Source organism: Lissotriton vulgaris, chromosome 11, assembly GCF_964263255.1.
Source record: "Lissotriton vulgaris chromosome 11, aLisVul1.2, whole genome shotgun sequence".
NCBI classification, from domain to species: Eukaryota; Metazoa; Chordata; class Amphibia; order Caudata; family Salamandridae; genus Lissotriton; species Lissotriton vulgaris.
In genome coordinates this window covers 489,443,438-489,587,616 of record NC_141699.1, presented here as the reverse complement: position 1 = coordinate 489,587,616, position 144,179 = coordinate 489,443,438, and positions in this window count along the sequence as shown.

Sequence of the window (144,179 nt, the reverse complement as noted above, 5' to 3'; positions counted from 1 at the left end):
ATCACCGGGTGGAGAAGCCTTGGAAGAGACAGTAAGCAGAGGAGAAACAGTTGTGTCCACAAGTTTAGAAGACCTCACAGGTGGCTCGGTTTGCTCGTAATTTGAGTTCACAGAAGGGCCAGGGCAGGTACGACCTGATAGTTCGGTAGAAGTAGGTGCAAGGGGGGTCATGCAGGGTAAGTGTGTCCAATCTTCCTTGCTGGGATTTTCTGCTGTGTCGGATATAGATGGCTCCCCATCAAGCAATGGGCTATTTGGTCATCCTACTCGGCTTGCTACAAGCTCAAGAGCAGGACAAGCATTGAGATGTTGCCCCTGCGATGTCAAGATTTCCCTTCGGGGTTGTTTGGCTGATTGCACAGGGAGTCAATCCACCTCCTCTAAGCTCCCAAATCTATTGTAGGTAGAGAGACCATTCCAGTTTAGGAGGGTCTCCTTGTGGCCCCGGGACTTATTCAGCCATGGATGGTGTTGAACTAATGTCCAGTTATCCCCCTGGTTTTGGCTTGGTCGAGGAGGATAAAAAAAGGACAGTGGTTTAGGTATAACTGAGGAGTCATCATTACTGGGCCAAGAGCAAATGTGGTGCGCCGTGTGTGGATCTTCGAAAGTCACCACTATGCAATCCCCGGGACTGGATTTCAGCGTAGGACCTACCCAAGGAGTTCTGCGAACCATCAGTACGCGACTTCTTCTACCATTGGGGATTGGTCTGTTTACATTTAACCAATGCATTATTTTATTTTTCAACGACCAGTGATTTTCAAATTGGCCATTACCTATCGTGGGTACACCCGTCAGCACGACCACATAGTCATTGGCCTCTGGGGGGAGGTCGATGTAGCCACCTCTAAAGTTGTCCTTAACTGAGGGGACCTGGGTTTCACTGGGAATGGGTCTATTAGGCATATCAGGTTTAGAGTGTGCCGGGTGTCGCGTGGAGCCCCGTGGGGGAGCCTTTGGTTTAACACGAGCTTGCTCCACCGTGACAGTCCTTGGTTTGGGGACGGGCTTTATTGTGGGTGATGCTGGACAGGGAGTTTGGTTAGTTTGGGGTACGGTAGGTTGTGGCATTGGGTCAGCTACAATAATACCCTGGTTTTCAAGACTTTTCAACCCAAGAGTGGCTAGAGCAATAATGCTCTTCTCCATTTCTAGCAAGTTATTTTCTATCCTTGATAGTCTTATGTCTAAGGGTGACAAAAGTTTTTTAAGTGTCTCCCAAACCACCTCTATAAATTCTTTGTTGTTCTTAGCTAGCCCGTCCACTTCCAAGGTCCTCACCTACTGGGGTATTAATGGGGGAATAGATGGACCCTTTCCCTGTCCCTCACTAGATGGCTGTGTGTTAAGAGTAAGCTCTGCGCCAGCATTAGATGCTGTGACATTAGTCATTGGCAGATCTTTGGGAACAGCAATTTTCGCTTTTTTGTGAAAATAGGCAGAGCGAGAATTGCGTTTCCTCTTTGGTTGCTTGCCACTAGAATTAATATTAGACAAATTTATCGGAGGGGGTACAATGGGGACAGGGTTGTACACACTAAGTGGTGTCGGTGGGATTCCCTCATCTTTGCTTCCTAGAGCCAGTTGGAAAGTAGCAGGGGTCGGGGAATGATGAACATCGACCTGAGTGACTATACAATGAGGGCGGGTTGGGCGCTCAGGGGTGACAGAAGTGGCTATGTGGCCTAAAGAGGATTTTTTGGAAAATGCAATAACTTGGGACACTCTTCTGGCAGCTTCTAATTCTAGCGAGACCCGGGTTTGGAGTTTGGATATCTCTTCATCTATCGCTATGTTGGTGCGGGTAATAAAGTCATCCATGGGACCACTAATTTGTGACCCACCTTTAGAAGTCTTACTACGGGTTACCCTTGTATTCATAGCGCTAGGTGCACAGTGACGAAGGTAAATCTTTTCCTCCCAGTTGTTCAAATGGTTTCCGGAAATATCGAGCGAAAAAGGGTGGGCCAGTCCAGTCCTCTCTGTCCTCGAACGGCCTCCCCCGGGCGCTCCCGCGCGCTCCCGCGCGCTCCCGCGCAGCGTCGCTCTCTGATATTTATGGGCCAGAGTCCAATAGGCCGTATTGTAGGCAGGTGGGGGCGGGGCGATCAGGGAGAGCGGGGCCAGGTGACTCAGCCTCCGGGACCGGGACTCCTGGGAAGGTGAGTCCCGGTTCGCGCTCGCAGCCCTGCAGCCTCACACGCCCCCACAGGAACAGCCGAGCAGGTAAGCCAGGAGCAGGCAGTCAGGCTGATAGAAATCCGATGCGGGACCCGCGGAGCGGGTTTCGCGAGGCGTAGGTGCAAGGAGCCCTTGGTCAATTACAGCGCCAATCTGGTTAGGCAAAGCAGCGTCCCACAGAGGAAGGATCCAGGCGCCTTTTCAGTTGTAGGCAGGTGGGGGCGGGGCGATCAGGGAGAGCGGGGCCAGGTGACTCAGCCTCCGGGACCGGGACTCCTGGGAAGGTGAGTCCCGGTTCGCGCTCGCAGCCCTGCAGCCTCACACGCCCCCACAGGAACAGCCGAGCAGGTAAGCCAGGAGCAGGCAGTCAGGCTGATAGAAATCCGATGCGGGACCCGAGGAGCGGGTTCCGCGAGGCGTAGGTGCAAGGAGCCCTTGGTCAATTACAGCGCCAATCTGGTTAGGCAAAGCAGCGTCAGCGGAGAGTTATTTTCAGGACAATGATTTGGTGCATGCAGTTGACAGCAGTGGTCGAGCATATGAGGTAAAAGATGGTCGTCCGGTTGAAAAAGAAATACTTGTGTCTGCAGATGCAGAAGAGGTGTTAAGTGATGAGGTTTTAGGGAGACGTCCTAAGGGACCAGTGTACACCTGGAAGTGTAGTTCTATTTGCAGTGTGCGACAGGATTCCATCAATTTGCTTTGTGATTTTATACGGACATTTAATAAGAAAAGTTTAAAACAAAAAATAAAGTTGTTGCAAGAATTAGATCCTTGCAGAGTGAGAGAAGTGACAGGTTTGCATGGTCATTCACTGGCTTGTCTTTCTAGGAGAGTATGCCACAGTGTTTTTCATCATTTCAGGATGCTAGCAGTGCATCATAATAAAGTGAGGAAATTAGTTAGAATGTTGTATTATGCTAAGAGTCCAGCAATTATGCTTAAAAAATTAATCAGAGCTCTTTTGCATGGTTCTGAAGTAGATGTGAAGAATATTTGCCAAGAAATTGAGTTCTGTTACTTTGCTGGTAAAGAGAACAATGTTGATATTGAACCACTAGAAGAAGGTAATGTGGAAGACAGTGTACAGATTTTCAGTACACATAAGTTTCACAAGGAAATTTCCACGTTTATGGTGAAAACATGTGAGAGGCCTAATTTCACTTGTGTATGTTGTCGACGGACTTATTATAAGGATCAGACTAAGTTAGTGGATTTATATGCAAAAAGTGATATGGAAAACAATAGTGAATGGAAGGATTTTGTCACATACTTGATGGTAGAAAATTGTTTTGATTTGGGAACAGACCAACGTATTTGTACTTATTGCTATAACAAATTAAATCAAAACCAGATGCCTGCTAGAGCGGTTTATAATAATCTGGAATTAGATGACATTCCTTCTGAATTGAAGGATTTAAATACTTATGAATCTATTTTGATTCAAAGCGTCCATCCCTTTCAGGCTATTGTACGAATGGAGCCAAAGACAGGGAAGTTGCCTCCATCAGATTTACAGAGAGGATTAAAGGGAAGGGTTGTTTATTTGCCTTTGGATTTGAAGAAAAACATTAATACAATTGGAGTACAGAAAGTGGAAGAGGAACCTCTGGTTATCATAGTTAATGGTGTTCCGACAAAGAGTAAGAAAATCTGGCAAGATTTAGTGGATGTTAGGAAAGTCAAAAAGGCAACATTGTATTTGATAAAAAATAATGAGTACTACAAGAATGTATGTGTTGCAGAAGAGGACAGCGATTTGTGTCCTGGACAAATTGAGAAAGTAGAAGCCTCTAAAAAGGAAGAAATATATGAACATTATAGTGTTCATCCTTTGCATTCCAAGGAAGTCTTGGGGAATGCTATTGATTTGTTTCAAATGAAACAAGCCAAAGGGAGTCCCATTAGTGTTTGGGAGGAAAGTTTGGAAGCTCGGTGTTTCCCACAGTTATTTCCCACAGGTCGAGGAGGACGATATGATGAGCAACCTGTTCAAATTCCTGCTTCAGAATACCGAACTTTACGATTGTATGCAGAAGATCCTAGGTTTCGTCAATGCATTCCCTATTTATTTCATCTACTGTTTGAAAGTGATCTCTCTGGATTGTCTTATGCAGTGAACCACATCTTGAAAAGTGGTGTACAACTGCGAAATATCTCGGCAAGGGACTTTATGGATAAAGTCAATGTGCAAGACAGTATTTTGGATTCCCACCTGATTAATCTGATGGCATGTCAGCGTGGTACTAATGAGTATTGGTACCGTCGTCATGGTGACTTAAAATGTATGCTGAGGAACTTAGGAACTCCCACATGGTTCCTCACTCTCAGCTGTGCTGAGTATGGCTGGGAAGACTTACTTGAATTTCTACGAGAGGCAAATGGAAACATTGAAAATATTGAATTCAAAACACCCGGAGAACTGTGCTTTTTGGATCCTGTGAATGTATGCAGGTACTTCAATCATAGATTTGAAGCTATGATGTCTTTCATCATGAACAAGAAAAATCCACCTCTTGGAGAGGTGTTGGATTTCTTCTGGAGAAAGGAGTATCAAGCAAAAGGAGCTCCTCATATACATGTGCTGCTATGGATCAAAGATGCACCCAAATTTGGAACAGATCCAGATGACTTAGTGATGAGTTTCATAGAACAGTATGCTACATGTGCTGTTCCAAAGACAAATGAAGACAAATGTCTAAGAGAACAAGTTTTACGGTTTCAACGCCATCGTTGTGGAAAGTACTGTCGTCGTAAATTCAGAAACAAGGACAAGTACTACACCAAATGTCGGTTTGCATTTCCACGGTCGGTGATATCAAAAGGAAGAGTGAACAATTTGATGTCTTCGCTGCGACATAATGTGACGAGGAAATCACCCAAAAACACATACAATTTGAAAAGAAACGAAGAGTCCAAGTACATTAACGACTACAACCCAGTGATTTTGTCCATGTGGAATGCTAACATGGATATACAGTTTGTGGCTGACAACTGTATGGTTGTGGCTCGGTATGTGACGTCTTACATCACCAAAAAAGAAAAGACAGAACTGAAGGATATGTGGGAGGATATTTCCCATGAAAAGAGCCTCAGTAAGAAGTTGTACAGTTTCAGTCTGAAGATGTTGTTGCATCGAGAAATCGGAGCTTACGAATGTTCTGACCGGTTATCTTCAGCAAGTCTCTATGCCAAATCAAGGAGTATCATTTGGGCGAGTCTTGGTCTTGCTGCAACGCGTAATCGAGTTCTGAAACCTGTACGGGAAATTGAGTATTTGGCGGAGAAGGAGCCAAACAGTACAGATATTTTGAAGACCAACATGTTGGATACATATTATCCAAATAGAAGCAGTCACCTGGAGAATGTTTGTCTGTATGATGTTCTTCAAAATTACATTTTCAAGAGGAACATCAAAGAAGATATTGATAAAGGAGTGTATGCTGTAATTGGAAGTGAGGGATGTCTGGTCAAGCGAAAAAAATGTCAATTGATAAATCATCGAAAATTGGATTGCGAATCTCCAGAAAGAAAAGAATTTTTCTATTTAGCTCTTTTGCAACTTTTCAAGCCTTGGCGTGCAGAAGAGGAACTGCTTGGGGATTTCCTCTGTTACGAAGACTCTTTCAATGCAGCCAAGGAGTCCATAGAATGTCCAGTTTTTCCAAAATATCTAGAAATGTTGAATGCAGAAATCGAGCAGGAAGCAACAATTGCAGCTGAGATTGCTAGAGACAGTTCTCAGGACAGTCAGAGTTCTGTTTCATTGAGTCAGGATCCACTAGGAGAACCAGTTATCGAAAATGAAGCTGCCACTGCCATGATTGAAGTGGAAAGAGCCATGGCACATGCTCAGGAGGATGCGGTTAACTTAGAAGATTTGGAAAGACAACTCAACGTTGAGCAGAGGAAAATATATGACGAAGTTACCAACCAAATTGAGCATGGATTAAGTCATGAGAAGAAAGAGTGCTCATGTACGTCGTTGAAGCCTGTCCGACTATACGTGAGTGGAGAAGCAGGAACTGGAAAAAGTTTCCTCATTAAAGCAATTTCATGTTATCTGCAGAAAAGGACTGAGTCATCGCTGTCTTGTGTTGTGACCGCTCCAACTGGACTGGCAGCTCATAACATTAAAGGGATTACTTTGCATCGGTTACTGATGCTGCCAGTGGAGCATGATAACAAATTACAATACCACAAGTTATATGGGAATGCTTGTTGTGAAGTATCTAGAGTGTTTAAGAAGATGAAACTTCTTATCATTGACGAAGTAAGCATGGTTTCCAATGTCATGCTTGCCTTTGTGCATTTGAGAATGCAGGAAGTTCTTAAAACAGAGTATGATGTGTTATTCGGTGGCAAACAGATCATTGTTTTTTGGTGATCTTCTGCAGCTGACACCAGTGAAAGGACAACCAGTTTTTAAACTGCTTACACATGAAGATACCAAGAAGTGCCTAGGGAGCATTGGCAACGTTAACATATGGTTAAACTTCAATTATGCTGAGCTGCGTGAAAATATGCGTCAGGAGAAGGACGAAGATTACAAGAATATTCTACAAGATGTTAGAATCGGGAAAGTGACTGAGCGTTTGAAAGAAGCTTTACATGCACGATTACTGTCAAATTTATATCCAGAAGAAGACGTTTTGCCAGAGGATATTTTTCAGAAAATTACTGAGAAGAAATCTGGAATATGTTTGATGCCAACTCTTGCAGAATGTTCCATCTTCAACAACAAAATGTTGAATTTAGAAAAACAAGAGATTGTGAAACTGGAAGCTATTGACAGAATAGAGCATATGGGAGCAACAATTATTTTGTCTGAGAATTTGAAATCTAAATTGGATTCAATAGAGAAGACTATATCTAAAACTGCGGGTTTTGAAAAGACTCTGAATGCATGCTTAAATTGCCGTATCATTTTGAGAAGGAATTTACATGTTGAAAGTGGTCTGGTAAATGGATCAATGGGTAATGTTGTTGATTTTGAGAAATACAGAAGTAGAGATGGAATTGAATTTTTAAAAATTAAATTTGATGGCATTGAGGAAGTACAGCTAATTGGTCGTTGCACAGCTAGGATTTTGCTTGTAAAAGACTTATATGTTCGCCGTAAGCAGTTTCCTGTTTGCTTGGCATATGCGGTGACAATTCATAAATCGCAAGGTTTAAGTGTAGACACTGCTTTAGTGAATATTGGCAGTTCTGTGTTCAAAGAGGGTATGGCTTATGTAGCATTGTCACGAGTCAGAACTTTATCGGGATTGTACTTGATTGACTGTGATGTCACAAACATTTGTGCGGATCTAGATTGTGTTAAGGAATACAATAGGTTAAGAAGAGAGTATGCGCCACATTTGCCTCAATATCCTTTGTTTGAGAAACGTGTGGTAGGCCGGAAACGAAGAAATATCAGTAATAGTAGGGAGGTTGAAGCAAAAAGACCAAAAGTCGATGAACCAAAAATTGTAAGCAGGAATAAAATGAATTCTGTTGAAAATGTTGTTGGTTTTGAATTTGAAAATAGTTCTGGTGTCAACTGCTATGCTAATGTAGTTGTTGATGTTCTCTTTTCACTAAAGACTTTAAAAGAACAGATTGTGATCAATTCGGAACAAAGTTTATGCTGTTTGTTGAATTCTGTGTTAGAGAAATGTAGTGCTGATAGAACAAGAGTAGAAAGTGTGTCTGAAATTCGTTTTCTGTTAGACGAATGTTCAGGTCAAACACAATTCTCTGAAAATATTCAGCAGGATTGTCAGGAGTTTTTAATGTATATGCTTGATGTATTGCAAGATGAGGGTGTAGATGTAGATTATCTGTTTGGCCTTTCTTATCTATGGCAGCATGACTGCGAGAACTGTAGGCTATCAAGTACTACTAGTGTAGACTCAGAAAGATTTATATATTTAACTTTGCCTGACAGTAAATCAGTATCCTTCCATAAGCTAGTAAAGGCAGCCGATCAAAACATGGAGTGTAGCCAATGTAAGTCTGCAATGCTGTCCACGTTAATTTTACAACGTTATGGCCAGTATGTCATTTTAATGTTCCAACGATGTAGGCCTGATGGAACTAAATTGACAACTTTAATTAATAATTTTGTGGCTTCGCAGTTGTCAATATCAGGAAGGACCTTTGTAACTACTGCAATTATATATCATGACGGTCCTTCAACTACTTCAGGACATTACACAGCTTATTTAAAATCTGGAAACGGCTAGTCATTCTGCAATGATTCTGTTTTAATTTTCAAAAAAAGATTGCCTTTCCACCTTCAAAATTCTTACCTGGTGTTCTTACAACCAAAATTTTAGGAAAGGAATCTTGGGAGTTGTTTAGAGGAATTTCCAGAGGTTCTAATGGCTCCTACTCTATATGGCCTTGTGGATAATTGTAGTACAGAGCGAAAACTGTTTGTGTTTATAAGCTAAGTCAAGCAGCAGATCAAAATAAGGAGTAGAGGAAATGTAAGTCTGCAATGCTGTCCATATTTTTTATGGAAACTTATGGGTGAAATGTCATTTTACAATTTCAACTACATAACGTGGATGAAAAAAAGTTGTAAAGTCTAATTAAAAATGTTTTGGCTACACAGTCATCGATTTCAGGAAGAACATTTGCAACTGCAGCTATTATATATTATGATGGTCTTTTGACAACATCTGGATATTACACAGCTTATTTGAAATATAACAAAAGGCTAGTCTTTCAGCAAACATTACCAATTGATAATGAAGCAATGTTGCCTTTTGACTTGTTTACTGAAGTGAGAATTTAGGGTAGGTAATTGGACTATAATGATTCTAGGTGTTGCTGTAATTTAGTGTGCTGTTTTAAATTGCTTTGTATATCTCATTTTCCTTAAAACGATGGAGTTTATCTTTCAGAAAGTGGCGGGCAGAAAATAGTAACAGCACAACAGAGTATAAGCTGTTCATAGGACATCCTTTGACGTCATAGAATGTAAGTTACTTTTGAGGAGTTCTGATTTCTGATTAGTTATATTTTTTGGGTTTTTTAAACACAATCATTTTGATTGTGTTTTTTTTCCCCGCTTTTATATGATGAATACCTTCAACTCACTGTTTTCAGTGAAATTTGATATTTTCTGATAACAGCAAAAATAAACCATTAAATATGTATAATTAATTTTGTACTTTGAATTGTGATTTATAATATGTATTCATTTTGTCTCATGCTCACTCTTTTTTTACTACCTTGTATTAATTTAAATTTTGTTGTTCTTTCTTACACAGATTAAAAGTATAAAAATGATAATTGACTACGTTAGTAACAATTATAAGGTAAGTGTTTAGTACTCTTTACGTTACATGTCTATCACATTTAACTTTTATTAGTTCCACTGCTTCATTTCTTTAACCCTTAGTTTCCTGCCTTTGCTACTTCCTTCATTTCTTTTTCTATTACTTATTTATACTACTCTATTCACTCCTTTTATCAGTCTCTCTTTCAACAGTAACTGTGTGTTACTCCCTCTATTTGTCTTTCTTTTCACATTACTCTCTGTTTATTTACTCGTCTTTTTAAAAAAAAAAAAAAAAAATTTTAGTTCGCTTCCGGTTTGCGTACCGGCGCGCGAACCGGGAAGCGAATCAAAAGAAATAGAGGATGCTAGAGTGCTAAACATTCTAGCAATTTTTCTAAAAAGGGAAGGTAGTTCTGAAAAGAACTTTTTTTTATTATTTTTGTTGTTTTATATTTTTTTTGTGTTTTTTTGGAGGGAGGGGAAACAAAAATGATTCAAAACAAAGGGCTCAACAAAGGGCTCAACAGGAGCAACAAAGAAAAAAGAAAATTTAGTTTCTGGGACGTTTTGGACATTGATGATGTTCATATGCTCTATTTATATAATACTCCTCGCTCCACATGAAATTAATTTGCCACAACCTAAACATGTCATTTTCATCTGTCCAAAGTTTTTCTGAAGATTTAGGACCGTTTCCCTTGCCTCTGATTCTGTCATTGCTAGTTCATTAGTGGATGTACTGGCAGGTCGAGGGTTATCCACCAAATCTCGCATTTGCGCAGCACTATAATTAATCGGGTGCCACCTCTCCATATGATGATGCATGGTATAATTACCATAACTATATTTTTTTTCGGTCCCTCTGGAGAGTACATCGTGGCAGATGAGGCAGGTAACATACCTGGCATTTACTTTTTTTTCATGTGGAGGAAATGAAAAAAATTGCCAAATAACATTTTGTTTAATATGGGACATTTTTGGCTTTTCTTTCAAAAACACCCTTGTCCCTTGCTCCTGTTCCTCGTCTTCCTCTTCTTCCTCCTCTTGTTGGAAGATGACCTGTGGAGTTAGTCCTCTCTTCCTTGGATGTGGTGGTGGTGGTGGTGGGGATCCACCAGCTGCAGCTACTACAGATGCCATGACTAAACAAGCAGAAACAGGTCTTTCTCTCATAAAAATGAAAGTCGGAGTGAGGAAAAAAGGTGGGACTTTCATCATTTGGGAAAGAAAAATGTTCTAAACCAATGAAAAGTGTTTATTTTACGTCATATGATCAAGCGTTCCATCATTAGGAAACTAAAAGTAAAATGAACCAATGAAAAGTTTTATGAACTAGTCACATGACCTGTTATGCTTACGTTACGCGCTCCGCGCCGCGCCTCGGATCGTTTCCGGGGCTCTGCGTTTCGCGCCTTGGTTCGCGTTCCAGAACGCTTCCAGGTGCGCTAACGCGGCGCGTCATATGGCGCATTACGTAGTAATGCGATACGTTGCGATTACGCGACGCGTCACGATGTGGCTTTCTAACGCGGTACTTGCACTAACGGAACGTTTACCGGTTCGCGTACCGGCAGCGAAACAATAAAAAATAATTTTAATTATAATATAAATTAAATTAAAAAAATATAATACAGAAATATATAAAATATATTTTCGAATTAGAATAAGAATACATTTTACTGCTTTTGATATTTGCTATTAAAAAAACCATTGAAATTCACTGAAAAAACCATAGGTTATAGACCATATATAGTTAGGGATTAGCATTTACAAAACCTTGAAAATTCACTGAAAACACCATAGGTTATAGACCATATATAGTTAGGGATTAGCATTTACAAAACCTTATTTTACTCGCACAAAACCATTGAAATTTGCATATATAGTTAGTTGCACTAACTATATATCGCGCACCCGCAATCCACTGCTGATCATGTCACATATTACATCATTCATGACATGGTCAGTGACATCACTGATGACATCACTGATGACATCTCAAATGACATCACTGATGACATCACTGATGACAACATCCAGTGACTGTATGTTTCTATAAAGTTAAAATATGTCTTACATATTGAAGAATGAGTGGATGTATAAGTGTCTGGATGAAGGATTTAGTAGGTGCACGACTGACTGTATGAGTGAGTGATGAAATGTGTCTCACTGAGTGCAAGGGTTAGTGACTAAACTGTCTTAATTTGTGCATCATTATGTTTGTTGTTCTGTAAACTGCTGCATGTGTTGATCAGTAGCTATATGAGTAACTATATGGGTTATTGATTGGTTGCCCAAGTATTTGTATGGGAGACTGAGTGTGTGTGTGGGTGGCTGGGAGGTGTATGACTCTGTGCATAGATGTGTGAGCAGTTGATTCACTAGATGTATGGGTTCAAAAGTGCATGTGGAAACAGCTGTATGGGTGGTTGACTGTGTGCATGACTGTATTGGTGAGTGAATGGATATCTCAGTCGAACATGTAAAAGTAAGTACATATGTAAAACACAGTACATGTGAGAGTTGACATATATAAATAACTGTGCATAAGAGCCAATGAATGTGTGAGTGGCTGTATGGATCATTGTGAACTTGTATCAGGGATTGTATAAGAGAGTAAATATGTGTTAGTATATGTTTGAATAAGTAAGGTGTGTATAACAGTATATCCACTGCTGATCATGTCACATATTACATCATTCATGACATGGTCAGTGACATCACTGATGACATCACTGATGACATCTCAAATGACATCACTGATGACATCACTGATGACACCTCAAATGATATCACTGATGACATCACTGATGACATCTCAAATGACATCACTGATGACATCTCATTTGACATTACTGATCACATCACTGATGACATCATTCATGTGATAATACGATGAACCTCTTCACACTCTAATATAACCTTAGATACACTCTGTGTAAACAGACACTCACAGACTGTCACTCATATTGGAGTTACTCACACACCTAGTCAGTCATGAAAAGAATCAATCACACCTCCATTTCCTCAACTATACTGTTATATATACATGTATATATATATATATATATATATATATATATATATATATATATATATATATATATATATTCACTGAAAAAACCATAGGTTATAGACCATATATAGTTAGGAATTAGCATTTACAAAACCTTGAAAATTCACTGAACAAACCATAGGTTATAGACCATATATAGTTAGGAATTAGCATTTACAAAACCTTATTTTACTCACACAAAACCATTGAAATTCGCATATATAGTTAGTTGCACTAACTATATATCGCGCACCCGCAATCCACTGCTGATCATCTCACATATTACATCATTCATGACATGGTCAGTGACATCACTGATGACATCACTGATGACACTAACTATATATGCGAATTTCAATGTTTTTTTGTGAGTAAAATAAGGTTTTGTAAATGCTAATTCCTAACTATATATGGTCTATAACCTATGGTTTTTTCAGTGAATTTTCAAGGTTTTGTAAATGCTAATTCCTAACTATATATGGTCTATAACCTGTGTTTTTTTCAGTGAATTTCAATGGTTTTTTAATAGCAAATATCAAAAGCTGTAAAATGTATTCTCCTTTTAAAGGAAAAATATATTTTACATGTATTTAATATAATTTTTTTATGTATATAAATTTTTTGAGGGAACAAATTTATCAACTATCATGCTGAAGAAGAGTGTGGGGAAAAAAAACAAAGAGGAGGATTAAGAGGAAAGAACAATCAGTTCAAAAATACAATTGCTTTAAAGCATGAAGTGCTTTTCCACACATTTACATTTAAATAAACCATATTAGAACATACAAAATATCTACAGAGGAGACGGTGTACATTGAATTTTAGACTCTTCATTGGTACCTACATGTTGGTACTTACATCCCCCACACAACACAACAGCTCTATTCAGAGCTACCCTACCTCAAAGCACTCTAAAATATTATTTTACTATTTCCCTTGGTTTTCCCCTTGTTACGCTTTCGGAACGCTACCCGGTGCGCGGACCGGGCGCTAACCGTGCGAAAATTTGAAAAAAAAGGTTTTTTTTTTTTACATATATGGGCCTCCTCAGCCACCCTCAGAAAACCTAGGGTGTCAGGATATGTCTCCCGTGCCCCCTTATACCCATTCCCAACATTCTTTATCCTTCTCTTGTGACTAAATTCGTCCGAAACACAAGATGGCGGACTCCCGTTACGCTACCGGTGAGCTACCCGGTTCGCGTACCAAGTAGCGCTTCCACCACGAAAAATCGAAAAAAAAAATATTTTATTTGTTTGCCCCGTGGGGCCCTTTAATAGCCCCCACATCAATCCTAGGGGGTCAGGAGGGGTCTACCGTGCCCCCTTTCATTCATTTCCCCCTTCGTTTATTTCCACCTCTTGGCTCTTGATCCTACCGAGAGACAAGATGGCGGCCGCTCCGGACTGTTTAGAATGTTGACAGTCACCGGAGAGCCAATCCGCTTCTCCTCGCGAAGTTCAGTTACGCGTCTGGTACGCGAACCGGGGCGCTAACCGGGACGCTGTCACAGATATATATATTTTTTTGAACGTTAATTTCTCAAAATCTATGGCAAAATGAAACCCCTCATTTTGTTCCTTTTCAAATTAAATGTATTAAGTGTTACCACTTTATTCCAATCAAGATGACTTCAGGTGTGCCATACTTTTGTCATAAGTAAGACTGTTAGCGTTCTAGTTGTTCTTTAGAACACTCTGGGACATTCTGTCATTGGGCTATAGTTGGGCTACATCTGGCTGATATTTGGGCTACATTTGGGCTCTTTTGTCTCTGGTGGCCATCTTGGGAGACTGCATATCAGAAATTTTTTTAATGAAATATAAGAGGATTTGAGAAGTCACTCAAAATGTGCCCTAATTTTTCTTTCTTCAGCACTAATCATAATTTCTATGGCAAAATGAACCCCCTCATTTTGTTCCTTTGCAAATTAAATGTTTTAAGTGTTAACACTTTATTCCAATAAAGATGACTTCAGGTGTGCCATACTTTTGTCATAAGTTAGACTGTTAGTGCTCTAGTTGTTCTTTGGAACACTCTGGGACATTCTGTTACTGGGCTATAGTTGGGCTACATCTGGCTGATATTTGGGCTACATTTGTTTTTTGTCTCTGGTGGCCATCTTTGGGCTACATTGGGCTACATTTGGGCTCTAACATATGTATAGCCCAATGTGGCACAATATATATTTTTTTTAAGTTTGAAAAGCTTTATTGAGTTGAAGAAAACAATGTAAAACATCAGTACAACAGTACAAATAAAGAGCAATAGGAATTAAAATAATTGTGGAGAATAATGTGCCAATAAACAAGAAAGGCCCCAAAAGGGGAAAACGCTATACAAAGAAAGAATGCTTTTATAACTTTTCATTTTGTGGGGAAGGAAGAGAGAAAGAAAGAGGGAAGAAAGGGGAAAATGGGGGAATGGAAGGGGAACAGCAATAGAAAAATATATGGTAAGAGAAATAAAGAGGTATGAAATACAGAGAAGTTCACAGTGACAATAATAACAATAATACTAAATATAACAATAACATGTGATCAAGAGGCACTTTTAGATAAAAAGTCTGTTAAAGGGGACCAAATAAATCACGTTTTATCAACAATGGAATAGAAGAAGCACATGCACGATCTAGTCTATGATGATGGCAGAGCAAATTCCACCAAGCATTATAAACCACGTTTGTAGTGTCTTTCCAATTAGTTGTTATAATTTGAAAAGCGATAGCTATGCAAAGATCAATAAATTTAAATTTACGAGTATGGAGTCGGACATCCCAAACTGGGGCCAAACCACCCAGGAATACAGAAGAAATAACAAAGGGAACATTAGTAGATAAAATCTTATTAAGTGTAGACCAAATGTGGGACAACATAAGATGGACCTTTAGGACAACGAAAAAACATGTGAACAAAATCACCAGGAGTGCATGAACAGGACCAATTGTTAGACACTTTGAAGTGTTGGTCCTGTTCATGCACTCCTGGCGACTTTGTTCACAGGTTTTTTCTTTGTCCTAAGGTCCAACTTATGTGGTCCCACATTTGGTCAACACTTAATAAGATTTTATCTACTAATGCTCCCTTTGTTATTTCTTCTGTATTCCTGGGTGGTTTGGCCCCAGTTTGGGATGTCCCACTCCCAATTCGTAAATTTATTGATCTTTGCATAGCTATCGCTTTTCAAATTATAACAACTAATTGGAAAGACACTATAATGCTTGGTGGAATTTGCTCTGCCATCATCATAGACTAGATCGTGCATGTGCTTCTTCTATTCCATTTTTGATAAAACGTGATTTACTTTGGTCCCCTTTAACAGACTTTTTATCTAAAAGTGCCTCTTGATCTCATGTTATTGTTATATTTAGTATTACTGTTATTATTATTACTGTGAACTTCTCTGTATTTCATACCTCTTTATTTCTCTAACCATATATTTTACAATATATATTTTTCAAAGTTAATTTTCGTAATTTCCATAGGACGATTAGACACGAACCGCTGAACGGAATTACACCAAATTTTGCAAAATCGTAGAGTCTTATTCACAGATCGCCCTTTTGTTTAAATGGTGTAAATCCCTCCATGCAAATATCTATAAGCGCGCACCGTACCGTACCGTAGGCCTACCGTGCGCGAGCTGCATGCTGATTGGCTGCCAATGTCTGTCAACACTCCAAAACAGAAATTGTTGGCAGCCATCTTGCGCCTCGGTAGACTGAGGCACAGGAAAGCAGAAAAACAAACGTGTAAAACTCAAAAAGGGGGCAGGGTAGAAGCATCCTGGCCCCCTAGGCTCAGGGGTCCCACAAGGACACCCAGGCCCCCCAAATCGCGGGGTACGCGCACCGTACCCGTACCTGAGCTTAGGTACGCGTACAGTGCGCGTACCCCACGATTTAAAAAAAATATATGTTTTTAGGGCCTTGGGGGTCCTTGTGGGACCGCCTGAGCAGGCCTTGGTGGTCAGGGTGCTTTTACCCTGCCCCCTTTGCGTGTTTTCCACCTTTGTTTCACTGCTTTCTTGTGCCTTGGTTCTACCGAGCACAAGATGGCTGCCAACACTTCCTGCTTTGGAGTGTTGACAGACAGTGGCAGCCAATCAGCATGCCTTCCCGAGAAAGCAGCATGCTCATTGGCTGTCAACACTTCTAACCAGGAAGTGTTGGCATCCATCTTGTGCTAGGTAGACCGAGGCACAAGAAAGCAGAAAAGCAAACGTGTAGAAAAAAAAGGGGGCAGGGTAGACACACCATGACACCCTTAGTGCTGCCCAGGTGGTCCCACAAGGACAAAAAAGGCTCCATTTTTTTTTTTTTTAACTCGGTCTGTTTTTTTAAAAATAACCCCCCGGGTCGATCAAATCACGAGGGCATAGTAATTAAGAAGTGTTGGGGGTCCCCAATCCCCCCCACACTGCCTTGGGGACCGCTGCCCCTGGGCAAAGCAATGCATCCCACTAGCGCATACTGGAGGTTCCAGGTGGGCCAGTTGGTCCCCAGGTACCCCCAGTATGCAAGGGGAATTAGTTCCCCCTCTGCAAACACGCCCAGGGGCTGCATTATAGAGAGGTGTAAAAAGGAGTGTGGCCTCAGAACACCTCTCTGCAATGCAGCCCCCAGGCCCATACTGGAGGTTCCAGGTGGGCTAGTTGGCCCCCAGGGACCCCTAGTATGCAAGGGGAATTAGATCTCCTTTGCAAACGTGCCCAGGGGCTGCATTGCAGATAGGTGTAAAAAAGGGTGTGGCCTCATTACACCTTTCTGCAATGCAGCACCCTGGCGCATACTGGAGGTTCCAGGTGGGCTAGTTGGCCCCAGGGACCCCCAGTATGCAAGGGGAATTAGTTCCCCCGCTGCAAACACAACAGGGGTCTGCGTTGCAGAGAGGTGTACAAACATTTGTTTTTTAATTTATATTAAAAATATGTAATGTAATTAAAAAATAATATATCTAAAAATAAATAATTTATAATAATGTAGTAAATCAGTATAAAAAATATAACAATTATTACATTTGAAAATTATCATTTAAAAACCCTTGGAAATTCACTGAAAAAACCATAGGTTTCAGGCACGTTATAGTTAGGAATTACCATTTAAAAAACCTTTGAAATTCACTTAAAAAACCATAGGTTTCAGCCACGTTATAGTTAGGAATTAGCATTTAAAAAACCTTGCAAATTCACTGAAAAAAACATAGGTTTCACACATGTTATAGTTAGGAATTAGCATTTTAAAAACCTTTGAAATTCCATTAAAAAAACATAGGTTTCATACCAGTTATAGTTAGCTCTTCATTTTACATTTTAATGTCACTGACCATGTCATGAGTGATGTAATATGTGACGTCATCAGCAGTGCATTGCGGGCGTGCGAGTTATAGTTAGCTGAACTAACTATAACAGGGGAATTTCATAGGTTTTGTATGAGTAAAATGACCAGCTAACTATAACTGGTGTGAAACCTATGGTTTTTTCAGTGTATATATATATATATACATATATATTCAAAGCTCCAAAGTTGCCCGCAGGCAAGGTCGCACTCTCCAGCAGCTTGTCACGTTCACATTCCTAGCAGCAACTTTTCAGGGTAAAAGCAGCACTCCGTCCTTCTGTGATTACAGTCCTTGTGTCGCATAATGAAGCCTGGTACGTTTCTGGGCTAATGCCCTCATCAGAGGCTCGGCAGGAGATTTGTGGAGTAGACACGCCCACTCCTTTTGCATTTAACCACCCTCAGATGGGCTTCTCTCAGGTGAATAATGGCAATGGCTTATGGGCTATGCAGTGTATACCCACCACGATAATTAAACTGTATTAGGTGCCCTGGATGAGCCTCGAGGGGTGGGTGACCCATCAGTCCCCTGCTGCTGGTCAGAATGGGTCTCGGGAGTCTCCGAGATCCGTGGCCCCCTTCAAAGGGCGTGGTGCGCACCTTCAGGGCCGGGCCATTGTGTAAATGTTCAAAGCTCCAAAGTTGCCCGCAGGCAAGGTCGCACACTCCAGCAGCTTGGCACAAGCATATTCCTCGCAGCAACTTTTCAGGGTAAAAGCAGCACTCCATCCTTCTGTGATTACAGCCCTCGTGTCGCATAATGGAGCCTGACGCATTTCTGGGCTAATGCCCTTATCAGAGGCTCAACAGGAGATTCGTGGAGTGGACATGCCCACACCTTTGGTATTTAACCACCCGTAGATGGGCTTCTCTCAGATGAATAACGGCAATGGCTTATGGGCTATGCAGTGCGTGTCCGCCACGATAATTAAACTGTATTAGTTGGCCTGGATGGGCCCAGAGGGGTGGGTGAGCCATCAATCCCCTGCTGCTGGTCTGAATGGGTCTTGGGAGTCTTCGAGGCCCGTGGCCCCCTTCAAAGGGGGGTGGTGCGCACCTTCATGGCCGGGCCGCCGCGTAAATGGTCAAAGCTCCAAAGTTGCCCACAGGCAAGGTCGCACACTCCAGCAGCTTGTCACAAGCCTATTCCTTGCAGCAACTTTTCAGGATAAAAGCGTTACGTTCACATCCAAGAAAAAGAAAGCCTTGTTAGTGTACAACTTAGGTCATGAGGGCAGGTCATTTCTAAAAACGCTGCACATTGAAACTGTACACGTTCTTCCTAGTGGTGAGGAAGATGCTGAGCCTATTATTTATGAATATGCATTGTTAATCCAAACTTTGAGTAAAAGATTTTCTCCTAAAAAGAATGTGGTTTTGGTAAGACACAGGTTTTTGCAATATGCACAACTTACTGGAGAATCCATTGATGATTTTGTCTCAGCTTTATGTACTTCTTCCTTGAACTGTAATTATCAGGACTTGAAAGAAGAAATAATCTGGGATCAACTAATTGAGAAAACGTGTAATAGGAGAATCCAAGAACGGTTACTGGCTAGTGAGGATCCTGGTTTTGAGCTTGCATTGAAAATTGCAAGGAGTATAGAACAATTCGATATTTGCATGAAAGAGTTGGCTGTCAGTCTTTCTAAATCTGAATCAAAGGAAGTTAATGTCATACAGAAAAGTGGGGGTAATAAACTTAAACTCAGAATTTCTATGTTCGTAAAAAAAACTGTGGGGTCGTCAATGAATACCAAAAAGGATCTTGTTTGCTGCAGATGTGGTAGTAGGTCAAATTTAGGAAATTTCAAACATTGTCCAGCTTTAAGTCAAACTTGCTTTAAATGTGGGTGCAGAGGTAATTTTTCACGCATTTGTAGAGCAAGTAGTCAAAGGAGCCAAGCTGTTAGTGCTTTGTGTGAAGATGACGTTGACGTTGATGCTGACTCCGGAAGCATGAGTGGTGAAGAGTATCTTTTAATGATTAGTGAAGAGGAGTCTGTTCAATATGAAGAGAAGTGTGCACTTATCAAACAAATTGGTAAAAGAAAACCTCAGTTGTGTGATCTTTCAATTAATGGCCATAGTGTAAAGATTATGGTGGATTCTGGTTCTCCTGTTACTCTTCTTTGTGAAAATGAGTTCGCCAAATTTCATGATGTCGTACTAGAGTCATCTGATATCAAGCTGTTTCCTTATGGGGGCAAAAAGTGGAGGTCGTTGGCAAGTTCAAGGCTGATCTAAAGGTTTGTGACAATTCTGTCAATACCAGTGTGTTTTTAGTAAAATATTAATCAAATGTATTGGGTTGGGACGACCAAGGTGATCTCCACATAGTTTTAGAACCCAATTATCCTGATTTAGTGTTAACTAGAGATTGTTTGATGAATTAAAGTTTAAATGCTATTGGAGAGGTGCAAGATGTTAGTGCCTCAAAATGGAGGTCTTTTGTGACCGTTTGGGCAAGCTACGCAATTTCAAACATCGCATCATCCTGAAGAGTAATGCCATTACTGTGGTTCACAAAGTCAGGACTGCACCTTTGTGACTTAGGCAAGAGTTGAAAAAAGAGCTTGACAAATTGTGTGCCATGTCAATCATTGAACCCATTGAAGGCTCAGAATGGTTGTCCCCGATCGTTTTGACCCACAAGGCTGACAAATCTTTGCGTTTATGTGTGGATCTTTGCAATCTAAATCAAAATATTTGGGAGGATTGTCATAGTTTACCGAACAATAATGAAATGTTGGCCATTTTAGTTCATGTTGAGGTGTTTACATGTCTTGACATGTCAGCAGCATACCACCAAGTGGAGTTGGACCATGATTCCAGACGCTTGACCTCATTTAGCACACCAGAAGGTGCCTTCCGCTATATCCGCATGCCTTTCGGTTTGGCATCGGCATCTTCTGTGTTTCAAAGGGTGATCAACATTTTGTTCAAAAGTATGAAAGGAGTTGCCTGTTTTCAGGACGATATTTTGATATATGGCAAAGATAATGAAGAGCATGATATGAGAGTAAACAATTTTTTAGAAGTTTTGAGGAAAAACGGCATGACTTTGAGGAGAGACAAATGTAAATTTGCCCATTCTGATGTTGACTATTTGGGGCACCACGTGTCTGCTGATGGAGTTTACCCTAAATTGAAAATTTTGAAAGCTATTGAGGATGCACCATTATCCTGTGATAAGGATCAACTCGGATTTTTTTAGGTTTAGTTGAGTTTTATGCCAAATTTGTTCCGCCATTCGTCAGTAAGACTGCAGTGTTACGCAATCTTCTTAAAAAGAATGCTAGATAAGAATGGACAAATGAACAAATTAATGTGAATGGGTTTTCAAAGAAAGTAAGAAATGTATAGTTTCTGCATATCCCTTAAAGTCTTTTAACGTGCAAGATCTAAACATTTAAATTGACTAGCAGTGTGGATTTGGGAGCTGTACTATTTCAGAAGCGCTCAAATGGTAGTGCGGAGATTGTGGCTTTTGTGACCCGAACTTTATGTGGGGCTGAAGACACTTACTCTACTATTGAGTGGGAGGCCCTTAGCCATGTGTTGGGGAGCTGAATATTTCAAAACTTACTTGTGGGGGACAGAGTTGGTTCTTCGCACAGACCATAAACCTTTGGTGGATTTGTTGTGCACTCATGGTGGTGTAAGAGCTACTCCCGCATTGCCAAATGGTAGTATCGTAGGCAAGAATTTCAGTACAAGTTAGAGCATGTGTCAGGAAAAAGACATTTTGCTGCTGACTGTTTGTCTAGGTTACCTGTCCCGGACTATTATAACATGGACACCTGCGATGATGAGGATTTTATTATGGTTTTTGTAATGAGTTCCTTGGATAAGGTTGTGGATGGTGCTTTGTGTGAGAAAGAGTGGTTGGATGCTGTAGAGAAAGATGATGTTTTAACAAGTGTACATGATTCAGGGATGGCCCAGTGTTAGGAATTTACATGAACGTTTTGCTGCCTTTGAGAGAGAGAGTGATGAATTATCTTTTGTCAATGGTGTTTTGCATAGAGGTAGTTTACTTGTTGTTCCAGAGGGTCTTAAGAGTAAAATTCTTCATCTTGCACCTATTGGCCATGGTGATATCAGGGCGCTTAAACATAGAATCAGAGAAGACTTCTTGTGGCCGGGGGTCGACAAAATAGCAGAACTTTTTGTCAAAGACTGTGATGCTTGTGTCATTAGTGACAAATCCCAGGTTACCGTTCCGTATCCTGTTGTATCTGTGGAACCACTTCCATGCCTTGGAGCAAATAGTCTTCGGATATTTCTGGACGGTTTGCTGTGTTAGGCAGCACACCCATATTTGCTTTGGTGCTTATTGATTATTTGTCCAGGTGGCCTGAAGTAAAGACAGTTGAATATGTATCTACTTCTGTTGTGTTGGACTTTCTCAGCAAGGTTTTTGCCAGAGAAGGGCATCCTGAGGAGTGGTCACCGATAATGGTCCCCAATTTGTATCTGTGGAAATGACTGAATTTTTGCAAAAGAATGGTATTTGCCACATCAGGACGTCTCTTTATCATCCCAGGAGTAATGATTTGGTTGATTTAATAGAGTGGTAAAAGATCAGTTGCAGTTAGCTTTAGTGAATAATGTTGTGGGCGTATAGAACTACTCCACATAGTGTAACTGGAGTGTCCCGTTTCACCCTGATGAGAGGAAGAGTAGCTGGAACTCATTTGAACAGAGGTTAGATTAATCGAAAAATGATGAACAGTAATGTTCTTGGAAGAGTGTTGGATGTGGGGAAGGCTGTATCTGGTAAAGCAAGTGTGAAAACCCCTTGGAGTACCTTGTCTGTCAGTACTGGTGATTGGGTTCACACTAAAAAACCTGGTTTCGTGAGGAAGGGATGTTTCAAATGTTCCTCTCCCAAATGGGTGGTTGGTGTTCATGATCATGTGATTGTGGTTGATGGTGGTAAAGTGTGGAATAAGAGTATGGTTTCTGTTATCCCTGAGAACAAAACCTCTGTTATTGGTGACAGATTGGGGGTTTGCAAGGATGCTATGTTCAAGGATGGCAGGTCTCAGTCTTTTGGTTATCGTATCAATAATGCCATTGTTTCAAGAGGAAATAGCGGTGGTAGTACTGCCAGGAACAGGAAATCTTCTGCACGTTCTGATGATTATGTCATACATTATTTCTCTGCCATTTTTCCTGTACTTTTATCTTATTGCTCTGGTTATGGTTTATTTCATGTCATTGTAATGCGCATGTACCCGGCATTTTCCTTACTGTGTTTTGTTTTCTTTTTCACTAATTGTTGTATTTTGTTTTTATTTATGGTTGTTCTTTCTCCTTATCTATTGTGTAAGAATAGATATGTGCCGGATTTTGGGATGGAATTGTGAATGTTGGGGATGTGGCATTCTGCGGGTGGCAGTTGCTGCCTGGTGGTTATGGCTGACAGTCAATAAAGGCACTTACCCGTGGACCACTGGCTCTGTTTGTCTTTTCAGCCCTGAAAAACTAATAAATAAATAAAACACAAACACAGGACAAAAAATGATAAAAGACAAGGTAATTCGCTTCGGGACCGAGAAATTGTGTTGAGTATGTTGTTGTGGTTATAAGGACAAGATAGTCAATCAAAACGTTATGGATATACTGTTCACTGTATTACGTGGGATAGGCTAAAATGCACTTGTTATATATGGCAGAAGAGACATGCTATATTTGTGAAGGAGTATCCCATCTCCCAGACTCTAAATAAGGCCCTTTCAGGCACATGCATCAAGCGATTAAGAAATCGCAAAACGTGCGAATAGCTAAAAAAGAGCAATTGCGATCGCAAATAACAGTGTTCCAATGCATCAACCTTATTTTTGCGAGAATCTGTAATTTTTTGCAAAAATAAGGAATCGCAAAATAATTCTGAGAAAACACTTGTGATTCCTTATTTGCGATTCTCAAATACAGAATCACAAATAAGGAATCGCAATTGAAATACATTAAAAAATCGCAAATAGCGATTTTCATAGAAATCGCAAAACTGCCATAGCAAATTAAGAAGGGATACAACCAGGTGGTAATCATGAGTGCAAATCTGAAACAGCTGAAAAGAAATAGAAACAGATTTAAACACACCCACAATGAGGTCCCAGAAGTCAAAATGGCAGGGCTGTACCTGATGGCGAGGAGGATGAGGCTGCAAGCTGCTCGAAAGAGAGGGAGGCGAATCAATGAGCGCATCTTCAGAGTCTGCATGACTTTGCTAGGACAGCAGGAGGACGAGATATATGATAAGTATAGGCTGAATGCACAAATGATACATGATCTAATCAATGCATTGGACCCCATCCTGCAACAACAGACTCATAGGACCAATGCAATCCCAACGCATGTACAGATTTTATGTTGCCTACATCTACTGGCGTCAGGCACTTTTCAGGGAGTAATTGCAATAGCAGGAGGTGTGTCCCAAAGTGCATTGTCACGAATATTTAAAGCGTTCCTTGATGCCATGATAGTCCAGATACACTCACATATAGGTTTCCCTACCACAGCCCATGACATTACTAAGACCAAGCAGGAGTTTTACCAAATTGCAGGCTTCCCCCAAGTACTGGGTTGTATTGATTGCACCCATGTGGCAATTTATCCCCCTGCAGCACAGGAATATTTGTATAGGAATAGGAAATGTTATCATTCCCTCAATATTCAGGTTGTGTGTAATGCCAAAAACATCATAACAGACATTGTTTCGCAAATCCCTGGCAGTGCACATGATTCATATATCTTCAGGCAAAGTGGCATTCAGACCCGTCTAGCAAGGGGAGATTTTGGAGAGGGACATTTGCTAGGTAAATATGTGCAATACAGCAATCCATTCATTGTACAAATGTCAATGTCAAACAACAACTGACAGCCTTTGATCCCTCACATGTAGGTGACAGCGCATACGCCTTGCGGAATTACCCGAGGACACCTTATCTCAATTCTACAACTGCCGCCCAAAGGAGATACAATGCAGCACATATCTCAACAAGGAACGTCATAGAGCGAACATTTGTGCTGCTGAAGAGCCGATTTAGATGCCTTCATAAGACCGGAGGAGCAATGAAATACAACCCTGAACAATGCTGCAAGATAGTGGCAGCATGTGTCATGCTGCACAACATTGAGACAAAGGGAGGTTTGAAAATGGAGCTGTCTGACAGTGACTCGGAGGATGGGAACCAGCAAGTGCAACACCATCCTACCTTACAAGGATCAGGCGCAGCAGAAGGGCGCAGGCGCAGATTGGAGATTACACAAAATTACTTCTAAGGTGAGTAATGATGACACAAACACAGTACATGAAATGAAAAGTAAGCTTTATGTAAACAAATTGTGACCAGGGAACTGAAGCACACTTCCAAAGTGACTAGTGGCACAAGAGTCTTACAAAAAAAAATTGAAAATTGAAAATAACAATTACTTGAAAGTCAGTAATGAAGTCACATTGTAACAATGGTTAATTCACAATCTCATATAAATATTGTACATGGGAGCCTAGCGTTGTCTCCTGCAAACACCCAGATGCCTGTCAGTGGCAGCATCTTCTTGCCTTACGTTGGGAGTGGATGGAGTGGCGCTGCGTGTATTGCGTCTCACTGCACTTGTGACTGGCATTGTTGTACTACTCATGCTTGAGGCACACTCACTACTATCTTCATGTGCAGACATGTTGCCTCCACTAGGAGATGCATTCATCATCTCAACCGCATTTGTTACTTGATCTAGTGCTTTGGCAACATCTCCGCTCCAATGACACATTTGGGTCTGCATGGTCACAGATCTACGCACCAGCAGTGCTGTTGCTGTGGGTAGCCTATTGTTAGACTTTACTTACAGTTTGAGCGGCTGCATGAGTTGCCAATGCTGTCTATTGTGCGATGCATGCCCCTCCTGCATGACCCTTGTAAGTTCCTGCACACTACTGGCCAGTACTGCTATTTTGCCTGCCATCTTTGCTATTTCATCCTTGACTAATCGAGTGTTCTTGCCCTGCAGGCGATGTGAACGGAGCATCTGTCCCTCCAGGCCACTCCAGACCTGATTTCCCTGCTCCACCCGCTGTGGTCTGCGTGCTCTGTGTCTTCTCCGTTGCACTCTGTGATTGCCTCTCCGGATCTCTGTTGGTGTAGTTGTGGCGCTAATACTTTGATGAGGGCTGACCTCAGGTGCTGCATCGGCATCATCATCTGACGCCATGGGAACCAGTTTTGGGACAGGAGACCTACAGGAATGTGGTACACGTGACTGTGTAGTTGGCAGAGCTGGTGTTTCCTCAGCTGCTGTGCTGCATTTCCAGGACCTCACTATCCCCGGCCTCACCACGTTCAGCATCTGTGAGGTTAAACAGTGCAAAACAGCATTAATGTATGCTTGTGAGGTTATGTCACAGTTGACAAATATTAAATTTTCATTTCATTGGAACATCTGCTAGACTATTTTAAATCGTTTTTTACATATGTGTGTGTTTGTCGTTGTAACTGCTTGCCCTGACTACATCTCCCATGATGCACTTCCCTTAGTATTAAAATTGTAGTAAATGCTTTACAGTGTGCGCTTACGCTTGCTGAGCTCACATTCTGACTTCAGTAATTGGGACAATGGCAGCATGCATTCCTCTTACCTTCAGACGTGTGTGCAGCTCCTTAGGTGTCCAGCTGCGTCACACCAACAACACCTTCAGGCTGGATGGATGACTCCACCAAGTCCTCCATGGGAGTGTTTCCAGTATCTGGTGGTGTACCCCCTCCTGTTTTAAGTGCCTCCTTCAACCAGTCTGTAATGCGCACCTTGGCCCGACTGCGCAGAATGTACCATCTCTTTTTTAGTTCTTTATTGCTGCGGTGAGTCACCCCAATTGCATTGACTCTGTTCTGGATCCGGATCCATATCTTCCTTTTCTCCTGCTCAGGTACCTTCAGAGAAGCTTTTCCAAACAGCTTATCGTGGCTGTGCACTACTCCCTCAATCAGTGTTTCAATTTCTTTTTCTGAGAATTTCACTTTTCTTTTCCTGCCACTTTGGCTGTCCTCTGCTGTTTGTGCAGGTTCCATTTTCTGTTGTTTGCAGGTGTTCTCAATCTCTCTCTCAAACTCCTCGTCTGCTCCAAGAGCCAGCTCCCTCCTCTCCCTGAGCCTCAGCACTGAAAATGAGGCTTGGAGTGCACACTTCCTGCTTCTGATGTCATCAACATGCATCAATGTGCGACCCCGGAAATTGCGAAATCGCAAACTGCGAAATCGCAATTTGCGAGTTCGCAAACAAAGGAAATCGCAATATTTTCTGCGAATTTTACCGATTCCTTATTTATTCGCAGAATTTATGATGCATCGCGTTTTGCGATTCCTTATTTGCGATTCCTTATAAATCGCAGATAAGGAATCGCAAACTCATTTCTTGATGCATGTGCCTGTTGGTGCTCTGTACCTCCCTCGGTTTCACAGTACAGAAACACCCTCTGTGGCTTTCAGCCACAGGCACCTGAAGGCCAACAGTCAGTAACCCTCCGGCGGACGGTTGTTTTTTTAACAAAAAGTAAACAAAATGTTTTAGTAAAATTAAAACAAAACTTGACTATTGCTTCTAGACCCCACCTACTTTAACCTCTTCTAAAGATTAATTATTGAATGTTTGAACCCTGGCTCTCAGAAATCTTGAACTAAAACATTTTCTCTATTTGTGCCCGAAACATGCATATAGTTTTCTTTCAAGTGTATTATGTGTGAAGTTATTTGGTATAATCTCTCCTCATTTATTCAGATCTTTATATTTTTTCAGTTAGATTTTGCGTGTTTTCCATAAAAATAATACTCCAGGATGTAGCCACCTGATTCGATTACGGGAGACAATGTGCCCATTATTTCAAGCAATAGGATACATTGTCCTCGGGAGCCGGCCATTCCGGACAAATGTGAGTCACAGTAAGTCAAGCAGAAACCCAGCTTCAAAGGAAAATGTAGAGGGTTTTTGAAGGACGTGTGCGTGTTATTATAGAGTTAAATTATTTGCTTAAGGGATGTTGTGCAGCGCCGTAAATGTTACCTTGCGGCTACTTCGCAGCGCTGAGTCACTGGCTGTGAGATCAAGGTCTCGGTTATCTGTCTACTATCTGGAGAGTTAATGCAAAGGCGGAGCTGAGCACTAACAGAATAATATGTTTACTGCCCATTGCTTTGTCTGAGCACGAGGCGTGCCAGTCGGATGTATTTTCCACCTCTACATTCCGGCTTCACTTCGGAAGCAATAAAGGAAATGGCTGCAAGCTCTTTACCCTTTGGGCCACTATTTTACCTGGCTTTGAGCCCAGACCATTCAGGCCATTACAATATTAAATGTCTGCACTAAAATATTGATACTCTTTCTGAATAGGGCTTCGAGGGTTAATTAAACGATATAAAATAATATATATATTTTTAATCAAATTACCTTTTCATTTACAATACTGTCGTCTTGTTTAAAGTTACCAAGGCCAGCTGCCGAGATATCGATATTGACTTGCAGTAAATAGTGCGCTGAGTGCAAGAGATTTACTTTTTTTCTGCTGTATTATTAACTGTGCCTGAAACTTGCTTCCTCTGTATGTGAGAGGTGCATTGACAGTGGCTTAAAGGATCAATTGTATTAGATCAGAAGCTTGAATATCTGCTGGGTGTTTGGTCAGGAGTGTGTTATGATGGGAAGAGTGTGTGAAGAGAATAGGTGAAGAATATTTCATGGTGAAATGTTCAAACTAAGGACTGAATTCGCGTGTTTTTTTTTATAGAAATATCAATCTCAGGTAATCCTGATTGCTGGATTAATGACAGATTCCTAAACTTCAATCATCGATTCCTGTCCTTATTATGTGGACAAATGAGCTTCATGAAGATTGACCCATGACCTCCCACCACGCTCAATGATAGAAGTACACTCCACTATTTTATTGTGAGCTTTCTGCTGCCCTGTGTCTAGGGAAGAAAAGCACCCTTTCCGTTTCAGCTTCCACAAGAGTGAGGGTGGCATTATACTACAAAACCCATTCACCAGAGGGGAGGAGAAATTACCCCTCCCTCCTTATCAAAGAACGAGGTAGAAAAATACCTCACTCACCCTCTTGCAGGTGGGCAATTATGACTTTCCCACCTTCACCTTTCCCAAGAGAGATTGGGATGAAAATCCTGTGAACCCCTTGTATAATGGAGTATCGCCCCTTCTCCTCACTTTGCCTGAATGCAAAGGGAGAAAATATAGCAAGAGCTTCGTATCTTGCTAAATGAGAAAATCCCACCTCACCTTGTCCAGTGGTGAAAGAGAATGTCTCACTGCCCCTTCACCTTTTCCAAGAACGAGGACGCATAAAAAATAGAGCAGAGAAGCCGGTGAACTAGATAGGAACAGGTTGCAGAAGTGGGTGACAGGTGACCCACATTTGCATGGCCTGCTTAATGGTTCTTGTCAGCGTGGACTGGACCATGTACCACTGACCCTGTTCCTGATCAGGAGCAGGCTAAAGGTGCTGATGGTATTTGACACGCTTTCCCACGGTCCAATTTATGAGCTGGCCCACAGAGTGAGTCACGTTTAACATACTCTTGTTGCACCCTATTCCCAATTTGGAAACACAGACAGGAGCACATGGTATGTGAACCTTTTCTGCATGGCCCCATAATGTTGCAGACCACGGAGGAGTATGCCTTTGGTCACCCACCCCTGCGCCCTGTTGCCCTGTTGGATGGATATCACATACTCCTCCCTGGCTCGCATCCTCAGGGGAACCCGCAAAAGTAGTTCACCTGTCACCCACTCCTAATCCTTGTTCCCATGTAGAGGTGGTTCTCCAATCTGTTGCTGCACCTTGTTTCCAGCAAAGCTTAAAAGTGAGTGCAAACTTTCCTACTCCATTTTCCTTTTTTGTTTATTAAAATCCCCTTACCCTTGGGCAAGGTGATTTGGAGATAAACAGCATCCGACATTAGGAGAATTGTATGTCATACTACCACCATCCTTGGGTAAGGGGGTGTAGGAATTGTAAATAACCTCCTTCCCTTTGGTCAAGGCAGGGGATGCAATGCCTCTAGTGACCTCTCCCACCCTGGGGGTTTGTAGTAAACACCCTACCATCCCTGCATGTATTTATAAATGTCAGCAAAAATGTGTAAACTGTGGGTAAGATATATGAACAAAACACTGGTAAAACCAATAAGTCTGTCTTACATTTAAAGTTACAAGCCAGACCAATTGGCTTTGCAGTGTTGCTGGTTGGTGAGGCACACAAAGGTCTGTAGGTCAAGTGGAAGAGGCACAAATAATTATTGCACAGCACCAATTTATAAAGGGAAGGTTGGGGGAACAGAAATGTGTAGCAGGGCACATTCAGGGGATGCAGGGGCTGATGGGCACACATAGGGTAGATGGTGGTTGGGGCACAAGATGAGATGTGGAGAAGACAGGAGACATGCAGAAGAGTATGAGACAGCTGGCACACCTAAATTCATACATCAAATAATACACACCAAACATCATAAGCCAACACACACCAGAACACCAACATCACATATCCACTCTAACATCATATGACAAAACAAGAAAAATGATATGTCCTACAACCGACAACATTATCATTAAATTTCTTGACTGGAGCGGGAGCTGAGCCGTGTATTGGGAGTTCGGCCATCCTCTGACAGGTAAGCAAGGAGGGCACTTGCAGTGGTGGGCACTGCAAGTTCGCATGATGATTTGGCCATCTATCTTAGGATGTTAACATCTCGTCCTCCACACTAAGGGTGAAAATCCTTTAGGTGCTTGTACAGAAAGGATTTTCGCATCTGAAAATGACTTCAGGACACGAGGGAAGAGCTTATTTTTTTACTGTGTGCTGATCAATGTACACAGAGCACTAATTTACCCACTGACAGTGAAAGCAATTAGAGTCATTAGGCACCACACCTTTTCACTTTGATTGCCACAACGGTCAAAGTTGGATGGAACTATTTGAAAGGGGAATATGTTTAATTTCATATGGTACCTTTTCGTAAAGGATCTCTGCTTGGGGATAGATGCAGGGAAGCAATCACCATGCAGGGGTCCATTCACCAGACACTAAGGTTTCTTTTTTTAGGTGGCTGCAGCCAGGTGTCTCCCCAAAATAATACAAAAAACGGGCTGGGGTTTATTGCAATAGGTATGTTGCAGCTTGCCCTAGTATCAGACCATGCCCCATGCCTCACCCATAACAGCAATATTTCTACTTCGTCACCAGATGGCAAATTAAGGAGTTTAACCCAATCTGCCTTCCTGAATGAAGAAAGGCCACAAGACACAAGGGATTTTAGATATTGAAAATGAAAAAGGTGTGACATGGCTGCTCAGTCATTGGTCAATGCCCCCAAGTGATAACAGCCTCTACAGTATTTCAATTGAGGGGTTTACCCCCAAATCTACTGTCCCTGGGGAGGTAGCAAGCCCACTAGAGACCAGGGATTATAGGCATAGGCGTTTGCCTCTACCTCCAAAGGGGACCCACATTCTTTCTGCCACATCAGTGGTATGGTTGGGGGTTTATACCCAACCTACCACTCTGGGTGGCAGAAAGCCATCTAGAACACAAGGATAGTTTTTAAATAAAAAAAATCAGGTGAATCGCCTACCTAGGCAAAAGGCTCTCTCCTCACTCTCTAAATGGCCCCACAGTCTTTTTACTTCCAAGGGGGCAGAAAGCCCACAAGACCAAGGGATAATGTTTAAAGAAAAATAATGGGGTGGAGGCCAGGCAGAATCATGTCACACCCTCAACCCTAAAGCCCCAATAGTATTTCTGCACCCCCAGTCAGAAAGGAGAGTGGTGGATTTAACGCTAGTAGGCCACTCAGAGGGTGGAAGAAAGTCTACGATTTGGCAGGGATAAAGATACAAAAAGAGTGGAGCACGATGCCAGCTTGTCCCAGCATCAGGGTGAAGCCCCACTCCTACAGACCCAACAATATTTCTGCCACGTGGAACCTGAAGCATCTCTATCCATATGATAAATAAGAGGAAAATTGGATTTTTTGGGTGTGATTTTGGCCTCTGGACAGGCAGATAAGGGGTAAATTCCAATTTCATTATATTTATGGGACAGAAAACTCAGGCACTTCCAGCCAATGGCCAAAGTTCCACCCCCCTGCATAGCCACACTTCTCATGATTGAAACGCTGCCCCATGTGTGGGTGGGCCTAACACATATTATAGACTCTGACCAAACTGTAACCATTTGATACCATGTTAACTTCACAAGGTTCAAGTTTTGACTGGTGGTTGTTGCAGGCGATAGACCCACCCCCATAAGTTGGGAGAAGTTTGGGAAACATGGATGGGAGGAATGTTGTGGCTCCTTGGACTCCCCCTGGTGTCTAACATTCATATATGTCTGGATTTAGAAGGTTTCCCTGGGTTTTGACTGAGCCCAGGTCCAAATATCACAGCTACCCACATTGCCAGGATGGGTCAATTTCAAAGAGAAAATCTTGATGTCTCCAAGTTGCATTTCGGGGCCTTTCAATTTTCAATGAGCCCAAACACACACGTTGGGTAACGTTTTGTGGAGAGAAGTGTGGCAACTCTGGTTTGTAGGAATTTGTGGAGTCTGGCAGAAACTTCCTTCACAGAAATGTAAGGACATTTTTGATTTTAGTTCACGTTTGATGTATTAGGGCATTCTGGATAAGAAAACTTCATGGGATCCATGCAGAACGTCACACAATGGATTTGAAGGTTTCACTGAGGGATGACCAAATCTAGACCCAAAAACTAAAGTCACCCATATCACCAAAATTGGCCAATTTGCAAGGAGAAATGTTTATATCTTCATATTGCAATTTGGGCCCTTTCCTGATGCAACCAATAAGCCAATTGACACATGTGGGGTAATGTTTTTATTGGGAGAAGTGTGTTAACACAGAATAGCACCACATTTCTTATTATCAATTGAATTTCTCTGATTTTTTTGCATCCAAATTACGCCAGTATGCATAAAATGCCCTCTATTTCACATGATACTATGGATAACACTAAACTCAGAGTTTGACAAACGACCACTATTCTTGAACTCTGGGGAGCATATTTACAAGCCCCTAGCACCATCGGAGCATTACTTTTTTTGACTCTCTGGTGGTGCTCTATGCAAGCCCATATTTACAAGGCTGCACTAAGCCAATTTGTGTGGCTTAACAAAAGCCTTGTAAATATTGACCTCTGCAAGTCAGTTTTCTGCGGTAAATGGGTGTACAATGGGTGTTGCTGTGGGTGTTCCCATGGCTTTTTGACACTGCTCCAGATTTGTAAAAGTAGACACTATTCAGAAATCAAAAAGGGGTCATTGTGTAGGCTGCTCATGGTTTTATAAAAGCATTGGCAAAGCCAATAGGTCTCACCTATTTGAGATCTATTGATTTTGTCAATGATGTGCAGTAGCACAACTACTATTTAACATGGATGAAAGTTAAAAAAAAAGCATTATCATGTGGCAGTCACGCTGCTGTGGAATATGACAAAAAACATTGACAAAGCCAATAGCTCTTGTAGGAGAGACATATCAGCTTTGCCAATGCTTCTTAGAAAATTGTACGATCTTGGTGAGATTTTATAAGTTTATAGTTGTAAATATGTAGGTAGGTAGTAACCACACAAAATAGGAAATATTGACTACTGCTTTGAAAAATGCAAAATTTGAGGTAAAACATGATTTTGTTGTAACTATGGGGCATATGTAGGTAAATCCAGTTTTGCGATTCTGGAAAAGCGATTTTCTGTGAATCTCACTTTTGGAATCACAAAACGGGATGTAGATAAAAAATCGCTAATAAATAGCGATTACCAAAAAATCGCAGAATTATTGTGCGATTACTCAAATAGCGATTTCTTATTAGCAAATTCGCTAATAAAGAATCGCAAAAACAGGAAAAGGCAATTCAGGTGCAGAATGATGACATCACAACCAGGAAGTGTGACTGCCCATGCTGCACCCGATTGCCTGCGCCTGTTCCTGAGTCAGTTGCTGCCTGAGAGAGAGTGAGGAGGGAGTGTGGATTTGTCTCTGCAACTAACAGTAGCTGAAAGGGAATCCCAGGGTGGGGACAAGCAGGCTGAGGAACACAGCAGGAAGAGAAAGCAAAAATTCTCAGAGAGGGAGCTTGAGGTATTGACTGAGGAGGTATTGAGGCAACATGACCTCCTGTTTGGGAAAGCCTCACTCCATGTCCCTGAGGACAGGAAGAGAAAAATATAGACCGATATCCAAGAGAAGGTAAATGCCATAGGCGTAACCCACCCTACCACCGAGGACTTAAGGAAGAGGTGGTACGACATGAGGCAGAGATTAAAGGAGAGGGTGGCCACCAGATTGGCAGAGGCAAAGAAGACTGGAGGTGGGACCTCCACTGCACCAGATGCGATGCCCCTGGAGGAGTTGGTGGAGGGCACACACATTCCTGACGCAGTGACGGGCTTGGCTGACCTTGACAGCTCTGAGAACAGAGACACCATAGAAGGTAAGATGCATGCCAATATCCCCACAACATACCCATCCCACTCCTACCCCAAAATACCCATGCCTGAATAGGAATCCGGTCTATGTTTTGAGGGTCACCCTGTATTGCATCATGGGAAATGTAGTCCCATGCACTGAAATTTGGTCCTGTGACACATACAAAGGGTACATAGGGAATAATCATAACAACAATGTGCAAAATAGACAAGTAGTCATGTCATTTGTAGTGTCAAGAGCTTTATTGATATAAAAAAAACACTCAACTCATGTGTGCTATTTTACTGCAGCTGTACCCACAACACAGAACACAGTGGCTGCAGTGGGGGAGACAGCAAAAGATGAGGAGCAGACAGGGCAGGAGAGGCAGGGTGCCACATGTGACACACCAGTAGTGCAAAAAAAAACGGCGCAGAATTGTACCTGCACTAATACCAATGGTATCTGAGTCTACGGATAATGAAGAGGGCACACAGGCTGCAGAAATACAAAACCCAAGGCAGGCCATAACACAATCCTGCGCACCAAATACACCTGGCAGTGGTGCAAGACAGAGGGCACGGGCCAACATCAGCAATGCCTCCTCGGGTACAGACTTCGCAGGGCTGGAGGGTAACATGTTGCGTGTGCAGCGCCTGCAAAGTAAAGGGATAATGTCAATCCAGGGCCAGCTAGCACAACTCAACCGCCACATGTCGTAGCTGAGACTTTGGGTAACAGCAATTGCACAAGCTTCGGAGGCAAATCTGAGGGAAAACAGAAGGGAAAGGCAGGCCCGGCGCAGGGAACAACATTGGCTACACACCCGCCTGGACCAGTTCACAAAGGTTGTCAGCCGGCAATCCACAGAAATATCCATGCTAGCACTGCGAATAATAAGCATGCAACATGAGATGGTACACTGCTGCCAGGACGTTGCTCGGGGCCTGATGCAGGTGACACATGCACTAGACCAACTGCGGGCAGTTGTCACTGGGGGAAGGGGATCACCAGGGAGCCTGGACACAGATTGCGCAATCCAGCAGGAGCACACCGACTCCACCAATACCTGCTACAAGGCATAGGAGTGGGCATCAGGGCAGAGCTGTGGATGACAACAGCGAGGCAAGTGCACAGGCTGAAGGAGGGGCATCAGGGTGTGCACGCCGGAGGTGAAGGGGCGGCATTCATCAATGGCATGTTGTGAGGCAACACATGCCATGAGGACTACCAAACTCACTATCATGATGGCACTGTGAGGACAAGAACATGTGCTACCAACAAAGTTACAGTCACACTGGGTGACTTTGCACATCCTGCAGTTAAGGGAATAAACCTATTTTCTTTTCATCAACATTGGTCATTGTGTTATTTATTCTCACCTAGAAGTAGTTCTGTGTGATGTCATCACGTCTTAGGCGCCTGGCAGCTGCCCGGGCTCCACCTGCACATCTGCGTTAGGGAGCTGGATCCTCCTCATCTGATGTGTCTGATTCTGTCAGATCCATTGGGGTGCCCTTCTTGGTAACGATGTTGTGTAGCATTGTGCAGGCCACCACAATCTTGCAACATGTCTCACTCTTATGGAGGCACCGGAAATGGCTTTTGAGGATTCCAAAGGTCCTCTCAGTGGTGGCTCTTGTGGCTCTGTGGGCAGTGTTGTACCTCCGCTCAGCAGCTGTGGATGGATTGAGATAGGGTGTCAGGATGTAGTCCCGCACGGCATAGACACTGTCTCCTGCAGGGATAAAGTATGTTGTTGTTTAGTAAGATACTGCAAGTTCAGACATTTCATACTACTGTTTGTGTGTGCCACACAATTACCTAGCAGGTATCCCTCTCCAAACTCGCCATTTGTGAGTCTGCGATGTAAACCACAGTGTCAAAAAATGAAGGAATGATGAGTGCTTCCAGTGAATTTTGCTACTATATCTGTGATCACATGTTTGGTATTGCAGACTACCTGGATGTTTAAAGAATGGTATGACTTTCTGTTTCTAAAAACATACTCATTGTGTGATGGGGGGGACAGTGCCACATGTGTTCCACCTACGCAGCCAATCACATGGGGAATTGAGCAATTTGGTAAAAATCTTGCTTTAATTGGTCCAGTTCCTGCTGTGTGTCTGGTAGTTTGATGTGGTGGTGCATCCTCAGCATCATGGCATTGAGGAAAGTGTGGAAAAAGCGCCAAAGTGCACTCTGGTACACCCCTCCTACTGCAGCTATTACCCCCTGAAAACTCCCTGACGCTAGGAGGTGCAGTGAGCACAACACCTGTATGTGTGTGGGAATGGTGTGGGCCCTGTATGTGGCGTGCTCCAGCATGGGTGTCAGTTCCTCTATCAGCTCCAGGATACTTTCTGGATGCAGCCTGTAGTGTACATTGATGTCCTCCTCAGTGCGTTGGAAGAGTGTGATGCGTGTCCTGTAAATCCTCTCCTGGCGTCCCCTTCTCTCTTATGCCTCTTGGATACGCAGCCTCCTGGCTATTACATAATGCCCAGCCATTGTGAGAAGCCACTGTTGCATTATGGGCCCGTTTAAATAGGTTGCACCTGATTACCACCTGGTCTGAGTTGGTGATAATAGAGAAGTGCAAAATAGCGAATTTCGTGAAATCGCTATTTGCAATTTTTACCTACATAGCATTTTGCGAATTCGTACTTTTGCGTAACAGTGTTAGCGATATTTGCAATTCATTCGCAAAAACCATTAATCGCTAATTTGGTAATCGCAATTTTTGCGATTAGCAATTTTGCATTGCACATTACTTACCTACATCGCATCACACACTTTTGCGATCGCAAACACCCAGAATTCTGTGAATGTCGGGGTTTGCGATCACAATACACCTACCTACATATGGCCCTTTGCTCCTTAAATCTGGAATGAGGGTGAAATTAGCACAACAGACCTTCTGCTGATGCCATTTTTAGGAAAAAACACATTTTCCACATTTGTTCAACAATTATATTTTAGATTTTGACTTCAGGGGAATCCACAAACCCTGTGTATCTTTAGAATCCCAACATGTAGGGAAAGGGACACAAATTTGGCCTGGATAGCTTTTGCAAAAAAAGTTTGGAGGCCTAAGTGCAAATTACCTCAAGCATCACAAAAAAAGAGGCTCTGTACTGGTGGGTGAGCCTCATCAGTAAAGGAGTTAATATTCCCCATCATGAATCAACAACAAAAAAATATATGTCCTCAAATTACACACACACACATCATGATACATCTACACAAACACCGTAACACGGTTTCACACCCATGATCATACACAAAAATCATCCACCATCAGACTCTAACATACTCACCATCAGACTCACACGAATCAACCATTATTTGTTCACAGAAAACTCAAAAAAGCATATTCAATACATTCACCACCATTTGCCCATAGAACCAAAATTATACACCAGCATGCAGACCATCATACACCAACACACCCTCTATCACATACCACCACACATAACCATCACACTTCCACACTCCCACACAACCAATATGCGACAGTAAACCCACTATCCCATACCATCATACCCACCATCACATGTCCACACAGCAACCACAACAAAGCAACAGTCCCACCATCATATGTCCACACAACCCCAGGTTATATGACTAAACGTTTACTATCATAAGTCCACAAACTAACATCATTCACCAACATACTCATCATCTTATATCAATATAACCCCTATCATGCATTCTTACATCATGCATCATATGTCAACTCCAAAAACAAGCAATATGCAAAAACCAATTATATTCAATGAAAGACAAAAGATGAAGGGTAATTAAGGTAATATGTTAACAGTAATGGCATTATAAAAATGTAAAAAGCCATCAAATTCACAGGTTAAGGTGCTACCTTCACTGCCTGCCCCAACGCAGCTGTACTAAGTCAACCTCTCTCCAGTCACTCTTGCATGATCAGTGAGTCTGGCCACCAGGTCCTCTAGTTCTTTAGCCTCTACCCAGAGTCAGATAACCCCCCTTTCAATGAGTTGTTGACTCTTTCTTAAACGTGTAAATAAATGACCATAGTTTTCTGCATCAAGATATGTGACCTGAGAATGGTGACTCATGAACTAAAAGAGGTGTATAATAGAAATTAAGTGTCTTTGCAATTAGATTTGATTTTGTATTTATATTTCAGTCAAACTAAATTGCCACAATATTTGTCAACTTTCCAAACTTTATATTTCAAGATTGCTTCGACCAATTTTCATCAAATCACAAAAGCCAACGCCCTCTCTCTGGATGCCATTGCTCAATTAAACACAAGGTCAACCAGTGATTTTTGAGTTATTATTTCAAAAACGTATCTATCAGAGCTTGGAGATGACGTAGACATTTTGAAATCGATTCCAAGACCTTTGCGTCAATACCAGGTAAAATTCACAAAAACTTTCAAAGTCGTCAAACTGTTCTTTGGGTTAAATTAGTGGTCAAAAAGGGCTTCAACCTAACTACATTGTTGCTAGTGGTCACTCTGTAAAAGCATTTTTCATAACCAGCTACTGTTGGTGCTGGACTATGGGAAATGCACTTTGGGTTGAGCTTGAAAGGTTTTGTGCAGATTGGCCGAAGGGAATGGAAAGTCAGAGGGGGGCTCGCAAATGTGCATTTCTCATTTAAATTGCGATTGGATTCATTCCTCTCTGCTGCTGCAAAAATGGCTGCCAGAATAACATAACACTTGCCATGAATATGTCGTGATTATACCAAGAGGTGCTTTTGATTGGTGTAATATATATCCTATGAATAGTCTACATTTTTAAAGTGTAAATATATCTTGCTTCAGGAGTCACAGACAATATGCACATTATTTCATTCAAAGCAGATTTTGGGTGAGATTAAATTAATGTCTCTCTACACTATATACTACTCCAACCCGAACCCTAAGCCTCGCCCTATCAATGCTTAAACTCCAGTACTTCCACCTTATCCTTATACTTACCCGTCTCCAATTTGGTATTGATGCACAATGTGATTTTGAGTAGTTGTAAGAAAGCATTATAGATTGCTTATGTGTTTGGCACAGTTTTAAATTTGATAGAAACTGTCCAAACACAATAGGCAAGTAGTTAAACCTTGAAAAGCTGCATACAAAGTGGTCTGTTTAGATGACCTCAATTGGTTTAAAAAAAAGGGTACACAGACAAAATATCGATTTTTAAATATCGATATACAAAAATATCGAAGTTTAAATATCGATGGGACAAAATATCGAAGGTAAGTAATATCGACAGTCTTAATATCCATATTGGTATGATATCAGTAATATCGAAGTTGTAAATATCGATGTCAATAATATCGAAATTAATAACTTCGATGTTACTAATATCAATTTTTATATAAATGTAGTGTATATTATATTGTATTTATTATGTTTTATTATTTATTTTTAATGTCATTTAATTAAATATTGTCTATTACTACTGTAGCGGGTTGTGGGTTTATAGGGGAATAGGGTGGGAAGTAATTTAATTATGTTAAATTAATTTTTAATTAGTAGGAATTATTAATTAATTAATTGAGAAATAATTTTTAATTATTTTTAATTAATTGATTAATTGATAAATATGTTCTGTAGCGGGTTATGGGTTTATAGGGGAATAGGGTGGGAAGTAATTTAATAATAATTAATTAATTGATATATGTTTGTACATATTTTAATTAATAATTAATTGGTAATTAATTTCTATTAATTAGTTAAATAATTAATATAGTTTTGTACACATTTATAATTATTAATTAGTTGGTAAATATTTATTATTAATTATTTAATTACATTAATTATAGTAATGTTTTATATATAATTTATTGTTATTATTAATTAATCAATTGGGAAAAATAATATTAATTATTAAATGAAATTAATTACAGCAAATGTGTTAATATATTTACTTTATTGTTATTGTTAATTAATAAGTAATTGGTAATTAAATAAAATAATTAATTTTGGGTAAAGGAGTATTTTTAGGGTTCAGGGTCAGTTTTCAGTTTTTGGGTAAAGGGGTATTTTTAGGGTTCTGGGTCAGTTTTCAGTTTTTGGGTAAAGTGGTATTTTTAGGGTTCAGGGTCAGTTTTCAGTTCATGGGTAAAGGGGTATTTTTAGGGTTCAGGGTCAGTTTTCAGTTTTTGGGTAAAGGGGTATTTTTAGGGTTCAGGGTCAGTTTTCAGTTTTTGGGTAAAGGGGTATTTTTAGGGATCTGGGTCAGTTTTCAGTTTTTGGGTAAAGGGGTATTTTTAGGGTTCTGGGTCAGTTTTCAGTTCATGGGTAAAGGGGTATTTTTAGGGTTCAGGGTCAGTTTTCAGTTTTTGGGTAAAGGGGTACTTTTAGGGTTCTGGGTCAGTTTTCAGTTTTTGGGTAAAGGGGTATTTTTAGGGTTCAGGGTCAGTTTTCAGTTTTTGGGTAAAGGGGTATTTTTAGGGATAAGGGTCAGTTTTCAGTTTTTGGGTAAAGGGGTATTTTTAGGTTTCAGGGTCAGTTTTGGGTTTTTGGGGTACAGGGATATTTTTAGGGTTCAGGGTCAGTTTTGGGTTTTTGGGGTACAGGCGTACAGGGTAAAAACAAAAAAATATTACATTAAATCAAATAAATTACATGATAAAAATTAAAATTACATAAAATTATTAAGTGTTTTATTTATTTTAAATGTATATGTATTAGTTTTAATTTTGTTTTAATATTTTTATTTAATATTTGTAAAATTATATGTATTTTAAAATAATGTTTACATTATTATTAATACATTTAAAAAAACGATATTTTTGATTCCGATATTTTTGTACTACGATATTATTTTTTCGATATTTTTGTACTTACCTTAATGAAGATAGGATTCCGATATTTTTGCTGTCGATATTTTTGCTCCGATATTTTTGCATTTCGATATTCTGTCTGTCGATATTATGTCAGACATTCAAAAAAAAGATACACTTTCCATTGATTTACACAAAGAAAATTATGCTAGGACTATGTAATTTATTTTTCGGTCTAAGAAATGTTATTGGTTTTTGATGACGAGAAAATACAATCCTCAGATAATCAGTAGAATAATCATTAAAACCAGGAAGCCTATCAACATAAAATAGCATATAGTCAAACATTCAGCTCACTTAGTTGCGATGGAGAAAACCAAAGAAAATTTTAGTAAGAGGTGATACAAAATAGTGCTAAAGTTGTGATTGGTGAAGCACTTTTGAGAGAGATCGAAAAAATACAAAGAGCTATAGCAATGAGTTGAGATTGACAGCAGCAGAAGTAGAGACCATGAGCAAAGAGTAAAGAGTAAAAGAAGAACAAAACTGTACTTCGAGGAGATGAATGACTGAAGTACAGGACATGGGGCGGCCTTAAGCATGTGCAAGCTGTGCACCTGCACAGGGCCACCAAACCCCAGGGGCCGCCACACCAATATATATCCTTAATATAATAATCCTCTGAGGATGGATACATATTTGTGTGGCGGCCCCTGGCAGGGATTTGGCGGCCTCCGGCTCTGTTCCACTTCCAAACACCCTGACCCTCCCCCCTCTTCACTGGCCTCCGAGCCTGCGTTCCTCCGGGGGCCCCCTACCTACGTGCCCTGCCCAGGGCCGCCATGAGCCTAGAGCCGCCCCTGACATGACCACCAGAGGGAACTAGATGCAGTGCTTGACTAAAGATACCCTGTATTCCGTGGATATTTGGGACAGAGTTTCGGTAGCAGGCATGGTCCAAGATCATACTCTGGGGCCAGTACCGGTAGGGGATAGGCTGAGGCCATGGTATGGATGTGCAAGTTGTGAACAGTCTGCCACTGGCCGCACCCTGTACCTACCAGGCATGAGCAGCTGTCACTACATCGTAATAGCCCCAGTTGGAGCTTTAAGTTGCTACAAGCTTTATTTTTGTGAATGCCCTATTTTTGATGATATCTTGATATTTATATGTTGGATTCTTGTCGTTTTGGTCTTGTTTTGTGTAGATAAAGATTTCCCATTTAACTAAACTGGTGTGGTGTCCATTTGCAGTGTTTTCACTGTGTTACTGTATGTGTGCACAAATGCTTTACACACTGTCTATGATATAAGCCTGTCTGCTTGTGCCAATCTACAAGGGGGTGAGCAGGGGCTGTTCTATTTTTCCAAGTTCATCCTGTAAGCCAAGTTTATCCTGGTGAAATGTGAACATGGAAAGTATTAGATGTGCAGATTTTACCTTTGAATTTATAATTCTGATTCGAGTATAAACTTCAATATTCTTCCAAACCCAGATTGTAATAGGAGTCTTAATCAGCACCTATACCTTTACTCCCTGCCTCTCCAGTACCCAGTCTGTGAGTCCACAGCATTGGCGGCTCATTATTTAAGATCCAAATATTAATAAGGCAAAAACTCCAAAACCTCAAACTTATTTCTATTTTTGGCTAAAGAAGTAGGTCGATGTAAGAACGTTGGCATGCCTAAATTCGTGATAGTGAATGTGCTGCTCGAGTCTAGTAGGCTAAACGATTGCCACAAGTTCTTGCCAAATAAACACAAATTCATATAACCTTATATAACCCGCGGGAGGAGGGGGGGGAGTTAAAAGGGTGGGAGAGAGAGAGAATGGTGTTAGTCATCAAGTAAATGTGCAGTTGACCTCCTGCTTATTCAACTTTGACTTTCACCTGAAATGGAATATGCTGGATTGATATTTTAAAGCCCACAGCAGGAAATTAGCAATGTTTTGGGGGAAAAAAATCTAAATTGAGGATTTGACCCTTATAAACAAGTGTTCTTTGAGAGTCATGGCATGCCTCTATACATAGAGACAAGGTATGAGTACGTGCCAGCTGAGATCTTTTTTAATGACCAATGAGAGAGATGTTAAGTGCTACTATTATGAAAATATGCTGTTAATTTCACAGTACTTTGCATGAAACAATGTTGTGTCTGTATTTAATTTAACAAACCATGTCTTGTTATATTTCTCCTTTATAAGTGGTGTGTTTTTATCCTCTGAAGTCTGGTATTTTCTGGCAGATAAAGCGATCCAGTTCTCAAACGTCATTAAAATAGGATCATTTGTATGAGAGTGGTGAACTTGAAAAGGCCAATAGCTTCTCAGAGTCAGCACTGCTTGCTTTCACTTGAACCACAATCTGCTTTTTCTTTGAAAGAAAATATTTTTTGAAAAAGCATTGTTCATAACCTGGAAGTGCTGTTTATTTTAAAGTGGATTTTATGACTTGGATAACTTTAATTTTTTGATTCTTTGCTAGCTATAGTATATTAACGTCTTCAGTTTACTTTATGCAATGAACCAATCTACTCTTGCCACATTTTCAGGATAAATGTTCAGGGGGCGTAGCAATCAATAGTGCAGCAGGTGCCATGACACTGGGGCACAGGGTTGTGGGAGACCTACTGCACCACAATTAGTGGTTGTTTTTTTACTTCAAACCAGTGGAAGAGGGCCCACGTTCCTTGTTCGAATAGGCGCCTCGCGTATGCCACTGACTTTGTCAAATTCTCATGTGGACAGGAAGCTGCTTTGTCACCGGAAACGATCTATGATCACTTACAGGATTGTTCCCAAGACCAAGAGCTTATTAATGAAGAGGTTGCGCCGCCAATGCGTCAACATTTTTGACTCATTGACGCGCAAGTCCTACTCCATATTTATGAGGTGACACATCTTCGAAGATGCATCACTTTCCATACCCTTGCGTGAAGAAGACACTGCGTCAGAATGGACCGCTCCACAAAAGTATTTAATTATGCAAGGTAGGCATTCCATCATATATACATGTGCAAAAGTGTTGCATTGATATTTATGACTTTTTACAAAAGTGACGCATCCGTAGCTTAAGTGGCACAGTGTTGAGCTGTGCTGTGCCTGCAAAACACAAATGTAGGAAATGATGCATCCATGCATATATATAGGAGAAGTTTGAATAGATAGTGCTGCAACGGGAACGGGTAGTAATTTTGCGACTAGGAGCAAGACGGAGATGACCACCACCATCCACCCCACCACAACCACCCTCTCCACACTCTCCCTCACACCCCCAAAGGCAATGAAGGAGAAAGGAGTGCATATTTTGCCAAAGGAGCACTGTTAGACACCCCAGGGAGGAGGAGGTCATCACTCTTCATCACCTCAAGAAGCAGACTATTGTACACCTACTACAACTGATTGCTCCAAGTCTAGAGGTCACAACCAACAGGCCTAGTAACATACCTCCTTAGGCAAAGCTCATGGCCATGTTACATTTATGAGGCCCTACCGGCACTGCTGCACTGCCAGAACGTCATTTTTTTGACATTCCGGTTATGCAAATTGCCACTGCCATATTTATCAGGCAAGGTAAAGCCATGTTACATGGCTTTTCATGGCCTTATAAATATGTGCCCCATTCAGCATCATCGTATCAAGCATTCCCAGCAACATCCATGGCTTTCTGACGCTGCCCCAGATTTACGAGAAATCGTAAGCCTGAGCTGACCAACTGACCGGGAGCTCCGGCCGGGAGCTCCCGGTCAGTGAAGGCCATCCTGGCTGAAAAAAAAACCTTTTCCCTGCCTTTTCCCCCATTCCTCACAGTGGACATGGAGATGACCTGGCCGATGCCCAGTGGAGCCGGTGGAGGAGTCTGGCCCGGGTTTCTCCACTGGCCGTCTCCTACCCAGCCGGACATCGGGCAGGGCTTACCTCTTCCCGCCAATACTGCTTCTCCTTCTGCCTTTGCTGCCTCCCTCGGAATTGCTCGGATGTTCGCCCAGCCTCGGCTCTGTTCTGGATCCTCCTGGGGGCTCTGGATGCCGTTGGACTGCTTGAGGACGGGACTCCAATCGCTCCGGGACTTCGAGACTGATTTAGCCGATGCCCAGTGGAGCCGCCTGGTTCAGTTGTTGAGGAGACCGGCCCGGGTTCTCCTGCAGCCGTCTCCTACCAAGCTGGACATCGGAGCATGTCATCCCTAGTCCAGCCACCGCTGCTGCTGTTCTCTCCCCCTGCCTCGGATCAAGTTGACGCTGATGCCGCAACTCTACACCCATCTGCTGCCTGCCAGACCTCGCTGCTGCCTCCCCATGCTAGGAACCGCCAGGATGTGCCTGTGAGAACCACAAGACATCCTCCAGGTGTGAAGGTGCCTTAGCTACGACTGGAGGATTGCCATTGCTGATGCCCCAGTGGTCCTGAATCCTGCACGCCCATCTCCACTCTGCCTTGAGGAAATATAAATTTTTGGTCAAGTTATGTTCCCTATCGTGTACCCCACCGTCTCCATGTACGAGTTAAAGTGCATGTAACTTCCCTCCTGTGCCAGCTATGAAGACGCAAATACATTTGCGTCCAACGTTAACATGTCCTTTTTCAGACCCACCCTGAATGGGTTGGATAGTCCGTTCCTAAGTATGCTATGCCAATGTCTTTTTGTAGTGTACTCTACATGTTTTTCAGCTCTGGCAAAGTAGGCCCAGAATTCCTGCCATCGAGCCTTTTCCTTCCTTCTGACTCTGAAAGCCTCAGCCCAGGCTGCCCCCGTACCCGTGACCTCTGCCTTACTTCCAGCGCGGCCCACCACGCTCAGCTCAGCCTGCTGCCTGCCAAAACTGACTACAACCTTCGAGTTATCTGTTCCGCTCCTCGAAGATACATTCCTGCCTACTAGTTTCAGTAAACATTCCCCAGCTGCAGAGCCAAAGGGCCGGCCTGTCTCCGTGCAAGTAATTCATAGCCCCTGTTACCATGCTCCCATGGAAGGCCCATGCCCCACGCTTCTCATGCAGACACTCAGGCGCTTATACACGCACTCACAGTCAGTATAGAATAGCTTCTGCCCCAGAGACCTTTCCGCCCAGATAGCTCAGTTCCTAAACATCAGATATCAGATATGATAGAAGCACAAGTTGATCTGACATGCCAGACTTCTGTCTCTTTCCGTCAGTGTAAATGTCAAGCCCCCTGCACCCTCCAGTTTCACGCCAAATCACACGTCATGCAGCTGCGCGCGCATCCAAGCTTCTGATTTCTGCTGACATTGCAACATTTCTGTTTTAGTGCCACCCACATGTGACACCTACCTATGACGTTTCTAGAGCACACCTCCAGTTACGCCTAGTCCACGCCTTCTGATTACGTACTAGTAACACGTGGATGCTGTTATCTTGTCTACTCTCAGCTGTTACGCCTACTATATTGCTTCCTATGATGTAAATTAAGTATATAAGCTATGTATTGTCAATAAAACATTGCTCTATCCCTTCCTGAACCCCGTGTGGTTGCAGGAACATGATATCCTATTCCGGAATAATTCCTTTTTAAGGAATAAAACCCCTAAGAACTCTAACACCACGGACTCTGTTTTCTTTCTTTCCGATTGAGTTATTATTGATTAAGTACTTACCTGCATAGAAATTAAGATAGTAAATTAAATATTTACGACATTTTGGCGCCCGAATAGGGACCCCTCCCCCACCTCACGCGCCGGTTGGTGCGTTGCAAGCTCTGTCCCCTGCCATCAGTTAGAAGGAAACTACGCGTACCGGCAGGATTTCCTGTATCTCCCTCTGGCCCACGGAGGTGACGAAGATTGCGATCAGTACCCAGACGAGGCGGTGAGGAGTGCGGAGGATCCCGACCAGAGCCTAGCCGAAAGAAGCAAGGTCCGAGGTGTCAAGAGGCCCACCAGTTTTCCGAAGTATTCACGTGTCGAGTCGAGTCGAGTCCGGTCCAGTCCAGTCCAGTCGAGTTTTCCGAGGCCTTCTGTTTTCCGTGCTTCCCGGTGAGTACCATTGCTGGGACGTATCTAGACGGGTTTGGGTACACAAGTCCGGTCTGCACTGTTTTAGACAGTGTATCTGTACTGTTTAGCAGTACATCCGATGATTCAAGTTCTTGCACTGTTTTCAGCAGTGTATCTGTGCTGTTTAGCAGTACATCTGATATAGGGGGTAGTCGTATATGTCGCAAATGTCTTTTTTTTTTGTGATTAATGTCGTGGTATGAGTGTGACTGTTTTTATGTGCATTATTGTGTTCTTGTATAACTAGCTGTATCTAGTATTAAGTAGCAAGGATTGAGCGTTCAGTACCGAGTAAACAAGATGCCGTTTTTCAACAAGTTAAAGCAGATAGGAACTAGGAAAGGGATACTAGAGGAAGAAATTCCTATCCCCCCTAAGGATACTCCTGGAAACTTTATGTACCACAAGCATGGCATAGATGCCATAGTGTATCTAGATTTATGGGCCGACTATACTAAACATCTAGACGAGAGACACAGATGGCCAGTTACTGGAACATGGGATGCCGAGTGCATCATGAAGGTAGAGGAAGCATTATGGAAAAAGAAAGCCAGACAATCTCAGAAAGACGCCATAGAGTTTTGGCGTAAGGAATCACGTAAGCGTGCTGAAAAAGAACTACGTAGAGAGGACAGACTTAAAGAATCAGAGAAAGCCCGAGAAAACGAATTAATTACTGAGGGGATCCGAGTAAAGTCAGAACAGATAGACCGTGCATGAAATAACCTCGTAAACGGTATGTATCTCGCGGCCGAGGGTTCGTCTGAGGCCATTTCAGAAATACCTAAAAATCTACCGTCACCATTGGTTCCAACTAAAGTAACTCACAAGACTACTAAAGACATATTCCTGAATTCCTATCTAGAGGATGTAGCACCCGCTTACACCAATCTGCCTGTCCGCGCCCTGCCTAACGACAGGGATGGGGGTGGTAACCCGCCCCAAGATCATATTCTGCCTGTTCCACCCCCTCCACCGCCTCCCATACCTAAAGTTAATCTACCGAAGCCACGTTTACCTGACCCTACTAAAGGACAAATTCAAGTACAGATACAGACTCCACAGAGAGATAATGTCCAAGCTTCCGCCTCAGGAGGTGCGATGGGGGGTCCCCAGACCCCGCCATTAACACGCAGGTTACAGCTCGGGGACTTGCAGAGTCCCTACACGTACAAATCACCCCGTCTCGATATATTCAAAGGACAACTTACAGTTTGCAGATATGATCCAGTACCCGGCAAAGACAATAGAATGATAATGGCATCACTACGATTACGATCTGCTACTGATTTCCTGCTGATGTTTCCAGGAATGAACGAGCACCTAGATAGAATATATCAGTTTATCCAGACTGGGAAAGACCCCAACAGTATTAAGGATGCCATGGAGCATCAGAAAGTTGACGTTCAAGGACAGATACTACGCTTTTTCATAAATTGCCTAATAAGAGAACGAGACAGGCCTGAGACAGATCAGGGTGAATTAGATGCACTCAACAGGTGGGGTCAAAATATATCTGAAGGAAAACACGACAAGGGGACTTGCATAGCCAGTATGTACAAGAAAATAAGAAAAGCAGTGATAGACGTACACAAAGAAGAGAAAGAAAAGGCTTCCTCCGAGGGGGAAGAAGAACCTGAAGAACCAGAAAAGACTACAGACACTATAGCATATGTAGGTAAGGGAACTTACCTTAGGAAAGGTATCCGTCCAGAAAGCAAGAGAGTTCTTTTCTCTGCCTTGACAAACCCGAATTCTGCTGAACATCAGTTCCAGGAGACTGATAAAAGGCTTCGAGATCGAGTAGGGTACCATGTACTCAATTCTATGGATGAACAAGAACTAGCCCGGTCAGCCATATTATGGACTGAAAATCCGGATATATACAATGATGACACCGTAGCACAGACATTCTTGAACCTTTCCCCAGACGAGCAGAAATTAGCAGGTGTATACATGATTCAGCACCTTCTCACGAAATACAGAAATCAACATTCTGATCCAGGTCCCTTACACGAAACATTAGAAGAACTACTCATGGACAGATGGAGAGGTTTAAGTACCAAATTAATTCAAATAATTCTAGAACAACGCCATAGATATGATACTTTCATAAGCTCCGAATATGTTCCCGCCCGCCCCCAGAAAGGAAAATGTATCATATGGAACGTCGGCATGGCATTGAAAGTCAGAACCCCTTACGAGAAGTGCACCCAGTTATGGGTGACGATCATAACTTGAAACGAGTGTATGTACACACACCTCTGACTAAGTTAGAACTGTTAGAAATGAAGAAACTAGTCCTGTGCCATGATAAAGACCCTGCAGGTTTTCATAGAGAGCTTAAAGACATGTTACTGATGGGGGATTATACGTACGAAGATATCACGAAAATGTTAAAGGTATTGCTGCCCACGGGCATCTACGAGAAACTAAAAGAAAAAGAATGGGAGGTGGGAGAGAAAAAGATTGTATGGACAGAAATAGAAGACGAAGAGAACAAACGGGTCCCAGGGGTAGGCCTTGGGGAGAAAACTAAAGCACTACCAGGTCTGATAGTACAGGTTCTGCCAAGATTATTGACAACTAGAAAGGAAGACTGGGATGCAATATCAGCCTGTAAACAGAAACCCAACGAAGATACTAGTGACTTCTATTCAAGATTCGAGAAATGTTTCATTATTAATAGTGGTCTTAAACCAAGTAGCGAGTCGTACCCGCATCTTTTTGTATCAAAGTTGGTCGAAAATTCCCTGTTAGCAGTCAAAAACCGTGTATACAAGGTCGGGAGTACATGGCAAGCCAATACGCCATCCCAGATGTTACAAATGTTACAATATCATCAGAACAGAATTAGAGAAGAGCAGGATCAGGAACAAAAACGCATGAAAGACACGAAAATGAAAATGCTAGTAGCCCAGTCGGTCCCAACCGACGGCCACAGAAAGGGTACGACCCAGACCGGTCACACCGCAGCTCCCGTTAAAGGGACATGCAACTATTGCAAGCAGCCAGGTCACTACGTACATGAATGCCCAGTTCTGAAACATAACATAGCGACAGGTAAAACTAAAGAAAGACCGCATCCGCCTAGACAAGACCATAACCAGCATCAGTCTTCACAGAATATGCAGCCCATGCAGAATACACAGCCTACGCATGCTTCATCACCTACAGCACAGACAGTAGCGGTATCACAGCCACAGCCCATTGCCGCAACACAGCAAGTTTCACAACAGATGTACCAGTATGCCCAGTCCGCTTACCCCGATTATCCACGATATACATGAAACAGCCTAGAGAGGGAGGGTGGCTTGCCTCTTATTGAGATTCCTGTAGATCAAGAGGGTCCTTATGTACACAGTCAAGTATTGGGAAAAGACAGAAAGTTTTTAATTGATACAGGGGCAAGTCGCACCACAATCAGTCATGAGGAAGTTCCAGGGGCACCCCTCTCAGGCTCACAGAATGTTTCACTTGGTTTTTCAGGAAAGCCCATTGTAAATGAGGTATCAGAACCAGTTCCCCTGGCTGTGGGTCCATTATCACGTGTTACAGACTTGTTACTTACGAAATCATGTCCAGAAAATCTGTTAGGAATTAAAACATTGAAGGCTCTAGGAGCCGTGATCTGCTGTTCCCCGGAGGGAGTCAGACTCTTTCTGCGGGATTTCAAGGGTCATTATATGTTACGTGAGTTTGATGTCAGATTGAAAAATGTACCGGAACACCTGTGGGCAAAAGGCCCAACTGATGTAGGTTGTATGCACATTACCCCGTACCGTGTTACACTCAAACAAGGTGTAGTTTTACCCAGAATCAGACAATACAAGTTACCGCCCGATGCTGTAGTGGCTTTACTGGAAATCATTGAAGAGCTCATTACCCAGGGAGTGGTCGTAGAGACCGACTCCAATATCTGTAATTCACCCATCATTCCGATTCTTAAACGTACTGATCCCAATGCACCGCCAGTATATCGGCTGGTGATTGATCTAAGAGAACTGAATAAATGCATTATTCCACAGTACCCTGTGGTTCCCGACATCTCATCCTTATTGACTGCTATTGATTCAGAAGCGACGTTCTTTACTGTAATTGACCTCAAGAACGCCTTCTTCAGCGTACCTATTGATCCAGAGAGCCAATATCTCTTCGGATTCAGTTTAAATGGACGCAGTTTCAAATTTTCACGCGCACCTCAAGGATTCACAGAAAGTCCCAGCATCTATAGCCAAGCACTGAAAAGACAACTTGATTGTATCACAATGCCAGTTAACACCGCTTTACTGCAATACGTCGATGATCTGCTGATCACCGCACGAAGTGAGCCCGAATGTGAACAAGCATCACTGACAGTTTTACATTTTCTGGCCGACAAGGGACACAAGGTGTCCCCTTCGAAGCTACAATTCTGTGTTCAGCAAGTTGTGTACCTGGGTCACTTGCTGTCCAAAGTGGGGAGACAGCTCACTCCCGATCGCATTCAGTTAATTGCAAATATGCCACAACCCCAGACACAAAAGGAAGTGCGGGCCTTCATAGGCCTCACCTCGTACTGTAGACAATGGATTCCTCAGTATGCATTTCTAGCCAAACCACTCATTCAGTTAACAACGCAGGAGGCAGCGACTTCGACTGTCCTTCCCTGGACTCAGGAACATACACAAGCCTTTGAGGAATTAAAGAAAGCATTATGCCAAGCACCAGTTCTAGCGACACCATGTTACAGCAAACCTTTTACACTTTTTGTTACAGAACATGAAGGTACAGCACTGTCTGTCCTCACTCAAGACCAAGCAGGTTCATATAAGCCTTGTGCTTATTTTTCGAGTACATTGGATTCAGTAGCTCAGGCACTCCCTGCGTGCTTAAAGTCAGTAGCAGCAACAGCACTAGCAATCAGACATAGTGATTCAATTGTTTTAGGACATCCATTAACAGTTCAAGTTCCACATTCTGTAGAGGTTCTTTTAAACAGAACCCAGACTCAACACTTGACCATAGCACGATTGACAGGTTATGAATTGACACTATTCCAGCCACACATAGAAATCAGACGCTGTAGCATCTTGAACCCCGCAACATTGTTACCTGCACTTATGACCGATCCAACACCGCATGATTGCATAGAGATCATTAATACAGTAACAAAACCTCGACGAGACCTAACAGATGTTCCACTGACAAATCCAGACCTGACACTTTATGTGGACGGTTCATGCATGAGAACAAGTACAGGAGAATTAGTGGCCGCATATGCAGTGACCACTGAAACTGAAGTTAAAGAAACACACCGTATTGACACATTATCTGCTCAAGCAGCGGAGCTCATCGCTCTGACCCGAGCTTGTATTCTAGCCAAGAACAGAAATGTTAACATATACACTGATTCCCGCTATGCGTTCGGAGTCGTACACGACTTCGGCATGTTATGGCAAGAAAGAGGTTTTTTGACCTCTCATGGTGCCAAGATCCAACACGGTCCCCTCATTCAAGCATTATTAGAGGCAATACATTTGCCCTCAGGCATATCAGTCATGAAGTGTAAAGCACATACTAAGGTTACAGACTCTGTTTCCCAGGGTAACGACCTGGCAGACCAGACGGCAAAACATACAGCATTGACTCACACCCAGACTACTGATGTGACAAAGACAATAGTACCAACTCAGTGTATGTCAGTCAGGGATCCCACCCTAGACGTAATCGATATCCAGACACATGCCACTTCAGATGAAATAAAGAAATGGACCGAACTAGGAGGGATCCAGACAGATCAAGGATGGGTCACAAAGGGAAAACCTACATGGTTCCTCCCCGACTCCATGGTTCAAATCATGATAAATACAGCACATAGTCCTGCACATCTAGGAGAAAAAGCTATGTTAGACAGTTTACAGAATCTCTGGTACAACAAACACTTACGAGCAGCAGCAAAACAGAAAGTGCGTACTTGCATGATCTGTTGTCAGTTCAATCCAGGAAAAAGCGTCCCCGTAGAGCAAGGTGGATTTCATCCTCCCGATCACCCTTTTGCTAGGATATCAGTGGAAATTCCACTGTGTCCGACATCCCGAAGCCGCAGGCCTTGTAGAGAGGCATAACCAGACACTCAAGATACGCCTTGCCAAAATATGCCAGGAGAAAGGGGTCGACTGGATAGTCGCCCTGCCAGTTGCACTGTTCTATATGAGAATGGTTGCACATTCGAGATCAGGGCTATCCCCGTACGAAGTGGTCTTTGGCAGACCACCGAATATGTGGGGGACGCCCATTCCTAAGAAAATTACCGATGTTGATTGTAATATGTTGACAGATTACCTTGCCTCCTTGATGTCTGCACTCCAATCATGTCGTTCACAGGTTGCCGCAGCATTTCCTGACAACACTGATGTAAAGCCACATGATGTCCGTCCTGGCGACATAGTCCTAGTGAGGAATTTTGACAGGAAAAGCCCGCTGGAGCCCCGCTGGAAAGCGCCGAAGACCGTTCTTCTTACTACAAGGACCGCTGTGAAGTTGGAGGGCAGAAAGGGGTGGGTCCACACGAGTCATATTAAGTTATGCAATGAACTGAAACCAGACCTTGACTCGCCCACCCCCACCAAAGACTGTATTAAACCTAGTGACTTTAAATTATCTGAACGAGAGAAAACTCCCCAAGAGGAGTACCGACTCAAGCTTCGATCTAGCAAGTCAGACAGTTTAATTGTTTAAGTCCTCCCCTAGGTGAATCGGTTAAATAGTTTCTGACATGTATCCCCGAGATCGAGATAGAGAGAGAGAGAGACAATTCAAGAAATGTACATACTGCAAATCACTGCGTAGTCACTGTATAGTGACATTATTAATTATGTTTTTTCTAAGTATTCTGATCATTGTTGCAAGTGTACTTCTTCCAATCTATTGCCCTATTTTCAAGCGTGAACAATCTGCTTACAATGTTTCTGCTGAACATTCTTTTAGCGAGTTACCTCCACATGAACTTTCTTACAGACTTGCGCTGCGCAACAACACATTCATTAGTATGTTACATCACTCCCATCAGACTAATAACGCTACAAATTGCTGGATATGTGGCCGACTCCCTCCCTACCAGAATTACAAGGGAGCTCTGCCCCTCTTTCCGTACCCGTTCACTCATAACGGCTCCTGTGGTGCATGGTTCAAAATAATTAATTCCTTAGATCCTGATATTGCTGTTCTCAACGGGAGCTGGGTTTGGGGAAACCTGAACTTAGTCCTGCTCAACGTCTGTTACCCTGATAAGGAGGGACTCCCCATTAGAATAGGAACTGATCTAGAAAATGAAGTATATGGATTAAGTAATTACACAATTAACCTTATGATTCTTACTGTTGAATCCGAAGCTGCACCAGCTCTGCCCGCTATGTCAGTATTACCAGTCACTGGTGAATTATGTGTCAGAAAGAAAGGTTCAGTACACTTAGGTCATAGTAAATGTACTACTGTGGTCGAATTCAGTGATCATGGTAAATCATCCTTTAAGGCTACCCGTCATTCTTATTTTGTTTGTGGTCATACCGCATACATACGTCTGCCTCCAGATTGGGATGGTACCTGTTATATTGCATTCCTTCTGCCACCTGTTTTTTTAGCTCCTCCTGATTATCACAGAAACACAAATCTAGTAAAGAATAGACTCCGAAGAGATCTCCCGCTTGTCGACTATACAGAAACGGCATGGGAACAATACACCGATTTTAATAAAGGATTCTTTTTCTTTTTAGGCCCCGTCCAAAACAGTAAATTAATACGTAGATTAACTAGAACCCTTGAAGCTGTAGTACATGAAACTGCCTCCGCCTTAGGTAACCTAACAGAGGAGCAATCTGCCATGCGGGTTGTTGTCCTTCAGAATCGTCTTGTTATTGACGTCATCTTGGCAGATAGAGGTGGAGCCTGTAAGGTCATCGGGTCAAGTTGCTGTGTTTTCATTCCAGAAAACGCGCCATCTGTATACAAAGCTATTACACGTCTTCACAAAATTGCAAGTTTAATACATCAGACTCCAGGCACCTGGACTTGGTCCGGTTGGTTCTGGACAACGTTGTCCGCTTGGGGATGGAAGATCCTATCCTTCCTAGGCTTTGGCCTTGTCATAGTATTCAGTTGCTGCCTGTGCCTACAGTGTGGGCCGGCGATATGTGGGCTGTGTGCCACATCGTGCATTGAACATTCCAGTTTTCTCTCAAACAGACAACGGAAGAGAGACGAACAAATTATGTTACAAGAACAAACTGATCAATTTATGATGATCGATATATCATGAAGGGTCCGTAGGGAACAAGGAGGGAATGAGGAAATATAAATTTTTGGTCAAGTTATGTTCCCTATCGTGTACCCCACCGTCTCCATGTACGAGTTAAAGTGCATGTAACTTCCCCCCTGTGCCAGCTATGAAGACGCAAATACATTTGCGTCCAACGTTAACATGTCCTTTTTCAGACCCACCCTGAATGGGTTGGATAGTCCGTTCCTAAGTATGCTATGCCAATGTCTTTTTGTAGTGTACTCTACATGTTTTTCAGCTCTGGCAAAGTAGGCCCAGAATTCCTGCCATCGAGCCTTTTCCTTCCTTCTGACTCTGAAAGCCTCAGCCCAGGCTGCCCCCGTACCCGTGAACTCTGCCTTACTTCCAGCGCGGCCCACCACGCTCAGCTCAGCCTGCTGCCTGCCAAAACTGACTACAACCTTCGAGTTATCTGTTCCGCTCCTCGAAGATACATTCCTGCCTACTAGTTTCAGTAAACATTCCCCAGCTGCAGAGCCAAAGGGCCGGCCTGTCTCCGTGCAAGTAATTCATAGCCCCTGTTACCATGCTCCCATGGAAGGCCCATGCCCCACGCTTCTCATGCAGACACTCAGGCGCTTATACACGCACTCACAGTCAGTATAGAATAGCTTCTGCCCCAGAGACCTTTCCGCCCAGATAGCTCAGTTCCTAAACATCAGATATCAGATATGATAGAAGCACAAGTTGATCTGACATGCCAGACTTCTGTCTCTTTCCGTCAGTGTAAATGTCAAGCCCCCTGCACCCTCCAGTTTCACGCCAAATCACACGTCATGCAGCTGCGCGCGCATCCAAGCTTCTGATTTCTGCTGACATTGCAACATTTCTGTTTTAGTGCCACCCACATGTGACACCTACCTATGACGTTTCTAGAGCACACCTCCAGTTACGCCTAGTCCACGCCTTCTGATTACGTACTAGTAACACGTGGATGCTGTTATCTTGTCTACTCTCAGCTGTTACGCCTACTATATTGCTTCCTATGATGTAAATTAAGTATATAAGCTATGTATTGTCAATAAAACATTGCTCTATCCCTTCCTGAACCCCGTGTGGTTGCAGGAACATGATATCCTATTCCGGAATAATTCCTTTTTAAGGAATAAAACCCCTAAGAACTCTAACACCACGGACTCTGTTTTCTTTCTTTCCGATTGAGTTATTATTGATTAAGTACTTACCTGCATAGAAATTAAGATAGTAAATTAAATATTTACGACAGCCTGCCTTTGTGACTGGTGAATCATTTTCCTGATTTGTGGGTGCGGGTGACATGACCTACGCACTCGTCTTTTGTTACTGCCCCAGTGGTCCCGAGCCTGCACACCTCTAGCACCATTCACACACTCCTGTTTTTGAGACTGTGTCCCCCCCCCCTTTTTCTTGTGACTTTGATTTTTCTTGCTGGTGTATCATGCTCCCGGCTTCACTTACATGGACTGATTCGGCCTTTGAACTTTGCTTTGCCTGCCATTTTGTTTCTGGACACCGTCGTTTCCCATGATCCTGACCCACCATCTTGTTTTCGACCTCTGCTCCTTCCCTTCGTGTATGCATGCAGGATTGTAGACTCTTCTCCCTTACCTCGTTTCTCCCCCTGACGATCCTCTATTGTTCTTTTCCTCCTACCTTTGAGTGTCTGAATAGTGTTCTCTTTTACCCGACTGCCTTTACTCACTCCCTCCCCCCTTAGATCCCCTTCTTCCCCACCTATTCTGTTACTTCTATTCTTGACCCTTTTCCCCTCTGCCTCTAATGAGATGTCCTTTTCGGTATATTTTCTGTAAAAAAAAAAAAGTGTGTATTTATCTTTTGTGTTACTCGCAGTTGCTCCTCTTTCATTTACATCTTTGATGCCTTTTCTGATCGCTATCCTTCTCTCCTCCTTGTCCTTACCCTCTGTCCAAACCCCTTCCTTTCTGCGCTCCTCCACTTTCTTCTCCTGCCGTCGGGCTGTTCTATGCCTTCGCTGAAACCTTTTCCTTTACTGCTACTCCTCTTGATGCCTCATCATTAGTCTTCTTATTCCCACCCTCAAGTATTCCCTGATCCTTAACACATGTTTTCTGTTTCTTTTTATATGCAATATTGTGTAATTATTTACTAACTTGGTTATACTGATACTCTATAAAGCGCTCTGATACCTCCGGGTCTAGACAGCGCTATATAAAACTCTTAAAATAAATAAACATACGCCTCCCCAGGGGAGGCGTAAGTGAGACACAATAAGGAGAAATCTCTTTATTTCTCCTCGTTGTTCCTCTTTCTACTTGAGGAAAAAGCCTCCTGTGATTGTTTTTGTGCAGGAAGGTTTCCGTTCCTGCACAAAAATAATCATCCCCGCAACACAGCGACCCTTGCACCATGGTGCAAAGTTGGCTGCGTTGGTAGATGGCAGCCCATTGTGCACCGGCGCAGGGGAAAATGACAGGAAAGCACCATATCTAATAGAGACAGCGTATCTCTGTCCTTTTCTTTTGCTGTAGAGCTTTGCAGCAGCAAAGCCTGGTACGCTGCCCTATGGCAAAAAAACCATAAATGAGGCCCTTTGTCTGTTGCAGTGTGTTATTGGATTTGTAGTTCAAATGGGTTCTACAGTGTATACAACTACATGTGGGAATTCACAGGGGCAGCAGTGGCCTGGTACTGCACTTCTGACATATGTATTGTGATGTACATGATGGATCTAGAATGAACTGGGCAATATCTGACTGTCCTGGGTATAAAGCAATTACGCGACATTTTACTGTTATTGACATACATGACTTCCCTTTACAAAATGCATGTCGCTAATAGGGACTGGTACCTTAGTAAATGCACTGCACAACATTAACTTGTTACCAACATTGCCCTTTGTTGTGACTTACCCTGTCTGTCATGCTCAGCACTGCCCTGTCCTTGAAGTCCTGCCACCAACTCCTCTGGGATGACAGCCGCCACACGCTCCTACAGGGCATCCAGCTCCTCCTGGTGTGCTGGGCTCCCTCCTCCGGTCTTCAGTTCTGCCTTCAGGTTTTGCGCCATTTTCTCTTTTGTCCTGTGCTGATGTCATGCTAGCGTTTCTTTAAATGTGACACTGTCCTCTTCAATTGAGCCACACAGTTGACCTTAGCCAATATGGACTGCCAAAATGCTTCTTTTCTGGTTAACAGCAACTTTGAGGTGACAAATAGCTGATGTTGCTGGTCTGTGACCTCACAGATTGGTATTTCATTCTCCTCCGCACTGAAATTTACTTTCCTCTTCCTCTGGGTTTCGGGGTGGACATCCTGGCTAGCATGTGGGAGGTTCTCTTGACTGTTTGTGTCTCCTTCATGCGCCATGGAACCTTTAATTGCCTCCATAATTGATTTTTGAGGTAGATGTGTGTTTTTTTGCCTATTTCTAGATTGTGACGCAATGAAAAAGTGGTGCAGGGCAAGTTTGTCTTGAGTTGGAATACGCAATTCTGACTTACAACACTTTTTCAGCAGTTGCCTCAGTTTTTGTTACATCAAGACAGCCGCGTCAACGTCATTATATGTTTACTTTCCTGATCACTTGCGACATGGTGCGCCAAACCATGAATCCGACGCATCCATGCCGCAAAAAAGTAATGCAGCGTATCATAAGAAATTGTGACGCATCTCTGTGCCAATCCAGAGATGCTCCACTTTTCATAAATGAGGCCCCGAGTTTTTGTGCTGTTAGGATTTAAAGTATCCCATATGATAGCGCCCAACATTGAGATGCTGTTACCCTCTATGATTTATAACCTCTGTTCTACTGTTGCCCTTGAGCCTCCATAATCTCTACCAGAACTGTCATACAAAATTCCTCAAATGTGTTATTCAGTAAACCAACTGGAATCTCTAATAGGAAGACATGCTATCACTGTGTCAACAGGTTTTCTCTTGAAGCCACTTCTAGCTATGAACTTTGGCCGTTGACTACATAGTCTGCTCTCCCGACTGATAGAGGTCTTTGATCTACAGTCCCACCCAAAGAGTTATGTGGATGGTCAACAATGATCTTGTCCTGAGGCACAAGGAATCCATGTAAATGAAAGTGTCTGCTACTACATACCAGCCATCTAAAGAAAATGAAAAGGGATCATATCAGCCCTGCTTTCTAACTGTTGGACTATTTAACTGCAGAATTGGGAAATTGAATCTTTCCTACCTTCAAGTCCCAAAGTAGATGATGACTAGAAGTGATAACTGATTGGACACAAAGACCTAGCATCTCTATCATACCTCTTTAGTACCATCTGAAAGGAACTTCAAAGACAAGAATCACTCAGTGAACTTACAGGAGGGTGTTACACTGGGCAAAATTTTAATTATGCTCGAAAAAAAAGTTTGCAAAAATACACAAGGTACTTGAGAGTTATCTGGCCAAAATGGGATCACCAAGAGACATTTTATCCTGGAACCAATAATCTCTCAGTATCTTGCATAACGCTGCCTTTATGTGAAAACTCCATGGAAGATGCCGGGATACTTTGTGCTGCAACAGGACTAATATTTACCCTAAACTTTTACTCTATCCATCTCCACAAAGAAGTCTGTGATTCTTTTAGGTTGTAAATTCAGTAAAAAACTTTTGAAGACAGTAGCTTAAAGTTATATTACTTTGGATAAATGGGAAGTTAGGGTTTAAAACATTGTCAGGCCTGGTTTCCTGTCAGTGAATGTACTATTCAACAATAAGAAATAAAATGTGTCCTCGGGCTCTTCCCAAAGGAACCAAACTTCATATGGCCTTTTTTTATTAGGTCGAGCCTACAGCATGCATGCTCTGTCTGAAAGACTTGTGGTAATCACTTACCAGGATGCTGTTCCTGCCTGCTGCTTGCCATAGGTTCACTCCAGTGCTCCTCTTAATTTCTGTATACTGGCTCGTTCTGGCAGCCGAATGCTCACTTCTGAGGGGTTTAACATGTAGCACCTGTCCTGAGCTGGTTGTAAATATGTGTAGTGGCTTGTCTATGTGGAGGCAGTGGAGGGAATGGAAAGGGGCGGTAGGGAAGTCAGGGTGGAGCTGGGAACAAGGCTCGGCTGCTCCTGCAGCCAAAGCCGCATACACTTTTCACAGCGGGAATTACCGGCTGGTAAATTACGTTCAGGAACTTGTGATCAGGGGTGCTCAGGCAGAACAGATCTCCATACTGTGATTCCAACTCTGCATGACTCACAATCATGGCCTTGTAGGTTTAAGCTGAGTACCTAGGTAAAAGGATTTGGTAATCCTGCACTTGGAATTACTGTTGAATGAGCTTTGGTTTTTCAAGGTGTGGTATAAATGCATACCTGCCAACTCACATGGTGCCGAGTGTCACACGATTTCGGCTTCCTTACACTGTCATCCAGTGAGGAGCTGAAATGACATGGTGGCAAAACTACTTTAAACAGTGGCTTTTCATCTCGTTTTCGGAGGTTGTAAGCAGCTCATGACCATTAAAAGGTGTGAAAACACCCCAGGAAAACAGTAACAGTCTTAATGACCCTTTGTTTTTAGGTCGAGCCTGGGCAGCGAATGCACCGCTCTGCAAGGTAAGCTGTATTCCAGTATGCACCATCAGGATTCAAGCAAGCCGGGCCGAAGACGGCTGAAATGCCAGAAACCGGTCCCCGGAAGCTTGTTTCCTTTCCAGTGAAAGAATTGGCTTGGTAGTTTGGTCTGCCCTGTTCCCATGATGCACTGGGCCAGGGACAGACTAATTTGCATGTAGCCAGGTTCTGAGCTGGGATGGTGCAGTGAGCTAAAAAACGGTGATGGATCAAGCCCTGATCTTTGGACTGGGTAGGAGTGTTCTGCTTAATTCAGATACTCTGTCCATCACCACCCCCTTTTCTGAATCGTATTCCAGTATGGAGTTGCAGCTCCGCCCACTCTCCACCCATATTTTTCATTTGCTTGTGTCATTGTCCTTTGTAAATGCTGGCTTCTGGTTTGTTAATAGGCTTGTTAGTCCCTCCTTAGTACTGCTCTGTCTTCATTTGTAACCTCCCATGAGGAATGTCCCTTTTACTTCTGTTGTTACACGGTATGTCTGTAAGCACCATTTTATTTAATGAGTTTCTCCTACTGCAGGCACGACATGCTTTCCTGCAACATTCAGCATGCCATGCGCACTTTCACTTTCCAAGAAGCTGGGACAATGGCGACCGCTTCTTCGAATAGGTCTTGCATTTCCCAGAGTTTCAGCTATTGGCATTCTATATGACAATGCTTTTTATTTATGTGTTATCAAAACAAATAAATAAAAGGCACTGTCATTTACAATGCCAATAGCTTAAACTCTCGCAAATGCGAGGGCTATTGCTTTACAAATGCTTGTCTTTTTACGAATATGAGAAATAGAGAGAGGCTGAAGTCTTATTAACCTCAGTGACTTCCATGCGGTTGACTTGTAAAGAAAGATCTATTTTTGCGAAGGGAGGTGTTTTCTTTTTTAAATTAAAATATAGTGAATTTCTCTCCTGCTTTCATTCATTAGTTTACAGTATTTAAGGAAAGATGTGTTTGCTACTCGGGCGTAAGCAGGTGATTTCCTATGCAATTATAATTGTGATTTGTGTAATGTAGTCCCAGGAAAAAAGCCAAGGAGGGCTGTCAGAGATGGGGGATTACTACAACGACCTGTTCTTGTTATCAGTTCATTAAAATATATATAGAGTGAAGTATTTCTTTCACATCTCATGCTATGGGCTATTTGGGATATTATGCTGCTTCCTATGGAATGCTTTCCAGCAATACGGAAGCAACTATTTTACATCTAATAAGTACTCTGAATCATGAGAAATTAAATTATTTTTCTCTGCATATCTCAATAGACGAGAGCTACCTGAATGAACTAGTAGCAAGCTCCCCCTCATGTTTATTTTACAACTATTTCTCAGCTGATTCTATGCCACTGAATGTTCCTCTCTGTCAACAGAGGTGTATCTACCATAGAGGTAAGAAAGGAAGTGTATTTCCTGAATTTGCATTGCTCCTTCTGAGGCCCCAGCCCATACAGTGATGTTGCTCAGATATGAATTTACCTTACGAAATCAAAAGACAAGTTGGTTTAATTAAACTCAGTCCCCGCGAGAGTCTTGACAGAATGCATTTGAGAAAAGTCTCTTGGTGTACGAAGTTTAGGCTGACATTATATACATCTTGTGAGGTACAAAAAAGTAATTTCTACATACCTGAAAAAGCATCTTAGTCATAAATTAACAGGTTTGGCAGTCTGATAAGGACATAGATGTCTCTCGACCTCCGAGAGAGCTAGTGGGGGCCAGTGTGTATGTGTCCGGCATGAGGAGCACGTTGTCACTATGTTGGGTGTGCATGTTGTGTCCTGATTGGCTGAGTGTTCCTATCTACATGTGGAATCTAGCGTTGTGGTATTTTTGGGGAACTGGAACCTTTGGGCAAACGAGTTTTATTGGGGCCAATTTCCTCAGACCTGTCTGTGGTGTAATGTGGGATCAATCAGTGTTTTCCCTGGGTTCACGTTTGTCTTTGGGTTAGGAGAGACCCCACCTGTGACCTACCATTTGATAGGCATGGTTGTGCGTCACAGGACCTGCCTGACCACATATCTCTGACTCGGGGTTGATGGGGAGGTCACCTTGGGTGAATCTAACAGCAATAATACGAGTTTATTGGAACTCCTGACAATAATATGGCAGTCACTGGTATCATTGTTATCCACATTATCAACATTGTGCGTACAGATGTCATAGCATACATTGATATTGTCTTTACTGATATTGACATAGTTATGCATGCCTAGATCATAGCATACATATACATTCTTTTTACTGGTAACAACATTGTCAATTGTGTATTGATTATGGCATACATTGACATTGTTACTGCTGGTATCGACACTGTTGTGCAGGCATAGATTATGACATAAATTGACATTGACATTGCATTTATGGGTATTGACATTTTTATGTGGGCACAGGTTATGGCATACACTGACATTGGATTTATTGGTATTGCTCTTGTCGGGCCTGCACATATCATGGTATTGATTGGCATCGTATTTCCCCATTCCAAAAGTGATACTCTTAAATTCCTGAACCTAGGACACTGGAAGGGGCCTTCCTCATTCCACAGAGCCACTTTTGCTCAATTATTTGTTTTAAAATCATGTTTGCTGTCTTGGGTTTAGGTGCTACAAAACACATGTGTGGCCTTGCATGTGGAATTAATCCTTCTGAAAACCTTTTCCTCACAAACTCTGCATCTTCCACCTTTTCACAATCCACCAATACTCTCCTTGGTAGGCGTGTGTGAGTCTTGGTCCTGTTTTATTACTTCACTTTTTCTATCTCTGCAGCTTAACTCTTTCTCTCTTTTAGCCTCACTGTTACTGCCTAGAGTGAACTTCATTGCGATCCACTTTGCCCAAAACTGCCCAGCTGATCTATCCCAACACTGCTCTCTGGAGTGTTTCACTCCACACCTGCCTAATTGGGGAGAAATCTGCAAGCTGTTCCCATGAAAGCATGACCCTGATTCTACTGTCAGAAGTACTACTTTCTTCTAAACCATACCTCCCTCAGAATTTGCTTCTTCTTTGCAAAGTGGGTTGAATGAAATGGGCCAAATGCTGCTTCCCCTTGCATCCATCCAAAAGTCGGCATGTTTCCTTGCCCAGCCAAACTCAGTATGCACCTCCTTGTATCTTCTAAACCACCCATAGATAAGTCCATGCAAACTATTCCCATCACTGTCATAAAACTTGTGAACATCGTTCCCAACTTTTTGGGGTCCTAAAGCCAGATATGGCTTCCTCTCCCATAAAATGTACATCATAATATCAAATTCCATCTTCAATTCACAAATAAACTATGTAATTGCTGCCCTGGTGACACATTACCAGATTCATTCTTACATCTCCATACTACACCAGCAGCTTCACTGCCGCTTCCCACCTCAAGAGTGCAAGAAGAGGGAAGAGGTAAAGTTTAAGAATCTTTCCCTGCAAATTCTTTAACTCATGATCTGCTGTTTCCACCTTCAAATCCATGCATAACCATGGTGGCTTTCCAAACATTCAAAATAATTTGGTGCCTAGGTTGGTTGGGGGGTGCGGATCAGGTACTGCAAGTGGGAAACTAGAGGTGCGGCATAGACTGGTATACACAGGTTGATAAAGTGGTGCATGAAGGCTGAGTTTCCCCCCAAAAAATGGGTTAAAAATTGGGGCCACAGAAATGAATACAGAAGTAGCACTTGTGAAGGCCCAGTCCGAAGTAACCTGGGGGATTGAAAATCAAAAATATTTTCACTGGGCCATGCAATGGGTAATGTTAGTGGAGGTCGAGTGGTGGGAGCTGGGCAAGTCTGAAGGGTCTATGATAATGAAGATAATGCATTTAATTGTGCTCAATTATGTTCTATATGCATTTTAATTTCTAATAAAATAATATGTTAAAAGAAAACACACACAGCTGCTCCTCCTCCTCGACGCGCTGAGAGAGACGCTGTCTTTTCTCCGGCAGAAAAATCCAGCTCCGGCGTTTCTAGTTTACCCTTGCGGGTGAATGGGATATCGACCCCCTGAAGGAGATACCAGACCTCCATCATTCTATTCCAGAGGTATGGTGTTGACTAAACCCTTAGAGAGAATTCTTGAAGCAAACCTTGGCAAAACCAACTTAACTTAAAGCTACTTACTTACTCCCCTCCCAAGTATTAGGCTTAGGTCAGGTACACTGGGGTAGGCGTAGTTAGAAGCACCAGTTGAGTATTTTAGCCTAATGTATATATGAATGTATATATGTTTTATTCATTTTAAACCATTGTATGGCTAAGAAACTATATCAATGCTTTTACAGTATTATTTCGTAATACTCATCTTACTGTACATACTTTTTATAATAACAAGTCTTGCAATTGTGGCAATTCATTTCTCTTGTACGAGAAGAAAGACTGTTCAATAAATGTTACCCTTTATTGAAAATGCCCGTCTCTCTATTCTCTACAGATTGTGAAAGTAAACTGCACAACCACTGACTGAGTAAAATAACTGTCTATTGTTTCACACGACCCTAGAGATTGACTCTTATCTGAGGAGCAAAGTTGTCATGTTGCACGGTTGTTGGAAAACTGAATCCCTTCTTGTCTGTACCAGGGAAGCTGATCACTTCCTATTCAGAGAAGAAAGTTTCCAGTGACCTCTGAGCTAGTTGGTAACAAACCCAATTAAGTTTAGCATAGTCAGTGGAGGCCTGGAAGATCCGCACTTCTACGTCGATACTACTGTTTATGTTATTCGAATGCGCAGGGCCTATTGGGAAAATAGGAACTACACTACATGGCGCCCAAACGTTTGGTAAGGCGATAAACTAACGCAAGACGTTAGAGTAACTCAGTCGTGCATTTTTCACACAGACCCCTTTCTCCCGTAAATACTCCAATAGACGTCTGGAGTGGGTGAAAGGTTAAAATCCGCTCGAACTCAGTAGGAAGAGATTCCTATGTAAAGCTCTGGTTTATTCAACGTTGAAGGATACAGTGTTCCAAAATATTGTGCACCTAATCTTTGTCTCCTTGGAGACCTACTCTGCAAAAAACTTGTCTGACAATAAAATGGCAGACTTAGAAAACGGAGCTGATGCCGCAGCAGATGCGACTCAGCAGGGTCCCGACGGGACTACTGACCCGGATGCAATTATCATCCTGGTTCATTTAAGAAAATCTATAACTTTAAAACTTATAGAAAACGGACTGACACCACAAGGTGGTACAGTGGTCTTCGTGATAGAGGCACACGAATATCGGCAGACAGAGGTATTCTATTCATGGATAAACTTTCCAGCGGCAAACGCTAGAACAAAAGAGTTTCACTATTACAAAATAGAGAAACCTCCGGATGAGTACGCTCCTTTCGAGGAGACTGAAATCCCACTAAAATTCCAAGAGCACCTGCTCTGGTTTAATGGCGCCCTAAAACATAATGATCATATTACCAGGCTCGGTCCACTAGGTAGACCAGGAGCAACGTGGCCGGTTCTAGCCAGCTACACACCACATCCGGACATTGGAAAAATGTCTAGAGAAGAGCTGTTAGTACAGCTAAAAACATTAATTAAAATACATAGGCAATTAGTCCAATATGTAATGCGGACTGCAACAGTCCAACCAGCTGTTAATGTACCACAGCTGACCCCTCATCAGGGGAATACTAATAAAATCACACCACAGAACATACAATCATGTCTTGGTAAAACACCCATAAAACGGGAACAAATTCCTTTCTGGTTAGCACAGAAAATCACTCAAATAGAGGCAGTATTTCCGGATACTACCCCTATCGAGAAACACAGAATCTTGACCATCTGCCTTCCAATGGGAATCGCACCACATGTGGAGGACTGTGACACTTGGGGTACAGTCTTTGCTTCCATTTACACAAAAACACATGGTGTTCCGTCAATGGCGGTAATACCAGATGTACTACGATAGATTCAAAATGAATACGGTCCTGAACCTGCTTTAACTCTTGGTATGAAATTACTGAAAGACTTCAAGCAGGTCTCGGCTATATTATTAGCCAACATAAAAGGAGAAGCAGCATCTGTGGCGATCCGCCAGAAGTTGAGGGAAACAGATATAACAGATCAGCCAATTGAGCTTGCCAGAATCATAGAAAAATGCTATGAAGAATTAGGTAGAGACAGTTTGGGTGGGAAACCAGTAAAACCCCAACTGCTCGAAAATCCTGAAAAATTATTTATTAAAAATAATTCAAACACTCCTAAAAAGGGCTGGGATGGAAATAAACAATCCACTCCCAAGGAAAAAGTTTTCCAGTCCAGAGGAAGGTCTCCTCGACGGAGGGAAAGAACTCCGACTCGAGAACACCAGTCTCCCCAGAGGGAGCCCTCTAAGAAAAGATATAACCTTAGAAATAGGGATAATTTAAAAAACCTGATAGATATCAAAGTATTGATACACGTCCCTCTCGATCTTTTTCGCAGAAATCGGAAAGAAGAGGACGGTCAGACCCAGGAGAGCACGCCAAGTCCGAAGACAAGGAACCTGCTCAGAATAAAAAAATCTCAATTTCCAAAAAAGAACGTAGCCAGTATTAGAGTAATCAACCATGCCAAGAATACTGAGGACACAGTTGAAAAACGGGGAGTGGGCACAGACAATGTTAGACAGTGCAGCAGAAATCAGTATAGCCCGCAAGATCTTGATAAGTCATCTGGAGACAGTGGACACGAATGAATACATTCAGGTTGAAACTGCCGACACCAGACTTAGTGAGCCCCATTAGATATACGAAATAACATTGCGTATAGAGGGTGATAAGACTAGGAAAATGAGGGGTCTATTTTGGGATAAACTCTCAAAAGGATATGATATTCTGTTAGCTGAAAAATATTGGCCCCCAGAGTTTGTCAGGGAGTGCCCTTGTGGCGAAGAAATGATTATGCCTGCCTTCTCGAATCACATTCCGATTCACAAAAAATATACTTATGCAAGGAAATGGGCAGTAGCCCAGGCACCGGCATTATATAAAAATCATGTAGGATGGGATGAGGACTCACCTCCTCACAAAATCCAGTTAAAAAGTGAACCAACTGCCCAACGGCAGTATCCCATTGAGCAAGAAGCTAAAAAACAAGTCAGGGAGATCTTAGATCAACTTGAATACCAGGGGGTGATTGAAACATGCACCTCTCAAATGAACAATCCTTTGTTTCCTGTCTCCAAGCCAGACAATTCATATCGTCTAGTTTTGGACTACAGACACCTTAATGCATGTTGCAAAACTTTTGCAGTACAAACCTCGCATAGTGCTACACTAATGAACAACATAGTTAGGAAAAAATATAAAACGACATTAGACATATCGAATGGCTTCTTTTGTCAAAACATTGCACCAGAAAGCAGGTATTTGACCACTTTCTCCGTAATGGGGTCTCAGAAAAATTTCTGTAGGCTCCCACAGGGTTTCAAGAACAGCCCAGGACTATTCTCAGCTAGGGTAACAGATTTCTACAAATATATGATGATGAGGCATTATCTTACGTAGATGATAGCTATCTCACAGACGACGACTTGGATACTCACTTGAAAAGGGTGAACACCATTATACTTGGGTTCGCAGCAGAGGGTTACAAATTCAACTTTAAAAAGTCTCGAATTGCCCATCTGAGCCTAGCGGACAACTTCTTAGAGAAGTGCGCTGTACTCCAAGCTCCAAAAACGCCGAAGAATTTACAAGAATTTACAATCCATACTAGGTTTTCTGAATTTCGGAAGAACTTACATTTTAAATTACGCAGAGAGGGTTAAACCTCTCTACGAACTAATTAAACCTGATTTTAAACAAATCAATTGGACTCAAAAACACACAGAAATTTTGAGATCACTGCAAACAGACATGTTAGCAAAAACGAAATTAGATACATGTGACAACACACGCGATCTTGTAATCCGAGTCATCCCAGGAAGATGCGGATTCGCGTACCTGACCTATAATGAGGGAGAAAAGATACCAAATTCAATTAAATCTCACTTGTACACACAAGCAGAAAAAACATTCAGTCACACAGAAAGAACTGTGAAAGCAGTGCAAATTGCATTAGCAAATGAACTAGAACTAGCACATGGTACACGGATTAATATCCTCACAGCAGAATCCGCCTTCGAGGCGCTATTCAGCCCAGTAAACCTGCCAACAGTGTCACTGGATCCGAAATGGATACAGTATGTAGATTCTCTAGGAGCGGAAGATGTGAAATACTATTTTGCCCCGCAATTCGAAGAACTGAATGATTTAGAATATGAAGAAGAATATCCTCTGCCAATCGAACTTCTGCCTCTCCCACAGTACGCCTGTATTATCTATACAGATATATTTGTACAGCATTTCAACGTAGAGAGCAAGTCCTACGATGCAGCCTGTGCGATTGTTAAAGGTCGTTGGCTGTGCGGTAAATTCTGACCGAAAGTAACAAAAACTGAATCAGTAAAGTACTGTTCGGCTCAGAGAGCTAAAATCAGATGTTTAAAGATGGCGCTTGAAAATGCAGAACGTGAATTCCCGACACTAATCGTGTGCGATTCTCATTTATGCGTCAACTCTTACAATAATAAGTTGCAGAGCTGGATTGAAAACGATTACAAAGATGACACAGGTGCCACAATAAAGCATAAATTGCTCTGGAACCAGGTAGCTCTTTTACAGAAAGAACTACAAAATACTCACGTGATACAGGCACAGAGTCTTCAACGTGATGGCGTTCACGTTGCAGGGAATTCATTGGCTAAAACAACCATAGCGGAAGCAACTAAACCGGCTTCTGTAGCCACAAAAAAGCGTGCAGAAAAATACATAGACGGGGAAACCATGCTGGCAGTAAAAACGACCGTAAAAGGTGACTGTGCAGCACTACCCGTGAACTATCCATTCAATTATGCATACGTAATCGATGCAAACTCCGTTCCTTTTGCTCGAATCCCTGGAGTGGGGGATAGGGTAATTCCAAACAGGGACCGGAGGGGCTTCCTCACACAGGAAGCACATATGGGGTTGGGTCTGAGACACCAAACAATCAGGGACTCTCTGAGAGAATTAGAATCAGAGTACTGGTGGCTGGAAATGAGTGAAGGTATTGATGAGTTTGCAAAAAACTGTGAAGACTGCAACAGAGATCGCAGTGAAGAACCGGCCAGTGTAGTGTCAGAAGCCCTAATAGAAAGCATTAGGCAATCTATTCGCGCTATCAAAAAAGAGAAACGCGTCCCATTGTACATCATTAAGGCTAAACACACTTAAAAAATGTGGCCCCAGCCCTCGGCTGACGCCAGAACGGTTATAAAAGATCTGCGAGTCTTTATCGGCACATACGCAATTGCCATGTTCCATTCTGACCAGGGTCCTGCTTTTAGCTCTTGAGCTTATAAGGAGGCCATGACGAGCATGGGAGTTGGGTTGCGGTATTCTTGTCCGTCACACCCCGAAGGGAATAGTGTGGTAGAAAGAAAAAACCGAGACATAAAGCGATCTATAACAGCAAAGGTATTAGGTTCAGGCGCTGGGTGGGTCAAACATTTAATAAGTGTCCAAACCAATCTTAATAACTTGCCAAGAAATTCTCTAAAAGGTTTTAGCCCATGCGAACTATTGTTCGGAATTAGAATGAGAGTTCAGGACTTAGATAGTCAAGTATCAGTGGTACAAGATAAGAAAACAGACTTTGACATCAAAGATCGTTTGGCTGTTTTACAGGACTTGAATGAAACAAGAAAATCCTTAAGCAACATAAAGTTAAAGCAACAGCCAGATACCACTGACGAGGCACCACAAGCAACAGCCCCAGCAAGGCCTGTCTGGATTCCAAAGATTGGGGATCTAGTCAGAGAAAAAATAGCGGTGAAAAAGGAATTTGGGCATTCTTACAGAAAAGCAGTACCTGTCTTGGCAGTCACCGGAACAAGATCAGTAGTACTACCGCCCCTTGCTGGTAAAAAGGAGAACAGAGTTGTATCTATCGACCTGGTAAAACCACAAGCATGTGGCCTATAATCAACAGTAGGCCCAGTGGACTCCCAAGAAACAACAGAATACCCAAACTTGCAACAATCCAAGAGGTTCAAACTGAAAGACTAATCACATTCGATCAGCCTGCAGTGCACAGAGAAGGACTATGCAATAATGCCATGGAACTCGTGCCTCTTGAGACACAGATTGAAACAGTTCGTCAAGAAACACCAGTCTACAATAATGTGGCATCAGAAAGTGCTACCGAAAGACAGATTGAAAGAACAATCCCAACAATTGACAGAACTGCCTCTGGTTATTTCATCAACTTCGACAACTTTTCCGAGGATCAAAGTAACCCTGAAGTGATGCCAGAAACAAAAAAGACTTTTAAAGAAAAAGCAACGGAACTCTTTCATCAACTGAAGGAAATCTACCTTATTTCCCCTTGGTTAGAGTTCTGGTTCGGTCTAGGTGTGTTTTTCCTCCTGCTTTGGCTCATCATGGTACTTTGTTTGGGAAAATTCATTGAGGGAAAATATAGTACAATGGACACAGCAAGTCAGAACATCAACCTAGTCTTCAAACCACACAGATCATCCCACGTGAAGAAAAGAGAACTGTCAACAGTAAATGTCACAGCCATTCCAATTCCCGGTGGGGTAGTATGGGAAAAAAATGACTATGAGATCTATGGTCCGGTCGGGATCCTGAAGTATCCTCATCAACTGAAGGTTTCCTTAAGTGACTTTGTAAAACTTAGTACATTCTCTGATGATTGGGACTTTAACATTATTAATGACATGATGTCTGATTTAGTAATGTCAGCTAGATTCACAGAACATGATTATTTACAAGGTTCGTCTAGTTATGAACAGTTGTTCTGTTTTACACATTATGGCGATCATTATTTGCATAAATCTGCACAGCCTAGAAATGTTTTTAAGTATAATCAATGGGAACATTGTGCTACACCACCTAAAAGCAGTTCTAAAACATTCTTTGAGAAATTCAAGTACTTCTCAGGATTTAACACCAGTGATGCAGAAACGTTTTATTACAAACTGTTAGATAAAACAGGAATGAAAACAATGCTGACAAACACTAAATTAATATATTCAGAAGCATTTTATGAAAAAATTATGACATTTGGTTTTGATTATTGGAAAAATAACATTGAAACAAAAACCATTTGGGGTACGAAAGATTGGCAGGTACAAGGCCTAGAAGCACTATTCAGAACCTGCATGATACCAGAACAAATGATGTTTTTAAATGACACAATTGACCAAACATCCTGTCTTGGCCTAGCTAAGATCAAAGACCTAAACAAACCGTCTATTCCAAAGCCAATACCTGAAAATGCAACAACAGATATTGAGATAGACGTCACTAAAATGTTACATTTTAACAGAACACATCCTGATTGGAAAAAGTGGTTAATCTGGCCTATTGACACAAACAACTGTCAAAATAGATTCCTGAACAAAACACAGGGGTTACAAATGACCAGACAAGACCCTAGATACTCCCAGAGACAACATCCAGGGATAGTAACAACATACAGTGTAGGGAAACTCTGCCTCAAATGGCTAGGATCATCCACACTGGCTGAAATTAAGCAACACTTATCTTTACTTAAAGATGGTGCTGATTTGCGCGATTTTATTATGGGACCACGCAAACAGCGTCAAAAGCGTTTCATAGCGGCCAGCATCTATGCTGCGTACAACGAGGCTTGGAAAGTCACACAAATTGAAACAGCAGAGAAAATACGAGAAATTGATCGTATTCATTTGGAAAAATCAGTTTCTGTAGTGGACAATGGGTTAATGACTCTGTCCTCCAGAATATATTCGTTGGACAATATTGTATCCTCTGCCTTTGATATAATAGACAGAGACTTGCTAATGTTACAGCATGGCCAGTCACAATTACGTTCTATTGTACAATTAGGCTGGACGCTGCAAAATCTTCGTTCAGGCTATGTGCCGTGGCGTTTAATCAACACAACGTCATTGTTTTCCATTTTTAACCTTACTGATAAACAAATCAGCTTGGCACAGAAAGGAGCAGACTATACAATCCTGAGCATCGAAAAACTTGAGAGATTACCATTGACAATGTCAGAAAGTCCTGTCATTGAATGGATAATACACGGAATTATCACTATTCCGATAACAACTTTCCGATTTAAAAAGTGCCTTGAATACATACCTACTGGCCAGTATGAACGATTAGGTAAAGGATATGTTAAATCAGCATGGAAATTACCATACACACATTCATGCTATAGTGACAGCGACAAAAATGTATTTCTTAGTGGTGAAAACTGTAAACGTTCACTAAGCGGTATACTTTTGTGCCAGGGTATTAATTTACACGGAGCCTGTGAAGGTAATTCTAACAACCTTTCATGACACCAGCTTGTCACACCTGCAACGCAGATAGAGCCCTTCTTTATGCAACTCGCGAATGGGAGTTACATTCTAAGAACAGATCACAGATGTTGTGGCCTTGTGCCAGGAAAAGCGTATCTCGTAAGCGTAACTTCCATGGTCAAATGCTGTATGCAAGCATTGTTCCCGAGCGGGCCTGGAGACATTGAGACTCCCATCTGGCCTCGTCTATATTTCTCTTCTATACGAATTGATACTTTAAGCAAAATGAAGTCTGTGCTTTTGCAGACAACAGTGCCCATCACGTCATCAAAAGAGACGTATGATCTCCTAGTTGCAAGGACAGCTACGGAGGTTCATGACCTTTTATCAACAAATTGCCCTGTACATTTCGTAGAAATGTTGAGCCAACTCCTTAACATGTCTAGTGCCACAGGCATCCCAGGCATATTTAAGACGATTTTTACGGGACTGCTAACAATGTTTCAAGCAATTCTGGGAATCGTTCCAAATTTTGTCCACTCTGTTTTTGGCGGCATACCCCTATTTTTGGGACTTGTAGCAGGGATTTTATTTTTGACCCTCCTCAGCTCAGACATGACTCCTATGGGAATGGAAGAAACAATCCTAGCAATCCGCTACCGGGACAGAATAACTAGAGTCCTTGGATTGGCCAGGCTAAGAGATCTAAACATGACCTGGTTCCTTTCATTCAGACCGATATGGAAAAATTGCATCTTACCTGCACTACGATGTATGCTATGCGGAGATGAGTGCGTGTTGGACACCTGTCTTTCACTTCCATCAGCAGTACCAATGGATATCGATACTTTGCTAAGTCCGATAACGGCTCACGCATTGTGGTGTCCCCAGCGGCTACCAATCCTGAGGACGGCATTCGTTGAGACTCCTGTGCTACGACTAGGTGGTAACAGTGGAGCGAGTGACAAAAGCAACATCACCCAGGTACGACCTTCTGTGAGCATTGCTGATCCAGCCTTTGATGACAGCAATCATTCTCACACCTGCCAAGTTACAGCACTATCAAATTTGGTCGAACTGTCACCTGATTTTGTAGACCAATTCTTTGAGAGCCTGTCTGATATGATGTTCTCACCCGAACAGAAACAATAACTTTAGAGAAGCATTCCGACACACAGCGTTCCCATGAACTCTGAATTCGGCCTTCAGTTTTGAACAACAAAAACTGCTAAAAGCGTTGGAACTCTAATTTCCCCGTTCAAGCAATTATTCTTTTGAATTGAACACTTTTTTAATATTCACCTTTTTTCTGGTACGAAAAATTCTTTGCTTAAAGTAAAAATATTCATAGAGAACAGAAGCTTCAACTTCTATTTTTATATACATCTAGAGACATTATAACTTTACACCAGCCTCTAGCACATTTTACTGCAATGCATTTATATGTGATGAAATTATCTCGCCCTTCTTCTGTATTCAGAGATATTTCATGTGTAATTCTTTTTGCATAATCGTTCATTGATTTCATATGCTATAATTTTTGAATGATTTCTATGCTTCAAAAACGTACAGTACCTACATTTTCACATATTACAATATACGCCTATTTCCAATGCATATATGTATTTTGGGGTGGGCAATGTTACACATGCATCTTATTGCTCTAGTTTTAGTAATTTGATGGACATGAATTCGTGGAGTGGGTGTAGTGTTCTAATATAGGACCCTGATCGATACTGTGACCTTATGCCCCTATTCGGCTATAAATCCATTTATTCCCTATATTGGCATAACCGTTCAAGTGCAATATTCAGAAACTCGTCTCTGGCCTCACACGAACAGAGCCACATTTCAGAATCGCTTTCTCTGCCACTTCCTTTGCAACCAATTAGTGCAATGAAATAGCAGAAGTTACTATCTAAGATTCCTAGATTAACACTCCGAGTTCTTCAACAAGATAAAAACTCAGCAACCTGGAAATCCCCGCTTGCTGTGTTTTGATTAGTAATAGAACTTTAATGAGCACTGATAGACGATCACTTCCTAGTGACATCTTTATTGACGTCTTATGTCCAAAAACTTACGTCAAACAAGGCACCTTTCAGGTATAAATATTACCAACGTTGCCTTAAGCAAACGCTGTCTCGCTGCTGAAGTTGCTGTTATGCTGGTGATACCATAGCTGCTATCACTACTGCTATCGCTGCTAACTAGCGAACGATGGTGTGGTGAACTTGGGAGCTGAACAGCCGTCCCCCTGCAAGAGCCCAACAGATGCAAGCTGCCTGTGGACGCTGCCCCTCCTCCTCCTCCTCGACGTGCTGAGAGAGACGCTGTCTTTTCTCCTGCAGAGAAATCCAGCTCTGGCGTTTCTAGTCTACCCTTGCGGGTGACTGGGATATCGACCCCCTGAAGGAGATACCAGACCTCCATCATTCTATTCCAGAGGTATGGTGTTGACTAAACCCTTAGAGAGAATTCTTGAAGCAAACCTTGGCAAAACCAACTTAACTTAAAGCTACTTACTTACTCCCCTCCCAAGAATTAGGCTTAGGTCAGGTACACTGGGGTAGGCGTAGTTAGAAGCACCAGTTGAGTATTTTAGCCTAATGTATATATGAATGTTTATATGTTTTATTCATTTTAAACCATTGTATGGCTAAGAAACCATATCAATGCTTTTACAGTATTATTTCGTAATACTCATCTTACTGTACGTACTTTTTATAATAACAAGTCTTGCAATTGTGGCAATTAATTTCTCTTGTACGAGAAGGAAGACTGTTCAATAAATGTTACCCTTTATTGAAAATGCCCATCTCTCTATTCTCTACAGATTGTGAAAGTAAACTAAACAACCACTGACTGAGTAAAATAACTGTCTATTGTTTCACACGACCCTAGAGATTGACTCTTATCTGAGGAGCAAAGTTGTCATGTTGCACGGTTGTTGGAAAACTGAATCCCTTCTAGTCTGTACCAGGGAAGCTGATCACTTCCTATTCAGAGAAGAAAGTTTCCAGTGACCTCTGAGCTAGTTGGTAACAAACCCAATTAGGTTTAGCATAGTCAGTGGAGGCCTGGAAGATACTACTGTTTATGTTATTCCAATGCGCAGGGCCTATTGGGAAAATAGGAACTACACTACAAAGGAATAGCAAAATGGGTTCTTTATGCATCTGGGGGTTAATTTGGAAGGTTTCCTTCCTTGATGTGTGTGAATCAGTGTCAAAAGAAAATCTGGATTCTGTAGCCAAGCGTGTTTGCAAATCAGGCATCGACAAGTCAGTTGGGTAAATGTAGTCAGTTTCATCAAGTTGAGTACCAGGCAATGTACTCAATAAAGAACTAGAAATTGCAGGCATCTGGAGGGCAACATCAGGCATTGGAGTAGAAGCTGGGGCCAGAACAGAATTTTTCAACATCGAAGGACATGAGACTGCCGGTGTCATACTAAGAAGAATCGGCCATTCTGTGTATTTTGACATTGTCAATGGAGATATACCTGTTTTCCTTATGACCTGGAAGTGGAGGTAATATGACTGTTCTTGTGCCCTTCACGCCAAGCATCGGAACAGGAGCTTGATAAGAGGGACCAAATTCTTTCTTGTTTTCGATCTTCTCTCGAACCAGTTCTCCAACTTGGGGTAGCAAGCCAACTACCGGGATCTGCAATGCATCATCCGAGGTGGAGGGCAAATGTTCCTTTGCAAGACTGTCTCTTGTCTTTTGTAGATCCTGTAAAGCATTGCAATGTTCATCTACGTCAAAGGAGGCAGCAACAGCCGCCTGGTCTAGACTGTCAAGGTCCGGTACGAACATCTTAATACCAAAGAGCATTTTGTATGGGGTCCGCCCACCCAGAGACCGTCTAGGGCGATTATTAGGAGCACGCTGCACGCTATTGAGGTGGGCCATCCAGTTCCTACCAGTTCCAATAACTCTAGCTGTCACAGACTGCTTTAAATCTTGGTTCATTCATTCCACAACTCTATTACCCTCAGGTCTGTATGGAGACGAAAACTTGACTTGGACCCTCAGCGAAGTCATGGCATCCTTATACGCCTTAGAGGCGAAAGCCGGACCCTGCTCCGAATGGAAGGTACCACAGGCAAAAATCCCTACAAAGACACGCAAGTCTCTTATGACAGTTCGTGAATCAGCGCTGCGGTGTGGCAACACCCACACAAAGTGTGTGCATGATTCAACTGCTACTAAGATATACTTATATGCAGTATCAGAAGACCGCAGTGATCTAAATAAACAGCCAAGTGGTTTATTAGAATTGTACAACTGTGTCTGGGGCGGACGCGCAGCAATTGAAAGCTTAATCTGCTGGCAAATGTCACATTGAAGGACATAATCACGTGTCTGTTTGTACAGTCCTGCCACCAGAAACGCTGTTGCAACTGAGCTACAGTAGCCGAAACGCCCGCATGCTCAGACGCAACACCTTTATGGGGAGCTGTAATCAGTGCTGACCTGCGGTTCGCGTTGGGAATCAACCTTTCACCAACGTCTGGTATTTTCACATAAGGAACTTTATCAGGACTTAAGTGGTATGAATACTTCAAAGGGAACCCCTTAGGATATTTACTTCCCTTCTCAGTCGCAGCATTGGCTGCCAAGATGTCATCATCAATCTTACTTTTGGAAAGTGTAACTGCTGCAACCAAATATGTCGATACTGCTGATTTTGCGGCCTCATCGGCCAATGAATTGCCAACAGTGTGGACTCCCACGCGCTGATGACCGAGACTTTGAATTACATACACGAGTGGCAACTGCTCTTCAAGCTCAGCCACTCGAACCCAGATCATTTTATGTTTTATTGCGCTACCCTTGGAATGACGAAAATCATTCTGAATCCAAAAGAACAGGTTCTTGTTGTAAGACTGGACACAGTAGTAAGAATCACTCACAAAAAGAGTTGTCACACTAGGATCAGCATACTCCAATGCAAGCATCAGAGCGTGAAGTTCTGCCAATTGTGCGGTACAGTCCCCTAAAGTCTGCCTGTGCACGACTCTGGACTTGAATTTATCATTCACCTTGGCACCTACCACAATGACGCAAGCTGAGACGTATGCGTGCTTAGACCCATGCGCAACTTGCGCTGAACCATCGGTGTAAATGATACAATGGAAATCCTCCAAAGGCTGCATAGTCAAAGGCGCAGGATGAACAAATTCATACTGCAAAAACTCCTGCGACTGTAAGGAGGCATCAAAAATAAACGTGACATCCGGAGACGTCAATGATGCAGCCCATTGTATCCACCGTGGGTGCAAAGCTTTAGAATTTGGTACACTGGTCTTCGTCACTGCCTCTAGTGCAGGATACGGGGTAACAACCAACATGCGTTTTCCCTGCGACAGTGCACGTTCCTTTAGAATCGCCATTTGCACTGCTATCAAAACTTTTTCCACAGTGCAAAACTGCTTTTCTGCCGAAGTTTACAAGTGTGACTTGTAAGCAATAGGTACTGTGTCTCCTTCGTTAAAAGTAAGGTAAGTGAAACCCACCGCCCCGGGGATGATTCTTATCACCAGGTTGGTGTGGTTATCACGAGTCAGTAAGAATTTAGATTCAAGGATATCAGCCTGCAAAGATTGCAAAATAGCTGAATGTTCTGGCAGCCAGCAAGATTTGGTAAAAGTAGGTTGTATCAAAGCATACAAAGACTTGATACGTTGGGCATATTCGGGAATATAAGTACGCCCAAAATTCAAAAATCCCAGCAAGGACTGTAATTTTTTCAGAGTTGTAGGAGCGCGCAGTGGTGCGCATTTCTCCAAGAAGTGAGAGGCCAATCCTCGACCTTCATTGTTGAGCTCATAGCCCAGGAACAACACTGTGTACTCCGCAATATGAGACTTTGCAAAGTTGAATTTGTAACCAAAGTCCGCAAAGTTCCAAATTATGCTGTTAACTCGACACAGATGGGCCCAAAGCTCGTCGTGTGTGAGATATATGTCATCCGCAAACGAACACGCATCCGTGTCCACTCTCTCCAAGAGAGAGACTTTACAGGCAGCAAACACACTTGGACTATTCTTATAGCCCATCGTTAGGCTTTTAAATTGGCTTTCTTTGCCGCCATAAGTAAAACTGGTCCATTGGGAACTTAGACCATCCAAATTGGGGGCAAAAAAAGCGTTGGATATGTCAAGCGTGGTTTTAAACCTTTTTCGCTCAAGACCATCCACCAAAGCAGAGCCGTGGGTATTCTGTACTGCACAGGTACGGCAATGCGAGTTCAAATGCTGGTAATCCAATACCAAAAGTTACAAACCGTCAGGCTTGGTCACAGTAAAAAGAGGGTTATTCATTGGTGACACACAAGTTTCAATTACACCTTGATAATCCAATTGTTCAAGGATTTCTGCGACCGAAGCCTTAGCTTCACGTCAGATGGGATATTGAGGTTGAGACTGTGGCATAGACCGTAAAGGAATCTCGTGGTGTGGGGAATATTTATCCCAACTGCAATGTGTACGGTACAGAGCCGGCGCAAGGGCCTTAGCCCACTCATCTGCAAAATTCAGCTCATGCTCCTTCGAGACTGTGTGCGCAAAACTAGGGAGGATTACCTCCTTCCCTCTCGGAGCCGCGAGAACAAAAGGTGGGGGCCAGTCAGCGTCTGCTAACAAAATGTCATAGGTAGTTGTAAGATTTTCCCAAAATACCCCTTTTATGGTATGCTGTATGTCACCTTCAATTAAAAGGACTATTTCATAAGTTCTATCAGGGGGAGCTACTCTGGTATTAGCTGTCTCCACAACAACATATTGGTCAGTCGCTGTCACCTTCAGTAGTGGACAAAGGGCCTCTCGCACTATGGTAATCTCCGCCGCGCTGTCCAACATGTCAGCGCCCATGTCAGATTCTGAAGCCGCGTTCTCACTATCTGTGGCATATCTCGCTGTTAAAGCGGCACCTTTTTTCTTCTGAAACTGGGGTATTTTCGGTGTCGAATCGTCCTGCTTTCCTTTACTGTCTTTTGGTCGGGGCTGGTCGCATCCCTGCTGGCCACCCCGACCTCTGCCGCCTCCTCCACTACCGTTCGATGAGGCCGATGAGTCCTGAAAAGAACGAGAGAGCGTTGTTCAGAAACCTGGAAACAATCAGGTGATTTTATCGTCGCGTGATCGCGCAAGTCATAAACACATTCTGTAGGTGCAGGCACTGGGGATGCAGGACGTGACCCCTGTTTCTGTTGCTTTTGTTTACCCTGTTTCTGTTTTTTTGGCCAATTTTGTTTTTTAGCCTTGGGCTTGTGGTCCGTTTCAGACTTCTGCCCTTGGGGTTGTTTTTTCTCTTTTGTAGAGAAAGGCTTGACACCCAAACTGTTACGGCCCACGGTCTTATAAGCCGCCGTAATAATTCTCGGTACCTGTCGGGGTTTATGTGAATCGGGGACAGCCTGCAAAGAATTAGACACCTGACAGCTTACCGCATCTCCCTTGACATTCGCAAGTGTGAGATAGGAAACTACGTCAAAACTGCCGCACAACCGCATACCCAATTCAACCGCTGCCTCAGGTCCGTGCTCATCTTGAACACGCTTAATGACCGAGGGTAGGACAGTCATTGATGGAGTGCTGAAGCACCTCGTATACACTGCCGCAAAAATCTTACCCCAAGACTCAGAGTCACCAGCTTCTGGTATCAAGTCTTTCGGCAAACTAATTGTCAGAATCCTGTGTTTTTCAACAGGAGTCGTGTTAGGAAATACTGCTTCCAACTGGTCAAATTTTTCGGCAAGCCAGAAAGGCATATCATCCTTATCCTGGGGGCGCTTGCCCATCACTGCATTAACCATGACTGGACTAAGCTTCATCCCGCTCGGTCCGGCTGGAAGCGCCGCAACACCTGGGGCCCCGCCTGGGAGATTGCAGGTTATGTATTGTACTAATGACCTAATAACACTAATCACGACTGTATGTAGCCGCCTCAGGTCTGCAAGGGGACACGCTCAAGCTTGAGGATGCTGTGTAAATCCAGCCAAAACAGGCCAAGGAGTGCCTGGAATGGACAAAGGACCTAGCCTTGTTACTAACAAAGTGTGAAAGTGTGGGGTAGGGCGCCATTAAGCCAAACTCGGTGCTGCCAAGCATTAATCGGAACTTCCTGTGTCCTATACGGAACATATTCCTGTGGCACGGCAGTGGGTGTATAAGTGTCGAACACACCAGTATCTGCGTTCACAGCAGGGAAGGTCACCCACGATTAGAAAATCTCGAAAGGGTAAGCTACTTCCGCACTCACCACCATAATAACTGCCATGCCCTCCAACACGACGTTATAAGCTTGCAAATTATTGCGGACCGCAATTCGACTATGCTGCGGTATGTCAACGCCAGCCATAATGACACAGTAAGAAAGAGGTACACTAAAACCACTGTAGCACAACTGGGTAGTAATTCAAAAGGAAACCATTTGAAAAGATTCAAGCTTGAAAAGACCTATGTAGCTATAGGTAGGTTTTTCAGACACCACTGTTATCTGGAAACAATGGCGAAGGGGTTAAGGACTAAATGAAGTACTACTCGAGTGTCATGTAATAAGACCACCAACGGTTGGGCGCCATGTCGCAGGGGTTCTGCTCCTACACAGAACTGTGCATAGAGCCTTGGAACCTCGGTGAATTAGGGTGTGCCAAAACTCACCTTAGTATCCAAAATCCCCTACCAGACTAGCAATCAGTGTCTCATTGGTTCTTACAACCCCCCAATGATTAGACAACCCAGATCCTGAACTTAGAATACCTCAGGTCATGTGGAACACATGAACACTCTTTCGTTATACTAACATACCAGTCCAGAACGAGGAGTAAATGAGGACACATGCATGTTTGAAATATTTATTTCTAATGCCGTGTTCTCAGGCGCAGTATCTTAGCTAATACAAGCAAACATATTATAAGCAACAAGGTCATCAGCATAGTTACTATTCCTTAACATATAAAGGGAGAAAGCTTGTTAATATGCTAAAAGGAAGAAGGCTAAATTACACCAAATTTTTACCCTCCCTTGCTAGTATATTATATTATATCTAAAGAAGGTCTTGTTGGGTTTTAGAAGGGCGGCCCCATACCTCTGGTCTTAGTAGAAAGGGATCACATCATCTTCTACACCAGCTCTCTACATGTGAATATTCATCATGTGTGTTTGCATGCTCTGCGCTGTGCATTATGAAACGCGCCAAAAGCCAGAGTTGGCCCCAGCTGCATATATGTTATGTCTAGGACGTGCGCTGATCAGACCAAACAACAACCACTGTGTTGAAATAACCTTGAAGGCCTCGGCACTCACTGTTCAGACATAGCTTACCAAGCAAAGCTGATACTATAGGAAAACATATTATTCTCATGTGAAGCAAAATATTCTACTAGGCTCAAAGCATTAATAACAATATGTGCCGTGTGCAGAAGCAGCAAAAAGGAAAAATGGTGTTTAAACTTCTAAAAAGCTCATGCTAACTTAACACAGTGTGGAGGCAAAGCCTATCTCCATGACAAGTGTGTGTGCGTTTGAATATGCAGTAAGGAAGATGCTGATTATCCACAGATTTCAGTTAGACATGGGTATAGCTAATCACTAGTTGTCTACTCTAATATCGGAAGCCATTTGAAGCACCTTAGCGATGGATTATTGCAGCGGAAATGACGAATGTGCTGAGTTTACATTTCACTGGTATGGATGGCAGGCTTCGCCATGGCAAGAAACCCTCAGATCGAGTCACGAATCTGACGCTAGATAGCAATTGTGGGTGGTGAGAATATTTCTTCCATAGGCATCACAAGGTTAATGAGATAAAGGGCCTCGGTTTAAGGGATTCATGCAACACTGGACTTTTCCTGCTGCCACTTACAGATATAGCAAACACCAGAAGCTCTTTAGGCTAGAAACCTAAAACACATGGGGATCTTGGCATGGAGACCAATTAATTGACGTTCAGTGGGGGGGGTCTGAGTGCAAGAACAATTGCTGTTTTCAGAGATGTATTATTAAATAGAGGGTCTTATGGCAAGTAGCAGAGGAAACTAAAAGGCTTTGATACATTCCCAGTGCTCCATTTCCCAACAGCGCAGATTATGGAAGACCTGCAGGGTGTAAAACTCTTTGGGCCATATGTATCAAGCAAAATTGCGATTGCAAATGCCGAAATTCACTGAATTTTGGCATTTGCGATCGCAATTTTGCTCAGTGGTATGTATGTATGCATGCAAAATAAGGAATTGCAAAATTTGCGATTCCTTATTTGCGATTGCATTTAAGGAATCACAAATTTTGTGATTCCTTATATGCAATGTAAGAATCATTTAAAAAGTGCAATTTGGCCTTTAAGGAATCGCAAATTACCATCAACTTCAAGTTGGTGGTAATTTGCGATTTCTTTGAACAATTCACTTTTTTGCATTTTTCAAAGTGCAACGTGAAGCACATACATGCCCTTAGGGCATGTGTGTGCGCCACATGTGCACCCATGCTTATTTCAGGGGTGCAACAGGGTGTCCTTTTGAAACCCTTGCACCCTTGCAATTGCATTCTCAATTTGTGATTCTCTAATTGCCTCTAGGCCCATAGGAATTAATAGGGAGGCATTCCTTAATTGTGAATCGCAATTTGAGATTCGCAAATAAGGAATATGTAGAATTCGCAAAATTTATTGCGAATCCTACATACATAGCATTTTGCGATTCTCAAATAGCGATTCGCAAAAAATCACCATTTGAGAATCGCAAGTGAGGATTTTGATACATATGGCCCTTTATCTGTTTGCCACCCCTGCGGGAAACGTCAGTGGTAGTTTTTCAAAGGAGCTTACTAAGCAACATCAGCCTTCCCCTTCACCATGCCTTTCATCATCTAGAGCATTATTTCTCTACATCCATTGATAATTCAGCGCTTATTTTGTAAATAAACAGGAGCCAGGGCTCAAGGTATTTCTCAGGAGGCCACTGAATGTTGTACCAACTGAAAATGACCTAATTTCCACATGCCCGTATAAACAGTGCCTACTGAACATCATACTTCTTCAAATGTGAGACCTTTGACAATTCCAGACACCCCCAATCCAATAAGAATGGATTGGACTGTCCAGAATTATTTTTAAATGTGCATTTAATTTTTCATTTTATGTGATCTGTACAGAAATAGAAAGGCAGCATCACCATGTGGTGAACGGTTATAAGTCCTGGTGTTAACAATTAATTGCCAGCGCCGATCACTGGAAAACACCAGCACAATTTAAGCACTGATGATACATTAATCCAATCAGAGTATCATTCTCTTTCATGTACTGAGTGCCAAATGTTGGTTCTCAAAATACACACGTCATGCAGACAAAGACAACCAGGACATTCCCATAAGCACATTCTACTTGTTCCGAGTGTTGGTTGATGACTTTTGAATGTGGCGTGTGTTGATGCGTGGGATGGACGGGTGAATGAAGCATGCTAGTGTGACTACACATATTAGTGCTCTCTCCGGAGAAAGAGGGCATCAAACCACTCTGTCTCGTCTCCCTGCTGTTATCCCCATGATGTGAAGGGCCAAGGGTGATTCCTAGTGGTCGGGGAGCTCATTTGCCAGTTGGGAGGATGACAATAAATTGTTGAGACATGCACTTATTAATGAGAAAGGAGGAGGATGGAACATATCTAAGAATGCAGAGAAGGCTGTACCTTTTTAACGGAGCAGCTCCTTCCCCCTGCGAGCCTCCCAAGCGTTCACAGCCTTCGTTGCCCCTGGCCGCCTTGATTCATTCAGGCGCTGCCCCTCCCAAACCTGCCCTCGGCTGCGCCAAACCATTTGCAGACTGTTTTTCCGCTGCCTCCGCCCTGGGACCCAGGAACCACGCGATTTGCAGTGTGTGCACAACACTGCCTGAACCCGACAACCCTGTCCTGAAGACGATCCCGAATCACGGGGATCGAAACGCCGTCGACATCACAGCGCAACTTTATTGCGCATTTAACATTTTTGGCTCTTGTAAAATTGTTTGATACCATGATTTAAGTGACTAAAACTTACCGCCAGATTCATCATTCTCCCGTTTTGCGAGGCCCTAATAGCGATTCATAGCGAATCGCTATTAAGGACTCGCAAAACGGGATTCATGTAGGAATCGCAATATTTTTTGCGATTCCTACACATTCTTTATTTGCGATTAGCAAATTGCTAATCGCAAATAAGGAAAAACTCCCCATGCATTCCTATGGGCCAAAAGGCCCATAGGAATGAATGGTGAGTATTCCTTATTTGCGATTAGCAATTTGCTAATCGCAAATAAGATAGCGATTTGAAGGGTGCCAGGGGTGTCCAAAGGACACCCTGTAGCACCCCTCAAATGATCTGTGACACAGGTGTTGCACACACACATGTCCAAAGGATATGTGTGCGTGTAACATGCAACTCAGAAAAGTGCATTTAAATGCATTTTTCGGAGTTTTCGCAATTTACCGCGAGGTCTGATCTCGCGGTAAATTGCGCCTAGAAATTGCGATTTCGCAAATTTATATAGGATGTTGAATTGCATTTAAGGAATCTCAAATAGAGATTCCTTAAATGTCATTCCTCGCAAAATTGCGAGATCGCAATTAGCGATTTTTACATTTGGGATGCTGAATCCCAAATGCAAAAATCGCTCTCACAAAGGGCCGGATTCTCAGAATCTGGCCCTTTGCGAGCGCAAAAAAGCTTGATGAATCAGGCTGTTAATCCTGTAGAGCCATCACTGTATATTTCCTTTGTCACCTTGCGCCGTTCACGCTGTTCACGTTCAGCACTTGCATCATCACCTTTCACCAATTGTATATATCACCACTCACCAAGTGCCTTCGGGTTGTCACATGATTTCCTCTGTACAGTGCTGCCTAACTGTATTCCCATGTGAAACACCCTCCTCTGAATTGGTGAATAACAAGCTCTTAAACCATATGAGCCTCCTTGTTTCTTTTTTATGTAATGCTGATTGCATACATCATTTAACTGCCTTAAATTGATACATGTTGGGAATTGTTGTTTTATATGTACCTTTTTAAACATCACACAAACTGACCACGCGATCTGACTCCGCTTTTATTGCTAGCAGGCAGCAAACCAGTGGCGTAACGAAGCTTGAGGTTACCCCCCCGCAAAGTACATGACCCCCCCCTCTGAAGTCAGTCAAGAGTTCTCTACATGGATCTCGGCCTTCATTCCTGGTTCAAAGGAAGGCAGTATGGTTCACTCTCCGGCTTTTTTAATTGCTAGGCTTCAGACTATCCAGAATGCGACTGCTCGCTTGCTGTGCAATGTGCCGTGTAGAGAAAGTGTTCGGATTCACATGAAGGAACTACACTGGCTGCCAGTAGCACAGAGGATAACTTTTAAAATTCTTACCATAGCTTTTAAAGCAGTCCATGATCTTGGCCCTTCCTATCTGAGGAAAAGATTCAACCGTTATGTCCCTACTCGGGCATTACGCTCAGCTGACTGCAACTTTTTGAGTGTGCCCCGATTTCAGCGAGTACGTTTGGGAGGCCAGTCGCTTGCTGTCACCGCGGCGAGGACTTGGAATACTCTCCCCCACTCCCTGAGATTAATTGAAAATGTTGTACCATTTAAAAAGGCACTTAAAACATATCTCTTCAGAACTGCTTATTAGCTTATATAAAATACTGGTAATAAAAAATTAACATGAACTTCATCCTTCTTTCTTTTGGTCACCTGCTTGTTTTTTCTCTTCACGCGCCAGGACACTCTGGTAGTATCTGAGCGCGCTATAAAACAGCTAAAATAAAATAAAATAAAAAAATAAAATGTCACAAGGGTTGTTCTGAGGATTGGGTCACGGGGCCAACTAACTTAACCAATCAATGTGATGCTTTCATGATGTTTATGTATTGTCGCAACTAATTGGTTGAATCAAATAAACAAAAATTACATCTATAATGTTTCATTCACATTATAGGAAAAAAGCAACAAACATGCATTCACACATTGCAGTTGAATTGGTGCCCCTGAGGGTATGGGGGACATGCAGTCGTGAGGGTAGTGTGGGAGGGGATCGTGACAAATAAAAACACGTATCTATCAAACATTAGTACAAATTCAATGTAAGATAAGCAGTAAAACGGTCACAGTCTAAACCAATAATTCAAGTTACACATGCCCCATTGTCATTAATGTACAAGAATAGTGGGTAGGAGGAGGCTGTGTTATAGGTCAGGGAGTATGTCGACGTTTCGACCCAGATAAAGCAGGAATTAATGAAATCCTTGCACGGGGGTCTTCTTCAGGACGGAAGAGGGGTAGTGGGGCAAACAACCTAGTTTGGAAAATAATAGATCCAAATTAGTGCCATATTTAACGTTGTCTGAATCGCAGAGGGGATTGTAAGGGTAGACACATATAAGAAAAGGCATACCTGAATCAATCAGTATTTCTGGTTAATGACCAGAACAGGAATCAATGGGAAGTATTCAATCCTGGGAAAAATCGCGAACAAACCAATTAGAACTATAATTTAAACTGAATTTTAAAGGGCATCATAGTAACAAGAAATAGATCAGACTTACTTGATAAGTAAAGTCCGATATCCCGGAAGGATAGGGCGATAAGATCCGGACACTGGGCATGGGGGGACCACTCTACGTATCTGTGTAAAGGGAAAAATATTCAGCTATAGCCAGCCAAGGTGTAGTTACTCAGGGCGAGAGATCAGTGGGTGGGATAGCTTACCGAATAACGTGGATAAATTCATAGTGTCCCCGAGTTTCAAAGGATAGCGTCCGTATTATTCTGGAATCGTATCCTAAGGGGGAGATAGAGTCCAGAATTACTGCAACGTCGGAAGCGGCAGTATTATTGTTAATGTTTATCATAGGCCAGTGATCGGCGAGCTTACCGATCGGAGCAGAATTCAGCGTCTCTCTACGGCTGCCTCGAGGAGAACGCCGAACTTCCTGAAGCGTTAGTTGTCATAGTAACAGGAGGTCACATGGGCAGTAGTCAGGGAAGAAAGACTATGAAAGTCTTAGATCGCCGAAGTGATCCGGATAAATTCAAATGTTTCAAGAAAACATAGAGAATATTAAAATTAAAAATTAAGACGGAGAGATCCTCATGAATATTTAAATATTTCTCCGGGTGCAATATTACAAATAAATCGGGATTCGTTGGTTAGAAACCAAACGGGGTCTGACAGAGTTACTCTCAAATATGGGCATACAGAGAAAACTCGAGATTGTCATGTAGTTGATCGTGAAAGTTGTGGGGAGAGAGACTTGCTTAAACTCGGTAGGCCATTGGGAGGTTGGAAGGGCAGAATCAAATTGGCATGACATGCCTATCAAACGGTGGTAGGGCCATGTTATTAAGACGAAGACGTTCAAAACTTACAGAACATAGTAGTAATCATTAGATGCATAGGTGTACTGCGTACCTATCCCAAGACGATAAAGGCAGTATCAATCGGTCAAGGACATACATAAACGATGGAAGAGCATCACCCAATCGTGAGTCATATCTATGGGACAGGGGTTGATATCAACCATATATATCAAATAACAATTATGCAGTGTGTAATCAAGGATAAAATTATCTGACATAGGCGTACTGCGTACCTGTCACATGATGGTAAAAGCAGTGTCGATCTACCTGAGACTTATATGAGTACCAGAAGGAAACAGAACAAAGTCATATCTTTAATCAACGGGGTAAGGTAGATAATTGAGGCAGAGTTGTTAATTGAGAGAAAGAACTATCCTGTTCATTTAAACCTGATTGAATGGAGTCAAAGAAAAACATCCATTTTAGTTCCCTGATATTCAGAATAGTGGTGATATTCCCTCCCCTGGGTCCCAGAGTGGCCTTTTCAATTACAACCCACTTTAGGCTTTCAGGTGGGTGTGCTTCTGATCTAAAATGGTCTACAAGGGGTGCACCCACCACTTCACATCGGATTCTGCTCATGTGTTGTAGGATACGTTGCTTGATCTTTTGTTGGGTTTGGCCAATATAGATGAGGTTGCATGGACAGATAATGGCATATATAACGGCTGAAGTATTGCAGTTGGTTAGAGTTCTCAGCTGGATTTTACTTTGGTTGTATTGAAACTCCTTCGTCTGAACAGTGGTATTGCAGGCTTTACAGTGGCCGCATTTAAAGTGGCCGGTAACTGGTTGGAGAGTCCAGAGTGACCTAATGGTGGGTTCCTCCTTTGTGGGGAGGAGAGAGCGTACCACATAGTCCTTAACACTTTTCGATTTTCTGAAGGCATGAAGTGGGTTGCCAGGGTGCTTGATGTCATCCGCAATCAGTTGCCAGTGATGGTTGACAATTTTCTTAATTTGGTTACTCTTGGTAGAGAATGTTGTGACGCATACAATGCGATCCACTTGATTGGTGGTGGAGTCCTTTCTTTTTAGAAGTTCCTCACGAGGGTAGAACCAGGCTCTTTTTCGGGCTTTCGTGACCAGTCTTTTGGGATATCCACGTGCTTTCAAACGGTCAGATAAGTCTTCTGATTGTTGCAAATAATGTTCTTTGATGGAGCAGTTCCTGCGTATACGCAAGAACTGACCAAAGGGAAGATTGTCCCTTAGTGCCCGGGGGTGATGACTGTTGTACTGGAGTTCCTTTCCGACGATTTTCTATAAAGTGTTGTTAGAAGTTGACCTAGATGGTGGTAGATGGTAATATCCAGGAAATCTATACTTTGATTGTCGGATTTGATGGTAAACTGTAAATGGGGTGATTGTTGGTTCAGCCAGACGTGAAAATCAGTAAATGTAGTTAAATCACCATTCCAAATTATTAAAATGTCGTCGATATAACGAACCCATAAATGTAGGTGGTCTCGGAAGGGATTATCAATGTTCAATATAGTGTTGTCTTCATAGGCTGCCATATATAGGATGGCTACATCTGGGGCAAAAGGAGCCCCCATTGCTACTCCTTTGGTCTGTAGGAAAAATTCATTTTTGAATGTAAAGAAATTTTTTGTCATTGCAATCCGTAGTAGAGCTGTGATGAATTCAGTTGGTACTTGCATAGGTGCCGGTGTTAGTTGTAGATACCTCGTAATGACTGCTAAAGCTTCCTCTTGCGTGATGCAGGTATAAAGAGATACCACATCACACGTGGCCAGTAATTGTGTGAGAGGATCAAATGGTAAGTTTTCAACCAGATTGGTTGTCTGTGAAGTGTCTCTCAAGTATGTTCGTGTTGCCTCTGCCAGGGGTTTTAAGAAAAAATCGATGTATCTTCCTAGTGGTTCTAATATAGAGCCACAGCCCGAGACTATCAGGCGTCCTGGTGGGTCAGTCATGTTTTTATGAATTTTTGGCAGTGTATAGATCGTTGCCAGGCGAGGGTGTTGTTGATTGAGATATTCAAATTCATTTTTGGAGAGAAAACCTTGGTCCAGTCCGAGTTGAGTTATTTCAAGAATCTCCATTGCTATAGCCTGTGAAGGGTCAGATCGTAGTTTATGATAACTGACCCCATCCATCAGATGTCGTTGAATTTCGGATTCATACTTTTTGGCATCTTGAACCACAATTGCACCGCCCTTATCAGCAGGTTTAATCACAACCTCTGTATTGTTGGCCAGCGATTGGAGGGCAGCTTTTTCGGTTTTGCTAGTATTGTATCTAGTGTAGGTTTTATCAAGTAGTGCTGAATTTACATCTCTCCAGACAACTGCCTCATATGCCAAAATTTTGTTGGTCATAGTGCAAGAAGGTGGAACGAAGGTGGAGGGAATCCTCAGGCCAGTATTAGAGGGATTTTTGTATGGTCCAGCGTTTCTGAAGAAATACTTGAGCCTCACTTTTCTAAAAAATTTGAAAAGTTCCGTGCGGACTGTGAAGGGATCCGGTCTGTTCGTAGGGACATATGATAGCCCTTTACTCAGTGCGCGTTGTTCGTGTTCGTTCAGAGTATACTGAGAGATGTTAACAATGGGACCCAGGGGAGGGAATATCACCACTATTCTGAATATCAGGGAACTAAAATGGATGTTTTTCTTTGACTCCATTCAATCAGGTTTAAATGAACAGGATAGTTCTTTCTCTCAATTAACAACTCTGCCTTAATTATCTACCTTACCCCGTTGATTAAAGATATGACTTTGTTCTGTTTCCTTCTGGTACTCATATAAGTCTCAGGTAGATCGACACTGCTTTTACCATCATGTGACAGGTACGCAGTACGCCTATGTCAGATAATTTTATCCTTGATTACACACTGCATAATTGTTATTTGATATATATGGTTGATATCTACCCCTGTCCCATAGATATGACTCACGATTGGGTGATGCTCTTCCATCGTTTATGTATGTCCTTGACCGATTGATACTGCCTTTACCGTCTTGGGATAGGTACGCAGTACACCTATGCATCTAATGATTACTACTATGTTCTGTAAGTTTTGAACGTCTTCGTCTTAATAACATGGCCCTACCACCGTTTGATAGGCATGTCATGCTAATTTGATTCTGCCCTTCCAACCTCCTCATGGCCTACCCGAGTTTAAGCAAGTCTCTCTCCCCACAACTTTCACGATCAACTACATTACAATCTCTAGTTTTCTCTGTATGCCCATATTTGAGAGTAACTCTGTCAGACCCCGTTTGGTTTCTAACCAACGAATCCCGATTTATTTGTAATATTGCACCCGGAGAAATATTTAAATATTCATGAGGATCTCTCCGTCTTAATTTTTAATTTTAATATTCTCTATGTTTTCTTGAAACATTTGAATTTATCCGGATCACTTCGGCGATCTAAGACTTTCATAGTCTTTCTTCCCTGACTACTGCCCATGTGATCTCCTGTTACTATGACAACTAACTCTCCAGGAAGTTCTGCGTTCTCCTCGAGGCAGCCGTAGAGAGACGCTGAATTCTGCTCCGATCGGTAAGCTCGCCGATCACTGGCCTATGATAAACATTAACAATAATACTGCCGCTTCCGACGTTGCAGTAATTCTGGACTCTATCTCCCCCTTAGGATACGATTCCAGAATAATACGGACGTTATCCTTTGAAACTCGGGGACACTATGAATTTATCCACGTTATTCAGTAAGCTATCCCACCCACTGATCTCTCGCCCTGAGTAACTACACCTTGGCTGGCCATAGCTGAATATTTTTCCCTTTACACAGAGACGTAGAGTGGTCCCCCCATGCCCAGTGTCCGGATCATATCGCCCTATCCTTCCGGGATATCGGACTTTACTTATCAAGTAAGTCTGATCTATTTCTTGTTACTATGATGCCCTTTAAAATTCAGTTTAAATTATAGTTCTAATTGGTTTGTTCGCGATTTTTCCCAGGATTGAATACTTCCCATTGATTCCTGTTCTGGTCATTAACCAGAAATACTGATTGATTCAGGTATGCCTTTTCTTATATGTGTCTACCCTTACAATCCCCTCTGCGATTCAGACAACGTTAAATATGGCACTAATTTGGATCTATTATTTTCCAAACTAGGTTGTTTGCCCCACTACCCCTCTTCCGTCCTGAAGAAGACCCCCGTGCAAGGATTCCATTAATTCCTGCTTTATCTGGGTCGAAACGTCGACATACTCCCTGACCTATAACACAGCCTCCTCCTACCCACTATTCTTGTACATTAATGACAATGGGGCATGTGTAACTTGAATTATTGGTTTAGACTGTGAACGTTTTACTGCTTATCTTACATTGAATTTGTACTAATGTTTGATAGATACGTGTTTTTATTTGTCACGATCCCCTCCCACACTACCCTCACGACTGCACGTCCCCCATACCCTCAGGGGCACCAATACAACTGCAATGTGTGAATGCATGTTTGTTGCTTTTTTCCTATAATGTGAATAAAACATTATAGATGTAATTTTTGTTTATTTGATTCAACCAATTAGTTGCGACAATACGTTTCCCTTCCTTACTGGGACCCCTCTCTTCTTAACGCTATACTACCCAGGTCCCAGTGACTATATTGGGTTAACCCTCTCCTTTGATACTATTCATGATGTTTATGGCAGTATGCAGCAGAAAAGCAGCTCTAAAATTGGTAGGAGCAGGCTAACTCAGCGTTCTGTAGGAAACTGGGTCTGTGTGGCATTCTCTCTCACTGTCAAACACAGCACATTTTGAAAAAGTCTAAAGTGCATATGTCGGGTGGGACGCTGGGAAGGTCCCATACCTTCCGGAACATCAGTAAGAGCTCCTTTATCACTAATGTGGGAGTCAGCTGTTACGACAGGGGCAAGTAGTCCCACTCTTCTTGCTGTATCCAGAAGATATCACAGTCCACATTACAGGGTATGGTACTTCACAGACACACACCTACATCGTCCCTACTTGAGTAGACGAGGATCCCTTGGTCCTGACGAAATACCAAGATCCCTTGGACTATAATAGGCATGAAACATCTTGACCCCCTTCACTGCACATACACTAATTTGAGCTTGAGAGGTTGAAATTCCCCCTCTCTATCCACAACTTTATAGTCTTCTGTTTTTACTATAGCATAGGGACTGAGCCAATAAAGGGCTATTTTTATCTTGCACATACCCACTCCCACCTCTACTCATACTTCTCTCTACACATATGCCCCTCCACCCCTCCAAATACACATCGGCAAAAAGAAAAGTCCTCCAGCAAACAGCCCCCATGCGGGGCCGGTGGGCATTGCAGCGCCAGCCCAACTAGGAGCTGCCCAATGATGAAGCATGACACCTCTCAGGGTGTGTTAGGGCCCTTGCTCCTAAAAGGAGCTACTCCCTCTCTATCCTTCCTCCTTTTGACACCTGGAACATCACCCCGTCATGCCCCTGTCCAGCTGCTCCCCTTCCATATCACTCTTCCCTGTCACCACTAGGAACTGCATACTCCTGTTCTTGCCTTTAACACATAGGGGCACGTATGCTAGACCTGTCAAGCCCCAGTCCCTCTCCTTGTGATTCATATGTTGGGCTTGACTTTAATAGAAAGCCATCCAATCTGACATGCGCACTTCAAACTTTTGGTCAATACTCGTCCCTGCAGCTGCTGCCAATTAGCAAGAGTAGCCCTGCTCCTACCCTGAAAGACGCTCTGGATGAATGGACACTGCAAGGCACTTTATTGACATTGAAATAATTTGTTGTACATTGGGCTCCCATCAGGAGGGAAAGTTTCCTATGCCATAATGGAGGAGCCACCCTGTTTGTTGCAGAGTATAGCATAAAACACTCTATGTCAGACTTTCTTGCCCAACTTGTCCCCACTGTCCCTTTCGATGATTCATATGATTCTGGTCTACTAACTATATAGTTTATCTATCTATCTATCTATCTATCTATCTATCTATCTATCTATCTATCTATCTATCTATCTATCTATCTATCTATCTATCTATCTATCTATCTATCTATCTATCTATCTCTCTATCGTAAAAGTGGCATCCTTTTCGTGGTTTCCCCCTAAATGTTTCGCCTTCGGAGCTCCTGTTTTTGCTGAAATCATTTTTGCTGGCCTTAGGACTCTGCACACTCTACCACTGCTAACCAGTGCTAATGTGCTTTACCTAAAACAGGGTAGCTTTGGCTACGCCCAATAGCCATATTTATTTAGTTATAAGTCCCTAGTAAAGTACACTACATATGCCTTAGACATTTTAAGATATGAAAATGTAAGTATAGCAGCTGTTTCCTTCTTTCGATGGCATAAGAAACATAGACAGAGACTCAATAGCATATATTCACATTATTAAGGTTACTGATATAATTAAAAGCATCGTTATAATAAATATGTTTTTCTTTTAAAAACAATGGCTGCAGTATTTGTTTCTTCAGATTCTTATAAAACTTGCAAAAGAGTAGGAAATGCAATGTAACCTGTTTGGACTTGCCATCACATGGGAATTTGGGTAGCTTTTGGGAACAAAAGCTCATTTCAGGAAAAGCAACCAAAAAGTGCTATGTGCCTATTCACAGTCTTGTTAAATAGAATCTGTGTTGAATATTTGATACTAAGGTGAGGTAGCTCTGGGCATTTGATTGTATGGGGCCTGAGAGGTACATTGACACAGTCGGTTTGACACACTTTCTCTTTTTTCCATCAGCCATCCTATTTCCAATCAAAACCATTTTTAAATCTTTCTTACCAAATTGTAATACTACCTCGTTTGTCAGTGCTCAATTTTCCATCCACCTCCCTTAGCAAACGGTTTACATATTTCAACCATGGTATTCTTGCTTTACATTCCAAAGTGTGACAGTCTGTTATCATCTCTTTGGTGAATTTAGTGTCATCTTTACTCCATTTACTATACCAGAGTAATTAGTTTTACCCTACTGCAAGGCCTATATCCCATTGGATTACATTGGGGTAGCCTTATTACATTTTATAAGTGTCATTTCCAAATGAGAAGAGATACTTCGGATCATGTTTGGTGTATCTGTAATCCTAACTTATGGTGAAGTCGGATTTTACATACTTTTAAAAAGTTGGCCCTTCCGTGCCTAAACCATTTGGTACCTGCAGCATGTCTCTGATCACATGACTGAGTGTAGCTGGCAGTTGAGCTTTGTGTTTTCTTCCTAGACAGACACACAAAGGGAGTTTAGGTGTGACTAGATGGGTCATCACTGGTAGAATGGGAGCCTCACTTACACCTGAATAGGCTGTATCCTGTCTCCACACAAAGGGATGCATACCGCCTGTAGTTAATCTGGAGCTAGGACCGGGAAGGCAGGGCATCTCTGCATTTCAAAGGCATGCCTCGAGAAGCGTCATTACCTAAAATTCACAATTGTGTACTTCAGTACACTTCTGGGCCCGTGGATACTCTGCCAGGTAGAAGGACTGCTGTGCTGCTACAAGGACTGCCACTTTTCTGGACTGCTGCTCTGAAAGAACTGCTGCCCTGCTGTGCTGACCTGCTGCCTGCTCTCCTCTTTCTTGGATAAGAAGGAGAGGACCTAAATCACTGGGACCGAGAACCCAGAGTTACTTCAAGGGCTAGTTGCTGCCCTCCTGATCTGAAGCCTGAGGGGCACAGGAGGCATCCAGCAACCTTGCATCCACACCTGGACTCTGTCATCAGTGAGTCTGCCATGCCAGGTGGTGCCACCCCACTCCTGGACCCTTGGAAGTGGGCCAAACGTGCTCTGCCAGTCTGCAATACCAGCGTAACCGCCACATCACTTCTGCTGCAAGGTGTAACCCCGAGCAGAACTGATGCATCTCCGCTGCTTCATGTATTGGACCACCACAAAGTCTTGCACTGCCACTGTGTGATAAATCCTCATTGCAGGGCTTCACATCTCTCATTGACTGCAGCTTCGATGACGACACCGGACTCTGCATCGCAGCTTCACCGCTCTTCGGAACCAACGCATCGCCCTGACTGCCCTTCACATTCTCAAGGCAGGACTTCACATCGCAAAATCCATCGACGGGATCCTCACTGGCGATGAAACAGATCCCACACCACAGTCTTATCGCGTATCGGAACAAACATATCTGTGTGGCGGATCCACGGAAATATCTATGAACCAAGATTAAAGGTACTTTTGTTTAATGGGTCGAATGGGAACCTTGTAGCCGACCCAAGCTCCATTGCACACAGCCTGAATCTTTTGTGTAGTGAGACCTACTTCTAATCAGTAAAAATCATCATGAGCTACTGAGTGCAAAGTAACTTGTGCATTGTTACCAGACACCGCCATTTCCAGCTTAATTGACTTTGTTAATGTTAATGTTAGCATGTATTTATTAAGCGCTCGTACACCCGGGGGCTTCATGGCGCTGTAGGAGGGAACATAGCACATCAGTCACAGTAGGGAATAGGCCGCTCAGCAATGCGCCTGAGAGAAGAGCCATGTTTTCAGGGATTGTCTAAAACTGAGGATGTTGTCATTCAGTTTCATCTGCAAGGGGAGAGAGTTCCAGAAGCCAGCTGCGAGATGGTCAAAACAGCTGCCTCCAAGATGCTTCCTCTTGTAAGAGGGAACGATCAAAAGGGATTTGTGGATGGACCGGAGATTGCGGGAGGGAGTGTATCTCTTAAACATGTCTCTAATGAATAGAGGACCAGAGTCATGCAGAGACTTAAATAAAATGCATCCGGTTTGAAAAGCCACATGTTGCTCAACAGGCAGCCAGTGTAGTTGTTTCAAACCAAGTCTAACAGACTGTCTCTTAGAGAGATTTAAAAGAAGTCTAGCAGCCTGATTCTGGACCAGCTGTAGGCGTTTAAGCTCTCCAGTTTGAAGCCCAAAATAGAGACTGTTGGAATCTATTCTGGACAGGACCAAGGAGATGACAATCTGTGTAAGGGCAGCCGGAGAGAAGAAGCAAGCGATTTTCTTAATTTTCTTCAATTGGAAGAAGCTGGATGAAACTACTGCTCCTACCTGTTTTTTCAGGGAGAGGTCTTCGCTGATAAAAATTCCCAGGCTCTTAACCGAGGATGACTTGGAAGGGGGGACTCCCATGCTAGAAGGCCAAAAGCTGGGGTTCCAGCTAAGTGCACTCTGTCCAGGCAAGACCATCTCGGTCTTGCCTGGATTTAATTTCAAATGATTGCAGTTCATCCAACTCAAAATGTGGGACATGGTGTTTTGGAATTCTACCACAGAGTCTTTGGTGTTCAAAGGGAAAATGAGCTGCAAATCATCTGCATAGTTGAAGATGGTAACTTTGGCTTTTCTAAGGGAGAACAGAAGGGGACGTAAATACAAATTAAAAAGCAAAGGTGATAAAGAAGAGCCCTGGGGAACTCCGCAGATGGTGGGTATAGTAGGGGCAGTAAAGGGACCCAGTCTGACAGATTGAGTACGGCCAGTGATGAACGAGCGAATCCAGCTCAACGCCGGGCCCCTGAGACCTGCCTGCTCGACACGGTCGACCAAGATGGTATAGTCAACCGTGTCGAACGCAGCAGAGAGGTCCAGTAGCACCAGAGCCAGATGGATCCCTTCATCCGCATTCCGCCTCAAAGTGTTCTGCACTGAAAGAATGACTGCTTCAGTGGAGTGGCATGGGCGGAAGCCGGCCTGGTTAGGTGCAAGGTACTCTGATTCCTCCAAAAATATGGAAATGCTATTACAGACATGGGCTTCCAAAAGTTTGGCACAGTAAGGCAACAAAGATATGGGCCGGTAGTTATGCGGGTCTAACGGGTTAGCTCCTGCTTTTTTTATCAGAGGGATAAGAAGGGCCTTTTTAAAATTGTCTGGGACTTTACCCTGAGTGAGCGTTCCATTCAGCATGGGAAGTATGCCCGCAGGGATGCTGGTTCCCACTTCTTTCAGAATGTAAGGGGGACAGATGTCATCAAGGGAACCTGATTTGACCTTGGCGAGGAGTTTGGATAAAGTGGCACTGTCAATGGGGGGAAAGGATTCCAGGGTCACAGAATTATAAAAGGTATCATCCAGAAGGAGAGGGGACTGGATAGTAGGGATACTATGTTTTATGGTGCAGATTTTGTCGAAGAAAAAGGAGTTTAGCGAATTGCAGAGCTCCTGAGTGGGGACCACCGGGAGAGAAGTTCTATCACTAGCGCTCAGATTCTCCACGATGTTAAACAATTCTCTAGATTTGTTGCGAGCATTAAGGATTTGTTTAGAAAAATAGTCTGTTTTATGTGACTGAATACGTTTTTGATAATCCTTTCGGGTCTTGCAGTAGTTAGCTCTGTCTTGTTCTGAGTACCCACTTCGCCATTTTCGCTCCATTTGACGGACTTCAAGTTTAAGAGTCTTCAAAAGAGGTGTAAACCACCTATGAGCGTCATTGGGGCGAGAGCGGGGAAAATTGGTACAGGGAGCATGAGCATCAGCTGCCTGAAGTAGCCAACTAGAGAAAGCTTCTTCCATTTCTTCAATGTCCTGATCTAATGGGGGAAGGGAGGAGGTTAAGGTGTCAATAAAAGCGGGGATGTCTACATTCTTCCATATTCTGGTTTTACCTCCTATCTGAAAAGGGGGCTTTTTACTTCTTTCTACAGTCATGGTAAAGTTGATCAGAAAATGATCTGACCAAATGCAGGGCGTGAAGGAATTGATAGCCAGGGGGATGTTCTGAGACCAGATTTGATCGAGGCTGTGTGGTGAACAGACAAAATATCGACTCCAAAATATCGACTGGACATAATATCGAGTTTTAAATATAGACTGGACAAAATATCGACTGGACATAATATCGACTACAAAAATATCGTTTTTCAGGTAAGTGAAGTAATATCGACTGTTTAAAATATAGATAGCAAAAATATCGAATTTTTAATAATATATAATATTTTATAGTGTATTTTTATGTAATAATATGTGTGAAAAGTGTGTATTAATGTAATAAAATATTTTATTAAATGGAATTTGTTTTTTTAATAATTGTGTTATGTAATTCTGTAGCGGGTTGTGGGTTTATAGGGGAATAGGGTGGGAAGTAATTTAATAATAATTAATTAATTAATATATGTTTCTAAATATTTATAATTAATAATTAATTGATAATTAATAATAATTAGTTAATTAATTAATATAATTGTGTACATATTTTGAATTAGTAATTAATTGGTAATTGATTAATTGTAATTAGTTAATTACATTAATTAGAGTACATTTTAATATATATAATTTTGTGTTATTGTTAAGTAATTAATTGGGAAAAATAATATTAATTAATTAAATAATTACAGCTAATGTGCTAATATATTTACTTTATTGTTATTGTTAATTAATAATTAATTGGTAATTAAATAATATTGATAAATTTTGGGTAAAGGAGTATTTTTAGGGTTCAGGGTCAGTTTTTAGTTTTTGGGTAAAGGGGCATTTTTAGGGTTCAGGGTCAGTTTTCAGTTTTTGGGTAAAGGGGCATTTTTAGGGTTCACGGTCAGTTTTCAGTTTTTGGGTAAAGGAGTATTTTTGGGGTTCAGGGTCAGTTTTTAGTTTTTGGGTAAAGGGGAATTTTTAGGGTTCAGGGTCAGTTTTCAGTTTTTGGGTAAAGGGGCATTTTTAGGGTTCACGGTCAGTTTTCAGTTTTTTGGGTAAAGGGGCATTTTTGGGGTTCAGGGTCAGTTTTCAGTTTTTGGGTAAAGGGGCATTTTTAGGGTTCAGGGTCAGTTTTCAGTTTTTGGGTAAAGGGGCATTTTTAGGGTTCAGGGTCAGTTTTCAGTTTTTTGGGTAAAGGGGCATTTTTAGGGTTCAAGGTCAGTTTTCAGTTTTTGGGTACAGGGGCATTTTTAGGGTTCAGGGTCAGTTTTCAGTTTTTGGGTAAAGGGGCATTTTTAGGGTTCAGGGTCAGTTTTCAGTTTTTGGGTAAAGGGGCATTTTTAGGGTTCAGGGTCAGTTTTTAGTTTTTGGGTAAAGGGGTATTTTTAGGGTTCAGGGTCAGTTTTGGGTTTTTGGGTAAAGGGGTATATTTTAGGGTTCAGGGTCAACAAATAAGATTGTAAATTTTTTTTATTATTTTCATTTATTATTTAATTATTATAATTTAATTTAAGTATTTTTAAGTATATTTTAGTCATTAAAATTTAATATTAATTTAATTTAACACTGTTTTTAATAAAGTCGATATTTTTTACATCTATATTATTGTTAACAATATTTTGTACTCGATATTTTTGTACTTACCTGTTTGTAGATAGAAAGTCGATATTTTGTCTGTCGATATTTTGTCAACGATATTTTTGCAGGTCGATATTTTGGCAGTCTATATTATTTCAGTGATCCGGCTGTGTCCTTTTGCATGGGTTGGGAGGTGTATCTGTTGAATGAGATTCATGTCTGAAAGAGTCTCTTTCAGCGCAGCTGCCTGAGTATCTAACTCGGCAGAGTCCAGCCAAAGGTTGAGGTCGACCCAGCAACACAATTTTTTTGTGAGAGATTATTAAAGGGGCAAGCTGTTCTGCTAGGGATGCCGCGAAAGTGGACATATTTTGAGGGGGGCGATATATGAGGATCGTAAGTAATGATCCACTACTGGTATCCATTTTAAAGATCAAGTTATCTGATCCTATGAGGTCAAGGGACGGAAGAAGAGAGGCTTCATAGGAGTTGCGAATAATCGCCGCGACCCCCCCGCCCCTTTTGTCAGCAGGTCTGTCAACATGCAGAATATAGTAATCAGAGGGAACTGCTGCTAAAATGTCGGGCAAGGAATCTGCGTTGAGCCAAGTCTCCGTAAGGAGTAGAATATCTGGTTGCTCGGCTTGAAGCAGGAGGAAAATGTCCATGTGGTGTTTAACCATGGACCTAGTGTTAAGGTAAAAACATTTAAGAGTAGTCTTTAAATCAAAGGAGGGTGAAAGAGATAAGAGAGGTCTTGGCCTGGAGGATTTGTCAATTATAAACTCGGGGTTCAAAATACCATAGGTAACAGCACGTTTCAAGGCATGGGCAGGTGGGGCGGGTCCCGCACCGTTAGGGGATCTAAGTGATAATAACTCGGAAGAGGTGTATTTGTAGAATTGGCCAGGGATTCTGGCCCCAGGCCCCGGACTGCCGCGGACGGGTGCAGACGGGCTTGACTTATGCGCGACTTCGGCGCGCATTTGTCGCGCCCGCTGCGCTCGTCCGCTGCGCTCCTGAATACACATTGTTTTTGTAGCCTGCCTCCCGGGAGAACTAGACCGCTAAATCCGGTCCAGCTCCACCCAAGATGGCGGCTCACCTCACCCTCCACGCAAACGGCACCAGCCGCGATGGAACAGGGCGGGCAGCAAAGTTTTAATCAACACAATCGGTAGGTAAGGTTAAGAAAGTAATTTCCACAATTTTAAAATGAGCATAAAAGTTTCAAGAGCGCTGGCGCCTTAATCGCGCCAGAGCAGCAACAATGACTACCAGTGACTGCGCTATGAGCAGATATTGTTTTGCAAGGTTCCAAGAGAGCGAGGCAGCTGCCACCAGCCAAGCGTTCCCGGTAAACTCTGAATCTGAGAATGTTTTGTAGCCTGCCTCCCGGGAGAACTAGACCGCTAAATCCGGTCCAGCTCCACCCAAGATGGCGGCTCGCCTCACCCTCCACGCAAACGGCACCACTTTAAGCCTAATGTCCATACAGCAAGATACTATTGTTTGAGCAAAATACTTTGACTAGAGGCACTGTTAGAGGGCTGAAATGACTGTCAGTGCGACTATGGTCTTTAGGGATGTCTGAACATGTGTGCATATGAATGGGATATATGTGTATTGGTGACTGAGAGCCTGTGCCATATGTACTTGTGGTACAGGATGTAACATTTGCCAAATGTGTCACTGTTACATGAATAACACAAACATACAACCATTTTTTTAATGGGAGAAACTTAAAGTGCAGACAAATGTAATGCAAAAATATTGATAATTTGGAAAATAAATTCACTGTAAATTTCTCACACTTAAATAATGGCTGTATTTTTTTATTTAAAAATGGCACTGGGTCTACCAATCCCTGGGATCAAGGGGGCCAGTTCACAGAACTAACTTAAGACAAAATCCCAAACTTACTACTTTTGGCATTCACAGAAGTTAGGATTTTGTCTTAAAACAGACTTAAGTCAAAATCCTAACTTAAGTCTGTCTTAAGTTTGTCTTAAGACAAACTTAAGACAAAATCCTAACTTCTGAGAATACCAAAAGTAGTAAGTTTAGGATTTTGTCTTAAGTTAGTTCTGTGAATCGGGCCCAAGATGCCTGATGTGTTTAAAGTCAACACTATGAAATGGGAGAAAATTAAAGAGTTAACTTTATGTTTATATGGATTCCATAAAACTCATCATTTAAATTTCCTTCCATTGCAAAGTGCAGACAGCAGGCATTTTGCTCACAGTGGCCTGTAGACACAATGCCATATTTATAACAGAAATATACAGCCTTTTGTTTACATGGGAGGAATTTAAAGTGAAGAAACAAGCTTCATAAAACATTAAGACATACTTGTCTAAATTGATAGTGGAGAAAAACATTAGGACGTAATGTATCATAGAAATATTTTTCTTCACTTTAAAAATTACTTTATTTTTCAGTTATAAATATGGCACAGTGCCCACTGCCCACTAGGAGCAAGAGGTCTGCTGTTTGTAAATGCACCAAATTTGAAATTGGAGAAAATGAAAATGAGAGCTAACTTAATCATGAAGTCAAATCTTTATTCTAATTTTATCATACTTAAAAGCATTCAGAAACATCATTTTTGATCTCCTGCTCCAAAGCTGAGTTGACAAGGACTTTAATTTAACAGTTAACAACCTCAGTGCTTCAATTCTTTAACTCTGTGCCCCGGTCTGGGTCATATATCTGACTGAGCATTGCTCATTATCATGCCTGCTATCTGCAGTCTGATGATAGTGTAAAATCGGTACAAAAGGGGGTGGTGATGGACGGGCTGGACTGTTCCCATGAGGCACAGGGTCACACTGATTTGCATATAGCCCTGTCTGAACTGGGGTGGCAGAGTGGGCTAAAGAACGTTGATGGATTAAACCCAGATCTTTTGACTGGGTGTGAGTGTTTGATTGATTCAGATGCTCCGTCCATCACCACCCCCTTTTGTAACGCTTTTGACCGCCATAAGTGTGGCAGGGTATGCTCAGACGTGAGTCCCTTGCTCACTTTGCCACTGGATTCAAGCAAGCCGGGCTGAAGACGGCTGGAATGCCAGAAACTGGTCCTCTGAAGCTTGTTTCCGGTCCAGGGAAGACAAGGCTTCGCAGTTCGGGCTGGACTGTTCCCATGAGGCACAGGGTCACACTGATTTGCATATAGCCATGTCTGAACTGGGGTGGCAGAGTGGGCTAAAGAACGGTGATGGATTAAACCCAGATCTTTTGACTGGGTGTGAGTGTTTGATTGATTCAGTTGCTCCGTCCATCCCCACCCCCTTTTGTACTGATAGTGTAAAATCAGCACAGCCTTCGCTTAACTTTAAAAGGAAAATGTGACCCGGTGCTTATTTAAATATAAAAGCAAAGCTGTGAGCTACTCTGAAGGTGTCTGCTAGGTACTGGTTGCTTGCAATTGACCGGTTGGAGGATACCTGGTCTAATCTTAAAATTAAATATATTTATCTAATTTGGTCCTATTTTGTTTGTTTAAATGTGGACCAAGCAAACACGGAGGACCAAACAAGATTAGTAAGAATATATAAGAACTCTTTGAGGAAATTATCTTCACTACAGTTGCAACAATTGGAATGCAGTCGAGAGAATGAGGAGCTAAGATGTTATGCTATGGTATGCTATTTTATGTTATAATGCGTTGGTACTTTTAATAACTCTTATGCTAGGATTACATGTGGAGGCAGAGGTGTTCTCTAAAGGTTATAAAGACAAAAAGGGGTGGAGAGAAGAAACAAAACCAAATAAGGACAGTTAAGGAAAAAATAACAAATCTTGATAAAACTGCCCTCACTCACACACAATGTGTGTGACATGCTTCATCATCGGGTCTGCTTACAATACGCCCTGCGTAGCCACACAGAGGGAGCATAGGGAGGGAGAAAACTAAACACACATCACAAAACACAAAAGGACAAACATAGAAGTGACTTACAATAATCATAAATAAAAGTGTTACCCTTTTAAAGACTGGGTGACAGTAGGACAGAATAGTGCAGTAAGGAAGTGCTCATTAAAACTGGCTCGTGGATACCTGTAGAAACCCTTTATTAATAGGTTCCCGGCCAGGATTAAAAATAGGTGAAGGATGGACAATGTTTAGGCAGGAAATTAAGATCCTAAAACAGTCCTTCTTTAAACTGCAATGGTCATCATGTTAAATGCCCTATCTTTAGTGGGTCACTGCGGTCTTCATCAGGACAGTCCACCTGTCTCAGTCCTTGCCCACCTCTTACCTCACTTAGGTGTATTTAGAGGTAGCCCACGTGGAGGAACTTCCACCAACATGGATCAATGTTACTGTGAAAAGAAAAGGCAGAGAATACAAAGACATTTCAGGATGCATCTTACCCTTAACGGTATCACATGTTCAAAGATATGTGCAACTTTCTGTGTTCCATGATACTTTGTAATCTCTAGCCCCTAACTCCCTCCTATTGCCCTAAATAGGGAGATTATTTTGAGGCGGAGCAACTTGCACATTCACTTCTTTCTGTGAAATTATTTGCAATGCGCTCCGTTTCTCAATCATTAAAAAAACCCATCACGTGTTACATATACAAAACCCACCCTTTTTAGGAAGTGGTCGAAACAAGAGCAGGGGCAAGTCACGAGGACAACAACGGGTAACCTGGGAAGATCAGGACCCAGAAATCACACAAAGAATAACCAGGAGTATGGCTTCGAGCAGCCCGCCTGGGACCAGCCACCAGCCTCCTTAGTGGTCAATCTCTCTTCCTATGTTCTTTCACCAACTCAGGAACGCCTACTGAATAAGGGATTGGGATTTGTTCCTACCAACCTTTTTGACCCTTTTCGTTTGCCCCAAGATCTGGCTGTCTTTATTCGCAACCTTAGATTATGGGTTTACTTTGAGGATAAGGAGCAAGAACACCCTCTCAAAGGGGATACTCCATTTCGCCTCGAAGTCTAGCCTTACCCCACAATTGGCACTGCTTCCACCAGAGGTGGCAACATTTGAACAGGCTCTGGTCCACGACCTGGATACTTTGAATTTATCTCAATTGTGCTCCTTCTCTAATCTCTCAACAGTGGAAAAACAAGCCCTGAAGAAACTCATGGACTGTAAGGAGATAATCATGAAACCTGCCGACAAAGGCGGTGCCACGGTACTGTTGGACAGAGGCATGTTTAATAATGAATGCCTACGATTGTTGTCTGTGGAGAGGAATTACCAAAGACTGTCAGAGGATCCCACGAAGGCAATCACCCTAGAGATAGTGACAGCGGTTGAGGAGGCTAGATCTAATGATTGGATCTCAGATAAGGAGGAAGACTTCTTAGTCAATAGACAACCCAAGACGCCTTACTTCTATGTCCTCCCGAAAATTCACAAACCAGCACGACCCCCTCCCGGGAGACCTATTGTCTCCGGGGTGGGGTCGCTGCTGGAACCCCTCTCACAGTTTTGCGACTTCTACTTGAAGCCTTTGGTCCAAAAACTTCCGGCCTATTTGAGGGACACCCTTGATATCCTGAATCATCTGAAGCATATGCCTTTTGACCCAGATCAAGAATGTCTCATCAGGCTCGATATTGAGGCACTCTATACAAATATCCCGAAGAGGGAGACCCTTCGAGTGCTGGAGGATATTTTATTCTTGGATGAGTGGCCCTATCAGACACACCGAGCATTCATTCTCCATCTTGCGGAGATAGCACTGACTCTGAACTTTTTTGAATATGAGAGCCAACTGTATTTATAGACCCACGGGACCTCCATGGGGAGTGTCTTTGCACCCAGCCTGGCGGGATTATACGTAGGTGCTTTCAAACAGAGTGTCATCTATCATGAAACATGCCCATGGAGGTCCAATATCAGGCTCTGGCATCGATACATCGATGACGTCCTAGTCATCTGGCGGGGTGATTCTACCTCCGCTGGCCTATTTCTGGAATGGCTGAATGAGAGAAACCCTCTGCTACATTTTACCTCCACCGTGACTAGAACCAGCTTGCCTTTCTTGGAATTAGTCATCGAACCAGGGAAGGGGGTCCTACAAATGAGGGTACATCATAAGGCAACAGATAAAAACTCATTACTAGCGTACAGTAGTTTCCATCCCCGTTCACTGCGGGAAAATCTGCCGGTGGGGCAGTTTTTCCAGATTCGCAGGAACTGCTCAGAGCGCAGTGATTTTCAGGGAGAAGCTGACCTGTTGTCAAAGAAACTCCGGGAAAGGGGGTACCCTAAAAGAATAATCCAACTGGCAAATAAAAGAGCATGGAATGCCGACCGTGAAGCCCTCCTTTCGAAAACGAACAGACCTGCAATCAACAAACCAGTCTTTGTTTCGGTTTTTAACACTGCTTCAAATCAGATCAGGCGGATGATACTTAAGAACTGGAGAATTCTAAACTCAGGGAACTTTCAAGTGAATCAACCTCTGTTCTCTTTCAAACGTATTAAAACCTCAAGGACCTCTGAATCCACACCAGGCCCAGAACTTTCCCAACACGCTGTTTGGATGGAACTCTCCCAGGCTTGCCTCCTGTGGTGGGGCATTTCCGTTGCGGATCCTGCAGCGTCTGTCATTTGACGACCAATACAAAAGAAATTGACGTGGGCTTATCAACCCCTTGGGAGCAGAGGTCACATACGAACTGCAACTCGCAAGGGGTTATCTACTTACTAACGTACCCGTGTGGGAAACAATACGTGGGCGTGACTAGTAGGAAAGTCCGAATTCGTATTACTGAACATAGGAGTACGATTAGATGTGGCAAATCAAACATCAGGTTGATGACACATTTCCTCGAGGCAGAATACTCAGCTGAGGATTTGAGATGGACAGTCATCGAAAAACCGAGTGTAGGACACCATGGTCAGGGTAGTATCAGGGCCCTTTTCTTAAGAGAACAAAAATGGGTATATAGCCTCCGCAGTGACCTACGGGGCTTCAATGATGATATACCTTGGCATGCCCTCACGAAATGAGAACAGAATTCTAACAGCCCGTGAGTAGGGAATTATTAACCTTTTCTCTGGTCTCTTCTGTCTCACCCTAGAGTATAGCCATCATCAGGGGCCCTTTCCTCTATCTGGGGTCCCTTTATGCCCATGGGGTCCATGTTTTCTGAGTAGAGAGGAACATGCTCCATATTTAAACATAGATATATAGCAGAGTAGGGCTGTAGATCGCCTTTTTTGGGGCCCCCCAACCAGCTGGTATACATCGGATACAGCATATGTTCGGCTGATATACTATAATAAACCTGGTATCTGTAGACGTCCAGTGACGCTCTGTTAAGTGCGCGCTCTTATGCTGGCGCCCTATAATCCCTTAACCATCTGACACAATGGGATATATCATGCATACGGCCCCCCCAATTATTAATCTCGACATCTCCACATGCTTATTTACGCTATGACAAACGCGCTTTTTACACTCTTTACCAACTGGTCATATTTGATTTATCACGCGTGCAGTTTGGAAACTACAAATCCCGGCATTCCTAACGCCCAGTGTAGTTCTGACGTACGCACGTTTACACCCCGGTGCCCACGTGATCACACGCAAGCTAAACGCCATCGAAGGAGGTGCTTTTAAATGGCAGCAGGATCGTAGCACCACCACCTTTGCGGCGTTTGAGTGAGCGGGCACGGGAGGTGACGGTACTTCCCTACGGAACAGTAAGGAGTGGGTTCTGGGACGGGGCCCATTTTCCAACAAACCTTTTGTCGGGCTCAGTCGGTTTTTCACAAGTCCCGTGTGGGACACTGAGGAAATAGATTAACCATTGCACTTCTATATTTCCAGTGAATGGGGAGTTGTAGCTAATGCAGGTTAAGGGTGACTTTAAGTACTAGCCCTGAGTACCACATTTTATCTTTTTGAGCACAGGTTGTGTTATTTGGGAAACCCCCCCGCCTGACGCCAGTACGAGCCTTATGACAAAATAAACTCGGTAAGACTCTTTGTACATCTGCTCTGCTTAGCGGGTTCTAGGGGGTTACCATAACGATCACAAGAGATTTATGTGTGAGAATTATGAACGGAAGGAGAGATATGTGATAACATATTTTTAAAGCATTACGTTTGTGAGTTTTGTATATGTAACACGTGATGGGGTTTTTAATGATTGAGAAACGGAGCGCATTGCCAATAATTTCACAGAAAGAAGTGAATATGCAAGTTGCTCCGTCTCAAACTAATCCCCCTATTTAGGGCAATAGGAGGGAGTTAGGGGCTAAAGATTACACAGTATCATGGAACACAGAAAGTTGCACATATCTTTGCACATGTGATAACGTTAAGGGTAAGATGCATCATGAAATTTCTTTGTATTCTCTGCCTTTTCTTTTCACAGTAACATTGATCCATGTTGGTGGAAGTTCCTCCACGTGGGCTACCTCTAAATACGCCTAAGTGAGGTAAGAGGTGGGCTAAGACTGGGACAGGTGGACTGTCCTGACGAAGACCGCAGTGACCCACTAAAGATAGGGCACTTAAAGACAGCCGAAACATGTTGACCACCGCAGTTTAAAGGAGGACTGTTTTAGGATCTTAATTTCCTGCCTAAACAATGTCCATCCTTCACCTATTTTTAATCCTGGCCGGTAACCTATTAATAAAGGGTTTCTACAGGTATCCACGAGCCAGTTTTAATGAGCACTTCCTTACTGCACTATTCTGTCCTTCTGTCACCCAGTCTTTAAAAGGGTAACACTTTTATTAGTGATTATTGTGAGTCACTTCTATGTTTGTCCTTTTGTGTTTTGTGACGTGTGTTTAGTGTTTCCCCTCCCTATGCTCCGCCCCCTGCGTGGCTACGCGGGGGCATATTGTAAACAGACCCGATGATGAAGCATGTCACACACATTGTATGTGAGTGAGGGCAGTATTATCAAGATTTGTAATTTTTTCCTTAACTGTCCTTATTTGGTTTTGTTTCTTCTCTCCACCCCTTTTTGTGTTTATATGTGATTCATAGGGGGTTCGGGTGGTGGAGTATATTGATTGACCCTCTCCCCTCCTTTATGAAATGTGTTCTCTAAATGTTAGCATCTTACCAAATTGAGCAAAATGCATTACAATGTAGCTGGTCTTAGGTGCCTGACTGGAAGGTAGCAAAAAGGAGATGCAGAGGCAGTTTTAGAAGGAGGGCTACCAGAGAGTAGAGGAGGGAGCTCCAATGTGCAAGAAGTGAACGGCTCGCTGGAAGCTAGCTGAGTTTTAGCCAGAATCACAGCTCTCCTACCGCTGCTCAATCGACGAAAAAAACCTCAGACATTTTTAAGGTTGCTGACACCCTAAAGGATCTCTCGTAACTCAAGGAGGACAGTGGAAGCGGGGGGGGGGGGGCTCGACGTTACTTTAAATTATTAACTTGCTCCCGAGTCCTCACCCTATGCAAGCAGCCACTTCCCTTTGACAGCAAAGCCCGGCCAAGCAGCAGCAGCAGCTCTGCCCTACCCTTACCTCCTCGCCCACACGCCGCCCCAGCTGCCCACAGCCACTTTTCATTCAGTCTAGCGGCAACAAGGCGAGGCAACACTAGGAGGTCACCCAACCAGGTGATCCATTGGCCATGGGGGTCAAAAGGAAGGGTCGCCAGGCACTGTCTCCGGAGAAAAGTCCAACAATTCAACCACCAACCTGCAAGACAACTAGGAAGACCAGAAGCAAATCATTAACTGTTAGTCCAAATGAAAGGGCCCAAGAGGCAGCTCAAAGAGGGACAATCACAAACTTTTTCACGAAAAGGGATCCCCCCAACAACATTCACGGCTCTGGCCTTAGCCAAACAACCACCCCTGGCACTCCAGACCCCGCTCAAGACCCAGCTCAAGACAACAGCACATCTAATCACAGTAGACGGACATCGAATCTTGATTGCACTCCCAATGTAGCACCGCCTTTTTGTGAGGAAATTAGTTTCGCCCAGGATCAGGCCAGTAGACAGGATACTACAGTTCATGGTCAATCACACCTAAAGTCAATCGCAGGACCACTCTGCGACAGCTCTTCTCCCCGGTCCGCTATCGAGACACAGGACATCATAATCAACAAGATCACGGCCACAGTCCAGACCGGCAGCGGCCGTTCCGCATCAACAATAGCTCAGATCCACCAGCCAAAAACCCAGGGCTTATCTTCTCAGAACCCAGGTCCTAGCACTGCACAGCACGATCAAGAACACGTGCACAAGAATCTTAATCCAACGTTTTCTCAACCGGATTCCCCTGTTCCATCGCCGCCACCCGCAGAGGAGCTCTTGGGCTCCTTTCTTCACAATCTTGAGCAAAAGCTAGAAAGAACTCTCGAACTAACCCCCATTCCACCCTGGCCCCAAGAATCCCTTTGGGCAACTAAAAAGAAAACGCGGAACCCTGACCGCGATAACGGCATAGATACGACCCTGGACAATTCACCCCAGTTGGAGTCAAGCAGCGCCACCAACAAAGCTCTTCTGTGGCAATCCACTAAGATGGAACTACAGATTGACCTTCTGCAGGCAATAGCTGGGCGATTAGCCGATATAGGCTTCAAGGTGGAGGCTCTGGCCAACACGATCTCCCAGCCCGAGGGTCCCAACAGGGGGGCCGGCGCCTGCCATTGCTCAGAAATCATCGAGAAGTGGGCCTCTCTGCCTGAGGTACTAGCCGAAATCATGGAAATAGCGAAAGGAAGAACGGCGGCACCCACGTCGAATGATAAAGAGAAGAGGGCAAAACATAACAGCGAAACAATCACCAAGGGCCGTATGGGGAAGAAAGACACAGCTGATAACGGCAAAAGCGCAGGACATTCAACTACAAAGCCATCAAACAGCTTACCAGAACCTATAACCGTTGATTGTCTCAATCACAGGGACAGTGAAGAAATCAAAACAGCTGGGCCAGACGACTCACCAGGCTTAATAGACACACAGAAGTCCCCACTGTCACGAAGAGCAAAAAAGAAGCTAAAAAAACAGCAGAAAAAATTAAAGTTAAAAGTTAGACAACCACAGGTCTTGAAGCCCAAGCATCAACCAACAAACGAGGGGACAAAAGCCAAAGCGACCCAGCTGTATCCAATATTTACAGACAAAAATTGGGGCTTAAGGCCCATTCAGGCCACCCCACCAAAGGGAGAGCAACACAATCAACCTACATCAGTAGGCTCCCCCAGCCTAAAGGAAGAAAAGCCACCAGCAACGCAAACTAGCTCTACGGCAAATCAGTCAGTGGCCGAAAAAAACTACCAGCCCCAACATGGCCTCAACGGCCAACTCTGTCAACATTCGAGCCCCAAGGCGCCACCTTGCATCCACCCCAAACAAGTCCCCAGTTCTCAACCAGGACAAATGACAACCAAAATAAGAGGTTGCAAGGAGGCACGCCCCCAACCCCCCAAGGGAGTCACATTTCTGTGCCCCCTCTTGTCGAACCAACCACAAAAAAGGGCGGTGGGGCCCAAAACTTGAATGGACTCGCAGTCTACGAGGTGGTCTTCACTCCAAGATTCCCCAGCGCAGGACGTCATGATATCTTGAACCGGAGCAATCTCCTACGTCTTTTCAAACACCTGGACACCCTGGACAAGATACAATCAGGGGACATAGACTGGGTGAAATTCGAGAGTTTGAAGGGGGACTCACATGGTGATTCCACAGTGGTGGGACTGAAGAACAAAGAAATACAGCAAGCCATCAAACAAAACTCCGCTTTACTCGCAGAGTGGGGCATCGAAGTTCAGGCATTATCACCTCCAAAATACCCATTCGTCCTGGCCCCTGACAGCGGGAGAAAGGTCACCCAATCAGTCCTAAAAGGGACAACCAGCTTGGTCCCCCCAAACAACAGGCAGACGGGCCAGAGAGCACACACCGGAATCAGAATACTGTATGAAAACAATCAACGAATCATACATAACATTTTCCCCCTCCCTGAGCAAAAGGGACCAGGAAGCAAGATGACGCAGCACTCCTAGCCGTCAGAACACTCAGCAATCCAGTAGGGATGCCAGGATTGATACCACTGCTAAACCAGAACTTACAGTAATCTCCTGGAGCATAGCAGGGGTTAGTAAAATCAGCAACAATGAGAATCTGAAGCAGTTTCTGGAATGTGGGGACTTAATCTGTCTCCAAGAAACCTGGGCCTTGACCTCCACCCCCCTGGCAGGGTATTATGAGTTCCAAGTACCAGCAACGAAAAAGAACCTTTTCGGCCGCCCAGCAGGTGGACTATCGATATTCATAAAACATGCGTGCGCATTCGATGCCTCCCATATCCACGTGAACACGGTCGGTCTACAAGCGCTACTGATAAGGGGTCTGAGCCTCACCAGTCTACCAATTCATCTGCTTGTATTAAACTGCTACATCAACCCCGCACAGTCTCTTATGAAAGACCACCTGGAGGCTCTGGCATCCAATTTGGAGGACTTGTTAACCAAATACAATACACACCAGGGCATTTTAGCAGGGGACTTTAACTTAAAAGACCTAGATAACTTGGAAACCCTTCCTCGAGGCTCAGGAAGGGCGGCTCCCCTGCGCGATCTCTTTCACAGCTACAAATTGTCATCTACTCATACGCAGAAAAAATTGGGTTCAAGCACCTGGCAGCCACATCCCACTTTTCGAAATCTGTCCAGAATTGACTACATCCTGATAAGTGGGACACTGGCGGATAGAATGACTGATTATGAAGTCGTGAACCGACAGGACAGCGACCATAGGCCATTAAAAGCATCATTCCAGCTGGTCATACCGGCCGCCACTCCCTATCATACCATTGGGGAGTCAAGCGGGGAGGAGAAACACACTGCCCTGCGGAGAATCAAGTGGACAGACAAGACAGAGGGAAAACTTCAATCATGGCTATGTCAGATACAGCAAGGGAGACTGCCCGCACTTGGTCCCCCCACAACAGGATGGGTGCAAATCATCGAGGACCTACAAAATAAACTCGGTAACCCCAAATCACATAATCCTACAACAAAAGTGCCCTTCAAGAATCGGAGAACTTGCCCCCAGGATATCCGGGAACTTAAACAACTTCTGCACAAGGCTTGCACAGTAAAGAAAAGAGGCGGCCACCAAGCAGAAGGGCCCTCAATATCGGAATTGAGGACCTCCCTAAGGAAGAAGTTATGGGAACTAAAAAAAACGGACACGGAAAGTAAATGGCTTAAAGTCTTCCTTCTTCTTAAACAAAAGAACCCTGCCCGACTCTGGAGCTTCATCAATCAGCTGAGCAACCGAGGGCCAACGAGGGAAAACGGAGTAGCCGAAAAAGTTTGGATCCAATACGTGAAACAGCTATATGAATCTGCCTCCAGCCAGGATCCCCCGACAGTGGACATGGTGGAGCTAACCGAGAAAGTCCAACAGCCTTGCCTCCAGTTAGAAATAGCCACCCTAACCCCAAAAAACAACGTAAGGTGTAACAGCCCACCGGCCGCCGCCCTCACAACTACACCAACCTGGGCGAACACCAGACAGGTCATCAATACCATCAAGCGGATGAGGAATGACGGCGCGCCCGGGCCCAACGGGATCCCAGCACCAGTGTTTAAACAGGCAGCAGAGTTCTGGGTGACAATCTTAACTCCACTCTTTAGCTACGCCTACTACACCACAATAATCCCCGACTCCTGGAGGGGCTCCATACTGTTTCCGATCTTCAAAAAAGGCGACCGCTCCGAGCCTTCGAATTATAGGCTCATTGCCTTGCTTGACTTGGAGGCCAAGGCATATGCACGCCTTTTACTCACCGATCTGGAAAAATGGGCCGAAGAGGAAAAAATAATACCAACATATCAGACTGGTTTCAGGGCCAAGGCCTCTACAATGGACAATGTCTTGGCGTTGGCACATCTTTCAGCCAAGGCAACCCAGAAGAACCATCCCCCACTATTCTGCTGCTTTGTGGACTACAGTACAGCATTTGACAAAGTGGACAGAAAACGCCTTTGGTGGAAGTTAGAAAAATGGGGGATAACATCGAAACTTTTGAAGGCTATAATGGCACTTTATGAAGCCACCTGGGTGCGGGTTAAAACAAGCTCACACACAGTCACTCGCAAAATATCTACAGCAAATGGGCTGAAGCAAGGGTGCGTGCTGGCCCCCCTCCTATTTAATCTATACACTGCGGATTTGGGAGAGGCTTTAAAAGGTGCCAGTTTAGTAGCACCCAGACTAGGAAACACAAGGCTACCACTTTTACAGTACGCCGACGACACAGCCATTATGGATCATACGAGGATAGGCTTGCAAAGAGCTCTAACGGCCTTAAACAGTTTCAACGTTGCCAACAGCCTGACGGTCAATAAAGGAAAAACCAAGGTCATCATCTTCGGATCGTTCCGTCATAAACGGCACGCACAGTGGCAGCTGGGGAACGCTCAAATACACTCAGTGGCCTCTTATAATTATCTGGGGGTTTGGTTTTCGGAACGGGCAAAAGCAAATGTCCATCTCAATCATCTGGCCTCAAAAGCTAATAAGGTAACACACCTGTTAAGACAACTAAACCGGAACCTGATCAGTCCCTCTGCTAGCCCAATCTTGATAGCTCTGAAGGCAAAACTTCTGCCCGCAATCTCTTACGGGCACTTGGCATTTCCAGGGAAGTTGGATGCACTCCTCTCCTCTGCCCAAATTAAGGCGTACAAGTCGGTGTTACTTATCCCAAGGTCCGCCAGGAGAACTAGGCTGAGACTGGAGCTTGGCCTTGCAAGGCCAGACGTGATTGGCCAGGGGGAGCTCATCAAACGGTACCTAAGGATATTAAAGGCCCCGGCCAACTCCCTAAAATATCATCTGCGCCCCATCTTTGAAGATCCAGCATCGACATGGCACATTAGGCTGGGAAAAGCAACTAAAGCCCTTAAGTTAGTAGAAGAAAATCTACCGCGGCAGGACATCCCGCTGAACTTTTGGAAGAGAGCTATCAATAAACAAGTGAATGAAATCTCCTTTGAACTTGATCACAGATCCATCCGTCGAAGCTCCAACTTGGAATCCCTAAACAACTCCTATACGGTGGGCAAAGCACAACCATATCTAAGCGAGGCCATTACAACACATGCCCGAAGTAAAATTCTATCCATGAGGCTGGTCACGCTCGGGATAGCTGATTTCAACCCAGCCTGGTTCCAAAAAGGGGCCCCAACATCCTGCAGGCTTTGCACATACAAGAGGGAATCCTGGTTGCACCTTCTTTGCTGCTGTCCTCATTTCAAGAGCGAACGTCGGCGACTGCTGCGCCCGATCTGTCTCAATCAGAGCATTACAACATGCTCAGAAGCATCAGCCCTGTGCCTGTCAACGACCAATACCATGTTCCTAGCGCGATCAGCGAAATTTGTTCATCAAATTAGTATAGCACTAAAAACTCATAATGAGAGTACCTCCCCCTAACTTAGGACACTCACCACAACAAGAACTGATATGAGCTGAACAGACCAGTTGTTCCACCGAAAAAGTCACCAGCTCGCCATTGCAACCAACAACGCAAAGTCGTACCCGTACCCATATAAATGCTGGGAACCCCTAATTAATGAGACCAAGACTGCGGGAGTTGCACTCCTCTGTACCCACACTGCTTTCCCCTATATACCATTATCCTAATCAGCATAGGTATACCTCTTTACTCTTTATTTTATTTAGAAGGTTATTTTTAGAACTATTGATCTTTGTACTTACTCTTTTACTGTAAAGATTTGAAATAATTGTGCAATCAATAAAACCATAGAGGAGGGGGTGTTTGGAGGGACAGTGAGCGGAACCAGGACATAACAAAGAGATGGAAACCATATTAAAATTTCCAAGAGATGCCAGGGCAGGCCATGCAAATCCCCTTGTTTAGTGGAAGACTAATGGGAAGGAAATGGATGACAATAGAGGGTAGGTGGTCTGCAGTCAGACATTTCATGCAGCTTCTTACTAAAACATAAATATATCTGGTGGTTACAGATGGCATTGGGGCAAGGGAAAGCTGGTGGACTTCACACTTTATAGGTGCTAACATTTCTAAGAAGGACAGACTCAGCATTATTAAGAGGAGGAGCCATCCAAAGATTGCTGAAAGACTTCACCCCAGCACTTGCCCATCCTAGAGTGGTTTGGGCCACCATCCTACAAGTCTACGCCAGAGTTACATACTCTATTACTTGATTGAATCCCCTGTGCATTTATCCAGGCAGGGTCTGCAGTTTGCATCTGGGACACATATGACATGAATGAATAGTGCAGGGCACAGAACCATGCCTTTATGACGCCTTGATTTGAGAAATAATAGTAACACAGCAGGTGAACTGTACCCAGGCCAATTTTGGTGAAAAGATAACACAGTCTTTTTCCACTAAGTACAGTAGCCGGTCCAGCTGGTTTTGCCAAAGTAAATACATGAGAGCCTAAGATGAAATTTATTTGATATATTTTTACATTGCCTTGCTAGACTGTTTTTTATGAGACCTGTCTCTTTGGGTGGCTATGGTAGACTCTTCTAATAGTAGATTGCTGCAACACATGATGCAGTAATCTAACTATACTTCCACTCATAATAATAAACACTTATAATAATAGAGCAACTTGTAGAGAACATGGCTACTTCTTACGAAGTGTCCCAGCGCTAGTATACTGACTTCATAAAGAAGAGTTTCTCAATGACTGGGAAGGACTTAGACAGATCTAAAGAGCCAGGTTTTCAACTTTTTCCTGAAAATCGTTTCAGAGGGGGCTAGCTGGAGTTCAGAGGGTAGAGAGTTCCAGATGTTAGGTGCCAGCTGATTAAAAGTGCTACCACCAATTCTGTCATTTTAAAATGTTGTGACCGAGGCCTGTGTAGCGACAGCAATCTTAGAATTCTAGTTAGGATACAAGGAGTGATCATGGACTGTAGATAGGCAGGGCATTAAAGGGAAAGAACTTGTAGCTCTAACTGAGAGTCTTAAAGGTAAATCTTTGTTTCACTGGCAGCCAGTGCAGTTTCTTCAATGCAGTTCATATAGGGGTGGGTCTAGGAAGTCTAAGCAATGCCCAAGCTGCCACATTCTGGACCTGTTGAAGCCTATTCACCCAGCATTGGGAGATGCCCAGGTGGAGAACATTGCAGTAGCCTAGTCTGGTTCTATCCAGAGCCTGGACTACAGTTGTTTTGGGTATAAGGGAGGAGATGGAGTATTTTGAAACACTTTCCATTGAGAGCTTTCATCTGGGCATCAAAAGAAAGTTTTTCATCAAACTAGATGCCCAGGTTCTTGACCTTGGGCTTGGAAAGTGGTAAAGGACCGAGACTGTTCAGCCACCAAGTGTTATACCAGATATTGAGGTGACTGCCCAATACCAAGACCTCCGCCTTCCTGGCATTTAGCTTCAAGCAGTTATGGTCCATCCAAGCAGCAATCTCTGACAAACACGTGCGGAGGGAAGAGGCCATGGGCTCGCTGTTCTGAGATATGGGGATGGCAAGTTGTGTGTCATCAGCATATGAAATAATGGTAAAACCATAACACTCAATGACCTCAGCCAGAGTGCTGACGTAGACCTTGAAAAGGGTTGGATTCAGTAAAGTGCCCTGTGGCACTCCTTGCAGCAAAGAGCGACCCAATCAAATGAAATGGCTTTTGTGAAATCTGAAAACGTAGATCCCTACAGGAATGAGGCCAACCAGTGCAACTCTTTGCCACTGATGCCACAGTTCCAGTTGACTGAGATATTATGGGATACAGTATTGAATGCAGCACTTAGGTTAAGCATAAGAATAGCCGCAGTGTCGTACTCATCAATAATCCACCTCGCGGACTCAGAGGCAAGCAGCAAGGCTGACTCACATACTGTAAGAGGGGCGGAAGCCTGATTGCGTCCAGTGCAGGAGTTTATTGTCCTCCAGAGAACTGGTGAGATGTAATTTCATGTTTTTATGCTAGCGTAGAAAAAATAGGCAGCAGTTATATAGGCTGGTAATTTTCAGGCTTTGATGGATCCAGCAGAGTCCTTTCAGTAGGGGACCAACATGGTGTATTTCCAATGCTAGGGAACAGTGTCAGGGAACAGAGAGAGATTAATTAGTTTACACACAACAGTTTGAATAATCTCACAACTCTGCTCCAGGATGGAGGGAGAACTTAGGTCTGCTGGAAAGCCAGATTTGACAGCAGAACAGAGGGAGGTCAATTTTATGAATTGAATTGGACAGAATTGTCGAAACCTAATATTATAAAAGAAAAATAGAAAAGGTATGCAGTTCTTAGCTGGTTCGAGGGGACAGGTGGACTAGGTGATCAAAAGTCCTCACAGGTTACAGGGTGAATGGGGAGTTCCTCCTGTTGGAATTAGGGCCCTCCACACCCGGCTGGGTATCATGCTTCATAATAGGGTGTGCTCCTCATCAGGTAGGCGCTGCAATACTTGACGGGCTCCCTATGAGGGGTTCTTTGGCGGATAGCTTTTATTCCAATTATGCGTTTGGTGCCGTGGGGGTGAGGGGCCTAAATCTGTAGATATAAGGAGTGAAGGTGAGTGAACCAAGGGAAATTAAAACAGGAATTGGAAGTACCAGAGAAAATAATTTTAATCAGTAGGGCTTCAAACCTGATTTAAAACAAGGTGTCGCACTACTGAAGTAATGTTTCAGGATTAAGTGCTCTATCAAGTGGTCAACATGTTTCTCGCCTAGTTGTCTTATGATTTATCGGCAATTCGCCAGGACCAGTATTAGTGAATCTATCTACACAACAGGTAGTTGTTCAATTAAGTGTCCCTGATAAGCCACCTAAAAAACCTACTGTATGGTACCTGTAATTGGAAGACCAATTTGGGTCAGTAACTAACACCATAAACTCCCAGCAGGATTGACACTTGGAATTCCCAGTGTCGTTTGCTGAACCGCAACACAGTCGGCAGACCTACCCACTCTCTGCCGGGATCGGGAACCTAACATTGTCAGCTGAGGAGTGAAACCACCTCTCAAGCTGCGGGTGTTCTTCCAGCTTCTACTGGGATGGAGATATAAATATTCTCCACTTTTTCAGTGAAAAAAAAGGCCAGTGCAATATACCTTTCTTCAGAAGGCAGGGATGATGGAGAGGCAGAGGATAGTAAATTGAGGGATTTAACAATCTGAAAGAGTTCACAATAGGAATTGTTAGTGGTGTGAAGCTTCTTCAAATTATGGTCTTGGCAGGACTGACAAGTAAGCTGGTGTTATGCTTTTAATGGCATCTTATAATTCCCCTTACAACAAGGGTCGTAAGTTTTTATGCCAGAGACACTTAAGCCTCTTACATTTCTTTTTATAGATGAACAGTTCATCATTGAACCACCCTGCTGAATGCTTTTGTTTCCATGCAACTTGTTTAACTAGAGGGGCAATATGGCCAAGTGTTTCTCTAACCTAACTGTTGAGTGATGGCGTCACTTACATTGTAGTCCAGAATCGGACCATGTTTTTCAGAGTAGGATTGAGCCTCCAATGGGTCAATTTGGACTATTTCGGAGCCCAAGTGGGGGCAGGGGTAGGATCCATTGGCTGCTTTTCATGGAATATATTTACAGAAATGGCTAGGTGGTGTGACCCAGTCAGCGGAATGGACGTACAAATGTCGATGTGCACCAAATTAGTGAACACAGTATCAAGAATAATAATAATATGTGGGGGAAAAGTTGCAAACTCTCCAGATCACCAATTAATACTAATAACCCAGGTATAATATAGTTATTAGTTACTGAGATATAATGAGGTAACATGACTTGATATGGAGCTGCTGCAAGATTTGGTGAAGACTGTTTGACAGTCTTTCCACCAATAGCATGAGTGTCCATCTGCCGGCCACCAAGCTTATGTGTGAGTTTGTGCAACATCAACAGAATATTATTTGCACTCACCCCATTCAAAGAAAATGGAGCCCTGTAGCAGCAGTGATTCACTACAACACAGCCTAGCCTTGCTGGCAATGTGATTAAATTAAATGCCTCAGTCTATATGTCGAGAACTGCTTTCAAGCAGAAAGTGAGGTGCCGCATTTTGCATTATAAGGGTTTTCTGAGTTGTCTTCCTTTCACAGCTTGATATTTTGGTTTCCTTTGTGGCCCCTGTGACTAATCTTACAACTTTTCTTCAGTCTTGTGAAGACTTAAGTAGTTACTGCTAAAGGTTAATCATTATAACTCTACTTTACCAATAAAAGCTGGAATGTCGCAAAATGATTGCTAGTTCCACAGGAATGCCTTCATTCCGTGGAAAAATGCAGACGGTAGGTCAAAGTTCATATAGGTAATTGGTTAAAAAATTACTTCCGGTTTGCGGAGATATGATTAACTCAATGGACTCTGTGGGCGTTGATGGCTTTGTTTGGTGACCGGGAGAGAAAAGGAATGAGAGAAAAGGAAACACGAAAAGATAACGGAGTGTGGGAAGAGAGGTGCTGTGAAACGCCACGGTCTCAGGAATCGTTTTTGACCTATGTCACTAAAAGAGGGTTTTTGTATGATTTTTTATTTGAAATATCAAATTATTCACTACGTTTACAAAAGAAGTTTAATTGCAACTATCAAAAACCACGATGAACGCACTTAATGGGCATTAACAACTGCATACATATGGGAACATTTACTTAACCAAACATTTGCCCATTTATCAATATAACAGCATTAACATTTTTATTCAAACAAATCCCAACACTGAAAAGTAGTAGTTAGAGTGAATGTATGACGTTACAACACATACATTTACAACGCATGCCTTTACAATGCAGTTCTTACACCCCAACATCCCTTACAACGCATACAATTACATTGCCTGCCATTACAATGAATTTTTTTAAAGTACATTTACAACGCATTCCATTACATTGCATAATACCTTTACAACGCACACCATTACAACGCACACCATTACAACGCATACCATTGCATTGCATTTACGGTAAGTGTTGGATTGTGTAGGGGTACAAATTACTTTACTAACTCCAGGAGGTGCAACAGTAGGGTAAGTGTTGGATAGTGTACTGGTACTATGCATTGTAATGGAATGCCTTGTAATGACATGCGATGTAATTCCTGCGTTGTAGTGACATGCGTTGTAGTGTCATGCATTGTAGTGACATGCAATGTAATGGCAGCATTGTGGTGACATGCGTTGTAAAGGATGTTGCGATGTAATGGCTGCGATGTAAATGTAGTGCAATGTGATGACTGCGTTGTAAAGGTTGTTTCCCAGTCAGGGTAAATGAGTATGTTCACTTGCTGAGAATAAATCATGCATTGTATTGTAGTGTATTGTAATTGCATTTATATAGCGCTTACTACACCTGGCGAGGAGTTGAAGCGTTTTTTCGGCGAGCACTATGCTACTTCAGAACCCATAAAGGAGTAGTGTTGAATTAGTATAGTGAAATATGAAAGTAATTTGAGTGGTGGATAGTTATTTATATTCAGTTATTTATATTCAGAAGGATAGCGGAGGGATAGAAGAGGGAAAAAGGTTTGCATTTATATAGCCCTTGTTACCCCTGATTGGGTGTTGCAGCGCTTTTTACCAGTAGCACGCTACTTCGGAACTCATAAAAGGATTAGTGTTGAATTAGTATAGAGAAAGATTGTACTATTACCCAAGGGAGATCCACCAATGTGCCAGGAGCGTCATCGATGAGCACAATGAGGCCCTTTGGCTCTCTTTCTAGGATGCTTACAGGTGTGGTTTGTACCTCTGCTTTGCTGAGCTCTAGCATCTCGGGAGCTGGAACAGACACTTGGGATCAGATGACACAGGGTTCCTTCAGTCGATTCAATGGAGAAGGAGTTGCCAGTGGATGCGGCCTCATGAAGCATGAGCCAGGATTCCTCACCCTCATCTGCCATGTTTAGAGATGGGGTCGCTTTGGGTTTTGGTGGCCTCTTGAAGAGGGTTCCACACTTGTCCTTTCCAAACTGGCTTTTGGCCCGCATTCTATGGTTCTGGGCTGGGGGCTCAATGAGCCCCTGGTTATTGGTGTTAAACTTTCACATTTGTGGGTCCTTGAAAAGATTTATTTACAAAAGGATATCTTAGAGCTAATTTACAATGACGTAGAAGTCGGAATCCCATAGTTTTTCTCTAATGTTCTATTGTAGCCAGAGCTTCGGAGCAAGACTTAATCCGAAGTTCATTTTTCCTAGGTATGCTAATCGTGTAGGACTTTTTTCCATTCTTTGCGGTTGCATTGGAGTTTGGTTCCAATGCCTCTTCCAGTTCCTTTTTGAGACAGTATATTACTGCAGGTACTTGTCTTTTTAGGGTAGCTACCATTACATGAGTGAAACCGTTTCCTCTGCCATTAGTTGCTCTTCAGCGCAACCCAAAAATCCTGGTTAATTGATTCACTAAGCAACAGTGACATCAAAAGAAATACCCACAGGCATTACTATCGACATATTTTAGTAGCCAATTACATCCAGCGGAATTGTTCCACGTGCAGTTTTAAGCATTCACCAGGGGGACTACATGGTGAGTTTTCTTGGGTTTTATAGAGACTTTAGGGTGTCCAACATATCTAAAAATGTCCTGTTGAGGGCATCCATATGTTTTTCATTTCAGGGGTGATAAGAGTTTCTCTGGTCTCCCTGAGTCCTGTTAGAAGAAGCTTGGCCCAAACAGTCTGTGAACATTGGATGGAATGACAACTATTTGGCTACCAGTAGTGCAAACAGAATTTGTTCAAGATAACCTAGGTCATGGAGAATGCTTTAATGTTCTTGCAGGTCACTGTCTTTCCATAGTTGGTGAAGTGGTCAGCAATAAAACGGGTGCTCTTGATTCCTCCGCAGTCAATTAACAGTATCAAAATGTCCATACAGACCCGATCCATAAGCCCACTGCTTTGCGGGAATTGCATCTCTGCTACACTAATCAGCAGGCTATACCCCATACAGCACCTCTTAATTCCATGTGCAAATGAAGCCATTAAAACTATTTTTGAACATGATTCAAGGTCATGTAAAATACTATACATTCATTTTAATCATTGCAGAGATTTTCTGAGGGAGTACCAGCTGCTGGAAAGTAAAGAATAGATTTATATGGACCGACAGGAACATGATCCCTCTTGCAAAAAACATTCATTCCTTGCATGATAAATGATACTAGCGTGTACATATACTCACCTGACAGATGTCATCAGAGTTTCTTTTTTCTGCACATTTAGTAACTCTTAAATGGTGTAATCCCTGAGACAGACTGAAAGCAAGTGTTTATGGTGCAAGTGGGGTACAGACATCAGGATCAAAATAGAGGCCAAAGGGTGCTGACTATCATATCCACTCATGAGTTTCGTCTCCAGTATAGGCCCAGAAAAAAACACATATCCGGAGGAGTGAAGGAAGTCTGTTGGCTGCGGGTACATAGTGATGCTAATTAGTTAGGGGATATTAGATGTCATAGGAGTCAGTCGTGATGCTCTCACAACAGCCTTGCAATGTCTTTAATTTAGAGACAACTCTTTTCTTGCTGTGAGAGTTTCAGAAACTCTGAAATGTGGGTAATGTTTTTGGAGAGCTTGCTTCCTTTCCACTCTTGGCTATTTCTGCTCTCCTAGTGATCTTCCTGGAGGGTCTCGGGGCAATCTATCTTGGAGTAAAGGTTTCCTGGTACTACAATTGTACCAATGCTATAAACCATTCTTGCCTCTGATCCAGAATCCTTACCTTTTTTGGCACTGGTGGGGAAAAAAAACTAGATGACATTGGGGATTTAGTTGGAAAGCAAGTAGGCAACAAGAATGTATGCTCATAATGTTTGCTCTGTAACTTATTAGAGAGGTACTGGTCGTTTGAGCTCTGGATCGTAAAGAAGGTAGTACCAAGTGGCTTCAGCAAAGCTTCTACTGGGTTTTGCACTGATTTTGGACTTGGAGTGATAGCTGTGCAATTCAGTGGCAGAGGATTATGGGCAATACAGTAGTTGTTGGTGATTGGTGCAGCTTATCATGCCTCCATGAAACTAAGATTAGAGAGATTCCCTTCTGAATCTTGGCTTACATGGAAGAAGACATTTGGAAAGTCTTGTAGTGTATGATGCATGAGCTAAAGACAAAAGTGTGTCTAATATGTAGGGTAGCATAAACAGCATCACACACACACCAGAAAGGAAGTTGTTGCATTTGATGTTTCCTAAATAAAATGGATAATAGTGGCAGCTATCGTATCATAATCCCTAGGCAAGCCTAATGTCCAGCAGTAAAGTTTCAGAGAATCAGGAAGGGAACATAAGTTGGGCCTCTGTGCCTGCAGAGAAGCAAAACAACATACCCCTTGATAGATTCCTCAAAATCCAGTCAATCCATACTTGAAGGGATCTATTTACCTTGCTTTCTCCAGTGGCACTGCCAGAGAGGGATGGTAAGCTATGCAGGAGAGAGGCAGTGGTCTTTATTTGAACAGAGAATATGCTCCTATCATATAGAAAACAAGCATTGGCATAGCCAATAGGTTTCGCCTCTGGGACCTTATACGTGTTTAGTTATCCAGCACCATATCCTTGGTGCAACAACATCAAGTGTTGCATGGCTAAACACTTATAAGGTCCCAAAGGCGATACCTATTGGCTATTCCAATGCTTGTTTTTAATGCACTTCGACCCTAATCTCAATAAATGTGACAATCTCCAAGTGAATGAAATTAACTCGTATTGAGAGAGACCTTCTACATTTACTCCCAGTGTGAGTGAGATACACTTACTAATTGACCCACAGCCAGTGAGTGAGTCTCTTTCAGTGTAATTCGCTCCCAGTGAAAGGCTCACTTTCTGGCCAATCTTGTCACTGCCAAAAGTAAAACATGTGGCCTGTGAGGGTGACCTGACCATCCTCTTTCTGAATTTCATTTGTGCAGAATGATACTTGTCCCGAGCGAGACTCACATTAGCAGAGAATCACATCTTAATGGCAGTGCATTGATTTGCCATGCTGCAACGCGGCGTGTGATGGAAGATGTCAGTGTGTCAGGGCTTTAAGTGGTATGAAAAAACTGGGGGTCTCTTAAAGGGGCGTGGCCAATGTAATTTTGGGCATGGCTCAAAAACACTTTAACTGAAAATCTATGCTTAGCATAGTGTGCCGCTGGTCTGGAATTTTGCTACTTCTGTCATTACATCCAGATATATTATCCATAGGGTCACCTATGGATAATATATCACGTTTTTGGCTGAAAAGCCGAAGCGATTGCTACAGGTCTTTTGCCTATGCAGCCCATGCGCGCTGCGTAGGCGAGACCTAAAAAGACACACAAAGGCAAACTAGTTTCTAAAAGGCTAACCATAGCTCACTTTGGCCTTTGCACTAGGTAATCTTCAGACATGATCTGAGAGTTGTAGTGTATTTTGACGCAACCAAAAAGCAATGCAATTATGTAAATAAAAGACAATAAGTTACTTAACCAAGTTAAGGGGAAATACAAAAAGTTAGTAAAATAAGTGAAATTAAAATGAAGAACAATTAATATGTGGTTGAAGTGTTATGCAGGAAAATAAAAATACCTTTATTTATGGTTGAACTCAAACACCCAATATTAATGACTAGTACAGTCAGAAAAACTCAAAGATTGCAAAGTTCCTGTCCAAAATGCTTTGTTGGATTTTGGGAGACCTACCCAAAAACAGGTGTGGTTGACTCTGAAGGGTTAGTGTCAATGTAGGATTTTATCTTTTAGATTACAAGACATTCCAAGTGGAATCGGACTCAGTCAGTCATATCAGGAAGTTGGTACTTTGAGCTAAGTTGAAGCCAGATGTGGATGATCTTTATTTAACCAGGTCCTATTTAAACAGACATGCAGGTAAGCAACATCTCCTTCTGTGGCGACACAATATACATGAATGCTGACAGGACAGGCCTATTGTTGGTTCTCTTTTTAGAAATATTTGTATCTTCTGAAATTTTAGGTGGTTCAACCAAGGTGCAATGTTTGTTGATGCAGAGTAGAATGGAATGGAAAAAAGTTTCTTATGAACAAATGTGCCTCTATGTGGCAATCGCCAGAATTGATTCAGTTGATTTGGATCAACTCTTCTGTCAGATCAATACTCGATGATTTGTGAGTTTTAGAATTCAGTCAGGTATATGGAGTTTTACTAAAACACAGCTTCTTTGCAGAGGTTCGGGTCCGGTCCCAATGACTCTAGTCAATGTGGTATCATTTATGGGCATATTGCAGCAACTAGGATACGACCATAGACTCAGTCTTAATTCTCCAGTCAAGTGTAATTTCTCCACTGGCTTGAATCAGCCTTTTTCCCAAGGGCTTCTTAGCTTCAAGGTCTTTTAGACCTAAGTAGCTCTAGGACAAATTGATTATGCTGTTGGAAAATATATATCAGTGCTCTCTAATGCCGCCACAGCTATCTAGGTATTTTGTTGAAGAATATTCATTTAGGGTATGACCATTATACAGTATTACACAGTATCATTTATTTTGTTTCAGAATGTAACAATAAAGAAAGAGATCCCTTTGTATTGGACCTCATCCCTGGATAACAGTAGGAGCCAATACATAACACTAAAAACATGTGTAATTTTCAATGTGGAATAATGCTTCAAAAACATATATTCATTTGTTGGTGAAAGTAACCAGTTTCATTCATCCGTGCTCACTATGTTGCTGCCATCTCCTCAGTTAAAACATTAATTGAAGTTGAATGATTACATTTCATGGCACATAGGAATTATGACAACGTGAGCTACATGGGCCAATCAAGCACATTTGTGGCAAGGCTGGGTGTTGGCTAAAATAAATGTGAACACAAGGAGATGATGGACACTCACCCCCAGTCACAGATCTGGGTTGAATCCATCATTGTTCTTTAGCTCACTTCGCCATTTCAGTTCAGACCTAGCTATATGCAAATCAGTCTTGACCCTGTGCCTCATGGGAACAGTCCAGCCCAAACTGCCAAGCCAGGTCTTCGCTGAACCGGAAACAATCATCCTGGAACTGGTTTCTGGATAACACCCTTCATCAGCCAGGCTAGCTTGAATCCAGTGGCAAAGTGAGCACGGGACCCACGTCTGGGCATACCCTGCCAACTTAGGGCGAACAAAGCAAAAACAAGGAGATGATGGACGGAGCGCTGAAACTTTTCAGACACTCACCCCCAGTCACAGATCTGGGTTGAATCCATCATCGCTCTTTTAGTTCACTTTGCCACCTCAGTTCCCTGTGCCTCATGGGAACAGTCCAGTCCAAACTGCCAAGCCAGGTCTTCCCTGAACTGGAAACAAGCATCCTGGGACAGGTTTCTGGGTAACACCCTTCATCAGCCAGGCTAGCTTGAATCTAGTGGCAAAGTGAGCAAGGTACCCACATCTGGGCATGCCCTGCCAACTTAGGGTGAACAAAGCAAATTAATTTACAAATTGTAGCAAGACAAAATAGTGGCAAGGCTGGGTGTTGGCTAAAATAAATGTGACCCACCTTTACAATACACCACTGACACCTCGCGACGGCTAGAATCAATTCCAAATGCTTTTAGTCTAGAGAAATGGTCCAGGATGTCACAGTGCATGTTTGCCTGGTACCTCTTATCAGTCGGCAAACACACCAGCTACCTCCAGAAATTAAACCAAGAAAGCATTAGGGGGAGGTATCTCACAGTATAATGCCCCAGAGTCCTGAATCAGAAAGCACACTTGAGCTATTCACTATTTAGTAAACTTCTATACACCGAACCTCCCAAGCAAGCTTATATTTGAGGATATGAGTGCTTGAAGTTACAAATGCTGCTAAAGTGTAACATTTGAATTCTTTGTAAGCTTTTCAAAGTGTGAAGCTCATGAAGTTGAAAATAGATGGGCAGATTTAGCCGCACTTTAAAATAGAAAACGTCTGTTGTTGTTCAAAGTGCAAGGGGGAGTAGTGGACTTCCATAACCTATGAGGAGATAGTCTCCTTTTTCCGTACCCGGCATTTAACTAATGTACCCGACTGCCAGTACCAGCCTTGGCAGCGAATAATTTGTTGAGGCAGGATGTGCCGCTGTGCACGAGGCAGATCTTTTGCAGCAGGAAGTAATCACGTTATGCAGGCTGAGCGGGCCAAACTTCCTCTTGGGTGAAGTGTGGTCAAGAAAGGAAACTTCACCACCCTATGCACAGTGCAAAAATGTACGACTAAGCCAGATTTTCAGAGTAAAGTTTAAACTTCTACCACCCCAAATTGAGGCGTGACCTCTAGAGTAACAGTGAGTAAGAAGCGCTAAAGGGAAAATCTATAACGGCTCAATTCTCAAAAGCCTCCACTAAGTAGAAGCTGGCAGCTGAGTGTAGATTGTTGGGTTTCTGGAACTTAAAGAGGTTTAAAAGAGTATTTGAGAAGGTGGCATGGTATATGCTGTCCCCTAATTAAAGTGGGCACCTCTACCAGTCCACACAATCCTTATGATGTATGAGCTTAAAGATAACCTTTAGAAAGCTATCCTATTGGTAGCTGTGGAGAGCAGCCTTCAGGCTTAATCTTGAAGGAAAGTAAAGCAGCTTGTTTTACCAGAATATCACCTCCTGAATGACTAAATGAAAGGAGAACCACACAGTTGTTATATAAAAATATGTATTTATTAATGTAATACTCTCTACTAATCCCTACATGCGATTTGAACATAAAGCACACAATACTAAATGAAGGTAACATTTGTAAGTAGCACAATACACAGCGGGCTCCTGGCTGAAACCAAACCATATACTAAAACAAGCATTTGCATGCAATAGGTCTCACATTTATGCGCGTTTAAGCTATTGACATTGTAAATGACAATGCGTTTTATTTATGTTTCAAAAACCAAAACATAAATAAAAGGCATTGCCATTTACAATGTCAATTGCTCAAACTCATGTAAATGCGAGACCTTTTGCATTGTAAATGCTTGTTGTCTTAGCCCGGGGGTGGGGATAAGGTACTATTACCCCTGTGATGTGACTACCGGGGTGCCCACAACCTGTCAAACTGTGAAGGCCGCCCTGAAGTGTGACAATTAGAATGCATCGTTCGTAACGGTCTCCAGGGCGTTCACCACCTGCATTTGTTTCTCAAAACCTATTGGATGCCTCGTGTCTTGTTTCTTTCCTTCCAACCTTTAATGGCTGTTCTAATATAATGGGAGGCAGTGTGGTCCCTTGCCTAACCTCCGTTTTGAAAAATGGGATACCGCGGTTAGGCCAGCTTGTGCCCAGGGTTTTGTCTTCTTCTCCCGGTAGGCCCAACCAATGAAATGCTCCTCAATCAATCCATCAATCAAGCCACTTATAGAGTGCACTATATACCCGTGAGGGTCTCAAGGCGCTTGGGGGGGGGGGGGGGTGCTGCTACTGATCGAAGAGCCAGGTTTTGAGGAGTCTTCTGAAGGCCAGTAGGTCTTGGGTCTGCCGTAGTATGGTGGGGAGAGTGTTCCAGGTCTTGGCGTCGAGGTGGGAGAAGGATCTGCCGCCGGAAGTCATTCTTCGGATGCGGGGTATTGTGGCAAGGGCAAATTCGGCAGAGCGGAGCTGGCGGGTGGGGGTGTAGAAGCAGAGTCGTCTGTTGAGGTATGGTGGTCCGGTGTTATAGAGAGCTTTGTGTGCATGGATGAGGAGCTTGAAGGTTATTCTCTTGTTGATGGGGAGCCAGTGCAGGTCTCTCAGGTGGGGTGTGATGTGGTTTTGGCGGGGCATGTCGAGGATCAGAGTGCAGAGGCATTCTGGATGCGTTGCAGCAGTCTCAGGAGCTTGGCCAAAGCTCCTGCGTAGAGGGCGTTTCTGTAGTCCAGCCTGCTGGTGTTGAGGGCCTGAGTGACCGTTCTTCTTGTTTTGGTGGGGATCCATTTGAAGATGCTGCATAGAATTCGGAGGGTGTTGAAGCAGGATGAGGAGACAGCGTTGACCTGCTTAGTCATGGAGAGGGTGGAGTCGAGGATGACCCCTAGGTTGCGTGCGTGGTCGGTGGGTATCGGGGCTGTTCCTAGCGTTGTCAGCCACCAGGAGTTGTCCCAGGATGACGGGGTGGGGCCGAGGATGAGGACCTCCGTCTTGTCCGAGTTCAGTTTCAGTCAGCTGTTATTCATCCATTCGGCGATGGCCTTCATTCCTTTGTGAAGGTTGTTTTTTGCGGTGTGAGGGTCAATGGTGAGGGAGAGGATCAGCTGTGTGTCGTCGGCGTAGGAGATAATGTTGAGGTTGTTCTGTTGGGCGACGTCGGCGAGGGGTGCCATGTAGATGTTGAACAGCGTCGGGCTGGAAGATGATCCCTGGGGTACGCCGCAGATGACCCCAGTGGCATTGGAACGGAAGGATGGGAGGCGGACACTCTGAGTTCTGCTGGAGAGGAAGGAGGTGGTCCAGACCAGGTGTTCTCATGGATTCCGGCGTCGTGAAGATGTGTTCGTAGAGTGTGGGTGCAGACCGTGTCGAAGGCGGCTGACAGGACCAGGAGGGTGAGGGCCGCTGTTTCTCTGTTGTCTAGCAGGGTTCTGATGTCGTCGGTGGTGGCAATGAGGGCGGTTTTGGTGCTGTGGCTGCTGCGAAACCCGGACTGGGACGGGTCCAGGATGTTGTTGTCCTCGAGGTGGCGGGCCAGTTGTTTGTTGACGATTTTCTCAGTGACCTTCACCGGTAACGGGAGCAGGGAGATGGGTCAGAAGTTCTTGAGGTCCTTGTGGTACGCTTTGGGTTTCTTGAGTAAGGCATTGATTTCTGCATGCTTCCAACTTTTCCATTAAGAGTGCCGTCTCAAAGGAGATGTTGATTTCTTTCCGGAGATGGGGCGCGATGGTTGTGCTGGCTCTGTTGAAGATGTGGTAAGGGCATGGGTCTAACTGTGATCCGGAGTGGATGGTGTTCATGATCTCGCAGGTGTCCTCGTTGTTGATGCTGGTCCAGGAGAGCAGGTGGTTGGTGCAGGTTGTGGTCGTGGGGACGGTGGTTGTCGGTGAAGCTGTCATGGATGTCGGCGATCTTGCGGTGGAAGAAGGTGGCCAGTGAGTCGCACAGGTCTTGCGAAGGCGGGATGTTGTTGGTGTTGGAGCTGGGGTTGGAGAGTTCCTTCACAATGTTGAAGAGCTCTTTGCTGTTGTATGCATTGTTATCTAGGCAGTCCTTGAATGAGGACCTTTTCGTGGCTCTGATGAGTTGATGGTGTCTGCGGGTGGCGTTCTTGTGGGCTGTGTAGCTGCCCGGTGATCGTTCCAGAGCCAGTTCTTCTCCAGTTTTCTGCATGTTCTTTTGGAGGCCTGGAGGCCTTCGGTGAACCAGGTGGCTTTCTTGCTGATGTGGTTGTTGGAGGGTGTCTTGAGCGGGGAAGGGTGTTGGCGCAGTCGTCGATCCACTGTCTGAGGTTGCGGGCGGCGGTGTCGGTGGGGTCGGCGGGTTGGCTCTGGGCGAGGGTGGTGGCTAGCTGGTCTTCAGTGATTTTGCCCCAGCAGTGACGGGGCATGTATTGGGTGTGGTGGTGCGTGGTGGGCTTCCTGAAGGTGAAATGGATGCAGCGGTGGTCGGTCCACTGGGGTTCAGTGGTGTGTTGGGTGCGGTGGTGCGTGGTGGGCTTCCTGAAGGTGAAATAGATGCAGCGGTGGTCAGTCCACTGGGGTTCGGTGGTGTGGTTGAAGGAGACGTGGGTATTACGGAGAAGATGGGGTCAAGCGTGTGACCGGCGGAGTGGGTGGATGTTGTCACGAGCTGTCTGAGTCCGAGGTTGGCGAGGTTGGCGATCAGGGTGGTGGAGTTGGTGTTGCTGTCGTTCTCAAGGTGGAAGTTCAGGTCCCCGAGGAGAATGTAGTCAGTGAAGGCAAGGGCGTGTGTACTGATGAAGTCGGCAATGGCGTCGCTGAACTGTGGTCTGGGTCCGGGGGGGTCTATAGATGAGAGTTCCTCTGAGGGTGGTGTTGGGGTCGGTGTGGAACTGGGAGTGCAGGTGTTAGGCGGTGCTGAGGGTGTCGTCGGAGCTGGTCGAGACTCTGAGGGTGTTTTTGTGGACGATGGCGACTCCACCTCCTACTCCATTGGTGCGGTCTCTGTGGGTGATCTTGTAGCCTTCCGGGATGGCTATGGCAATGTCGGGGGCTGAGGTGGGGTTCAGCGAGGTCTCCCTCAGGAAGGCGACGTCTGAGGAGGTTGAGTCGAGGAGGTCCCAGAGTTCGACGGCGTGTTTGCGGGCGGAGCGGGTGTTGAGGAGGATACATCTGAGGTGGTTGGGTTGTTTGGCTGGCGGTTTGGCGAGCCGAATGCTGGTGAAGCTGCAGTTCCCGCAGGCAAAGGGCCCGTGGGTGCACTTCGGGGTGACCCAGTAGCAGGTGTGTTCTCGTCCGGGGTTGAGGGTGTGGAGGGTGCTGGCGTCATAGTGGAATCGGGCGTCGTAGCGTCCGTGGGGGCCAGGGGTTCTGGTGCTGGGTGCGGTCCAGACGTGGACGGGTGCAGATGAGCTTGCCTTAGGCTCGCCTTTGGCGCACCAGCGGCACGCCCGCTGTGCGCATCTGCTTTACGGCTTCCATATGAGGGGATGTGGGAGGGAGGAGCAGCTGCGAGGCGGGAGGGGGTGACGAATGGGTTAGCAGGGGGTGGGGCTGCAGGGGACGCAGCGGCGGGGAAATCGGCAGCCGGGGGGTCACAGCAGGCAAAGGGACAAGGGGCACAAAGAAGGGGGCACAAGGGGGAAAACGGGCACAGAAGCAAATGGAGGGGGCGGGCAGGCAATACAATACAATACGAGGCAAAACAATACAGGACAAAATAGAAGCGCAGATACAGTAGATCCGAGCAAAATGTAGACGAGGAGGTTAGTTTGGCTAATATTGCTAGGTACCAGAACACAAAGCCCACGTTGCGTAGAAGGGACAGTTCTGCGACATTTAATGTGGTACCGGAAGAGAGCTCGGTTCGGAGCAGGGGGACCCGGTTGGCAACCCTAGCTCCGAGTTCAGTTTCCTTGCCTTCACCCGGGCACCTAGTGCTGAAAAGCCCCGTGGGCTCTTCTCTCACTGCAACACACATTTCTTTGCATGCACAAGAGCCAATAGCATCCCTTTGCTACTGCTAATAGTTCATCTGTTTCTGTGCTTTCGGTAGTCCCTAAAAATGTGTCTCCAACTCACACAGGTAACGTGTACCCTATCAGATTTTAGATGCCGGGAGCTTGAGTGGTATTTTCCTCCCGTTTAAGAGAAGAACTGTTTCCGCTAATTTTGGTATAGTGCCTAATAGGCTCTGCGAGTCTGTTTTAAGCAATTACGGTGAGACAGACAAGGTGCACTCTCTACTCAGAAGTATAGTGTGTTGAGAGAGCCCGTACTCCACGCCACGCTGCGAGATGGGTGATTTCCGTGTGTTTGTGGGGGGATAACACTCACCTGCCACCCCTTTACCCCCGCTCTGTATAAATATTACTTGCATTGTTTCGGCAGTGCGATGGGGATGTATTAATCCCTTCTGCATACCCACTCCCACAGCAGGCCTACTATTGCAGTATTCCCCGGCGACACAGACATTAATTACTCAAAGTCAAAGTCAATTTTATTGTATAAAATTATTAAAAATCATTACAAAAATGCATGTAGACCATCATAAGACATAAAACACTTTTTAAAATTTTTGGCAATTAAAACTGTTGGTCAAGTGACAAAGTAAGTGTCAAACATTTCAGTTTGGAGGTATAATTCCAAGGTCAGCTTGCTGTAAGAGAGATTCGGCTTTCATCATAAATTTGACCCCCCTGCAGGCCAACATAGAACATGATCCATCTAGCCATCGAATTACGGTTTGCCTGCAAGTCCGAATGTTCAATTTGTTAAAAATGTTCTTTAAAAGTCGTCTCCTCAGGTCCTTAAGTGCCGGACACACACATAGTAAGTGCGTTAGAGTTTCATTTCGGTATCCACATAGACGACAATGGGGGTCAGTATGACAATTTTTCCAGGCTGGTAGCAAGTCCTTTGAGAACTGTAGACCTAGTCGGTGCTTTATATATCTTTGTTTTAACAAACTGTTAAAGTGGCTTTCTAAGTAGGTCTGTGGTTTTATCCAGGAATATGAATTAATCACAGTCCACCCGTGTCGTCTTTTTGCGATATTTATCTTGTCTTCGAGGTAGGATTCCCATTTTACCGCATTGTTTACAATTTTATCAAAGGTGGATCTATCTGGCTTCGCGTCCCAAGTTTCTTCAATTCCTATGAAATTTAGGGATTGAGACAGGTAACCTCCCCAACTGTTTGAAACTTGCTGTTTCTGCTGGGTTTCGATTTCTTTCCAGCACAGATTGTCCAATGAGTTGGCTTCCGACAAGCGTATTTTATGGCAGAGTTTCACAAAGGTTCCCATACTGCGAAACTTCTGATTTAGAAGGCCAAATTCTAGACGGACCTGCGCCGGAGCCGACGAATTTGGTAGGTTTAAGACTGCCTTGTATACTTTTGTTTGTAGGCTGTTTAGCAGCCCTGCTTCTTTGCCACACCAGGTGGCCAATGCGTATGACAAGGTTGGTAAGGTTTGAGCTTTTATTACTTTCAGCAGATGTGTATAATTTGGACAACTTAGTTTCTTTTGTAATTGCCGGTATGCATAGATCAAAGACTGTGTTTTTGCTTTTAGCTCGGTTTTATGTTCTTTGTTCGTCGGACCTCGCCCCAGTTTCAAACCTAAGTATTTGTATGATGTTTCCTCCTTTATTGGAGAACTATTTGCATACCATTTGAATATTTGCTTTTTTGGATCCACAATGCGAACAACTTTAGTTTTATCTTTATTCAGTTCCAGGCTTTCATGCTCCAAATAAGTTGTCAAGTTGTTGATCGATCTTTGCAACCCTATCGGTGTTTGGCTCAGAACAGCAATATCATCTGCATACTGCAGGAAAGGGATAGGGATTTTTGACATGTGGGGTGGATGGCATTCCCCGATCTCCATGTGGTTGACTATATCTGCCATGTACAGGTTGAATAAACTTGGGGCCAGTACGCAGCCTTGTTTTAGGCCCTGTTGTGTTCTTATTTCGGCCGTTACGCTGCTACCGTCTCCCAGTTTTACTCGAGCCCAGGTGTTGCTGTGCAGGACTATAATAGCCTCCAATAACTTCTTCGGGATACCCCATGATCTTAGTTTTTCCCATAGCCGGGCTCTGTTCACTTTATCAAAGGCTGCTCGCAGGTCTATAAAGCAAGCATACAGTCTTGTTCCCCTTTTTGCAGCTTTTTCTTTCAAGAGCGCCAGGGTTGTCAAGTTTGTCAGAGTACCCGTCCTTGGCCGGAAACCAGTTTGGAACATTGGTATTATGTTCGTATCTTCCATCCAGTCCTGAAGGAGTGATAATAGGCATGATCCATATAGTTTTGCCTCGACATCCATTAGCGATATCAGCCTGTAATTCCCTGGCTCGTTGTGGTCACCTTGTTTAAAAATGGGGTGAATTATGCTCCCGGTCCAGGATCTTGGTGGTTTGTTCTGATTGTAGATTGCATTAAAGAGTGGAGTTAAGTTTTCTGCCCAAAATTCAGGTGAATATTTAAAGATAGCATTTGGAAGCCTGTTTGGACCCGCCGCACCCTCTTTTTTCAGGCGAATTATCTTATCTTTGAGCTGGGCTGTTGTTACTAGGGTGTCGGTCACGGCATTCGGTAGTTTTTCTGATTTGCTGAGCTGTGAGTGTTCAGGATTGTTCTCGTTTCCACTACCCATCGATTGCTTCAGCTTGTCTCCTAGTGCATTAACTCGTTTTCCTATCAAGTTTTCTGCATGTTCGCTGTTTCTAATGCATACTTTGCACTCCAATTTACAGTATCTTTTCTTACCTCCCGACCTGTCGCTGAACATCTTTTCGACATGCTGGGTCCATATACTTTCTCCGATACCTGCCTCCTGTTTTAGGGTGTTCCCCCTTGTCAGTTTATTGATAATACCCCAAAATGTTCTGGCATTTTTGTGTTTGCTAGCGATTAGTAGGTTAGTCCACATTTCCTCTTGGTACAGTGTTTTTGCGCTACTCAGCATGATCTTATATTTCTTCCGCATAGCTTTCAATTCCGATTTGTTTGTTTTTTTACCACTTTTTATCAATAGTGCCTGCTTGCGGACTTCTCGTGCAATTTTTCTTTTTTCTTCCCTCAGGGTAGTTGTGTACCAAGGCTCTTTGCCAGTTTTGAATCTTATTGAATTTTGATGTGTTCGTGGTGGGTTTCTTGTTACTGCTTCACATAGGTGTTCCCATGTTTTTACCAGGTTTTCTTTTACTTCCGGTGTTAAACTAAGCAGTTTATTTTTGAGTTTATCCATTGTTGGTTTTAAATCCTTTCCTCTCCATTTTAGTTTACGTAGGTTGAATTTTTCAGTATACTGGATGACGGTGTTTTGTTTTTCCGTCTTAGTAACCATCATTAACATTTTGGTAATTAGAGGGAAGTGGTCACTTTCCACACATTGCTCCACTGAAAATGCACTCACCGTTGATAACAGGTTGTTACTCAGTATTGTGAAGTCTATTGATGACTTTCGGTTACCGCTTAAGAAGGTTATAGGTATACCACTATCCCCACTGACTTTCTTATTTAGGATAAAAAGGCCCAGTTCTTCAAGAGCTTGCATTGTTTTCTCCTCTTTTGTTAGATTGCTATTAAAATCACCTGATATAATCATGGAGTACGCCTCATGAGTGATTTGCAAAGCCCTGATCAAAGTTAGTAAAGTAATCAGTTTTTCATTTTTCTCCTTCTTTTCTGGATGAACATAAACATTAAGCAATAGAAGATTACAGGAACCTGAACCGGTGACCAACTTTCCCGTGAGTTTTATTACTTGTATCCAGTTTACCATAGAGTCTACTTTTTCCGTATGCCATCTGTGTTGTTGGGTGATGTACGTCGATAGGCCTCCTCTAGGGTGACCAAAGTTAGAAGGTTTTTCGGCGAGGACGTGAAATACGATATATCCCGGGATGGAGATTTGGCGCAGGTTCCAGGTTTCTTGTAGCAGTATTAAGTCATGTTGATCCAAGAAGTTTGCAGTTTCGTGGTCGTGACACAAGCTGTTGAAACCGTGGACGTTCCAGGAACAGAGGCTGATCGTATGCGGTTTCGCTGCAATGGGTTCCACTTGATTATCAACTATTATCCGTTGGTTTAACGTGGTGTCTTTTTCTAAGTGACTCGTCGTGTTAGGAGCATTTTTTGCTCAAGGCCGAAGCCACCCAGGTCCAGTCAATTGCCTGTTCATGGGCGCCTCCTTGAGCCACTGCAATTTCGTGTCTACTTTGTGGTGTATTTTTTTGCGGAGATACCGCACACGCTCCTTTTAAACATGATTTTTGGCTATTCCCCTCTGTCTTTGACTTTTTACATATAGTTAGATTTTTTAAAAGTGGAAATGGATATTTTTTCCGATCGTCTCACCTCAGTTTAATGCCCCAGGCTTCAAATGACAAACTCCTTTCACATATTCTATCAACTATTTCTTTGGTTGACCAGGTGGTTAATGACTCTTCCACCTCTGACATGTTTTTGGTGCATCTAAATTCTACTGACAAGAGATCTTGAGATTCTATGTCATTTAATTCTGGGATTTCTCTTAATAGCCTCATTATATTGCCTCTATTAAGAAAATCTTGGGGTCCTGATGTCTGGTATTCCGGTATAAATGTCAGTTTGTTTTTTGTTTCTGCTTGTAATTGTGAACTCATTTTAACTTGTGTCTCTTGTTCTAGGTTTATATTTTTTGTTGGTTCCTGTATTGTGATTATTCTTTTCCCTTGGCTTAGTGTTTTTATTATTAGATCTTCGTATGTACCGTCCATTCTTTTCAGATAGGTGGTTGGTTCATTAGTCCTGTCCGTATTTTTATCGATGTTCGAATTTTGTGGTATGTGTGTGCACCTTATTTGTTTGTTTGTTTGATAAATACTGCAGGTTCGTCCATCTTCGTTTAAGTTTATTTTTATTGGTGATCTTTTATGTACCTTTTCGTCTGCTCTTTTTATGGATTGACTTTGATTATATATATCTGTTATGTTTTGTTCAGTATCTACGAAGATTGGGCCATTTTGGTGCATTGATTCCAGGTTTGTTGATTTGACCTGAAGTGATTGCGTTTCGTCTGTCTGGTGGATCATTACTATCTGATTTACATTGACTTCTTTATTTAAGACCCTTTCATCAGACTCATCTTGCAAGACGTTCCTGTGTTCCAGGAGGTTTTTTTTGTTTCTTTATCTGATTTTTCAGTTGTGTGATCCCTTGTATCTGGCTTGGTTTTGGGGAGGTTTGAAGGGGTGAGGATTCTGTACTAAGGCTGGTCCCTTTCACTGCGTTTGACTGGTTTGTTTGAACCGGGGGCGTGTTGATATGTTTTGAGACAGTTACTTCAGGTGTTGGTTTAATTTTCCTATTAGCGGTGTGATGAAAGATGGGATAGGTGTGAGTATCTGTTGAAGGTTGGAATTTAAGTTGAACCCTCCCTTTTCTTGCACGCTTCCTTTGTCTTTTTGTTAACTTGATTTTAGACTGGGTTATTGCGTGTTGTGCTTCCTCTTTTTGACCTTCTTCGTAGTCAGATTTTTCTTTACACTGCTTGCTTGTTTCTTCCTCTACATAGCTGTTTTGGGTAGAATCTATTGCTATGGGTTGGCTTCCAAATTCCACATTTGATTTTATTATCTCAATATTGCTCGTAGTTTTGGTGATATGTTTTGTGTCCATTGATGCCTGGACCGCCCTTAATATGTCATTTAGTATTAATGGTAAGTTTGACATATTATCCACTAATTTCCCACAAACACAGCTTGGTTGGATAGTCTCTGTACAGGGACCCTTATCAGCCCTCCCTTGGAGCAGGGTTGCCATGTGGTCCAGCCTGATGTTTATGCCAGAGATATGGCTTGCTATGAGATTTATTAGGTCAATTTGAACGTCCATTTTGTCCGACTGGAAATTCAGAGCTTTAATTGCCTGGTCTAAGGTGTTTAATAGTGTTTTGCTCCATGGAGACCTGGCTTCTTCTTTGGGCGATGTTTCCTGGACATTTATATCTTCATCTGACCTGCTCATTGAAGATATCGTAATTGGAGATTCCTGGTTTAGAATGTTATTAGTCCATCCTATATTTTTATTTCGGTCTTTGTCCCGTTCGTGGGAGTCGACACTTGGGTGCAAGGGTGTCGATTCCAGTCTTCCATTACACCCTGGTCCGTTTTTCACATGTTCTTGTGATCTGTAGGTGTCATGTGGACCTTGGCTGGGCTTTATATGTACTTGTAACTGGGGTTCGGTGATTTTTTCCATTCCTGTTTGAATGTCCAAGCTTATGTCATCAGGTAGGGAGAAGGAAGTAGGCCATGAGTCTTCCTGTGCGGCAATTTGACCCGCCACCAATTTAGTCCTTGGTGTTACTTCTTCCTTCTTGCCCTTGTCCATGGACTTTATTTCCTTGTCACTTTCCTGAGGTTGAGAGGCGTTCTTGTTTATTTAGGCTATTGCCACAATGAGATTACCGCAGACAATGTTACTTTTTTGCTTGTCTGGAGACTGAGGGGTTTGTTTTTTATCAGGTGAATTGTTAATTGGACAGCTCTCACTGTGGGTGTCCTGTGAATCCTTATTCTTCTCCTTTATACTATTTGGTTGGAGTTGCACGTTCTCCTTTACGCATGGTGCGGGTGTGATTGGGCTTGATTGGAGGGCTTGTTCCTGCGTTCGCCCGTAAGTTGGCGTCATGTGGTCCTTTGGCGAAAAGAAATTTTGAATCCCTTTATTACGTTGTATTGAGCAAGGAGTTGAAAGCTCAGGAGCCGACACTAGTCTCTCTCTTTGTTGTGCCATCCTCTTCCTTTTTTTACTTGACTTATTTGAGCCCTGGTTCCGGTCTTCTTCGTCTTTTCTTGTACTAGCACTTATATTGAGACGCAGTTTCCCAGATCTCATTCTCTAGGTCTATTAAATGGTAAGCCTGGCAGACTGGTACCTTGATGACTTGGTACCTGGTATCCTGGTGTCCGTTGTGCCACTACACCTCCAGTCCCACTCCACCTGCACACCCCCACCTCCCAAGCCTATCTACCCCTCTAATAGGAATAGCTGCCGTCAGGGAGGATAGCGAGGTGCAATTACGATTTTGCGGGCTGTATCGAGTATCTTGCAAGGTATAGAGACTTCTGACTTTAGCTGTCACTTCTGAAAGACAGTTTTACCAGGTAATTAGTAAAAAAACGAGAGTGATCCAATGGTGTGCCTCTCGTGATCGTCTCTTTTCGTATATAACGTTTTCTAATCCAACTTCAGCTCGAGAGCTCCCTCCAGTGACCGGCCACGGAACTTGCAAGTAATCACAAACAATTAGCTCCCGTTGTGGTTGTGGCCGGCAAATGGAACGGAGGGGCAAGTGGGTTGAATGCTGCCACTGGGGGGACCTGGGAGAGGCCAGGAGGGCAGGCAGGCAAGTAGAAATACCGGGCTAATACCCGCTTTTCACTTTACAGAAAAAATGGCCCACTTCCAGCCACTCTTAGCCCTCTCCCCCCACCGCTCCTTGCTGCTTGCTTGCGGTGAGGGGACGTGATCCTAACGTTCTCCTCCTCCTCCTCCCCAAATTCACCGCCGCCGCCGCCGCGGCACAGGAATCCACGGGCTTACCGCTTACCGCTTACTGCTGCAGTAGTCCAGCCTCTATCTCACCGGCTGCAGCTGCGGTCGATATGCGGCGGTTTCGGTCTCGGCAGGCTGGCGGGCGGTCGGGCGGGCTGGCGGGCGGTCGGGCGGGCGGGCGGGCTTCAGATGACAGCTACAGCACAGCGTCTCAGCCCGTCAGCTCAGCAAAGTATTCAACAGCGGCAGAGTATTCAGCGAGGATTCTTCAGCAGCCGACTAGCTGCCTGGCCGCCGCACCTCGAACTCTGCTTCTCCTTGCTCTCCAGCGCTCTGCTCTCCGTAAGACACGGACCGGACATTAATTACTCATGTGACAGGAGTATGACTAAAAATGTAAAAGACGGATTAGGAGACGGGGAGCGTATGTCCTGCGCCTAGGGGTGCAGTATCCCCTCTCTTACTCCAGAAGGCATTTTAAATGTGTCACCAGCTGCTCTCTTCAGCTGCACCAGCCCTGCCAGGCCATGTGCCTGGCAGAGCAGCAAATGCCAGTGTGAGCTTGAGCTTGCGCTGGGGTGGGGTGCTGAAACAAAACCATATTGTTTTCAAGTTTTGTCTCTCACTGAAACATGCATTCTGCGAAGGCAGAGGCAGCTCTGGGTTACAAGCCGCCTTTGAAGAGCTTCACACCAGGCAGCTGACATATGCGCAGATTATGTCCATGGGTGCTATTTTAAATCAGGCAGCGATGTTGCCTCCCCGCCAACGCTGGAGCGGTGCTGGTCGAGACTGTGCCACATCCATTTAGTTGAGTCCGGCGTAGTGCGTGCGGGGGGAGGGGTTTGCAAAAAAGCATGGATAACTGACCTTATCTTTAGGGAGGGCAATCTGTTTCTAATTAGAAACAGACGGCCCTCCCTAAAGATAAGAAAGTGCTTCACGACAGCCGTGAAGCAAACAATCCAGTCCGGAGGGGCTGTCCCAAAAAGCTAAAGGGAGGCAATCCAGAAAGCTCATTTCCAATAGCAGGCCACCGTTTAGCATAAACTGTGATGCCAGCCAATGGAAATGAGGGGTGGGGCTTCAAGCCCTCTTCTCAAAGTCCTCTCTCACAAAATCTCTTGTGGAGGCGGAGTAGCGCTGCAACGCCACGCAAGTCCTACAAATGGTATAACAATCACGACTTGACTAGACACCGTGCCAAGTACACGTAGAATTGCTGGGACCCCAAGGAACCACCCAAGGTACTGACACAGGAAGCCCACTGAGGACGAGTGCACTGAGGAAACACGACTGCGTGTCCCGTACAACACTATGGGAAAGTCGTGGTTGCAAAGCTCCAGTTTAAGGACACTTCTACGAGGACTTCAAGCAAACCCTTTGGAACATAGGAGGTTCTAGAGCCAACCCATCAGTGAGTATCGAAGTACCTGTGTTCCCTATCCCAAAGGAGCAGGGTGCATAGGAGTCAAGTGGTGTCGTAAACCTTTGTCGTTTTCAATGGAGAGCTGCAAAGAAGTACTGCTGTCAGGAAGACAAAGAGTTTCTGGCGGAATCCAAGACTGGATTCTAGGTGACAGAAACCTGAAAGCAGAGGGGACAGAGTCTGGGTCACGTCAGGTGACCTGGGGCTCGGTAGTAGAATGCCCACCGATGTTGGGTGCTTCAGGTGCGAAGAAGGGATGCTTGAATCAGCAGCCACGAGGACCAGGAGACATCGAGGATGATCAGGATCTAGAGGTGAGCTGTCCCACAAAGGATGTTGAGTGCTGAGGGGTCGGTGTCCGACTGGGGCACCAACAAGCCTTATCAAATGCAACCCACACAAGCAGAGCAAACAGGTTACTGTGTGGACCAGCAAGGTCCAGGGGGCTCTCCAAGCAACGGGGAGCCAGAACACGTTTGGACCAACCAGGAAAGCCCAAGAACAAACAAGGTGACCCTCGCCAGGACCAATAGGCCAACGGACCAGGGTTCGCGAGGAAACCTCAAGCGAATTTACAAAGCACCTGCCCACAGAGCACTCAGTGTGAGGAGGCCGGATTTCTTTGTGCAAATACTACTCGGGGTCAGGACTACACGAAGTCCAATGCACAAGTTGAGGGATTTCCAACAAGTATATGCACTTGCAAATGTACGCAGTGCACAGGGTTTCGGGTTACACGTTCCCACAACGGATACTGGTCTCAGAATCGCTGAGAGGTCATATCAACCTCAAGGACCTTCAGAAACCCACCTCCTGTGTTGATGGAATCTTTAGAGTCCTCAGGAGCTCCGAAGAAGCAAGCCGGTCAGATACGTTTAGGTTCGTGCTACTGCAGGGGAGTAGCTCCTTTACTCCAAGGGAGATTCTTCAGTCGTGCAATCGTCGTGCAGCAGTCGAAGTACTTGGTTTCTTCTTAGTAAAATATTGTCCAGGTATAATCTAAAGTCCTGTAGCCAGGTAACCCACTTTATACCCATGGGAAGGGGCTCGAAAGATTCTAGGGACCCTCCTAGGGGAGGGGCAGGACAGAGGGGTGGCTACATCCATGTCCTTTGTCCAGTTTTGCATGAGAGCAGGAGCCAATGACTCCCAGAACTGGTTTGAGCTGGAGTATGCACAGGGACACCAAATGTGCCCCCAGTGCAGACTTTCTGGCATTCTTAGAGTGCACCCACCCAGCCCCAATACACTAAACCCTGTCTGGGAGGTGGTTACACTTCCCTGTGAAAAGATGCCTATTGTCATGCCTTCCTCCG